This window comes from Oreochromis aureus, linkage group 10 (genome assembly GCF_013358895.1).
Source record: "Oreochromis aureus strain Israel breed Guangdong linkage group 10, ZZ_aureus, whole genome shotgun sequence".
Taxonomy (NCBI): domain Eukaryota; kingdom Metazoa; phylum Chordata; class Actinopteri; order Cichliformes; family Cichlidae; genus Oreochromis; species Oreochromis aureus.
The window spans coordinates 25,445,947-25,586,310 of record NC_052951.1 but is presented as its reverse complement, the minus strand read 5'-3'; the positions used below and the strand labels follow the sequence as shown (position 1 = coordinate 25,586,310).

Below are 140,364 nucleotides of genomic sequence, written 5' to 3'. Positions count from 1 at the left end.
GCATATACTTAGGGTTTGATCAGGTGACCCTGAATCCTCCCTTAGTTATCCTGCAATAGGTCTAGGTTGCTGGGGGATACCCATGATGCGTTGCATGTTTCTTCTTCAGTTACCCTTTTCACTCACTATGTGTTTATACACCTGTCTGCATTTAACGATTTGTTAAAATTAATCTCTGGAGGAAAAAAAAATCAACAGAGTCCCCAACAGTTTTTCAAAGGAAAATGTTTAATCTGGTCAAAACAGCAGGAAGGATAACAACACCCCTCACTCCCTGAGACATGGTCGAACAGGCCACAGTTGTGCAGCTCCTTCATGTTCCAGCTCCTGTTTTATCTAATTTCTTCCATGTTTCTTTAGTGTAGATTTTTTTGTCTGTGCATACCCACATAGCAAGGAGGTCTGGCCCGGACCTGGTATCAAACCAGCACTGCTGGCTGACTTCTGGCATGATAAGACGTATGTCATCCAGATATGGGCCAGGCCTGGCATACATGGCACTGTCTATGTGATGGCATACCATATCTGGCTCGATTGTGGTTTGATTTATGTGGCCCAGGCTCATAGAAAACAGGTCTGGCCCGGATCCGGCATCAAGCTGGCACTCCTGACTGACAGGTGTGATGGCAGAGTGTATCTACTGTACAATATAAAGCGCCTTGAGGCGACTTTTGTTGTGATTTGGCGCTATATAAATAAAATTGAATTGAATTGAATTGAATATGTCAACCAGATGTGGGCCAGGTCTGGCAATGACGCCACTGTTTATGCTATGGCATGCCACATCTGGCCTGATTGTGGTTTGGTGTATGTGGCCCAGGCTCATAGAAAACAGGTCTTCCCTGGATCCGGCATCAAGCTGGGACTTCTGACTGACCGGTGTCATGGCAGGGTGTATGTCAACCAGATGTGGGCCAGATCTGGCAATGATGGCACTATTTATGTTCCTATTTTCCTATTTTAGTTAGAAGACCCAAATGCCGTGTTGCAATACTATACTGCTATGGTAGCCAACGTGTTATTTTTGCATGTTCTGGCACATGTTGTTATTGCATGGCTTGACTAAGGTACACATTAGGCTGACATCTTGGGCCAGAGCTGAAACTGTTCTGGGCCAGCACAGGGCCAGCAGTGTGTCTACAACTGGCCCGTGGCTGTACACAACTTACACATGGCCCACATACCGCAAAGAATGATGGCCCCTTGGTGGCCCAGATCAGGTTTGCCTAGGGATGGGTACCGGTTCTGACATAAACGGTAGTAACCAGACCGAAAAGCAGCGCACATTTCGGTGCTTTATTTCGGTGCTTTTTTTTTCCTGAGCCAATTCTAGCCAATCATTTTACGTTTCCGAGGATAGTAGGCGGGGCCAGGTACGTACGTTCTTTTAGAGCAGAGCTACAGATTAAAAATGCCCAAGGCGAGGCGATCAAAAGTCTGGCTGTACTTCACAGCAAAAGATGCAAACTCAGCAGCCTGCAACAAGTGCTTTAAGCTGATACTGTGATACTGTCAAAGGAGGTAACACCTCAAATCTGATGAAACACCTGGCGACGCATAGCGTTTTTTTTTAAAGCCGAGAAATGCGCCGTGTTTGATAGCTTGCTGCGAGACCTCACACCGTGCACATCTACTGCGGGTGTGGTGCCTGTTATCGGACCCGGAGTTAGCAACGTCCCCCAAAAACCCGAAGAGGAGAGTCCTGGCCCCTAGCCCTGTCAGCGTAGCAGAAATGATGACGGATGATGATGGCAGCAGCAGCCGTTCTCCTCTGCGTGAGTAGCTTCATGTTGTTCGTGTGTAATTAACGTTGAGTACGCTAACCACGTTATTAAAATAATGCATGTAAGGTGAACTAGCAAACACCGTCGTAGTTACATGCGGCTGTCTTCTTGTTTGATGGCAGATACTCCCTTCACCCTGGCCAAAAAGGCTAAAATGACCAAAGAAAAAGTGGAAAACAGTTAAACATGAGAGGTTTTTGGACAAAGTTTGTGTTTTTTCCATTGTTTAAGCACTGCTTCCAGCCAAGAGTGATACCATATATGCCCTATAGCTGCAGAAAAGGCTAACATTGTTATCTTTTTACAAAAAAACAGCTGAACATGAGAGGTTTTTGGACCAATTTTGTGTTCTCCATTCTTTAAGCACCGGTTTGAGCACCGTTTAAGCACCAGCACCGTTTCAAAAGTACCAGTTTGGCACCGGTATCGGATAAAACCTAAACGATACCCATCCCTAGGTTTGCCAGAGGTAATCCACACATGGGCCAGCAAAGGACCACCAGTGTGTCTGCAAGTGGCCTTGTGCTGGCCCATGTGTGGGCCACATCTGGCAAACCAGATCTGGGCCACCAAAGGGCCGTCATTTTTTGCGGTATGTGGGCCATGTGTAAGCACATTGTGTGGGCCAGATCCGGGCCATACCAATTTTGCTATGTGGGTATTCTTCTTCTACTTTCTTCCTTTAGATGAAGATAAGACCATCTGGTGTCCCAGAGAAAGACTGGCACTGCTTGGTTCTGGATCTTTTGCTCTTTGGTTTTTTATCTTTAGCTTTCTGTCCAGTTCTTGGTTTATTGGTTACAATTTAATTTCTTGAGTTGTAGTTTATCTTAGCTTTTCATATCCTGTGTCATGCATTCAGTCTTACTTCCCGTGTGTCATTATCCCTATTGGTTTCAGCTGTACTCAGTTACCCTCTTGTGTCCACTCCCCTCGATTATCTCAGTGTGAGTATTCAAGCCCTGACTTTTACTTTCTGTTTAACCTTTTGTGTAGTGCCTGTTAACCTTTTTTGGCTGGTTTTTTTTAATGTTCTTTTGGACTTAATCAGGCAAAGGAAAGGCTTTTGTTATTTACTTTGTCCTGGAGTCTGTGTTCAGGTTCTAATCCTACAATTGATCACACAAGGAGCTCATATTCTTTACCATCATGGGTAGTTTTCTAGAAGAAATTTTACATAGAATGGTTTCTTTAAGTAACACATCTGTGCCAAATCAGAAATAAAAAAACATCCTCAGTGGTGATCCCTTGCGAAATAAAGGTGCAGCTAAAAAGCACCTTGTATAGAATTAAATGTGTGTGTGTTTAAAACCATTCAAACACCACTTTTTAATTATCTGACATGTCAAATCTCTATGCCAATTACTCTTTTCCAATATGATATAGGAGCAAAGCGTACAGATTCCATCTTCTTTTTTCCTTCCTCATCCATTCTCCTTTGGTTATAAGGCATTTATCCTCGTCGCGTGACGCTATCTTGTTTCCAGCATGCATTTGAAGTTGTAACAGAAGTTGTAACAGCACAAAATATCCAAGGAGATGCATCTTTATAGATAATGCAGCTTAATTTGATTGATAAACACATGATTAACTGGTCTGTCTAGAGATTGTGTTTGCTTTGTCTGACAACTTGGTGGAATCTGAAAGTAACCCACACGTGTGACAAAACCACTGAATGATAAATCATAGACTGGGAGTTGTCACAAAGCAAATATGGCAACATATTAGAGTGACACTGGGATCATTATTCATGGTAAACAAAATAAGGACCTGCAAATGAAAGATGAAACTATAAAACATTTTTGAGACTTGGTGTAATGTCTGGATAACTGTGATAATTGTGACTCAATGAGGAGATGTTTTAAAAGGAAAATGCAATCCATGTGGCTGTCCCAAGAGCTGACACTCAATTCAGTTTAATTTATTTTATTTTTAAAAGTACAACCATGCAGGCTATGTTATTCACCATATTACCATGGTGTTATTCCACTATTATTACCAATGATTATCACCCCCGCTAGAAAGTTATGAGTAGAGATGGGCAGTAACGTGTTACAAGTAACATGCTACTGAAATCCGATTTCTTTTTTTCAAGTAACAAGTAAAGGATTACTATTACTGCGTTACTAAACCGTGATTTTGTTTGTGAGAGCGTCTCATGACAATGAAATACGAGCCTGCAACATCCGTGGCAGCAACAGACGTGTGTTAGATCAACAACGGATAATATGGAGTGTGGGAGATAGTACGACCATGCAGCTTTTAAAGTTTGGACATTACATTGAGTTTGATTCCCCTAAAAAGTGACAAAAACAGCGAAAAATTAAACTTCAAATCTGAGCAAGCACCTAGCAAGCTCCCAGATCCCCCCACTGACATGACCCGCTGAGGCACCAGGCAAACCTCCACCGACCCCACTCCTGCTAAACAGGTGAAAATAGATTTAAGAGCGACAGCACTTGCCGCTGAATCTTTTATTTTATTTATTTTTTGCTGTGTTTTACTTGCAAGTATTTGAAAGAGTCAGTGTAAACACAAAAAATTATTTTATTTTATATGCTGGAATATGCAGAAAATAGGTTTAAATGTTAAACAAATTTCTTCAAGTCAAAGACTGTTGCATATAATTTATTTTTTGCTTGATGCAATGTGCATAAAGTTAAAAGAATAAAACTAATAAAACAAGTTTTAAAAAGAGACTTTTTCATTTGATTCAATTTTATATGATGGATTATGCAGAACAAGTAGAATTGGGCTGAAAGGTCTATTGCTTTACAAAGTATTCAGGTTGTGTATCATGTTTTTAAAAAGTAACTAATTACTTTTGAAAATAAGTAATCAGTAAAGTAACTGATTACTTTCTTGGAGAAGCAATCAGTAATTAGTAACTAATTACTATTTTCAAATAACTTGACCAACACTGGTTATGTGATAGCTTCAACCAGCACACACTGTGTCGCCAGGTTAGAAATAGGTTCAGAGCAACACCCCCCAGTAACAAGCAAGTCATTCCTCCAATCAGGAACTCACAAAGACCCTCACCAAACTATAAAAGAGGATCTGTTGATTTGCTGACTTGTTAAAGACTTGGTGACAGCCCTGGCAGAGCTACCATGGTTTTGTGGTGTGGTGTTACTCTCTCTCTTTATCCCCACCTACTCTCACCTGCTGTTGTGTTTGTTATTGAGGCAACATTTTCCTATTCTGACCCGTTCTTTTCCTGTCCCGATGCTAAAGCTAGGGTCTGTTTTTTCACAGGTCTTTTATACTTTGTAGCATAACTCTGTTGAACAAATATAGGTATGATATAGGTGTCACTTTCAGATAGGTTTTTTTTTTTTTTTGGTGACATTACTGCTGCACTTGTTGCCGATGTCTTTAATAACTGATATCTGTTAGCTGCCAAAATACACAAATGGAATTTCCCAGAGGGCAATAAACTTTAAAAGGGGGCAGGACTGTGTGCAAAATTTAGCTCAGTGCCTGCTGGTTATCTCCTTTCTGCATAAAAAGGGGAAAATTCTTACTGACCGACTTGCTTGCAGGAGGCGGGTGAGTGAACCAGTTTCACAGCTCATGAAACTTAGAAACCGACCTGGTGACTTAAACTCAGACACAAAAACTGAAACTCAAGAATGAAAATGAAATCAAAACAAAACTTTAAACACTTTGAAAAGCAATAAAGGCAAACTCAGGTACATTTAAAATAATTCTAAAACCCCAAAATATACAAAAGCCATTCTAAAAGTTATTTTAAGTTATTTTAAAGTTAGTTAAAAGAAACGGTTTTGTCCTGATTCTGCCTCCCTGTCGCCTTTCTGGGAAATGTGGCACACGATTAACACGTGTTGACTCAGTGTGCGTGGCTGCTGCATGATGTCATGGATGGCAAGGTGGTGACGGCTACATTAAGCTGTTAAAACAAGCTGAACAAGTTGTTAAAACCACACAGTTCTGTTCCAACGTTTTTAGTTGTTTAAATCTTTTTTTGTTGTTTACTAATAAAACCACAAATATATTTTAATACTGAGAGACTCATGACAAACAAACAAGCAAAAAAATCCAAAATAACTCGCACAAGGACTCACATTATTACTTTAATATATACATAAAAGGTCAATAAATGCTATTATTTGAAGTATTACTACATAAATAAATACATTACTGTAAAACTGTTAATATTTTCTAAAAGAGTTTTTGGGCACAACAAGCGAGAAGCAATTATTGAAAATGACTCAGAAGAAGATAAAGTCAGATGTCGTAACTGACCTCAAAACCAGATACAGTTGCAACACCTGAGTGGTTGGTGTAGTGGAGACAGTCTTTGAATAACAGTGTTTCAACCATTCCTTATCTCCTTAACTGCACCTCTCATCCGCACCCTCGTTTCCTCATTAGACAAGTACAAGTCGCTGTAAATATGCAGCTGTTGAACATTTATAGCTGGTGGAAATACTCAGCAGCAAGGATACTCACAAATACTCCATGTAGGGAACATGTTATTCCAGAATTATACTGTTTATTTAATGAGCAATTCAATTTTAGATTATATTGATTAATTTTAAATCACTACATGGTATGGATGCATAGGGCGGCAGAAAGGGCGGAGGGTCATGTTTGGTTCTTAGTAGGTGAAAACACAATTCCTCTGTTTGCAGGATCCCATTAACTCAGGTGAGTTTTCACTTGAGTAGGTCCTAAGTAACAGCAGGTAGCGGACTCATGAGGAATAAGTGTGTCTGCTGAAGAGCAGGACACAAGCACGATCTACTAGTGGGCGGAGTCAAAGGCAGGATCTACTCGTCTCCCCTGAGAGCAAGGGAAATTATTAGAGTACATGTGAGAAATATGCAAAAAGCGGGAAAGAAAAACCAACAGGAAATACGTTTTCACACCACTGTATGGTCCAGTGACATTGGAGGTAGCCACCATCCTTTTTCTTTATCGTTTCAGAGTCATGTGGCTGGGCTTAGCCTGTATCAGCTGTCATGAGGTCAGAGGAGGGGTGCACCTTGCACACGCCTTGCACAGGTTGCCAGGCTATTGCAGGTCCAACACAGAGAGGGGCAACCGTTCAGTCATATAGTGCAGGTCTTTGGACTGTGGGAGGAAGCTGGCGGAAACAAGAGAATATGCAAATTTCACATAAAGGTTCCAGCTCAGATGAAAGTTTAACTTTTTTGCTGCAAGTGCTAACCATTGCACTGCTGTGCCACCATAAGATTACATTTAGTGTGAGAACAGCTGAAGAATTCGGCTTAAAAATATCAATGAGAGTTGTTGCTTCTAAATAAAAAATGCTAAAGAGAGTGTTTTTGCATGTGTGTCCACTTCAAACCACACAGAGTTTACAGTTGAGTGCTTGACGGATGTGGGGGGTGTTGAAAGAGGAAGCGCAGCTTGTCATCACTGTGCTGCTGCTACCAGAAACTGCAGAAGAATGAAGACAGACGGACCACAGAAGGTAACACAGAAACACAGCAGATAAAACACATTATTATTATTATTATTATTATCATTATTATTATTATTATTTACAATTAAGGCTGTATAACATCGATATGTAAAGGATATTTTTTATCTGATGAGATGTTGAAACAAAAAAAAATCCAAATCATGATTTCACTGGTTTGTACATTTCTCTGGTGGCTCAATGGTGTAATGCTTAAACGAAAGATCCCCAGTTTGATTTTGGGGTTGTGTCCAAAAGGGGAACTGGCATAAAAAGCTGGCCTAATCAAACAAATGAGCAGCTGAAAGCAGTTTCATCCTCTACATTTATCTAAAAGTTTAAGATTTTACCTGCAAAAGATGTGAGCAGCTCCTAAAAATGAAATGCTGCTCCTTAAACCGCTAAAGAATGGATATATATAAAAATAAAAAAATCTGCACCTCAACTAAGAGATTGAAAAAAAAAAAACTATCACAGGCATTAATAAATACATTATTAATGACGGTCCAAAGATATAACTCTCTGACAGGATATATAACTCTTACTTTTACTGCTGCTTTAAGTGCAATAAGGTGCTTATGATTTAAAAAAAAAAATCACAATTAGGATTTTTATATGGTTTTATTTCTGCTTATTCAAAGACTGTATTAATTTAATCGTAAGTCTATGGAAATATTCTAAACTGCTTGCTTGAAAGTACCAAATGTATTTAGTGCCAAAAAGTAAGTAAAGTACTTTATGTCTGGGTATCCGTTGGCAACTGAGGGAAGTAAGTAATGGGATAAGATTTACACAGTAAAAGTGTACAAATTCATCATTTGGATACAAACAGGAGGAAAGCGAAGGAAAAACTTAAATTTTGATTTAATTTTGATTTTGATTTATTCATAAAACACACAGATGGGCCAGATAAAGAAAAAGACACTTCAGATGTAGATTACAGTGTCAGAACGTATTAAATATTACGACATAAAGTAATACATTCAGGATTCAGAGCTTACATTTGTCCCAGGTTTAATTTTTAGTAGAGAAATTAAAATAAGGGTCTGCGATAGTGAGAATGAAAGATTAATATGAAAAAGCAATCATTAAATCAAATGTACAGAATTAAGATAAGCGTTGGTGTACTGTTTGTTGTAGTCGTTGACAGCTATTTGTAGGCGAATATGTACATATCCAAATATTCAGTGAGAAGGCTTGACATAAGCTTCATTTAGTTAAAAACAGTAAAGACAGCAGTCCTACATCATTAGAAAAAAGTTCCTTAAAAAAACTTTACGTTGAGTTTTGAGAGTCAGGAAGTCAAAATGAGAAGGTCCCTATATGCTATATTCATATTGGAGTCCATTAAAAACCTTTTAATCTGCTCTGAAAACCAATGCAAGCTTTTGCTGCCAGATTTATAAACACTGCAAGATTTTTCCAGCATTTTCCTCTAGCATATGTTCACTCCATTGCTCATGGCAATAGATCCAAGTTTTTCCTTCATGGGGATTTTTGGCGCGCCAATGTGAAATTTGTTGCCGCTGTAATATTAAATTTTTTATTATTGTGGTTTAAATGACTCAATCACAGTTGGATTTTTGTTTATCAGATGAGAAGTGAATGCACAGATTTCATTAAGATAACAAGCATTTTCACTCTACTGTGTGTGGACCAAAGGCGTTAAGTGAATAACAGCAAATAGAGCGATGTTTGGCATCATCCAAATACCGAACACATCCACGTTTCTCTGCAGCAGGACACAAAATCTTTACAAATAGCAACAAAGATTAATCAGCGCTCAGAGAAAGAGTACGTGCTGCAGGGGGGCTGTGATGGAAAAACTGCCGCCCGCTGGAAAGAGACTTTCCAATGAGACTACAACTTGAGATGTGAAACCAAAGCATTTCACAATGGATGGAAATAATAAACTATGATGGAGAATGAATAACTCATGTTCAAACCCAGCACTGACATGCTGATGATATTTAAAGGTGTCAAATATTTACATATTTATACATCCCTTTCCAAAACGCTGCATTAAATGTTACTTAGATCCCACACATAGAGTTCACTCTGACTAAATGTGTGAATTTTGCCTAATTACCACTGACAATTATAACCTGTGCGCTTAAGTTTGCTCATTGTAAACTTAAACGCATTACTTCATTCATGCAGCTTTGCTTTTACACACAGTAAACAAAGATTTACAATTTTATTAATCCTGATGAGGAAAAAACTCTTCAGACAGTTGAAGAGAAGTGACGATTTGTTAATTTAATTAATTTATGTGCTTATTTACATCTCATTAAGCCTCTAATATATACAAACTCTTGCAGGGGTCATTTTCTGTAGACTTTGATAAAGACCAGTCATATAATGTCTGACTGTAGCTAATAAACTGACTACTTTATTAGCTACATCTACTGGGTTCGACCATCTCTTGCCTTCAGAGCAGTCTTAATTCTTAATGGCATCGATTCAACAAGGTGCTGGAAACATTTCTCAGAGATTTCAGTCCACGTTAGCACGATAGCATCACAGTCACTGCAGATCTGTCAGCTGCACATCCACAACAGGATCCCGTTCACCATATCCCAAAGGTGTTCTATTAGATTGAGATCTGGTGACTGTAGACGCCATTTGAGTACAGTGCATTTACTGTCATGTTTAAGAAACCGGTGTGGGATTATTTGAGCTTTTTGATCTGAGATTTTATCCTGCTGGAAGCAGCAAGCAAAGGAAGGGTACATTGTGGTCATAATGGGATAGACGTGATCAGCATCAAAGCTCAGGGAGGCTGCAGTGTTTGAACAATGGTCAGATACAAATATTCCCACACCATTACACCCCCAGCAGCCTGAATGGTTGATACAACGCAGGATGGATACACGCTTTCATGCTGCTTGCATCAAATTATGACCCTACCATCTGAAGGTCGCAGCAGAAATCCAGACTAATCAAACTGAGCAACATTTTTCCAATCCTCTGTTGGTGAATTTTGCCTGCGTGAACTGTAGCGTAGGTTTCCTGTTCTTAGCTGACAGGAGTGGCATCCGGTATAGCTTTCTGTTGCTTTAGTCTATCTGCTTCAATTTTTGAGATGTTCTGTGTATCTTGGTTGTAATGAATGCTTATTTAAGTTACTGCTGTCTTCCTATTAGCTTGAAGCAGTCTAGCCATCCTGCTCTGACCTCTAAGGAATTTTCAGACAAAGAACTGCCGCTCACTGCAGTTTTTCTCTCTGTACTTTGAAGTTCGCAAGGTCGTCTTAACCATGTCTAGATGCTTAAATGCAGTGAATTATTGGCATGTGATTGGCTGAAATAGACATTTGTGTTAAGGAGCTGTTGAACGGGTGCACCTGTTACATTTTTTTAAATCAGATTCTTAAAATTTTAAAATTTGATTTAATCTCCACATTTGTTGAACTATCTTAACCTTAACCCTAGAGATTATTGCCTTTGTTTATTCTTGGAAAATGAGGGCTGACCAGACTTTAAAAGAAATGCGCTCGGAGAGAAAGTTGCAAAAAAAAGTTTTCCAAAACAAGCCTCATTAGTTGACTGCTGCGGATAATTATGAAATGACCTTTCTGAGATCACACTATAAAATAATGTGTCCTTGAAAAATAGTTTTCTTGCATTAGGGAGTGTGATGCTTCTTAAACGGCGTGGGTAGGTGTTAGTCCCGTACACAAAGCAGTGTTTCAGTTTTGTTTTGGCTGACCACATCCTGTGGTTCTTTGCCGTGTTAACAGGAAAGCAGCAGCAGCTGCTTAAGCCATGTAGGTGTGAATGCCTGTTGACCAGTAATGTCTGCATTAATATAACTAAACAAACTGAAGGGATCAGTTTGAGTCGCTCTAAAGTCTTTCCTCTCTCTCCTTTGTGTGTCTATCAGGTATGATAGGAAATTCTGGCCCACTGCCCGCAGTCCTGACTGTTGCGTCAGTGGCTTTACTGAGTCTGCTGACGCTGCTGTGTCTGCGATGCAAAAGGAAACCCAGTAAGTACATTTCTCAGAGAGGTTGGACTGATGTGACCGATTTCAGGTGTGAATAGTGATATACACAAACGACTAAACTGGAGACACATGCGGGCTTTGTTTTAGTTCGCTTGAACCACATGAAGCAGTTTGGGAGGAGGCAGCTCTTCACTCTGTGCTGCTTCTACCCGCTTTCCATTCTTGGGTCAAGCACAGTAAGTAGGTCCTCCATAGGGAGGTCTACTGCACAGCTACAGAACAAATGAGTTGAAAGATCAGCAACACCACACGCTGTATGTGGGTCACAACGGTGAGGACAATGTGGGAGCATGCTGGTCCCCTGCAGAAGAACCACATGCAGTCTTTATCTTATCTTGATCTCTTTAATCGGATATGAGCGCTATTCAGCTTCACACCTACAGCATTTTACAATCACAAAGACACCTAACATGCATGTCTCCGGGCTGTCAGAGAGAAACCACGCAGGCATGGGAGACCTTGCATACTCCTCGCAGAGAGGCCGGCACCACGCTGCCACTTCAAAACAAAGATTCAGATGTGAAAAAATAAATTTACCCTTGCTTATTTTACACATCCACACAGACCAGACATGGAGGCAGGATTTGGGGGAATTAAAAATTTAGCCATTAAAGATATATCATTGTAATAACATACGTTCCATTAACACATTTGTCCTTGTGAAGGTAAAGACCCTCGAACAAATGTTAACAGCACAGTGATCCGCTGCGAGCGAGCACCCAGCCCCCACAAGCCGCCATAGCAGGAGCAGAAAGCAAAGAGACGAAAGAAAAGCGTAGAGTGAGGACAGCCAATAAAATAGGGCAGAAGTCAGAACCGCTGAAAAAGTTCTCATATTTCAAAAAACCCCAAAACTGTGGTGTAGTATAAAAGAATGCTTAAAGTCAGGTACAAATAAAGCCAGTTACATTCTCGCTTTTTAAAGACTCACTGTTCAGTTATCTAATAGTTTACAGAAGTGATGATTTCTCAGAGATGAGATCATGTTTTTCAGTTTTGCCTTTAGTCCAGCACAGGGGTGTCAAACTCATTTTAATCTGAAGGGCACATGCAATTTAATTTGATTTGACATGGCTAGAAAAAGTATTGCATAATAACCTAAACGTACTCCTTTCAGTTCAAAGAAGCACAGATGCACTTTGAAAACATTAAACTTTATAGATTTAGAGATGAAAATAACTACAATTTGAGGATGTGTGACTATGTTTTATACACTTCTGTCATGTCAAAGAAATGTGACTGTTGTAAAACAAAGAAGCATAATCTAACCAGAGTGTGGTGCGGCAGGTCGTGGGTGATGCCTCTCAGTCAGAAGCATGTTACACTGAAGATGATTCAGATGCACGCTCAGAGGAAAATAACAAGTTATACTCTAATTATGTGATACATTCTTAATGACTTCACAAAATAATGATTCCTTGCTATGATAGGGGTCTGATCATGGAGGACTTTGTACGTGGGGATTTTAAATTCTATTTAACAAAGAGCCAAGATCACTTTAAAAGGGTGTGAAACCAGAAGATCAGCTCGAAACAGCCTGACCATTCTTCTCTGGGATCAACAAGGCATTTTCACCCAGAGAACTGCCACTCACTGAATATTTTCTATTTTTCAGCCCGTTCTCTGCAAACCATTGAGCTGGTTATGTGGGAAAAATCCCAGTATTTAGACTAGCTTTTAAAGTCTCTTAAATCACCTTTCTTTCCCTGTCTGATGCTCGGTTTGACCTTCAGCAGGTCGTCTTGACCATGTCTTCATGCCTAAATGCGCTTGTTTGCTGCAATGTGACTGGAATATTTGCATTAAGGAGCTGTTAAACAAGTGTTCCTAATAAAGTGACCAGCAAGTGTATACAAAGAAGTCTGACAGGCAATGAAAAACGGGAGAAACACATTATCAAAAAGGTAAAAAGAAATTAGGGAGTCCAAGGACAATAAACAGGAAGCAAAACTAACACCTTATACCCAAGAAAACATCCTTCATCGCAAACACAGGAAATAACCCAAAGACACTGAAAGACATGAATACTAACACAAGATGACAAAAGCAAAGGGAGAACAGAGGGACCAAGAAGAAACACGAGAGAGACTAAAACTAATGATAGAAAGGATCAAAACACAAGAAAAATACAAAACTGAACTTATTTCTTGAAGCCATTAAGTTAAAACTAAAAGAAAGAGACTCAACATTGCCAGGACTAAGACTTGCAATGTGTGGATAATAAAGAAATCAAAACAGGGCTCTGAACCTCGAAGTTGAATATATCAACTAAGATTTCAAAACAGAAATTAGGGACAACAACTGAAGATCGGTTTTCCATAAATCTTGCCATAACGTGGAGTCAGTCTGCGATTTGGTGGGCTCAAGAAGCTGGCAATTATATACTCAGTGTTGGATGTGGGGGTTTTTTGAGCCGATTTATTGGCTAACATTATCTCAGAATTGTGATGCAGGAGATTCCCAGAGAATTTTCATATATTTATTTATTTTCATTTATTTATTAAAATAGCAATATTTGGTGTCCTTGTATCGATACAAAATATTGCGCTCTATCGATTTTTTTCCACCACCAAGTGTTTCCATTCATCGTTGTTATGAGATTATTGGCTACTAGTTTGCCAAGAAAAAACACCAGGTGATGCAAAGTTTGCAGTCAGATGCCATTTAAAGCCCAGCAGAAGAAAAGAATGGGTCACACCTCCACAGATTTCTCATTTATTAATGCAGCCTGCTTTCTTAATCATAAGATTTTTGCTGATCAACTCAACATGTTTTCTGCATTGTTATCCTTTATCCTAGAGTAGCTTTGCATGAGTCACAGTTTAGAATAATCCTTTTCTTAAATCTTATACTTCTTGGTGCAAACCCTCAGTTCATCCTCTGTCTGAAAAAAGCTGTTTAAAATCTTTCCCCTTTAAGCCATCTTTCCTTTGATTGGCTGCTCCTCGCGAACAAAGGATTTGAGCGGCAGGTGGGTGGGGCTTCTGCACCCACAACCACAACTGTGTGCCATAGATTACCATATGGCAATATTCACTTTCATTAACATCTTGTAGACCACCGTTAACCTCCTGAGACCCTGCATACTTATATGGAGACATTGGTTATTGCCTTATTGTAGCCTACACTTCATTCTGCTCAGCGTAGACTTGTGGGATCAAACACACATCGTACATTTATAGTCATAAGACACCACTGCAGTCAACTGGTATAAATATTGAGGTTGAATTCTTTCAACCTGTTTCTTTCTTCTGTCTTTTTTTACCTGCAGAGATCATTCAAGAGGACCGTCAAATATACAATCCACCAACGTTGTGAGTAATATCTTACATGATGATGAACTTTTCAGTCTATAGAGAGCTGTAAAAATGTCTGATGAAAACAAATAAATATAGAGATATATATATTTTTGTGGTATGAAGTATGTGACATGTGTCAGATGTGCAAAGTCACTGCAAGAAAGAAAATTACAGAACGTGTCCATCGCGTTCCTGCAGGTTTAGTTTCATTCACTTATTGAAAGTCTCATAAATCTGCAGATAAAGCCTTAAAATTACATCACTGAACATAGTTAAACATCTCTAAAGGCCTTAAGCAGTAAACAGTGGTAATAGTAGTAAACTGTGTGGCTACCATAAATATTTAATACCAGCATATTTTAATCACTTCATAAAAGTCCTGACATTAAAACTCTATCTCGACAGCCAACGTGGGGGGAGTCAGTTTGCAGTGATGCGATCAAAAACAGGTAGGCTAAAGTAAACCGATGAAATCTGTACCACAGATACCGCCTCTGTGAAACGAGCTTTAATGCTTTGTTTAAAATCCTCGTTTTATTTTTCAGTAACCAAAACCAACCAGATATCATCATCATTTGCAGCAGCAGCAGCGTACGTACAACATGAGATACTGTCACTTGCAAGACTCTGCACGATATTTAACCACACTTGGTTATGTGTTTCATGCAGTGCTTATGCATATCTGCACACACGAGGCGCTTTCAGGGCACATAACACAGAAGCCAGATCAGTTAAAGGTCAAGTACAAAGACTCAGCTTTAATGGTGTTACTGCTGAAAAGCACTTCAATCTGCAAACAGTTCCCCCCCCCGATTCCAGCTTGAGTTTATAAGATGTATCCTCCATCAGCTATTGCTGATTAGAGATTTGATATAAGTGACACACACAGTGAATTCTATTTGCTAAATATGCCCACGTCCACCAACTCCCAGAGATTTTATTTCTTATTAATCAATGCTGTAGGTGATTCTTTATTCTCCAGTTTGAAGTCTATACACTGAATGTTAATATGTACTTTAATACCTCAACTGGTTCCATATCCTCTTAGTTTTGCTGAACCTAAATAGCAATGGCAAACATCGATGGACATACTTAAACTTAAATAACTTAACTATTGATTTTCAAATCCAAGGTTAGAAGAAAAGGGAAGAAAATTGTAAGAGAGCACAATTGTAAATATGTAACACTTTAGCCAATAATCAAATTATACTGCCTAATTTTTAATTTTACTGTTACTATGTTTGAAAGCTATAAAAGTACTATATGTTTTTTGGCAGGGTTTTTTCAAAATAGGCTGTTTATATTTTAATTATTTTGCACAAACATAAGCAGGTGATACGTAAAAAAAAACAAAAACGTTTTAAACTATAATAAACTACAATTTTTTAAGCTATTACTTTTTTAAGTGTTTTTTGGCTCCACACAATTTACAAATTCCTCAAAAATGTTTGTTTTGTTTGGGGTTTTTTATATTAAAGGGTGCCCACCCCTCAGTAAAATGTATCAAACTGCACACTGAACACACAACTCAACCTGACTGCAAGCTAGGGCTGTCACTATATGATTTTCACTGCATGCTGGGCCATAAAAGAGTAAACTTTCTCTCAAAAAGACAATGATCAGTAGAATATGCAGAGGGAGGCAGAACTTTTCAAAATTATTTTTGTTTAAAAAATTGTTTTTTCTTAAAAGTAAAGAGAATGAAATGGAGAGACTCTGTAACAATAACCCAAAGAAAAAAAAAGTGTACCAAAAAAATTATACGGTTGTTTACCGTAGTATACAACGTGCTATCCTGGAGGAGTTTGACTACCTGTGCAACATCTGTAGAGTCCAGGTATCATCCAATAGTGACACAGATGCAAAAGTAGTGATCTCCATGTGTAACACAATTCAGTTTTGGGGCACTGTCTCTGTGTTGCCCCTTTAGTTTCATTAAGAGCAAAACAGAACCTTCCAATGGTACCAAGCCCCAAGAATAACCTGTTCATTGAAGGCACTTAGTGCGAGAGCAGATGACCTGAGACATAAGATAAGAAACCTGGACCCTCCATGGACGATTACCAAGGCTACTGAAGGTTTACTAAGAGATATGAATGCAGCATTGTGGACTATCCCTACTTGGGCACCACTGAAACAAAGCACCTGACATCCACCACGGGAGAAGTGATCACTGAGATGCTCCAAAATAAGATGGGGTCCCTCTGGGCGACCAGAGGGGCAAAACACCAGTTACTGGCAGACAGAGCAGTCGCTCGAGACTGTATGACCAGTCTGACCAACCTGTGTACTGCCTGGATTGACTACAAGAAACGCTACGACTCAATGCCTCACATATGGATCCTGGAATGCCTAGAACTTGTGCCTAGACGTTCAAGAGGAGCCTTAGACCCTCATCAGGAATTTGACGGAAATGGAGAAGTTCAAGCCAATAGCACAAGTCTCCATCAAGTGCGGGATTTACCAAGGAGATGCTCTGTTCCCACTGATGTTCTACAGAAGCCTGAACCTCCTCTACCAGATGATTGACAAGACTGGCTATGAATACCGACTAAAGAATGGTGCAATGGTCAGCCACCTCTTCTAAGTGCAGGACATCAAGCTGCATACCAGGAGTGAACAAGACATCAACTCACTGATCCACACCACTAGAATCTACAGGAATGACAATGGAATGTCATTTGGACTGGAGAAGTGTAGCCAGGTGGTCACAAAGAGAGGGATGGTAGTTGGAACTCAGGGGACTGCATTAACAGAAAGCAACATTGCAGACATTGAGGATAGCTACAAGTAGATAGGAATCCCACTGGTAAATGGGAACTATGAAGAGGCCCCATGAAAGCTGCAGTCAATATCTATGCCCTGCCGGTCGTCAGATACTATGCTGGGATAATCAGCTGACAAAAAAAAGAGACAGAAGCCACTGACATCAAGACAAGGAAGCTCCTTAACATGCATGGAGTGTCAAATCTAGCACCCTGAGACTGTATGATAGAACCACTATCCAGGATAAAACAACAAAGATCCGTGTGTACATCAGGAAGATGGGCTTAGTGAATACCTCAGGCAGCAGAAACCTGAGAAAGAAGATGAGCAAGAAGAGGAACCATTATACAAGGACAGGCCTCTGCATGAAAGACAGCACAGAGGCACTAATCATGGCAGCACAGGAACAAGCTCAGAGAACAAGATCCACAGAGGATGGGGCCTACCACGCCAGTCAAGACCGCAGGTGCAAGGTGTGCAAAGATGCCACTTAGACAGTCAAACAGGGTGCAAGATGCTAGTAGAGAAGGTGCACATGCAATGCCATATCCAAGTGGTTGTCATAATATGGTAAATGGCCTGTATTTATATAGCGCTTTCTAGTCCCTAAGGACCCCAAAGCGCTTTACATATCCAGACATCCACCCATTCACACACACATTCACACACTGGTGATGGCAAGCTACATAGTAGCCACAGCCACCCTGGGGCGCACTGACAGAGGCGCAGGAACATCTGTGCCAATTATTTCCAGGAAGTCCAGAGGTCAAAGTGGGATATGCCCCCTAGGGTGGTTGAGAATGACCAAGCTAAGAGCCTGTTTTGACTTCCAGATACAGACAGTTAAACTGGTGATGGCTAACCAACTGGGCATAGTAGTGGTGAACAAGCAGAGAAGGAGGGCCATAGTGATAGATGGTCAGTGGTCAATGGTAACTTTATTGTCCCCAATGTGAAATTAATTCGCAGTACGTCTACTCATTAAACAACACATACATTGTATTAAAAAAACAAAGAAATAAAAAAACAAAAAAGCCCAGCTCGTTCTATCAAAAGCGTATGGTTTAGTGTTATTAAGCATAACAACAGCAGTAGGTATAAAAGAGACTCTGTCTCTTGGTCTTCACTGCAGGCACTATATGACGAGGAATCAGCTCAAAATTTGCACTTTGGTTAGTTTCCTCTCTGCAGAGTGTCTGCCAGGTTTCAAGTCAGGTTTGGGTCACTCATGCAGTAACCTAACATTGGATAAAAGATAACCCAAAATACATTACCTTCTCCACAAAATTTTTTTCTCCTTTTTATAAACCCTGTGCAGCTCAGCTAAACAGAAACAAATAAACTCATGATGGAATCAAGGGGAAACTCTTAGAATAAAAAAAAATACACCTAACACCTAACTTAAATATTAGAATTATTTTTTATTTCTTTATATGCTCACAAACAGAAATGAAAAAAAAAAAACTACTGTGCGATGTCTTCCTTTACATCTTTCACAACCACCTGTAGACTTATAATTCCAGTCTATGTTCACCTGAGGGTGAACTACCAAATAAGGGACCATAATCTGGCCTTTTTTTCTTTTCTTTTTTTGCATTAGCTGGCTCAACAAACCATAAAACCTGACTCAGAGATAACAGAAATCACAATGATGGTTATCAGTTTCTCTGTTCTGCTTGCTGCTTCACACTCTGCGCTCTCTTAAAAACACGTATTTAATGCATCATTTCCCTCTTCTTCTGCACAAAATGGATCAACTAAGTAGAGCCTATTTCAGTCAGAAATTATCAGAGAAACAGGTAATTTTCTGGAAGTCAAGAAGTTAACTCCTGTTGACAGTTCCATGTAGATGCTTGTTTCCACCACTGGAAAAAAAATGAACAAACAAACATAGTTTTTTGGGGGGGGTTGCCAGGTAGAGCGAAGTCAAAATATTGATTTATCATGTCAAAATTTCAACTTAGCAGTTTTTTTGGTGTAACAATCCAAATTTTTAACTTATTGTTCACAAAAAGAATTTTTTTTTTCAGAAAATGAGCAAATATTATCACCATAATATCAGCTTCCTATCTGCTTCTCTGTGGCATTTCATCCCAAATAAACTTCACAGTTCAAATGGGTTTTTTTGTTTTGTTTTTTCAGTGAAAGTCCAGAGCCATCTGAACCTCAAGAAGGTAAGCCCCCCTTGTTTTCTTATGTTTAAAGAGCACACGCTCTGCATAACTTGCCATGGTGTTTGCAGTGTTTAATCTGAGGTTTAATAACTGTGCTGTGTTACACCTGCAGAAGATGAACAGTCAGACTACATAAATATTGACGGTAATAAGTTAACACACACACATACATACATCTGGATGGCTTCTACATTTAAATTCTTGGTGTTTTTTTAATTAAATGTTTGCATTATTGTCTTACCTTTGATGTGGTTCTGCTGTTTAACCAGTCTGCGGAAGTGTGGAACGTGACTATGTGTAAGTATTCAAATTCTTTTTAACTGACTTTCTTTTTGTGGACCTGCTTTATTAAATGTGTACTCACGAACAGACAGAGCCAATCCAGACTCAGTATTTTTATTTTTTCATGTCTTGAACTTAGTTATTTGACATATAAACTTATTTTAGACTGACTTATCTTAGACAAAAAAACATAAAATGTCTCTTTTTTGAGAGGGAAAGAGAGAGAATTACCTCCTGAATTTGAAAAAATTAAAAAGGTTACAAAAATATTTTTCAGTAGTTGGACTGGAACTAATTTAGGACCTTTCTACCAAATTTGAGCACTCTCGAGTCTCATTCGCCCCATCACACACACACACACACACACACTTTGATCATCGCTCAGAGTCCAGTCTCTTATTCGAGGACACTTTGACATATGGATATTAAATAGTAGTAAATGACCCACTCTATCACCTGAGCCACAGTGGCCAAAAACTAACTGAAGACAATTGTTGTTGCTATATTGCAGTTATGATGCCGAAACTAAAATACTGTATTCCTATATACTGTGTTGCAAATAACTTAGTGTAGTTGTTCTTTTTGCACATCTGCAATGGATGCGACATCTGCAACACGGAGAGTGGAATATATTGACACTTATGACCAGTTAATGTAAAAACCAGTTCATCTGGAACACTGGCTTCACATTTAACTGAGCCAGCGTCATCCTCACTGTGTTTTTATTTAAAACTGGGGGTTGCTTTGGTTTAATGTTGTCAACCTTTTTTTCACACGTTGCTCCTGAATAAGTTTGTATTGCAGGTCTGTTTTCAGTCGCAAATGTGGGTGAAACACTCACGTTTGCATAGTTTAGCACATCGGCAAGGGACAGAGTTGTGAATTAAACGAGGCATTGAAGCAAAGAATTTGTGTCGAGAATTTTTTATAATCGAATTACTTGATAAATCATTGGAGCCGTACTACACTCCAATTCTGGGAGTAATTCATCTACAGAAAGGCGCAACAATCAAACATAAAGATGAGTTTTTATTCATATGGTAACGTAGAACTGTCTAACCTAGTTGTGAGAAAGCAATTAGAATGTGGACCGCAATAGACATTTGTCCTGTTATTTTTTCACCATTGGTTATGTTGGCTTGTTTGGACTTCTCTTGTATAGTGAGTATTTGAAAGTGCGTTACAGTTGTATAACTGTTTATGTGAAAAAGGAGAGAGAAAGTGGGGGGAAAAAACAAATACATAAAAGATGGTGCTGCTGTGCCGTCAACCACTGGTACATATTGAAATCTCAGTCTTACAGCTTTTTTAGACTAAAAGGTTCAGGTGAACACCTATTTGCTAATTAAAGGATCTGTACCACACAGTAAGCCATATTACTTTTCAGACAACTGCATTAAAATGCACCAAAAGTCAACAAACAAGCTCACAAAGTCCTGTTTAGTGCCTTCTTAGGTGACAGCTGTTCTGTGCTCTTAGCAGCTTCCCGTGTCATAACGCCTCTCAATCAAAGCTTTCACAACCTTTCACAGCCTCACCAGTTTCAAAATAGACGTACAGTAAAGTAATTCACCCCATGTAGAGTTGTTTAACAGGCTGCAAACATGCAGTTTAATCCTGGAAATGCGGGCATTTTAACATCAGAGTCCATTGGTGTTGGCTTACTTTTGGAGCCTGCCTCAAGTGGCCATTTAAGGAACTGCAGTTGTTTTTGCATTTCGAGCTGGATTCATGGAGCTTTTGTCCCTCGGTTAACCAAGTCCAGTTATAATTTATGGAACTATCAATATAAAACGTTTAAAGAGCATACACTTTAGTTTCTGTATATCTTTACACGAAGCGATAAGGTGACGAGTGTTTGTTTGTTTGTTTATTTTATAGCAATCCAATCAGTGAGTCACTGTATGTAAATGAAAAAACCTTAAACAGCGGACTGGGTGAGTGATTTTGCTTTGAAATAATCACAGATTTTAAAAAGGTGACCGATTTTTGCTTAACACTTTTTACGTGTGTATTTTGTGTTTTTGCAGATGACGTTCCAGGAGTGTATGGAAATGTTTTCCCATCGATAGAATTAACAAACGGTACGTCCAGCCTTATATTTTCTGACTCCGTTCGAGATGTGAGAAGTCGAATGACGACTAAAGAGTTCAACTCATTCAAACTATTGTTTCACCAAACAGACGACGACGACTATGAAAATTCAGACTTCCTGAACGCAGGTAAGTTTCATTTTTGTCAAGTTTGTGCTTCTGTTCTGTGTTAATTTGTAATCACAGAATCGAGAAATTGAACTTTAACAGAAGAAATCAAGAGTCTGAGTAGACGTGAAAACGAGGTATCTGATTTACAAATAACTTGTGGATTATACTGACTAAGAAAAAATAACAGAAAGCAGACCGGTGGCTGAGGACCGTAGTATCCCAAACTGTGTGTATGCGTGAAAGAGTCTGGACGGGTACTGAGGAAGGATTTTAAAGATTTTAAGTGAGAAGAATAATCTTGTAAGTGATACATACTTACCTGTGAGCCAGTGGAGGTTTAGATTATTATGTAGCGACAAAAGAGGTAATACATACTTCCCCTGGTTATCCAGTGGGCATTCTGGGCCCAGGAGTCCAAAGAAGCAAAAAACAAAGCAGAAAAAACAAAAGACTCGCTGAAATCAATAATAGATTTAAAAAGAGGAAAAAATAGGTAAGGCAGGCTGTAGGTCGTCATAATGTTATATCTGATCGGTGTACACTGAAAAAAAGGCCATGTTGGATTTACTTGATTCAATAGTGGACATTGGTTGCACACAAATGTTTTGCTTTGGCAGAAACTTAAACAATTGAGTTCAATCAACACAACTTTTTCATATTCAATAAATCTGTGCATTTTGAGTTCATAAAACGTGATTGAAACATGTTTAGATGAAGTAAGTTGAGCTCTTGGAATATTTTAATCCTTCACAATTTTGTCATTTTATTTCAATACTATTCAATAACTTTTACCCCAATACTACTTGGTCACTTAAATACTACATGTTGTCTTCATATTACATAATGTTCAACAAAGTCTAGAGTCTGGTTAACATAAAAATTGAATGGATCTACAACAACTACCATCCTCCTATTTGTAGGGGGGCTGGGAAAAAACCCTGAAGTGATAGGTTATGAAACAGGGTACACCCTGGACAACTCACAAGTCTATCACAAACAACCATTTGCACTTACATTGACAGGTAATTTAGAATCACCAATTAACCTAACTCTAACAACTGCATGACTTTTAACTGTGGGAAGAAACCAGAATACCCAGAGAGAAACCAGTGCAAACTAGCCAGATTGTGGATTTGAATCCAAGTTCTTCTTACTGTGGAGCAACAACACTAACCACCATGCCACCAATCCAGACTTAACAAAAGTAGGAAAGCTATGATTTCAAGGCTTGAGGCAGAATTTTTTTGTACGTTTTTGTCCTTGACAGGTTAATCCACAATGAATAGCAATAGCATACACGTGGTGTGTGTGTGTAGTTGTCTGCCTCTTATAACTCCAGTGATTTTCCTGCAGTTTGACATCTTGTGCGATCTTGTGAATTTCATGAGATCAGCAACTAACCATTCTTACTAGATTGTATCATGTCATCTCAACAAGGACAAATTAAGTTGCTGAATTTCGTACAGATCCTTCATGATTTAATTACGTTCATAGAAACATGAAATTATTGTGTTTAAATTACAAGTTAGACTCTTTTTTAATGTAACAACCACCCAATTTACTTTTTTCGGTATACCAAAAAAAGTAGAGGCGGCTGTTCGACTTGACTGAGATGGATGCCTTCCTGAAACCACAATCCAAAGCGTACGAGACTGAAAGTTATTAACTTACTTCACTCGAACATGATATGAACAATTTAATCTAGCATCTCTGCATATCATGTAGTTTCTACACTATATAGTTACACTTAACGTTAAAGCATGAGGCACTTATGTTAAATACACGCAAGATGCTTACGTAAATCCAAGAGTTGGCCAATCCCTTTTTTTCAGTGTATATGGATTGCATGTTTTGTTTAATTATTAAAGAAGATGAAAAGCCCTGACTGTCAAGCCCTTGTGCCTACTAGAGGGGACTATGCACACACACGTGACAAATTAAAGGAATAACCAAAATAACACAGCTGAGTTATGAAGGTGTCGGGCAACACAAACAGTTTCAGTGTGCCTCAGCATTGATTCTCCAATTCACCTTTGCAGATGAGATGGACGACCAGTCTTCAATAAAGTTTTCGCTTATGTTCTGATGGATACGGAGAGTCCAGTTTGCCAAAAAAGAATAGTTTTTTTCTCTGACCTAATTTTTATTAGTTTTATTCATATAAGATTGCATAAAAAATCATGTTGATTCCACATGATCTGTGTGTTTTCCTGTAACACAAATCTGTTGTCTCATGTTGACGTTATTTCATCGTGCTCAGGGTAATGGATTTTCACCTGTAACTGCAACTTTATTTCTTAATGTCAAAATTATTCAAAGGTATTATGTTCTGTGTACACAGGAATACTTTTACTTTAGGTACTTTAAGTTTAATTTCTTGCTACTGCTGAAGCAAAGTGCTACTACTTCTGCTATGGCTAAAATGCAAGTACTACTACTTCTATATTATAATTACAAATACATGTATTATATGCTGACTTAATTCCATGATAAATATATTTTGTACACTGCTCTTGTTTAACTAATACTACCTACAATATCAGTTCTAAACATTTTAAAAGTAGTAATCTAATAAACCAAACATACTTTGTTAATCAAGTGTCTGTATTTTCTCAGCATTACAGTTACAAAACTGGAACTGGAACTTGAATCAACACAATTAGCAATAATACTCTAGGTAGTCTTTTTCCATGGAAAATTTTGCATCATCACTGAGAGTTACAAACTGTCTAAAATCTTTCCTCTTTATAAAATGATCAGTGTGGCTGCTCTACCAGGTGTAACAATTAAGTTTAACATCCAGGCATCTGTGAAAGAATTTATGATGTTTAATGGAGTTTGAAGTTAGCAGAGATTTAGCTAGTTTCCATCTAAAGATGATATACCATGTTCTGACTGAGGGATTTCTAAACAATTAAAACGTACAGCTCTACTATCACTTCCGACATAAATGAAGACAGAAAACTAACTGTTGTTTGTAGGGTTACTGAAGTTGTGCTAGCTTGTATATAATGATTAGGGCTGGGTATTGTCACTGATTTCTAGAATCGATTCGATTACGATTACAATTCACGAGTTGACTCGATCCACAATTCGATCCGCAATTTGATCTGATTCGATTCAATTTTGCTTCAGACAGTCAGAAATATGATACATTTGATCATTTACCAGTACTGACACTTGTGAGACTTCATAGGAGGTGTAAGCACCGCAACAGATGCCTTTGTGTCAAAGTAACTGAGGATAAAACACAGAAAAACATGAAGGAGATTTTTCTGGCCTGGCTTTTTACAGTAGATAACCTTAAAAATATTCTGCAGTAGAACAAAAACTGAAGAAAACCATGAATCAGCATATGAACATTACCTGATGCTGCTGAAGTGAAGCAGAGCAAAGTTACAGAGGTTTTACTAGAGACACAGCTAAGCCTTTTGCAATTTGGCATAATTTTAAAAAGTTTGACATTTCTTTGGTATTAAACAGCAGAAATTAGGCTTTTTCATGACGATGTTTATGTGAAGTGTAGTTTTGATCTTCTTTTGCTTCTGGTTCAGTGAATTTTGGTCAGAATGATGAAACCTGCAGCTTCAGAATCTGTGAGCTGTCGACTTTCAGCCCAGATGGCATGTCTGTTGGGTGAGAATGCCGACATCTCACATCTCTGATGCGTCGGGTCTGCGCTTTGTGTTTACGTCTTTGTGTGGAATCTGTTTACCTACTCCCATTTGCTGTTTTAGCTGTTTAGTGGTTGTTGAAATAGTTTTGTGAGCTTTAACCTGAAATTCTGGCGTTTCTGGCAAAATACATTTAAATTTAAATTTCGATTCAGGGTTTAATGAATCTATATCGCTTTATTCAAGCTAAAATTGATTTTAATTGGAAAACCGATTATTGAAACCCCCCCCCCCCCAATAATCATTTGCTATGTGGTGGCTAGCTACACAGCTATGGTTAGCATAATATAAAGACAGTGAAGCTGGAGGACGAACCTTAACTTTTTTCCACTCGATAAAAGTTAACGTGAGGGTTCCCGATGGTTTGGGACAAATGCAACTGCATGGCAGGATGCTGTAAACGGACCAAACTTCAGTCAGGAGAACAACTGAGATAATCCATCCACAATATGAGGCTAGTAAGTAATATATTCCTGCATGGGCTGGGCTGTAGTTACATTGTAAGGTTTTAAAAACTGAGCTTTAAAACGTGCTGCTGATGAGTAGTGGTAATAAAAACCGAGAGAGCCTGACAGTGATGGCTGACTGTTTTTTAGGGGCTTGTTCAGATTAAATAGAACAAGATACAAAGCATTAAAACAAGTTAAAGACACAACAGCCTTAATAAATGCAGAGTAGTTTAGACCGGGAAGCAGGGTTCATACGTCTTCACTTAACAACTGGATACTAATTGCTTAAGTCTTTATTTTAATAACTTTTAATAACATTAACTAGAGTAACTGAACCTTGTGACACTTTAGGAGCTGCAGAATATTGTCACATAATAAAAAATTAAAAATGTTTCTTACCTGGGATATCATATCTTGGGTCACGGTTTTTAACTAGCTGCTTTAAAGCCCTGCTTTTCCACCATGTAACCACATCAGTAACTTACATCCGTTTGCGCTTCCTCTTTGTTCCTAAACCGTTTTATTATCAGATGTAAGTAACCTGTCAAACAAGGTCCATCTAGCATGTAAAAAGTAATAGTTCCTGCACATAGCCTCAGCCAAAAGGCTCGTATTTTAGCATAGTAGCTTTTTATTTTCTTGTTATCTCACAAAATAAGATGAAGTCCAGGTCCCAGCAACATTAACTAGTGTCTCACTGCCTTTCTTTATCACTGCAGCCCCTTCATGAGTTCATGGCAGAGTTTTAGTAGCTACATCATCCTGTCTGTATGCACATTTGTAGAGGCTTTGGCTACGTGTTAGTAATGTTACACACTTTCAAGAGACCAGCTACATCAACATTAAAGAGCTGCAGCAGTCTTTAGTAGAAAAATCTAAACCAAATCTATTTTTTTTTAATCCCAAAATGACTATGACCTTAGGTGTATGTTATTTGTCTTATTTTGTGGCAATAGACATGTTTCAACAAGCCAATCATATAACCTATCTTACATTAGCTTGTTTAACTGTTAACGCACTGACACTAACGCAAGTTTGTTACAGTCAGTTAACAACACTCACACAAATATACTACAACCATCTTAACTAACTCATTTGAAAACAGTTAATGTTAGCTAATTTATGTTTCCCTTTAATGTTAGCCAATATATCAGCCTACACACACACACACACACACACACACTACATCAACAAAAGCTTATTTGTGGAGTTTGAACTGTTTCTCACTGGTGTTATAGTTTTACAAATTTTCATTTACCTTTAAGGTCAAAAACTGTAGACCACAGCCAAGTTTCCAATGTGAATGCGAGAGACAACATGGAGGACCATTTTTCATTTTTTCCCTCCAAAACGCCTTTCCAGGGGGCGGAGCTTCATGACTGCTTTCTTTAATTTCCACATAGAAGACTGTGAAAGGACAAGACTAAGTTATATTTGTGTGAGAAACATAATTTAGTAATATAATAAATAATGGCAAATTTTAAGTCAAATTTAACAACCCCCCGTGAAGCTCAAAGCATATGATTCACATCATTTTCAAACTCCTCAAATCATTTATTGAGTATATATATTCACTCAGGGATTTAATTAGGTACGCCTCGTAGGTTTGACCCCTTTTACCCTCAGGGCTGCCTTAATTCTTCATGGCATATATTCAACAAGGTTCATATTGACATTATAACATCACACAGTTGCTACAGATTTGTCGGCTGCACATCCATGATGTGAACCAAATCCCAAAGCTGCTCTTTTGGACTGAGATCTAGCCGTGGAGTAGGGCTGGGCGATATGGCCTAAAATCCATATCACGGTATAATTTGAAGCATGTGTGGTAACCATATATATCACGATATATTCTTTTCTTCTGTATAATGTATTTTACACACTATAAGGCACACTTAAAATCCTTTAATTTTCTCAAAAATCGACAGTGTGCCTTATGTATGAATTCTGGTTGTGCTTACTGACCTCGAACCGATTTTATGTAGTACATGGCGCACAGAAATCTATCAAAAAATGTTTTAGTACGACTTTTGCAAGCTATGAAGGCGCACCGCTTGATGGACTGCTGGAGCATTACAGCTACCGTAGTCAGGAGCCTCGTGGAGTAATCTGTGTCCAAACCTCCGTCTGCTTCAGGTCCCAAAGTCAAACGAACACTACGGCATCACTGAGAGTTAAAAAATGAGATTTCTGAAAAAATTTAAATGTACAGCTCTGCCATCACTTCCAACACAAATGAAGACAGAAAACTAAACAGCAGTGACTTTTGTAGGGTTACTGAAGTTGGACTAGCTGGTGTATAATGATGTGCTACGTGTCGCTAGCAAAACAGCTACGTTAGCATAACATTAGCACAGTGAAACTGGAGGATGAATGCTAACTTTTTTCCACTCGATGAAAGTTAACGTGAGGGTTCCTGATGGTTAGGGACAAATGCAAGCACATGGCATGATGCTGTAAACAGACCAAACTTCAGTTAGGAGAACAACTGAGATAATCCATCCACAATATGAGGTTAGTCATTAATATACTGCAACAACATGGGAATAGAGCAGCTGCGAGAGAATTCAGCATTAATGGATCAATGGTACGGAAGTGGAGGAAGCGCAGTTTATGGCTTTCCCCATATTCCAAAACTGCTTCGTCTCTTTGCTATTACTGCCGGCATAATTTGCAGATGTTGTTTACAGCCGCTGCAATGCTTTCGACCAAAACAGGCGCAGCTTAATGACACCAACAACATCCGCTATCGCGGTAGAGTGGTATAGTCAAAATCTCTACCGTTGGCCAAATTTATATCGTTTCTACCGTATACCGTTTATACCGCCCACGCCTACTGTGGAGGCTCTTTGAGTATAGTGAACTCATTGTCGTGTTCAAGAAACCAGTTTAAGATGATTTGAGCTTTGAGAAATGGTGCATTTTCCTGCTGTAAGCAGCCATCAAACGATGGGTAAACTGTGCTCATAAAGGGATGGACATGATCAGCAAGAATACTCAGGTAGGCTGTTGCGTTTAGATGATGCTTAGTTTATACTAGGGGACCAAGAAAATATCCCCCAAACCATTATACCACCAGAAGCCTAAAGGTAGGATAGATCCATGCTTTTATGTTGTTTATGCCAAATTCTGACCCTAACATCCAAATGTCACGGCAGATATCGAGAATCATCAGACCGAAAAAAAAAATCATCACACCATCTTCTGTTGTCCAATTTTGGTGATGCAGGCAAATAGTAGCTTCAGTTTCCTGTTCTTAGCGGAGTGTCTTACTTTAACCAAACCAAACCACTGCAGCGACTGTTGTTTCATCAGGGACAAAAGGTCCCTTTGTTTGTGTGCTGTAAACCGTCTGCGCAAGCTTTCAAACAACCTCCCTGTAAGCTTCAAGCTGAAAGACAAGCTGTTTAACCTGGTGAAATAACTATTTTTATTTAATAAATGATGTCATTTGTATCAGTTGAACAGGGGTCTCTCATGTGAATATCAAATATTCACAACACCAAAGTTTTTTGTGACAGGTTGCTGGCTTCCGAAGATGCATTTTAAAGTTGTTTCTTTGATAACTTGTCTGTTGTGTGTAGACACAACACTGGTTTATCTTTTGAGTTAGGTGTTTATTAATGCTTGAAAGATTCAGGTCAGTTTTAAATGGTTTAACAGACAAACAAACAAAACATTCATCTGAAAATCATCAGGTACAAGGACTGGACTGAACTGACTCAAAAAAGCAGCAAATATCTCAAAAAAACTTTTAACGACCTTCATAAAGGTCGTTAAAACACCATTTTTTTAAATTTTGAAGACAGTCTAGCTCCTTAAAAGGGTTCGCTCAAGACTTTTTCACAGAGCTTCAATGATTACAATTACCAAGCACAACTTAACACCCTGAAACATGGCCCTTAATTTCAGATGTACAGGAAAAGACAGAAGCACCAGCAGCGGGTACCTCTCCAAATGATTCATCACAAGGTGAGCACACATAGCTGCCACTGAGTTATTCCACACAATAATTTGTATTCATAACAGTTTCAACTGACAGCTCTGCAACACTGACGTCAAGTAACATCAACCAGATGACGTGAGCAGGGCATTTTGGGAAACCCAGAGTGTTTCCCGCTGATTAAATACCATAAAAGACGTAGTTATTTTAACGCCATATAAATAGTAGCACTTATATGGCGTTGGACGTCTTTATTTGCATACTCACCCAGTATAAGCACAAGACCATAATACTGCCATATATAACATGTCTAACTTTTGTGACTGATAACATCACAGGAGCACTAACAGTAAATGGCGCACTGAGGATGCTTAGAGGTCCCAGAATCCTGTGAACTGCTAATTGGCTGCCTCACTATATTACTTCACACAGCTTTCAACCAACAGTAAATGTGGTGCCATATTACTGACTACCCGGGGCATTTGCTTTATACAGTAACAGCCAACATGTTACAGCACCTGCTTGGAAATCTCAAGCACTCAGATATATGGTTTATATGCAACAGAGAAACAAAGAGCACGGTGAAAAAGTCTTGCGTTACCTTTCATTTCTTTATATTTTGTCGGGAAAATGGGAAATAAGTGCCACAATTGATGAAGACCATCAGAAAGCCTGGAAAACTATTGCTTAAGAAAAGTTTCAAAAATAAGAAATGTGGCTCCTTGGGAAAAAAAATAAATAAAAGCATGGCTTAAGACTTTTGAACAGTACGGTGACTGTGAAAACATTCATTTAAAGGCCTGCTTTCAGCCATGCTTAAGGAGAGCTGCCCAGGTTTTAGTTAACTTCACAGCCCAGTTCGTCAGTGGTGCTAGTTTCAGTCATTATGCAAATATAGTGTTTATAAGGTTGGGTAAACCTGCAGTCAGTTGAGATTGAAGAAGTCACGTGGCCCTGGCAGATGGGGCAGTCTCATCTGCTGCTACTGGCCGATGGCCAGTTCTGCAGGACGTTCCTTCCTGTTAAAAGGGAGTTTTTCCTTCCCACTGTTGCCAAAGCGCTTGCTCATAGAAGGTCATATGATTGTTGGGTTTTTCTCTGTATGCATTATTGTAGGGTCTACCTTACAATGTAAAATGCCTTGAGGCGACTGTTGTTGTAATTTGGCGCTGTATAAATCAAATTGAATTGAACTGAAGTCACTGGGATGAATGATGAAACATTTCTCCCACTGAAAACGCTGCGATCAGATGAACAGAATCAACTTTTTAGGATCCCCAGTTTTCAGATTCTTCTGTTTAAGTTCATGCTGTGAAGTTGCTCAGTGGTCTGGACGTGTTTTCATCATTAACCACTTGTGCACATGTTTTACAGATGAGGCCGATTACGTAAATCAAGATCCACAATGTACTTGAAAGAAGCATCGGTGAGAAGATGTGACCATCCTGCACAGCTCTGCAAGTTATCTGGTGGAAAACTGAAGCTGAAAACTGCTACTTTAAAAAAAGATTCTCATGTCTGTCTTACTGATGTGCAAATAACTGGACAGATGTGTGTATAAATGCTTTTGGACACTGAAAGTGAAAACCAAGTCTGCCACCTGGTGGTGAAATAAATCAATTTAAATATAGTGTAAACAACAAATTTGTAGGGGTTTTTTTTTTTTATCTTTGATGAAAACCTTTTTCTTAAAAAAGAAAGGTTTTCATTTTTTAATTCAGTCTGCATACGTAAAAAAAAAAAAAAAGAGTGATGAAAATGATAAAAAAAAAAAACATGATAAAATTAACTGAAACTGACCAGACAAGGGCTATTATTTGCTTTTTTTGCTCATATTCTAGAATTTTTTTCAAATTTATGACACTGATCCCTGTGAAAAAAGTATAATGTATTACAAAGGAAGTAGACTTTATTATATTATATACGCACGATCATTTGTAGTTGTGGTCAGAAGTTTACATACTCTCATCATGGGCATGAAGGTCATGGTAATTTTAGGCTTTTAATGATTTCTCTGAACTGATCTTTTTCCAGGGTGGAATGATTATACAGCATACATCTTTAATGACTTTAGAAAATAAGAACTGGGTGCACAAGTTTGAATCTATTTTGGATTTTCTCTAATCCGTACAGGCTCAAATATATACATACACCTCCACTAATCTTTGGTTAAATATCCGTTGGTAAGCTTCTGGAATACATTTCCTGGATATTTGATTACTCTTCTTGGCAGTATTGGTAGAGTTCATTTAAACTGATTGGTTTCCTGGCACAGGCACTGACCTGACGTTTAAGCACAGTCCACAAATTTCCAGTAGGGTTGAAGTCAGAGCTTTGGGAAGGCCATCCCAGAAGCTTTGTTAGCCTGGTCTATCCATTCTAAAATCAGTTCTCATGTGTGTTTGGGATCATTGTCCTGATGGAATACCCAAAAGTGTTAAAAGACTCGAGTATATGTATGTATTTCAGTTTGTATGTATACTTTTGACTCTGTGTGGATTCAAGAAAATCCAAAAGATTTTTTTAAAAATCAATAAACATGTATGCTGTACAATCTGGAAAAAGATCAAAGACATTCCCATGATTCCGATGACATTCATGCCCACTCGTCATGATCATTGTGTGTGAACTTCTCACCAAAACTATATGTGAAACAAAAACACAAAGAATTGATTCCAAGTATGTCTCTCTCTGTAGTAATTAACTTATTTTATTATTAATAAAATAAAGTTATTTGATTAACTTATTTTTGGTTTTATTTTTGTTTTGCAAGTACGCAACAGTGTTTCAGTTTTACTTTGGTTTTTTTAAACATTTTGGTTCCATTTAATGACATTTTTTCAAACCTATTTTTAGTCATTATAATAACTGTGGTGTTAAAGTATATTATGTTTACACAGTGATTCTATGTGGTAAATAATAAAGCCAGAGGGGTTTTTCTTCTTAATAAAGCCAGAGTCATGTAAATCATTTCGTCTTTAATGGATTGTTTTGACATGCTGGTGAAAGTCTTCATTAATAACTTCGAGGCAACAGCTTCTCAGTCCTTGGTGTGTTCAGACTCTGTCAGATTAGCTGATTATAAAGTCATAAATTCAGGCTCATGCATCCCCTCACACAGCTATTCTTAAATTTGAAAACAAAACTAAGAAGCTTCTAAAGTGGCTCTTTGCCTAAATAAAAGAAAACATGACTGAGTCAAACATGTATAGGATTGTGGCTCTCAAACCTCCAGCCCAACTACGTGGGAGCATCACCTGTTCACTGTGATGCACAACATCCAATCAAAATTACATCATTAAGAGACATTTGTTGTCAATCCTGGTACTACTTGTCCGATCCAGAATTTGAGCCCCTATTACTCTCATGATGGTTTGTATGCCGCTTAAACTTGAAGAGAAGCCGACTCGAGTCTACTATTTATGGTTAATAAGGGTAACCTTTAAAGGTCATGAGCTACTCTTAATATATAAACTCCTACATCTTTGGAAGAAGTCGGTTTTTGAGGACTTTTATTATGGTCACTCCTTTAAAAATAAATAAAAATATGCAGGTAGACCAGCAGAAGACCACAAAATGTGTCTCACCATCAGGATTTGAACCCTGACACTGAAGTCAGGCATGCCAGAGAGATTTGGAGACGTTATGAAGGGTCAACACTAAATACAGAGACTCTTTGCATACATTTTATCAATAGAAGTCCATGCAAGTTTGAATGCTTATATTTGAGCTTTACTAGATTATGGAAACATGGAAAACAAAACAATAATAGCTCTGCTACACTTTAGTTTTACAAGTTCACAAAATAATTATTTGAATTCCCCCCCCCCTTTTTTTTTTTTAGTTTTAGTTCACCAAAAAGTTAAATAACTTTGTTTTTAAGTTTACTATAAACAATTACTTTTTATACAATTAATTTGAAACATGGGATTTGTGACACTAAAAAAAAAAAAAAAAAACACCACCACCACCTTTTGGCCGTTTCCTGCTACAAAACTTTCCTTTCCCGGTGATGCAGATATCCCAGAACAAGCTTTATCATGTCATCAGTTTCACCTTTAAATGGCTGCATTTCTATCACAGTAACACCTTCAAATGAGGAGTCGTTCACAGCAGAGTTTTTACACAGACAGTTTTATTAGCCTGAACAGATCAGCCAAGACATCTCAGTCTGAAGCCGCTCGAAACCAACAACCACCACAGAGGACAGACGACCAGAGCAGACGTTAGTGCCAACAGACAAAATGTAACACACCAAGTTACCATTTCTCTCATATATATATATATATAAACTCTGCATGTATAGACACTCAGGGTGGTGCAGTGACGTTCCCAGGGAGGCAAAAGTGACGCAGCAAAACATTTACACACACACACGAGCCACTGTGGAAGTTTACAGTAAAGCAGACGCTACTGTTTGAACCCAGATTCAGTCAGTGCAGAGGCCGTTTGTGTTTCAGCAGAAAGAAACGACTTCCACCTTGATGAGGTTGTTTTTTTTTTGTCCTAACCGTTAAGTAAAGGCTCCTACTGGCTTTGAGAAGCATGTCGAAGTAAGGCAGGGCGCTCTACTCATTAATGACAGCAGGTGTGAGGTGACGTTTTCCTCCTCTGAGTCACAACTTCAAAAACAAAGACTGAACATGAAAAGGCTGCAGGGTAAAGATGGGATTTGTCTTATTTCACTTCTGGGGATGTTCTGGGAGTAAACAGGAGTCTGGCTGCGTAGCTAACCACCTCTCGTACACACACACGCTCTCCAGTTGACGAAGGTTTAAGCGCTGCTCAGGGCGTCCACACCTGGCAGGACTTTACCTGAGGACACAAAGAGCAGACGCTCAGTCAGGCTCAACATGTTAAAAACAGTGTTTTCTATTCTGTGAGTGAACATGGGGCCGCTTCTCCCATCACGCACCCTCCAGCAGCTCCAGGCTGGCTCCGCCTCCTGTGCTGACATGGCTGACTTTGTCTTCCGTGTTCCACTTGGCGCAGCAAGTAGCGGTGTCACCCCCACCTGAACACAAACACACGTGAACGATTTAAAGGTATAAAAGTGCCATTAAATTATACTTTTACTTGCTCTTTGTGCACATTCATGGGTTTTTTGTTTTTTTTAAATCAAACAGCCTCATCATTTAATCTCCCTGTAAACCCCCTCATAACATTTACGATCACTGAATGTTAGTAAGAAGGGGAAGTGGCTGCAGTAAAACCACCATAAATGACTAATTTTTGGACTAACTGCACATGTGGTGTTACTGTTTGCACAGCAAACAAATCAGATGTAAGATCACACCTCATTATGAAAGATCTGCTTTTATTTGACAGTTTAAAAGGTGCAGAGAGACAGGAAACAAAGCTTTTCTCAGCTTTGTATACTCTAACATTTTGTTTATCATGATTTGTCAGTAGTAAAAGAACAAAACAAATATAAAAAATGTGGAACTGAACCTGATAGATTAAAAAAGTCAGAACTGTAAAGCTGCACTACAAGTAAACGTGATGTTCTTGAATGCAGCATGTGTCCCTGTGTGTCTCCAGTAAACACTTGTGTCCCATACTGCAAATAAATCACAGTAATATCTCCTTGTGATGAGTGAGGGATGAAAATGAGTGAAACCAAGGAACACGACAAGGTAGCTCCACCCTAAAACATGACCTCGCCATCCTTTTTGACTGAATAAGGAGCATCAACTATAAAAACAGCACGTCGTTTCCAGTAAGACTTTAAAGTTGTGATTACAAGTCTAAACAAATCAGGAAAGTGTTTAGAGGTCACGGACAGCATCCCAAACAGTGATTCTCTCAGACGTCTACATAATCCGATTTCATTTACATGCTGACATCACCCCCTTCTGGCCATTAGAAGAAATGCAGGTTGAAAGCACTGCAGCACTGCAAGTGAATTAAACAAGCTCCCCACTCGTCTCCTCTTTCTTACCGATGATCGTGATGCAGCCAGATTTGGTCACCTCGACCACTTTGTCCATCAGGTTCTTCGTCCCTTTGGCAAAGTTGTCCCACTCGAACACACCGACCGGACCGTTCCACACGATCTGCTTGGCCCTGCCGACCGCCTCTGCGTAGGCCTTAGAGCTCTCGGGTCCACAGTCCAGACCCTGCAGAGGAGGAAAGAATGCTTAACCTTTCCTCATAATCCATTAAGTAGTTTTAAATTAAAAAACAAAACAAAACAAAACTTGTCCTTTCTCACCATCCAGCCGGCGGGGATGCCAGCAGCAACTGTTGCAGTGCCGGTGGCCGCATGTTCGTCGAACTTGTCAGCAGTGACGAAGTCGACGGGCAGCGTGATCTTGACTTTGTTCTTCTCAGCTTTGGCCATCAGGTCTTTGACGATGCCAGCACCCTCCTCATCATACAGGGAGGTACCGATCTGACAGGAGCAGGAGGATGGGAGGAAAGATTTGTGACTTATGTGAAACCAGCAAAAGACACGATTAAAAAAAAAAAAAAAAAAAAAAAAAATGTAAATCTGAGGAACAAGCATATATGCGGAGTATTCAGAACGGGGACACATTGAACACTTTTGAACATCCTAAGTTTTGCATCTAAAACTTTTTATTGAGCTATGCATTTTAAGATTTACCCCAAACTTCCATGACCATTACTTTAAAAAATAAATTAATATACAGCCCTCCGAAATCTGATGTTTCTTTATGATACAGACAGGACTGCAAGAAGAAAAAACATTTACTCAGACATGCAGACATTTAATCACAGCATGATTCATATTTTGGGTTCTCTTCTATAGGAGTCTCAAAGAGGTTTTGCGTTCAAGTCCTACTTAATGTTTGGAAGTTGCACCGAAGCTACCCCACGAGATGAAAACTGTGGAGCCAAGCTGATGCTGAGGCTGGAAAACTTATTTTACTTCACACCCTTCATGTGTTGAGCAAGTTTGTGTCATTTCTAGTGGAGACGCTCAGTGCCATTTAAAGGGAAGTGACAACAGCTTTCTGATATCTTGCAGCCTCTGATGGATCAAGATCATTTAGGAATGTACACAACATTTACCGCTCAAACAGGAATAGCCAGAGGATGCCCGTTTCACAGGGCAGATTTGCCCATTGTGGTGCAAAATAACCTCACCTTCTTGCTCTGTGGTTTCCAAGTTTACTAAATCTAAAAAGTTATGCAATGTCACAAATGACCGAGGTAAGAGTTTTATAGCTGCAGCTGTAACTGTTTGCATTGAGGCACAAATCACAATAAGTAACGTCCTGTCATTTTTAAGAGCTCCAGCTTCTTTCACCTCACACCCTCTCCGTCTTCATACCTCTGCTCTTGCCTCATAGTTCAACTGTGAGTTTAGTGAGATTAGGAATCTTTTTGTCCAGGCAGGCAGCAGCTTATCACTATTACTGGGTTTGTGGTAGCTAGTCATTTCATAAACTAGCCAAATAAAACCAGGAGGAGGAAACTGAATAAAATCTGTTCGTCAAGAAGTCAAATTTAGGTCACGATCGTGACTTTCGGTCTCTGCAGTGATGCAAACAAAACTGTTTCGTCACTACAAAAGTCCAACTGTGAGCTCCATTAGAAGGAGAAATTTTATTTTATTAATCTACCTGGGGCTGAGCACTCAAACTAAAAAACTAAGAAAACTAAGAAACATATCCACTCAAGACTCAAAAAGCATCACTGTTTTAACTTAATAGTGTGTTGTGTGTGATTTGTTTTTTTTAACCGAGTCTTCTTTGTTGGGAGGTTCATCGAGCACGAGGGCAGCAAGTGTAACTGCAAACTATGGACAGCTAAACAATGAGCTGAAGCTCAAAGCTTTCTGAGGCACAGAGCAGGCGACCTCCATCAGGTGAAGTCATTTGAGCCACCGTTTTTAACAGTTTCATTTTCGAATTGCTTTGGCGACGCGTGCTCCTCCTCACCTCCATGTTGTTGAGAACTTTGAGGAAGGTGAAAGCCATGCCACCTCCGATGATCATCTCATCAACCTTATCCAACATGTTGTTGATCAGCTGGATCTTATCTTTCACCTTTGCTCTGAAACAGAGAGAGAAAACACGTCAGGACAAGTAAACAGTGACAATCCTGAAATTCATCTGTACATACAGGAGCTAAAAACTGGAGTGAATAATTCAGTTAAGTCTTTGATTATATAAAATTAGGCATTTCAAGCAAAAATATTTACTGGCTCTCTGTGGTGGAGAGAGGGCCTGCTCTTCTTTTATGCTTTAAGGGTTTCATGCAGGATTCATGACAGCTGCTGTAGTCTTTGGCTTTGAATGATACTCTTCTTTGTAAAGTAGCATCTAGTTACACTGAGACAAACTTTAGTAGTTCAAAGTCTTTTAACAGTGCATTAGTTCTCCATTTTTATTAAATATTGGCTCATGGAGCTCCTTAGATGTTATATTGTACTGCATCCCACCACACAGAACCGTGCAGGAAAACCATTAATGACAAGAAATGGTTGAGTAATCTGTTGGGTTTTTTGGATTATTCCAATATTTGAACACAACCTTCCTTCATTATACCAAACCCTTATTAATAAATCTGCACTGTTATTGGATTTCAACTGTAGTTATTAAAAAGAATTATGTCAGTGAAATCAGAAAGCGAAGCTGCTAATTGATTTATCTGCACCTCTGTACCATTAACCTCACCGCTGATGACTTTGAGCTGCAGAAAAGTCTGCAGTCTCCTGTTGCAGGTGTAATGTTGTGAGTCAGGTGTTTAAAACCTGTCAGTCGACAGCCCCAACACTTCAACAACAGCTTAAACAAGAACTTTAACTCTGTCCAAATAGATGGCAACATTTTCTATAAATATTGACTTGCATGTGGAATTGTTACTGGTCAATAACTGATTAAAAAGTTCGATCATATAGACGAGGTTAAATACTGAGATACAGTGGCTAATCATTTACACGCTAATGGTCAGCATCCTCACCGAGGAGCTGATTGGCTGCAGCAGTCGACGCCGACTGCCAGCAATTGTTGCACAACGCACTTTGGCATGTTGCCACATCTGGCCGGCAACAGACCAATCAAGTTAAGGGTTATGAAACCACGACAGGACAGAGATACAAAGCTACAGGAAGCGGTGCCACAGTCTCACTGAAACTGTTGGTCAAGTCATTATTCCTGAAAAGCAGCTCTTAGTCTCACTGTATGGAAGCAATTTCTATACAATTAAATAGAAATACATTCTAATGGTTACCTTATACAAGACTTTGACACGATTAGCTACTGTAAGAAAATAAAGTTATTTTGGAAGTCCTCACTTAATGATGGAAACTGTAGTTTTACTTCTGTGCACAGAAGGTTAATGAACAGTTTTCTTTCAGAGCATAATTTGCAGACACTTGATTAAAAAGGGATTCAAATGTACATAAAATTTTGCTTGTTGACCACCAAGTATTTGTGACCATAAATCAGGGGTTACAGTATAAATCCAAACCAAATTAAATCTTGATCCTTGATCTGCCTGCTCACTGAGCCTTGAATAAAGCAGTGCACAGTGACACCACAGACAACATAATGAGCTTTTACTCTATTCCTGGCTGGACACCCTGTGAGCCTTCCTGAAGAACTGAGCAGAAGAAAATAATGTCTAAAGTGGACAATCAGAACTAGTGACCATGCTCTGCGTGGTTTTTGTATTGTCCAGCCAACATTTTCAAACTTCATCTGTTAAAAGGAGATGTTCTCACCCTCCGAGGATAGCCAGGAAGGGCCTCTGAGGTTTTTCCAGAGCCATGGCGAAGTAGTCGAGCTCCTTCTTCATGAGGAAACCAGCTGCCTTCTGAGGCAGGTTCACTCCCACCATGGAGCTAAGAGCGACAAGGATGAAGTTACAAACTACTGAATTATACCATTTAATTAATCTAATCGAATTAAAACTTCTCAAAGACCATCTGCTTTGAGACCGCAGATGTCACCTAGCGATCATCCACCTGACCTGCGTGGCGCTCACCTGTGGGCTCTGTGAGCCGTCCCAAAGGCATCATTGACGTAAACGTCTCCCAGTTTGGACAGAGACGCTCTGAAGGAGTCAATCTGCTCCTGGGTTGCCTTCGTCTGGAAAGACAAGAGAAGACGAACACCATTTGTTAAGGCTGCAAAGTGCAAAACCTAAGTTAATCCATTTTAATTCAACAAGAGTGTTGGCCTAAATTCAGGCACTCATTTGAGTCGTGTGAACTGATGCTGCATGTGTCATCATCCTGAGCTACAAGGCGGTTTTTCCTTGTTTCAGCTCTAATCCAGTTCCACTGTCCACATACAAATAAAAGCTAATCTACCTGCCACCAATGAGCAGAGGGCAACACCTACATACCCAAATATCTTCAAGCTTAACTGTTTTGTGTCCAGGTATAATCGGCCTGCTGTCAATATGAACTCAGTTTATCCATCAGGATTCAGTCAGTACATTGTGGGTCAGGTTTCTGATGCACTTTAACAGGGAAAGGTCACAACTGTGAGACTGTAGCGTAGAGTAAAGGTCAAGAGAGCTCTTTAGGGGTCGACAAAATGCCAGGGAGCCCAGGTCACTTCTTTCCACTTTAATCAAGGGGACAGGCTTCAGGCTTAAAACTTCTACCCCCCCTCCAAAGAGTATGAGCTTCAGAAATCAACAAAAGTTTGCAATTTTTGCCAAATAATCGAATAGCTGCAGATTGGTTTTCCATTATTTGACCAGACTAACTACTTGCTTCAGGCCAAAAAATAAACTGGGTAAAACTAAATATGGATCTTCCCCCATAGTTCGACACAGTGATGCTTTTAATAGCCAGACCTCCAAGCTGAAATAACCCTGATGAACTTTCACAGCTACAGAGAACACTTTACAGTTTCACAGGCCCAGTCCTCCTCCTGGTGACAAACCGATCCTCATGTAAAAAGCAGTGGAGCGCCCATTTAAGTGAGAAAGTGAGACCATTTCATGTTTTTATAATGAGCTAAAAATAAAGAGACCGTGGTGTGATACACTACGGTGGTACAGTAGAAACCAACCAGCATACCAACGAGGCCTCACAGGACAGGAAAAGCCCACCGACCTTCAAGATAAATGTCAACAGGTCAAAAGTGCTGCTCGGGGATGGGTCAGACTGACACTCATTTCAGACAGTGTCTGAGGACAGTCCGGAGTTTGAATATGCCACAACAGTCGAGCCTCAGCATAAAGGAGGAGATTAGGGAGTGCAACCAGCCATTCTCTAACCAGACTATTTATCCCAGAGGTGGGAAATTGCTCCTACAGCAGCCTTACTAAACCACAACATAAATGGCTTATGAGTAGAAGAATATGAATCTCAAAAACAAATGATTAGGGCTTTTTAGAAAAGCTGGTTTTAGAAAAGTTCAGTCACATTTTGGATCACAGTTAGTTTATCCTACGAACATCATAGTGGGGTTAACAGTGTGCTACAAAACAGTCTGCACCAGCACTGTGATGTCAGACGGTGATGCAGCAATTTCAGGAGAAGCTGCAGCTGGAGCGACTGAGTCTTCCTCCATGTGACCGAGCACAAAGAAAATCTGCTGAACCGACAAGGTGTAGGCCATTTTTCTGCTTCACTTTGCATCTTTTTATTTCTTATTGAAAGTGTGTAAAATATAGAACACACTTTTTTTTTAAAACTATAAAAGACACCTCTGTGTTAGGCCTGGGTCATATTTTCAAATACAATTTTGTCTTCCAGTGATTATGTTGACAAAATGATTGGGCCACATTCCCTTTCACAGTGACGCTCTCATTCTCCATGTCTTTTGTGCTTGAAAATTCAACTGCAGCATGTTCGTGGATAGAGCCTGGTCTGTCCTCTGTGGACGGCTCGGTTACCAAATAACTACTTGCTCAGTTACATTGGTGATGCAGCAAATTGCCATGTGACACAAATAGAGGAAAACCCAGTTGGCCAAACTACATTATTTCAATCTCCGTGAAAAACTCACTTCACAGTGTGTTGTGAGAGGTTAATGTTCAACTTCTTTTAGATGGAGCCAAAAAGAAAAAGTAGAGGACTGGAAGTAAAGAGACAAACTGTAGGACTACATGCAAGTTCTGAAAATAACAGGAACTTGATTGCAGCTGTAAGTTATTGTGCTCTTCCTCATACCGATGGCAGTTAAGAGACTAAATAGTCGAGTTTCTAATATGACTAGTCTTAGATGACAGACCAATATTCTGTCTTTAGGAAAACTGACACACACAAAAAAATAATAATTCTCAGAAGCCCAAACCACACATAACACTGCTGAGTCTAACCACCGTTAACACGCAAACCTCAGAGACTCACCTTGTTCCCAGAGGGGTCCTTCCCTTTGCCCTCCTCGGCAACGTGGAAGCGGAGGTTCTCCAGCAGGATGACGGATCCAGAGGCGGGGTCAGCACAGGCAGCTTCCACCTCAGGGCCCACACAGTCCTTCAGGAAGGTGACGTCCCTACAGAGTCACAGAATTAGTGAGAGTGATTATGATTGGTTCTTAGAGCAGATTTTCTCTTCTTTAGTGTATAGATAGACATATATATAAATTTTAAACAAAAACAAACCTGCCTTTGCCAGAAGCAACCAAAAATGGTGTTAATATCTTTCTTACTAATACCAGAATATTTCAACCATAACAAGAGCAGAGGCGATGTCCTTGTTAACAAACACCACTTATTCAGGCCATCATCTCACCTCCCCAGGAGGGTCTTGAGCTCTGCAGCGACGGGCTCCAGGGAGTATTTCTCAGGCATGACGTTTCCGTCAGGACGGCCCAGGTGACTCATCAGCACCACAGACTTGGCTCCATGATCCAGGCAGTGCTGGATGCTGGGGAGGGCTGCCTTGATCCTGAAGGCAACACACGAGTGAACAGGAGTGTTTAGAAAAAAAAAAAGAATCAAGTCACACTTACTCCAACTTAATGTTAATGTTCTTGCTTTTAGGAATGTTATATTCTTCCCTTTTCTGTTAGACTACATTTGTCAAAAATCAAGGTCAGTGAAGAAGAAAACATCTTTACTGTGACATCGATGTATGGAGTTATAAAAGAATTAAAGCATGCTAGGAAACTACATATTCCTGGTTTTCATTTCCGAGGGAGGCTATCAGCAAATCTAAATCTGCCGCTCCTCTTCTAGAAATCCCAGCAGCTTAACTCTTTGATAAACGACTGAAAAGAATCAGAATAAGATAGACGCTACCTCTGGTTGTTTGTGATCGCCTTGTCCTTCATTGGAACGTTGAAGTCGACTCTGAAAAAGAAGAAACAGATTGTGAACCGATAGATCTCAAATCTCAGCTTATGCTTGCCTCTGAACATTTCATATCAGAAAATAAAACCAGGATGCTACAAAGTGCTACAAAATTTTAGGGAAATTGGCAAGACTTTAAGACAGGGGTGTGGAACTCTAGGCCTCAACGGCCAGTGTTCTGCAGGTTTTAGATATCACCCTTTGTCAATACACCTGAATCAAATGATTACTTCAAGACAAGTTGAGGAGGTAATTTAGCCATTTCAATCAGCTGGGTTGGATCAAGGACACATCTAAAACCTGCAGGACACCGGCCCTTGAGGCCTGGCGTTCCCCTACCCCTGCTTTAAGACTATACCCCTTACCCATTTGTTAGAAACCAGATGTAACTGGCAGCTGAGACAGAGGTCTTGATTTAAATCTTTCACCATTTTTACCTCAGTGTTTGGTCCTTTCTCCTCCCTCTATTGTCTCCTGCAGTCAGCTATAAACAGCTCAAGTCCCCTGATGCCAGGCAGTCAATACAAAGATCTCCATTAGCTGAGAAGCTTTCCTCTAAAATGCCTTTTAGCATGGTTTATTTTCATTTTCCATGTAGAGGGGAACATACGTTTTAACCTTCAAGGTTTTAACCTTGAATCCCCCAAAAAGTCACAAGTTACTCATCCATAAAATTGGTCAACTTTGTTTTAGTAAGGTACCACAGACTCATTGATTTAAATGTATGCAGATCACCTCTTTTATATTTAAAAAAAAAAAAAAAAAAAGCCCATTTTGAGCCAGGAACTGAAACCATTTTCCCTTTCACAGATGCACACTGGCAGCTTAGAGAACATGCCGTGTCCCTCGTACTCCAGCTGGTTACATAACCGCCTCTCCTTTCCCTCCCTCTGGGAACCTGATGCTCTGAGACGTGATCAGCCTGCACCCACTCGGCACCTGCCGTCATTGTCACAGCAATCCACTGTCTTAGTCTGAAAACCATCGGTCAGCAATTCAGAGGCTCAACAGAAGGATCTTATGCACAGGTGCCACTCATCCAAAAGCTGTGGTAGTTTTCCGCTCCATTTCTGTAAATTTCAGCATTTTCCCCCCTGTTGCTCTTGAATGCAGATCTTATGACCTGTCTAGGGGTGGCCAGACCACAACATAAAGGTGATCCATCCTTGTCAGACCTCAAGGAGTCACAGCACACAGTTAGTACAATTTTACAATGATTAACACTGAGAAGGAGCTCGATGCAACTTCAGGGTGGACCAAAGGAAACTATCTGAAATATTATAACTTACCTATCCGGTCTTTTACAACTAGAAATAAGCTCAATGAAGGAGTTAACAGCAGCTCAGCAGCTGATTTTTCATGAACAATTATTTCTCTAAAACTGCAAATATAAAACACCACCACTTCTTTTTTGCCTTAGTTAGTAAAACCTAACATTACAAGAAGAGGAAATTGCAGCTTAACATTGCATGGTGAAACAAACACTGTTTAGGCAATGGCAAACTCAAACCACAACGAACAAATGAATGGACATCATGATCTTCCTCCTTTCTTGCCTCTTGTAATTGTCCCATCTCTAGCCTACTGAGATTAGCTGAACAGTTTAATCAGAGGTTCCTGTACCAAAAGTGCACTGCTCTGTAGAGAGAGGACGCGATACTGGTTCAAACAGAATTGGAAAGCCTTTGTGTTCCTATCCTAAGGGGAATTTTCAATCACTTAATAAAGACTCTGTCAGAAGTAAACAACACTAAAAGTGTTTGGTTATTGCAGATTCGCTTGCAGTAGACTTCAAGTCTACTGCAATCCATCAAGTAAAACTTTAAACCTTTTTTTTAATGATGTAAAGTTTGGTACATTAACATGTGAGGGTATTTCTCACTTTTGTACAGAGCCCCAAATGGCCACTAGAGGCACTGCTATGTTTGACTCTTCTTTTTTGCCTTCATTTTTCTGTTCGCTGGGGTTGAAGCAACCCCAGAAATAAATTCAGTCAACACCCAGTCCCTAACCATTTCAAAAGACTTAGGAAAAATAAATAAATTTTGCAACCTTAAAACTGACATGTTTAATGCTGCAGCAGGAGCCTAAATGACAGAGGAAGCCGGCTGCAAGTCTCTGCTGAACACATTTCAATTCCGTCAGCCACTTCAGGTCTCTACAGCAACATGTAGCCCTTCCCCCTTTTCAATAAAGAGCCCCTCCCCCTTTTCAATTCAGGACCAGCCTTCTTCAGTAAGGAAACACAGATTCACTGCCTCCATCTGAATCTGGAAAAAACCCACCACCGTGTGTCATGCCACGACAGGCCCTGGGTGTGATCTGAGGTAACCCATCGTCTCACTGTCTTAGACCGGCACAACATTCGCTCACATTTAGGATAACTCGACATGTGGTGAATTTTGACCTTTTAACACTCAGCAACACGGGTGAACCTTGTTCTAAGCCAGCTGGTGTTGCATCACCAAACTGAGCGAACCAGCATGGCCCTCTGACATTTTCACACATGGTGTCAGTTTCAAAAGTGCCTTCAAGATCACTGGAGGGGGCTGCAGAAATATAAAGTGAATGACTGGCAAATTAGACTAATATAAATTTGACTCCAGATGTGTCCAGCTAGGATGCAGGGCATCTTTTCTGCTAGAGAGATTTCACTGGAAGATAGGAATAATAATAAAACAAACAAATTGGACTGAATTGCCAGTGACCTTAGGCTTACAGCCTACCTGTTAAAGTGGATCAGTCGGCTGATTAATAAAGTCAGAGTCTTTTTTGATTCAGTTTTCAAGCAATGTTTCTTTGGCTCAACCTTCATACCCCAGCTCAAAAATCACTCAACTTTTTTGGGTTGTTTTGGGCCTCCTAAACTACTGAGAATGGATGTCAAAATGTGCATCTGGGTAAGTTGCGAGATTATCATTAAATATGAAAATAATAATCCTTTTCATAGATAAAGCCAACAATTGCTAGTTTTCCCTCTATGAAATAGTTCCTGGTGCTGTCTGTATCATCACCTTTAAAATCTGCTTTGAGGCCTAAGATGAAATCTGAAGACTTCACTAACATTCATCATCAGTTTTCAGGTTTTTACACGACAAACTCATTATTATTAGAAGGATGCTGATGTATTTTACAGGACTGACTCGGATGCCAGTGGTTTCATCCATCCATGCAGCATCTCCGCACAGGCACGTAACATGAATGGAAAACGTGACAACCGACGAGTTCACTTCCTGTCGTCTGCCCGTCGGACTAAACCGACTCAGACACCATTTAGCCATCACTTTAATCCCCTCACATCACTGTGTGTGAGCACCAAACAGTCTGCCACCTCAGAAAGAACAGAAACGACATTTTGGAGAAGCTCATCAATAATCTCATTTCCGATTAGCCGCTACGGTGCGAGCAGAAGCTAACTGCCAGGCGATAATTAACGCTCACCTCATAACGACCCGCTTCCCCTTGACGTCCACCTTGTCCAGGGTGAGTTTGTTAGACAGAGACATTTTGCTGAGTTTAGTTGCTTCTTTCGTGCACCTTCCTTTGCTGGGTCTCCTCCGCCTCCTTCGGCTGTTGGTTAGCTACCGAATGACAGCAGTGACCTTAGCGCTGCGGAGGAACACCACCACGGGCAGGGCAAATCGCACACCCGCAGCTGCTGATTGGCTAATGCATTAGGAGAGCTTCCACGCTGATTGGATCGGATTGCTGTTTATCTTCTGATGCTTCCTGATTACTGCATCAGCTGAACTTAGTGGATGTCATTCAAACCCCCCATGCATATTTTACAAGATATGGCAAAGTCCAGGGTGGCATTGGGTGGCATGTGCCATTATAGAATAATCTTTTGCCACCCCTAGTGCCACCCCAGCCAGTCAGTCATCTGCAAAACTACGGTGGCACTAGGGGTGGCAAGAGATTATTTTAGGGTTCCACATGCCACCCTATGCCACCCCTGTAGATCTGCCCCTGCCTATATGCCCTTTTTATTTGTATTTATAGCCACTAAAACCAGAATTATGATAAACAAAATTATATATATACTGATGCTTTTTTCCTGAATACTGTCGTCACGTTTAGTGCAGGAAAAAATGGTAAAAAAAAAAGTCATTTTCAAATGACAGCACAAAAAAGGGAGAAAAAATGCTACTTCTTTCCTGTAGATGGAAAAATGTACCATGTCGAACAATAAAAAAATTATATGGCAGCACATGAGGTTTGGCTGTTTAGGAAGAGGGGAAAGTTTTGAGCGTGACTGCTGTGAGAGAGAGAGTGAGTTTTGACATGTGAGAGATTTGTGAAGTTTAGCATTTTGTGGTGTAGTGTGTAGTATTGTCTAGTATAGTCAGTGTGTAGTGTAGTCGTTGTTTTTTTTTCTGTGTCAAAACAATGAGGGTACTATTGAATGTCACAGTTGCTTAAAAGTAGGTAACGCTGTCTCTAGGTGGAAAAAAGGAGGAACAATGCACCTCCCATTGTTAGACCTGCAGGTTTTAGGCCTGTGGTGATCTCCTCTCTCTGGTGGCGGACAAACTATTTTTTGCGCTGGGACAAATAATTTTTGTGTCATCTTACTGTGATACCTGATTGTTGTGTAATTGTAGTTTTAGTAGTATTTTTAAATGGTTATAAAAAAAAATTACCAGATGCATTGACTGCATTTTAGGTAAATAGTTGTATATAACTTTACAAAATTTGTGCATAAGTTTTGAAAATAATCCAATAAACATGTCTGTTTTTTACAGTAAAAACTATATATATTCTCTTACTCTTTTTATGTTTTTTGTGTGATTTTAGATAATTGTGTTAACACAGTATGTCAATGAAAAATAACTGTAAATTCAGACACGTGAGGTTGTGCTGAAAACAATGATACCATGCAAGGCAAAGTAAACAGTTTTTAAAGGTAAAATATAAAGGTAAAATCAAAAGTAGTCAAAAATGGCCAATTATATCCTGGACCCCAGAGGTTAACCCAGTAAACCGCAGAAAATGAGGTTTAAATTTTGGTGAAAAATAAAAATGCATTTATGACAGTGCAGATTTCTGGCATTTTGTGTCAATTTAAGCATGTAAGAATTTTATTTTTTCCTTGGATGAACTGAGTACGTTAGTTAGAAAATGTGTCACCACTTTGCAAAGGTCCTGAAAAACAGATAGCATCATGCTCTGGGGCTGGCACAGTGGTACTGGTACATTGAACACAAATTGATGGAATAATGAAGGATGACCTCCAAATTCTTCAACTTCATATCAAATCAACTACATGGTTGAAACTCATTTAGTTTCCCAAACAAATCAAAACTGGTTTCGGAAAGGATAAAGCTGCAACCCCATTTAGATTTGTGCAATATGCCTAGAAGCTGGGTTGGTACCAGTGAGTGTTCTAAAAATTCTGACTACATTGGTATTCAAAGCTTTCCAGGTTCTTTTAGTTGCCTCAGGCCTGTATTTCTCATGTAACAGTATTTCTCATGATCACACAAACCTTGTAATTTTACATTACCATATTGCTCCCTTCAAATGTCTTAAGCCTCAGTTAAAAAGCCTAATAAAAACACACGGCAGGTAGTAAACGTCTGTATTATTTAAATGTTTTAATGCCCTTCAGCATCTCACTTTTCCTCAATTCAAAACAGTTCTGTCTGATATCAAGCCAACTAATAACTTTATTCAAACAGATGGAGTCAGTAGAATCACACTTAATTTATTTGGACAAAGAAACATGTTGGAATAAACAAGAGCATTTGCTGTCTGAACACGCAGATATTTTATTCATCTGTACAAACAGAAGGGTTGGATGGAAGGTAGCTCTGTCATGGCACCTCTTCACTCCTCTCTCCACGGTTTGGGCTGGAGCTTCCCGACAGGTGACAGATTCCAGGTGATGCCAGTCGAAGTTAGCACCTGAAGCAAGAGAAGTAAAAATTATTTTTTCATTATTGCCTGGTGAAAACGAGAAAACAGACAAGTTTGGAAATATGAAACCAATTTTAAAAAATTTGCATATCAGTGGAAAATGCGAGTGCGCAGTTATCAAACTTTGTTTTTAATTACTTTTTACTCTTGCCATTTATTTAAAACCACCAATAGAGACAAAATGGTTATTCTGTAGAATTTCATTTTGAAACAAACGTCTCAATTCAGTAGGGAGTCTATATTCAGTCCCGAAAACCTTGGCAATTGCTTTATTTAAGTCATTTATTCTGTTTCAAACTTAATTAAGCCAAAGTATAGTTTTAACAAACGTGATCTCAGTATCGACCAAACTAACCGCAATGTTTTTTTGTTATTTTTAAAAATAGATTATTCCTCCTCCCCCCCCCACACCAAACATCCAACCACACTGTTGGTTGTTCCAACAAACTATTGGTTGTTCCAACAAACTATTGGTTGTTCCAACAAACTATTATCAATCTTATGGTCTGTTCAGGTCATGCTCATAACTGAATATGATGTGATCGAACTTACGTATCCCCACACGGCTGTGCAGAAGATGGCTCCACTGACCAACACACCGGCACCGTACTTTGAGTGGAAGTTCTGGGGGAGGTTGGATCCATGCCTCACCTGCCGCATGGCCTGGCCTACATGACAAGAAGAAACAGTCCTCATGTTAATGACTGAGCTGTCAGAATGAAAATAGATGATATACAGAAACTATTGAAAACAATCAATTAAAAAAAATAGGGCACAAAATCAATCAGTAACAGAAACTAATGATAAAAACAAAACAAATCTAAACAAACATCTTTTTTGTTTAAAATTTTTTACTTCATCTTGTTATTGATGTATATGTAGAGGTATTCATGGAGCTCTTCTATTTTCTATCTAAACTATGTATTTTTGTTTATTTTTACAGTTCTGTCCCCTTTCATAACATACACAGTAACTCACTTTTAAAGTGGGGTTTAAAGAAACCGATGCATTCTTAAAATAAGCACGTACATTCTGCTCTCCTGTAATAAATAGTATTTGTGAGTACAATTCGCTGTATTAAATATTTTCTCAGGAATCGTTAAGCTCAATACCTCCACAATCAATTTCGCTTTCTGCTAGCCTCTTTTACAAGGGCGAGTCAAGAGACGTACCAATCTTATTTGCCCTTGCAGTATCGCACTCTCACATCAGACGGGTACATTCGCGTACTTTCAAAATTTAATGCATACTAGCATAAATACTCGATAAAGAAATGAGCATTGCAAGTGTGTTAGCCTGTCACGTCTTCGAGTTACGCAGGTCAGAGGGTCGAACAAGGACATGTTTATTGAATAAGGAGCACTTTAAAACGACTACCTCAAACGTAATAATGACTCTCACTTACGGGATATAACCGTGGTTATTACATTAATCGGGAAAACAGCTTTTTAAGATTTCCTCCTTCAGGGGTGCTAAGGTTAGCCTGTCTGCACGCTGATTGCGGTCACTGGCCCATCAAACTGTCATCCTCCCGGTCGACTAGCATTAAACAGCACACCGATCTAAAAATACAACCATTTAGGACGAGTTCATATGAAAATAACTGCTTTCTTACCGCTGATGTTCACTGCAGCTTTAGCAAACCGGTACATGTTGCCTAGCCTGATGTCTTCAGATACCCTTGAAGCACGGAAATGTAATATGGCCGCCGCACGTAGACAAAGCGGAAGTTATGCTGCGTTCATGTTCAATAGTTAAGTAGTCCCCGCCAGTGTACTTGAGTAAGTCATTCAACCTTCCATAAAAAAGGCTCTGGTCTCCGCTTGCAAACGAGCTGTTCTCGTGACGATGTTTTTCAATTTCCACATCAAACTACTATATTAAAAACCTGTGGAATTAATGCTGATGAATGCTGCTTAGTTATGTCAAATTAAACGGATAACCGCAAAAGATAATATAAATGAGTTCATATTTATCCCACTCTTCTCTATTCTCTGAACGCAGCATCATCACGAGTCCTAAAACGAGCATGCGCAGATAAAGTCTGAACATTAAAAGTGAATACAGAAGATAAATACGCACTTTATGCTGAGCTAAAGTTGTAAAATACGCTCACATGACAGCAGTTGCTTTTGTTAATAAATATAACGACATATATTACAATCAAATGAAATCACAGGCTACACAGTGTTAGGGTTAAAAGCCCTATTAACAACAGCGTTAAATACCGTGTCAGGATGGCCGAGTGGTCTAAGGCGCCAGACTCAAGGATAATCTCCTTCCGCAGAGACGGGACTTCTGGTCTCCGAATGGAGGCGTGGGTTCGAATCCCACTTCTGACACATACCTTTTTTTGGTTAAAATCGATAATACAAAATGATTAAGGTAGGCTGAGTAGGTTATTAGTTAATTTTCAACTATAGTAAGAATTTATAAAAGTTGGCACAGGTGAACGTCATTGTTTTAAGTTTATTGCTTGAAAAATTTCGTTGCTTGTTGAAATACAAATACGAAGTGAATGCAATCACATATGGCTGTCTTCCCTGCCAAATATATTGTATTTTTCATTTAATATTATCAGGACATGTCGGTATGCTGTGCTCTTCTGCTCTGGTTTGTTTATAGACATGAAAATGAAGTAGTTCAAAGTTTTGTTATCACAGGACCTTTTTAAATGTTTGTCTCATTTCTACAAATTAGTTTATAACTAATTAACAAGTTTACCAGCTCAAAACATTTATGCTAATCTTCTGAGCTTTCTGCACAAGTACTCACTCTGCATTTTGTAGGAATCGTGTGTTTGTCAGGCACAATCCAGGACTTTTTAAAATCAGAGTGCTTTTCAGTTATAAATAAAGTGTAGAAAACTGATGCAGAAAACACTGATCCACGTAGATTTTCCTGTACAACTATTACAGAGAATGGTCCAGAAACAGAGAAACTACCCAGTGAGTTCTCAGGGTGAAAATATCTTGTTGATGTAAGAGGTCAGAGGAGAATAGCCAGGCTCCTATGAGCTGATAGGAAGGTAACAGAAACTCAAATTCAAATTCAAAGCGTTTATTGTCAGTACAGAAGAAATGGCATTCTCTGTGCAATGAAATTCTTCCTTTGCTATCCATTCACAAATGCCAAGTTAGGTAAGGGTTAAAAGAACAAGACAAAATAAATAAAAAAGATAAAATAAGGATAAAAATAATAATAAAAAGATAAATTAGTACAAATAAGTAAGTGCAGACAAGTGATGTATGCACATGGCGATGTAGATGGATGTACAAAGGAGCTTAATGTGCAAAGCGACCTGATGCGCAAAATTGCAGTTGAGGTAGGTCAGCTGTTCGGGAATCTGATAGCAGTGGGGAAAAAGGAGTTGTTGAGTCAGGATGTTCTAGATTTCACACTTCTGAACCTTCATCTCGAGGGCAGTCCATAGCAGTAGTGCTGCCGTTCTTCCTCATGTCCTCTATCATCTCCTTTGTCTCATCAGTGTTGAAGGTAAGGTTGTTGTCCTCACACCATGACGCCACTCGTTATAACCACGGTATGCAGAAGAGCATCTCTGAGCACACAACACGCTGAAACTTAAACCAGATGGGCTACAGCAGAAGACCACACCGGGTGCCACTCCTGTCAGAAGAGCTTGCGTGAGTTTGGCAAATAGGAGACTGGAAAAACACCACATGGTCTAATGAGTCTTTATTTGTGCTGAGCCATTCAGATGGTAGGGTTAGAATTGGGCATAAACATGAAGGCATGTAAACATGTTCAATAAAAATCTAAATATAGATATAAAAAGACACAAGACAGTCAAGTCTTCATATTGTAGTTTTTTTTATTAAATCAAAACATCATTTCAGGATTATAACAGTATGACTGTACGATGAATAACATATATACGCATACCAGGAATGTCATCATATTGGATGTTTTGTTTGTTTTAAATGGAAGTTACATAGAAGACAACCTTTTTCTACAGTCAGAAACAACTCCTGGGTTACAAATGAACTCACGTCTGAAGGCTTGAAAACGTTTCAAAGGTTAGCTGTTACGTCCATGACAGCTGATCTGAGGGTTGGTTTTGGTCTCTCTGTCATCATGGATTTAGTGTTAAAATCAAGGTAAACAGAATAAACTGGGGGGGGGGGTTCCAAATGTTTGTTCGTTTAAAGGAGCACCATGGTGACCGCACTTACCATTACGCATTTTTTCTAATTCATTTACTGACAAGGTTTTTACATGTCTACTGCTTTTATAGGTCAAAAAGCAAATTGAGAATGAAAAGAGCAGCAAATCCTTCGTCTGGGATGCTGAATCCAGATGGCTAAAATGCTAAACTACTGTTCTGTGGTAAGATTGCAGGAGACAGCAGAGGGAGAGAGAAGATGGCCTTTCCATGCTGAGGAAACACATCAACCTGCACTGTCACAGTAGTATTACAAAGCTACTTTCAGGTGTTCCCTCCCAAAAGATACCCTTATACAACCCCAAAGGGATCTGTGTCTCTTCCTGGAATCAAACCGGGGATCTTTCACTTGTTAATAGTGACTATGGAGCCATCGATATAAGATCAATCAAATATGTTAAAGGTTCCCACTAAATCTCCTCAAAATCAGCTCATTTTGTGGGACAGATTTAGTGTATTTAATTATGCCATGCAAAATTTGACCTTTGTACTTGGAATACTTTTTTCCAGCAACAGGAACTGTTAGGAGTAAACTGAAGGGTAGGGATAATAGACCTATGGTACATCATCATCCTCTTACAGTTTGAACATGCATGCAGGTACAAATCTTCAGAGATCATCAGTACAACAGGCCTGATGTGAAAGTTAGATGTAGTTTGTAAGGAAAATGTACTTACACTTATAATTAAAGTGACAATGGATGAGTTTTAGATTTAACTTATCATGTTAGGGACTGCACAATGTAGCGGCTACAGAACAATGACACCAGCAGTGTTTAGACTACCTCCTTTAAGGCCTTGATTTAATGATGCAAGTCTGTGTCAAGGGCAGTGTATTATTATTTCCTGTGATTTATGTCATCTTACAGCGATGGACCAAAGGTTCAGACTTTACATTGCTCAGTTTCAGTCAGTTTTTTCTACTTTTGGGTCTCTGTGAGGTCACAGAGAGGGGATGTCCGCAATATGGTTATCTCAGGCATAGAACTCTGCCTGCCTGGTGTTTCTGATGGGCAGCCAATCAGAAAAAAAGTTGGTTCTGTCTGAAAGTCTCTGTCGTAGGATAAATAAAGATTACTTTGAACTATAAAAGATGAAAAGGCACTCTAACAGAGTGCAGGAATAAAAATATGAAGTTGCAAATCAGCTAAATACTTTAGTAGTTTAATACCTTTAAACTAAAACAAGTTGCTTTCACCAGGTAGCAGGAATGGCGGCGGGTATAACACGTAGGTGAAGGTAAAGAGGGCGGTTACCTATGGAGACAGTTCTGTGATTTGATAGTATTTTGGCTGAAAACAGAAATGTGCATTAAAACGCAACTATTGGTCTATAATTATTGTAGGGTCTTTACAACATAAAGTGCCTTGAGGCAACTGTTATTGTGATTTGACCCTATAAAAATAAAAGTGAATTGAATTGAGAAAGATCCAATATATGCAAGTATGCAGGAAAAAACTGTATTTAAAAAAACAGTCACACCACAATGGGAGTAAACTCAAAAATACCAGAATTCTGACTCTGACATTGGCTGTCCTGCTTCAGACCTGGAGTACATTTTTCTTGATTTTAACCAAAAATCGCTTCCTGAGACCCTTCAGTGAAACCTGGCAACCATCAAGATGAACTGATCACCTTTTTCAGCACCACATAACCACCAGGAGCTCAACAAAACGCTGGGATTGGTTGGTGGATCAGTGTTTGAGAGATTACAGTAACAGCTCTAAACAATTAAAGAACTCTACATTAGAAAGCTGCATTTCTAACCGTTAATGCCTTCAGACGAGATTAATAAAGATAAACTGAATTCAGTCATTGTATACAAGCTGAGATTGGTCCAAAAGTAGTGGGAGATGGATAGAAGGTGGAGGAGTTTTCCAGCGACCCTATTAGGGTTATCAAATTACCAATATACATTAAGGCATCTTGTTCCCCCTTGTGGTCACGGTTCATGTTTTAGTCTGCCTTCTTGTTTTTTCCTTCCTCATCATCGGTGTACTCCGTCGGCTCCTCTCCTGGCTTCAGAAGCTTGCCGATGTAGTCGTACTTCACTGAAACGTAGAACAAAAATCTAATTAAAAAAAAAAAAAAAAAAAAACAACCGAAGGGAAAACAGCCAAGGTCTGCACATTGCGATCTGCAGCTGTCTCATTTTATTAATGTGACCTCACACCAAGGTCACCTGGGTGAGGTGGCCATAAAGCTCAACCAGAGCCGCCTCAAGTTACTCTTTTTCTCATTTTCTTATGAAAATCAAACATTTTATCACTGCAATTTCGTTTAAGCTCATACAAGCAGTGACATTCATTGATCGCTCTCTCTGCTTCTGGGCTGTTTCAGAATAAAGCCCTGAACACATAAATGGCAGCGATGGCCAAAATCTTTTCCTTTTTCACCTCCATGGTTCCAACGGGTTTTTGCAAATTTGCACCATGAGCATGATGGGAAACAATTTTAAAGCAATCCAGTTGTAATCTGATAGCCTTTTAATCTAATAACAGGCTACTGTCAGTGAGGAAAATAAATATTTGTGGCTAAAGGGTAAAGGGAGATAATGGATTAAGAGTTGGCCAATCAAACTGTCTGACATACTTGTTGCTTGAAACCCTGGTTGATCTAAGTACAGGCTTTATTTTACTATAAATGCTTAGTAAATTATAAAATACACAAAAATTGTAAATCATGTTTTCAATCATGTTTAAATTAAGAGGCCTTGCCCTCATTTCTGTGACATTTTTGGACCCTAATAACCTGACATTGTGCTTTATCTTCCACTCACTGGTGAACTGAGACTCCCAATCAGAAAGGCTCTCCTTTTGCATGGAGTTCAGGTCCGACAGGTCATCGTGTTCATCCTTCAGGCCCTCCTTATCCAGGCAGAAGGTTGCCAGACCTCTGGATGCATCTCTGCCTGCAAACACTCCATACGGTCCATCTGCAAGGCCAGGAAGACATACGATCAGATGATCGTGCATGGGAAAATATCTTGAATATTTGTCTTTAAATCACAGAGCACGCTGAGGAAAAATCTGACGTTAAAAAAGGTTATTTCAAATACAGATTATGATAAATTCTCCCCCAAAAAAACCCAAACCAACACAGATCTGATCAACTAGCTGTCATCTAAAAGTGATTAAAACATTAAGATGTGGTTCATATCATTGAGGGTGTTTAAAACTCCTAACGAATGCTGTCTTATCCCAGAGTATACTGAACTAAGACGAGCATGGCAGCTTGTTTCCCAACTTTCTCTTACAGTAAGAAAATAGCACGTCACTCTGGACGCCCTTGATCTGCATAAAGTAGCCTAGACCTCAATATGATAAAACAGCAGTGGTCTGTAGTTTAAATGGGAGACTGGCTTATCGTGTGTGTTTTTTTAAAACACAGCTGTTTTGGAAAAAAATGGGGGGGATATTTTTGTTATAAAAGATATAACAAAAATATCACTATATTGAGTTAATCAGCCTTATTTGCCCCCCCAACAGCCAACAACAGCCAGTCCTAAATTTTTCATATTAGGAAGCCTGAAAGAGCCTCGAGAGCTGCCAAAGCTTTTTCAACTTGAGGGCAAATTTTAATATAAATGATCCAAACTCCTGAAATGACACAAACCAAGGAATTTAGGCTACAGGGCAGGGTGTGGAGTGCACTAAGAAAATCTGCATGACAGATGACTATCATGTTGTCCAGAGGTTACACGCAACAGAGGTTACATTCTTTGATAAGACAAAACCCGAGAGTGCTCACTCTGTGCCCGTTTCCACACAAGTGAAAAGTCACAGAGAAAATTGACTGTGTCCAGGAAATCATATTATCCACATCCAGATACTTTCCTGATTCATTTACTTACCTAACTTTTTAATTTTTGTGTTTTCACTGCCTCAGACTTTTCTTTATATTTTTAGCCATTTGCTGAACATATTTTCGGCTTTTATTATTTAAATGGAACTTAAAAAAAACTTGTTAAAGATGACAGTCCTGGTGATTTTCACTCTTTCATTTCATCCTCTTAGAAAGTGGTTTTCAGAAATGGGAATGTGCAGCATAAGTGATTTTGTTTGGTTTAAACGTATTTGTTGTCCATTTTCTGTACAGCTATCATCAGAAACAACTGCTATAACTGTGTCCAAAACGTTGTGTATTGCACTGATGCGACATCAAGTGAAACTTAACCAGGGCTGGGTTGTACTTTTGTGTAATAACAGTTTGTACCATAAGATGGTGCAGTGAATTTTAGATAAATTCTGCTTAGTCACTACAAAAAACATACTTAAAGTAAACTAATTCAAAGTAGTCCAAATGTAAAGCTATAAAAAAGAACAATCTAGATAACAGCTATTAAGACATTAACTACATTAACAGCACATTCAGACCAATCAGAGAGTCTATCTTCTTTGTGTCAGGCTCTGAAGGCACCAATATTTTGACTCTTATATTATATCCTCCTTCCAAACAGTACACACGGTTGTGCTTTCACTATATTACCTGGATGCCCCCGGGCTCACACAGAACCCTGAATGGTCCCTACTGCAGTTTTAAACCCCTAATAGACTGGACTCTTCTATGGACAGAAGAAGCATCAGGTATGTTTTAAACATTGCAGGGATCAAGCCTTTTTTCTAAGGAGAACTCGACGTCTTCATAGACGATCTCTGGCTCCAAGGCCACCGCAGCCCCTCTGTTATGAAACGGGATCTCAGTTAAACAACTAAAGGGGGTGTGGCGCCAGCTCCAAGACACAGAAGTCAACTAAAAGTTGTGCCAAGCAGTAACAGTTTTTTGCATTTGGCGATAGTAACTAAACTAAATTGCACGCTAAACTAACTGCCGTTGGTTTTGTTCGTGGCACGAGGGCACCACAGTTAGTAACCACTGCACGCGCAAACGTTACCTGGTCCGTAGAACTTCTTCCCTCTGGTCACGTCAAACACTTTTCCGTTGACGGCCATGAGGATCCGCGGGTTCTGCAGCCCATCGTAGGGCTTCAGCTCCGCAAGCGTAAAATCTCTCTTCTTCATTTTGGGCAGTGGTTTGTCCTCGTCGCTGAGCTCCGGCGGTTTGTCCCCGCGGAAGATTTTGTACAAAAGGAACAGGCAGAGACTGAGCAGGGTCAGATTCAGCGGAGAAGTGAAGATCTCCTGAAAAATTCCACCAGAAGTTAACTCGCTACTCTCTGCTTCGGCCATGTTGTCGTCTCTTTCCCCTGAACCGTGTGTGCTGGGTGGGATTGGTGGAGCCTGACCTCACACTACTCAACGGCTTTGGGCCGAGTCAGCGCTTGTGATCCCTGGACCAATCACAGTTCTCTCTCACCCTTACAGTCCGCTGTTTGGACCAATCAACGTCTTCTAAGTGCCTCCATAGATATCGTACTTTGTCCATGTAACAATCATCTGTGAGGCCAAAAAAAGTCTAAAAAAGTCTAAAAAGCGCCAAAAACAACAAGGAAGTTACGGTGCGACATGAAACTACCACTAAAAGAAGATATAAAAGACTACAAAACAGTTATGTAATATAACCACAAACAGATTAAACAAAACAACACATAAAATAAATACAGAGATGCAAATTTATACAAATGCTTCTTAATTCCTTTGTGTTCATTTTGAATGTTTTTGACTGCATCTTGTCTTTTTTGTGTACGTGGTCTTTGTTTTCTTCATTTGGTCACCGAATTAATGTCCTTGGTCCTGTGGTGGATATCGTCAATAATCTATCATACAACCTGTACCAGTTTTTTCAGTTGTGGAGTTTTATAAGAGTCAGGTACTTATTTCTGTAATATATCAGGTGAAACGTCTGGAACATTTGTCCAATTTCTAAAAGTTTTGTTTACATATTTTAGAAAAATGGATATCAAAATAAACTACACTGCACAGTCTGACATTCTGCATACAATCTTTTATATTGATAACTTTACACAAAAAAACTAACAATTATTCTGTTTTAGGACTGATTAATATGATAAGTCTTTAATTAGTTCCAAAACAGAATAAATAAATAATAAATAAGTAAATAAAGATATATTTCTAAAAAAAAGTACATTTAAACAAAAACAGGCTTAAAATGTTTAGAAGGTCCCAGCACAACTACACAATGGCTACATATTCCTATTAAAAGAGATAAAAATGACCACCACAACAAAGTTATGTTATTATAAGACAAACACAAACAAATTAAGCAAAGCAACACACATAAAACAAACACAGAGACGCAAAATGACAGAAACGCGCTTCTTTGGACTCGGTATAAAAGCGTTTTTGGTTGTTTTGTGTGTTTTTGTGACTCTCTGTTACTTTTGAATAAAAAATGTTTTTATAAAATAAAGTTTAAAAAAGTGGACCCTCTTCCTGTGCCTGGTGGTCTCATTCAGTAATTAATGCTTGAGATAATTATATTTATGAATTAATTGCATAATATGCTAAATACATATTATTATTATGTGTGTTACTTGTATTCTTCTAGGTTTAAGTCTCTTTTTTAAAATTCTTGTTCTAGGTGGTTTCCTGATGAGATTAAGGTGCACACGGGCAGACTAAATTAAATAATACCAGGAAAAAGCTGTGGTTGTGGTAGGGTCATTTGTGGCTTTCAACATCCGTCGATTGTGTCATGAAACTCGGTCCACTTCCTCCTGGAAACCGCCTCTCTCCGGTCTTTGGTTCCCACCCAAACAAACAAAGCTCAGCTGGTGATTTTTTTTCCTCACAGAGACGACACTCAGCTTCGTGTCCGCCCCAGCGGCGGTAACCTGGACCTGTTTTCAGAGGACTGAATTTCTTATAACCAGAAACCATGACCAGTTGGCTCCCGTGTGTTCCGGTAACACGCTCAGCTGACTGAAGGCTTGTTTATAATTTCAGTCATTGCGCAACAGTGGCAATAACGTTAAACGAGCTAACCGCCAGCGCTACCAGTACTAACACCACCCGGCTCTGCGAGGCTGGGAGCAGAGATGAAGAGCGAGCCGACGGCTGCTGTGTCCACTTTAAAGCGGATTTGATAGATGGGGTTCAGCCTTGGTTTTGTTTCCTGCTAGGAGGAGATCGGATGCTACGAGAGATTTGTTGAGTCAAGCTAGCTACCCGGTGAGTTTTGGTGTTTTTATATGTAGGCTAGCCCAACTCGGGAGCCCTGAAACCCTGTAAAGATAATGCTCGGCCGTGTTTGAGCAAGTAAGCTAGCTGGATCATTTCTAGCTTCATGCAAGGTAGTAAAACCACACCTTTGCTTTTTTTTATTAAGAGAAAATAAAAGAAAGAGACTTTAGTAAAACTCAAATTAAAGCTAACTCTATATCTCAGGAATAGAAATACACCTAGTAAGACTTAGTTTTTCCTTTCAAATTCAGGTTATCTTAAAATAATATAGTAAAGTACATAGTGTATAAATATTTAATCTACGTTATGATAATCAGTGGTTATTTTCAATGACAAGTGCAGCAGTTATGCAGTAGAAGCTATGCTTGGAAATAATTCGTGTTTTATGTTGTTAGTCAGATTAAACTAGAAATTAAGGATACAATTGTACCTTTTTCTTTGCTACTTTTATGTAGGTTTTTGAGGGTTGGGTCTTACTGCTGCAGTTTTGTTTCACTTTCATCTTTGAAAAAATAAGAAAAGAAATGCATCCAGAGATTCACATCGTGACAAAATGACTGTGAGATTCCCTGTGAAGTAACTGTAGCGTTAACAGACTCCTACAGAAGGGGTGAGGATTTAAGTTGGTAATTTCTCATTGTTTCCAGTGCATGATTTATAAAGTTCAGTCTCTAACTCGTGTATTTTCTCTTTTCAGCTGCCTGCTTATAAATCGACTTCCCTCTGCTCTCCCTTGTTTGCTGTGCCGTGGTCTCTCCTCTGGCTTTTCCAGACGCCGTCGTTATGACCGCGATGCGTGTGGACGTCAAAGTGGTGATGCTAGGAAAAGAGAGCGTGGGGAAGACGAGTCTGGTGGAGAGATATGTTCACCATCGCTTCTTGGTGGGCCCGTACCAGAATGTGAGTGTCAGCTGCTCCACTTCAATTTTCCATGTCGGTCTGCTGCCTCCATGAAGGGCTTCAGTTTTAACTTTAGCCCCAGGGAGGCTGTGGTAACAGAAGATCAAGTCTGTGATTGTTTCAATGCGTCAAAGCTCTGACAGGAAGTAGGGTTGCAGTAATGTTTTAGTACATTTCTGCAAGCTAATGCTGCATTTTGCATAAATAATAACAGTATAGTAAACATTCTTTATATACCACCTTTGCAAAGTGCTTTGACAAACAGACAAACACAGAACAATCAATGGTAGATCCAAACATTAAAGTTGGACAAAAAATGTAAACTTATACATGTATAAGAAAAGAATAAAGGGAGCCTAGAAGGCAAAACTATAAGGTAAGACATAACGTAAAAGAGAATTCTAAGAGGTGGTTACCCACTCTGCAAGTCTAATCACCTCAGGTAGGTAATTCCAAAGTGGGCACCTTCAGATGTAGGTCTGGAACAACCAGGAGGCCCCAGCTAAGGATTTAAGGCTCCAGCTCACTCATTTCTGCAGCTGTGCACCTATGAGCCAGACATCCTCAATTCTATCTTGTAAAGGAAGCTGCTGTGTTGATGACTTTCTCCATGTGAGAGTGTGAAAGTATTGGTTTTATCCTCACAGTGTTGACCTCCCTCATTCTCACTTAACCGTTCATTTATCCTCGATTCCTCGAGCTTGGGTGTGGGGAATGCAACAGGCTCTTAACAAAGTGAGCCATCTTCACCTATGAGCCTTTTTTTAAAGTGATTCCAATTAAATATGACTGCATCATAAATTGTTTTCTTAGACCCAACAGGATTAATGTCACTTGTTTTATATCTTGGACTGCTTCTAATTGCACCATGTGGCACTACTGTGAGGTGCAGAAAGTTTGATGATCCAATTAATCATCTCAAATAATCAAGTCTTTTTCCCACCATGGTTTGTTTATTACAGCTAGGTGTCACACCCGTTTTATACAAGTCATTAGCTTCTTTAAAGCAGCAGGAGTCAACCCAAAGTGCTTTCTGGTTTAGGCAAACCTGTTAGCCTTCCAAGTCTCCAAAAACACAAACACTAAAGTAGAAACCCCAAGTAAACAAACATCATGTTTAAAATCTACAAATGGAAACAAAAACCAGTTAACTTTAAAATGATAAAAAATAGCTTTTAATGTTATTCAAAGTGCATATTTAGGATTTTCTGAAAAATCTATATATTGCTTATATTTCCTACAACACTCATGTAGAAAACACCTGTGGATATTTACTTAAACCTCCTCCAGCAAGCCACCTCTCTTCCTTTCCTCTGTCCTCCAGATGCATTTTAGGAGACAGTACATCTTTCAGTATGACGCAATGAGATTGATTTCTGTGTCAAAACCTGCGTACATTTCGAGGAGGCACAAATTAGAGAAATGAGAAAAGCTTTAAGAAAAAAGAAATCCACATATCATCTGACAAATATCAATCTAACATTGCTGAAAGCAGTCATATCATATGTGTGCAGTGTCTGAACCCACTGCTTCTCTCTTTCTGACAGACCATCGGTGCTGCTTTTGTTGCCAAGCCAATCCAGGTGGGAGAGAAAGTGATTACGCTTGGAATATGGGTGAGTTAGAGGCTGCCTAAAATGCACATGCTTTGTGATAGTCAGTCGTTTCACATTTGATCCTTTTCTAGCAGTTCAATGAGCTGATGGAAGATTCATGAACCCAAAAGGGAATTTCGTATATTTCCTTTTTTTTTTCTTTTTCAAAATTTCCTCTGTTTGAAGACTGGAAAATAGCTATGAGTAAGAGCAAAGCCAGTCCGCTGTCATTTGTCCTGCTGAAGTTGCTACTTTATCCTGTTAAAAGGTTCATACTAACAGTAACTCGGTCTATTTTTTCCAACACAACTACTCACTGCACTCATGGTGTCACAGCTTCAAAGTTATTGGAACCAAGAGAACTAATATTGCTAAGCTTTGCTATGTCACAACCAAAACTTCCTCAACACAATAAAACCTTATGTATGTATTCAATATAAAAGGTCCAGAATTTTCCTTTTTGTGCACCATCAGCCAAGCTGACTTGTCTCCACCCCATGTTATGCTTTTGTCCCTACAGGCCTTTTTGTTGTTTGTGTTGATCACATTTCCAAAGACCTAGCTTTTAACTGACTACCTGGTTTCTATTTCAGGAAATAACCAAATTAACAGCCTCTTTATATCTTTAATATAATCATACTTAAATTACTACCTAACTGAAAGTTGATAATTATGAATTTTCCTTTCAGAATAGATTAATGTCATCAGCATGTATTAATGTATCTTAACTTTAATTTAAATTAGTCGATTTTAGTGCCAGTGAGAAGAACTCGCTGCATAGCTGTCCTGACTCAACCTGCTAAAAGATTCAAAGTCAGAAGCTAAACAAATGGTTTCACTGTGTGAATGTGGAAACTATGTAAAAATGATGGTGTGTGTGTGGGTGGATGCAAATAATTATTAATGAAAGTGGTGTTATCATATCTCATATAAATGGTAATGAGAATAGAGGTAAAAAAAAATACATAATATTAATTTGACCTGTAAAATTTTGGAACCGCAGCCTGTTGTGGCATAAAGATAAAGCATTTGAGCTGTTTATTTTAGGTTTAAACAAAAAAGTCGAGGCTTCTCTCCTGATCATTTCATCACTGTTTAGGTTCCAGTTCAAGTTAGTTCATCTCTTCTCTTGTGTTTCCCTCTCAGGACACAGCTGGATCAGAGCGTTATGAAGCCATGAGCAGAATCTACTACAGAGGAGCTCGAGCCGCCATCGTCTGCTATGGTAAATCTATACTTTTACAGCGAAGAGGAGATATTCCTATATCAATAACTTCACTGGATACTCACCCTGACCTCCTGTCAGAATCAGCTGATATTTGTTGTGTGGGTTGAAAGTTGGTGCTTCTTAATTATCCTTGTTTTTCCACTGTTTTTGGTGCCTAGTAACTTCCTAAATACACGAGTTAGCCACAAGAATTTTTAAGGGCTGAAAAACACATTTAAGAGCAATTTTACAACCACTCCAGTGTTGCAACAAAACCGCATTTGTTGAGCAGCTTTGAGTATCAGTATCAAGAATGTCAGGTTGCCCAGTGTGCAAATGAGCACCGTGTTGCTGATAATTATGACACGCATATCTGGTTTATAAAGTCGATGGTGTTCACTCACTTTCAGTCACAGTCAGGTTGAATTTCACGATACGTTCTTTTAATAGGTGAGTCGTGACTGTTAATGTGTTACCAGGTGACCACAAAAACTGTGAAAAGTCAGCTTGGCCTGCGTTTCTTTTCTTAGTTTCAGATTTTGTTTTCCCACTCTTATAAGTTCAGAAGTTATGAGGGCTCAAAACGAAAGTGTGGGTTGACTTCAGTACCAGTTCTGCTCAGTGCTACCACAGCTCACTCGAGGCAGCAGTTTCCATTTCATAAATGAGATGTCCTGCTCATCACTGCACTCTGTAAAACAGTCAGCAGAATCCTTCAAATACAGATACACTGACTCGACCTGGTGGTGATTTCAGCAGGTGAAGTGGAAATCAAACTGGTGTTGTGATGTCAGGTGTAGAGCTGTTGTGTAGAAAAATGTTTCAGCATGTTGTGGGCATTTTAATCCGACTTTAAATAATCATGTTACAGATTACAGATGACAAGATTACAGCTACCACTGATATAATTTTTCTTTGTGAAGCAATGCTTTGGGCTGCTTCAACTGCGCACATATGACATTGTTGCACTTATGAAAGTACTGTGGAAAATTTGAAACCGGTTCTCAAGCAGCACCGGTTTTCCCTAATCCCTAATCTCCGAATATCTTCCCATTCACTATTATTTATTGTGACAGAAAGGTCCCATTTCCATCTATCTCTAAGGTCTTGGAAAAACCACAGGTGGCAACAACGGCTATCATTTTAGGCTTTTGAAACCACAGCTTTTTGATAGAAGATATTTCAGGATCACCATGTAAGGTTGTGCTTTGCATTCTATAATATCAAATTGGTCGATGGCAAAAGAAATTGAGTTTGGGGATACAATATTTCTCACTCCTTTTGAATGGTAGTAATGCATTATCAGTATATATGTCTTTCTGTGTAGTACCCCATTTCCTAGAATCAGCATCAAGGAATCCTGGCTTGAGTGTTAAGAAGTAAACTAGTTGGTGTGGCGTTGGCCTCTAACCAAAGAGCCACTGTCCAGTCCTGAACTGCTTTCAGATCTGTCTTTGCTCCACATTGGGGAACTTCGTAAAAATAGTCGGTGGATAGTCATTCCCCAGCAGATTAGTCACACTGCTGTGATGTTTAGTTTAACATCTTTCTTCTTTAACTTCCTCCTTCTTACATTGGATTGTATTTCACCTTATAGCCTAATCTTTCAGCATATTTAATGAATTATCAAACAAATAATGGACAGATTGGTTGTTAATTTTAATGTGTGACGAATATGGGGTGCCTGCTCTCTATGGAGAGGTGCGTGCGCGCGTGCGCATGCTTATGTGTGTCTAGACAAGGATGTTGAATACTGAAAAGTCTGCTGTACATTTTTGGCTTTCAGATCTGACTGACAGCAGCAGCTTCCAGCGAGCTCGCTTCTGGGTCAAAGAGCTGCAAAACTACGAGGAGGTAAGGTGGTTTCTTAAAAGAAAAGGTTAGAGCCATTGTAATTGCACGTCATTTGATATGTGCCTTTTCATGCGCTCAACAGCCATCTTAACATGGCAGCTCAAAAGGGTTTTGAGGGCCTGCAGTTTTACACCACAAGTAAAGTGAGCAAATTGTGTTTATACAATAGCCGATTAATACAATAAAATTGTATTATGATGGTATAACTTTGCTAGTTGGCTGTGTTGGTTGCTAATAGGGATGGGTATCGTTTAGGTTTTATCCGATACCGGTGCCAAACTGGTACTTTTGAAACGGTGCCGGTGCTTAAACGGTGCTCAAACCGGTGCTTAAAGAATGGAGAACACAAAATTGGTCCAAAAACCTCTCATGTTCAGCTGTTTTTTTTGTAAAAAGATAACAATGTTAGCCTTTTCTGCAGCTATAGGGCATTTATGGTCTCACTCTTGGCTGGAAGCAGTGCTTAAACAATGGAAAAAACACAAACTTTGTCCAAAAACCTCTCATGTTTAACTGTTTTCCACTTTTTCTTTGGTCATTTTAGCCTTTTTGGCCAGGGTGAAGGGAGTATCTGCCATCAAACAAGAAGACAGCCGCATGTAACTACGACGGTGTTTGCTAGTTCACCTTACATGCATTATTTTAATAACGTGGTTAGCGTACTCAACATTAATTACACACGAACAACATGAAGCTACTCACGCAGAGGAGAACGGCTGCTGCTGCCATCATCATCCGTCATCATTTCTGCTACGCTGGCAGGGCTAGGGGCCAGGACTCTACTCTTCGGGTTTTTGGGGGATGTTGCTAACTCCGGGTCCGATAACAGGCACCACACACGCAGTAGATGTGCTCGGTGTGAGGTCTCGCAGCAAGCTATCAAACACGGCGCATTTCTCGGCTTTAAAAAAAAACGCTATGCGTCGCCAGGTGTTTCATCAGATTTGAGGTGTTACCTCCTTTGACAGTATCACAGTATCAGCTTAAAGCACTTGTTGCAGGCTGCTGAGTTTGCATCTTTTGCTGTGAAGTACAGCCAGACTTTTGATCGCCTCGCCTTGGGCATTTTAATCTGTAGCTCTGCTCTAAAAGAACGTGCGTACCTGGCCCGCCTACTATCCTCGGAAACGTAAAATGATTGGCTAGAATTGGCTCAGGAAAAAAAAAAGCACCGAAATGTGCGCTGCTTTTCGGTCTGGTTACTACCGTTTATGTCAGAACCGGTGCCATCATGGCACCGGACACCGGTACCCATCCCTAGTTGCTAAATTGGGGTTTCAGTGCATTTATCTCTGAGGTAATCAGGCCTCCATTTTGTCAGCAAAGTCAGTCAGTTTATATGCAGCTGTTAGGATAATGAAGCACTGAAAAACACTGTCCCATTCTGAACTCTATTTCAGTCCTTTACGCAGCTGAAAGTACCATTTATTTAAAGCAGGCAATATCTAATCAAATAAGACTCAGCTTGATGGATGTTATCAGATGTTTCAGTTTGTACAAAAAAAATAGTCCACAACCTTATGGATGATTGTTTTTATTTTATTTGATTGTTTTATTGATCTAGATAAATGTATGTGTTATTACTATCTGTGGCCGCACAGTCTGCTGTCAGTGAGGTTTACCTGAAGCTGAAGTCCCACATTGGATTTCTGTCATTTCTATCATGTCAGTAAGGGACATTGTGTTTTATTCTGGTGTGTGTTGTGCACTGCAGCACTGTAAGATCTACCTGTGTGGCACCAAGAACGACCTGATCCAGGAAGACCGGAGTCTTCGCAAAATCGACTACCATGACGCTCAGGACTTTGCTGAAGGTGAGCGCAGTGGAGTGTAGACATGAAGAAAGATTAAGCTGTAACATGTTTTCTTTCTGAGATGGTGGCCTGGTCAGAAGTGAATTAACATCAGTACGGTTAACAGTATGCATTACTTAAGAAAACAGTTGAGCAATAGTCTTGTGGTTTCTTTCAGGTTACTGATTTCTGATTTTCGAAATTTTGAAATTCCTAAAGTTGAGGCATTCATAATTGTCTAAAATGTAAACATAAATGGATAAAAACATGGAAGAATAAAAAGCCTAGTTTGGTTGTTTATCAATATACAGCTAGTCAACTTTGTCTTTTATATGTGAACAAATTTATAGACGATCACAGACAGTTTCAGTTGTATCCACAGTGTCACTTAAAAAAATACCCTGAGTGTTTAGTACATGAGTCATTTTCCTTACTTTATATACTGTAAATATGTGTTTGAACTCTATAAACACTCTTCAGCTGTGGAAAAATGATTTACAGTTGATTCTTTGAATGGTGCTAATATTTTCTTGTCTTTTTCTTGAACATTTGCATGCGAGACAGCTTTAAGAGACCAGTCAGATGTGTTGACAAAGTTGATAATTTAACCTTAGAAACAGGATTTTTTAACCTTAGAAACTGGGGGAAAGATTTGTGTACTGAAGAGCTTGTGAAGACTTTGGATGTTGTTAAAAGGATGTTAAGAAATCTGTAACTTCTGCCTGCTTTCTCTGTGTAATCAGCCCGAGTTGCAACACAAACACAATTTCTCTCCGCTTACATAAGTTTGTGCCTCAGACTGACTGATGTTTAACCTGAATGTTCTGGTTAATATTCACAGAGATTGGTGCGCAGCACTTTGAGACCTCCAGTAAAACAGGGAATAACGTAGGTGAGTTCCACCTCGAGTCACCGGAAGACTTCATGTAACACAGGTTGTTGGCTCTGACCGCAGCCTCATTCATTCATGGTTTTGTTGAGTGAGGAAGTGAGCTGTAGCATTAAAAATATGGGTATGTTTTCCTTAACATGCAGGATGATCAGAACACAACATGGCAGATACAAGTTAGCTCCTCATGAAAGACTCCTTAAAAAACCAGTGATATGATAATAAGAGTCGATAATCTATATTTTTAGATGATTCATTCCTTAATTTAAGAGTCAGAAATGTGTAAGCGTTTCATAAAAGTGGAGCTTGAAGCTGCTGTAGATACCCACTCAGCTTTGGATTAAATGTATTTCTTAGCAGTGTTGTATGTGCAAATGAAAGCCCTTTAGTTTTTGATTGGAAACATTTCAAGAGTATCAAAACTGTTGCTCTTTGGCAGCTTTTCTGTCTGTAAAAATGCAACACAGGGGTCAAAGTTAGACACACATACGATTCTTCACAAAAACAGGAGGCAGAAGGAAGGTTGCAAAGGGTGATCGCTGAAGATCTCAGTAGTGCATCATGAGGTTTTTGAATTGGTGTGTGTAGCCAGAATCAAACAGGTAGAAACTGGCATGACAAAATCCAGCAAAATGGCATAAAAGCAGGTTACTGATTCACCCAAGTCCACCTTTTATTTTTGTTTACCCGAGAGAATCTCTGCATATTTTCACACCGTTCTTCTTCAAACAAAACAGCTGACATGTACTGGACCAAATGTTCTTTTTAAGTTACTTATTAGCACACATAGTTTTATTATGTACTGGTAAATTTTGTGCACTTAAGAGTTTTTCTATCCTTTTTATGCGAGTGTCATCAAAGAGTGTTACCATAATTTTCCGCTAATCACAGCCAGACATATTTAATTTACTTTCTGACAAGAGAAAATATTTAATCTAAGAAGCTTAATGAATGGATTCATTAATTGGTACATTCTTGCCAGTATTACAGCGTGAGGCCATGGCTGAATCTGATGATTAAAGTCTAATGAGAACAAGAGCGTTGTCTCCTTTGTGGCTTTTAGCATTCTCTCGCTGGATGCAGGTTTTGGCGCATCTCTTATCAGCCTGCTTACACTAAAAGAAGCTATTGTGTGCTGTACACCAGATTTTAGGAATGTGAGTTGGCTATGACAGATACGAACTGATGGAAACTGACAGGCCTCATTCTTCCTCTGCTTTCCAGATGAGTTATTCCAGAAAGTTGCCGAGGATTACAACAGCACTGCTTTCCAGTATATGACAGGTAAGCGTGTCATTCATGTACACAGATCGTTTGTGTTATCTTTATATCAATTCATGTGGTAAGGGTAATGGAAAGTTGTGTGAAGTTATGTTATCCGTAGCTGAATTTACTGCAGAACTTTCAGGCAAATCTATTTTTTTTACAGTTAAATTTTTTGCATCTGTGCAGAAAATATTTAAAATTTTACACATCTACAATCATGTTTGAATTAAAGAAAAGCATGGAAGTAACAAGATTTTAAAAAAAGCCCTTGACTTTTATTTAATGACTTTGTATTTAATTTACTTTATTGCAATTTGTTGCTACTCCATCAAAATCACTAGTTCATCTATATTATGATGTTAAACTAGCATACAGTTATACGAAATACACATCAACATACTTTATATCTAAAGTTTTTTTTTTCTAGTAGTATTAAAACAAATACTTTTTTAAATAAAAAATAAGAAACCAAGTTATAACATTTTACAAACAAAATTCATGGATTTTTTAAAAACCTTTTTTGCCCAAAATAATAAAAATCCTTTCAGAATATGTAATAAATAAACATTGCTGAGACCAATTGGTTCTCTTTTTTTTTTTTTTTTTTTTTTGGTCCAAGAGTTTTTGTTTGGTAAATGTATAGGTGAGATTTAGATGCTATAGTATTAGTGCTCAGATGGGATGGTGCAAGAGGGATCACGTTTTGGGATTTTAAATAGTATTAAACCAAAGTAAAAAAGCAGAAATTAACTGTGACACAAGTGATATGAAGTAGGCATTCATACTTAGAAAATATCAGTGGTCCTAGAAATGATCCCTGAGGAACACCATCATAAAATGTTACAAATTGACATTGGAGAAATATATCTATTATCTTTGTTGCTAAAATTTAGACAAAAAAGACCAGTACCAGTCTTTTAGATGTGAATATAAAGTTAGTTTTCAGCTAATTAACTTAAATGGAAAATGGGTGAAACAGGTTTCCTTACATTTGGCAGGATTTTCTTTAATCTATACAAAACATCAAAATGTAAAAGCAATATGCAATGTGTTTTTCTCCTGAAAGTGATCTCAAACTTATTTAAAGTCCTCATATCACTTACTGTTTCATAGCAGAGGAAACGGGCGTCGACTTAGGCCAGAAGAAGGACTCGTATTTCTACTCCTGTTGTCACAACAACTAATGCTGAGGAGCAGGACAGGAAGTGATTGCATTCCCTCAGCTGTAGTCAAACCTGGAAATACTGGAAAGCTGTAACTCATCTATGAATGTGGTACCAAATCACAAAAAAGAAATCAAAACTCTTTATACTTCGTTGGATATGTTTCTTTTTTTCTTTTGTGCCATAACGAACTGAGAGCTGCAAGACTTTGGGGAAGAGGATCCTCAACTGCTGGGTGGTGAGGGATTTAAAAACCACCACGCCCACTTTTTTCACCAAGTTATTCATATTTATCACCATATCAACTTGTGACTTTCCTGCAGCCCACAGGGCGATAAACCTCCCCAAGTTCACAGTGTTAAACAATCAGAAGCAACGCTGTGGTTGGACAGCAGCCTGCAGTGGCGAGGGTGTGGGTTCCTCAATGAAGCCAGACTGAAAGAGAGAACTTGATTGATGCTGTGTGTTTTAGCGGTTGCTGTGTTTTGGGAGGGGGAGTGGTTTGTTTACAAATGCTGATTTTGTTTACCTCCAACTGTATTTAACATTGTTGTGAAAACCCATCTGTCAGTCCTGCTCATGTTCAGTGGAGGCTACACAGATGGAGAAGCCAGCTAGGATGAAGTGTGTCAGAAAGCTACTTGTGTTCCTGCTCATAATTCAAGCTCGGGTAGGCAACATGACCCATAATAACCTTTCAGGAGGGCGCTAGACTCATGCACCTCCTCTAGGCACTGCTTTTAGGCTTTTAAAAAAAATCAATCTGTTAAGTTTAAAAAAAAGAAGAAGCCTGAGTAAGAATTCATATGTGGTAACTTATTGGGTTTTGCAGACGAATTTTTACCCAGAAGAGTAGGGTTTGAATCCTGTGTGGAGACCAAACTAAGCCCATGCTTCAGAATGAAGGTTGTAGATTCTGGCACGATCTTGGTTTGTCTTTTCTAGTTTTCTACCCACTGCATTTTTAAGTGAAATACTTGAAAAACTGGCAAAACACACGACATTTTTCTTTATAGAGGCCTTTACACTAACAGTACATCATTTGCCATGTGTCAGCCACGAAAGCGCCATACGCTGCCACCACTCAGACTTGTTGTGCATTTGTCCTAGTTGCCACTCAAGGTAGTGCACCCACACCCACAAAACCCCCCAAAAACTGTGGCCCAGAAAGCATCATTCCCAAAGACAAAATAATTTAAATAATAATGCCTGCATTCAGTGTAAATTAAAACAAAACAAAACAGCAAGAACACTAAATGCTGCTAAAACAGATATGTTTTGCATCGTAAGCTATGATTTCTGTAAAAATGTCCGAAAAATAAGCTGGTTTTAAGCAGCTGACTAACAACACGCCCACATATCTGTAATTAAATTGCATGGCCTGAGCTGCCTAACAGAACATTTTTAGGGGATGTTACTTTTCTACAAATAATCTACTGTTTTTCTAAGTTTGAATGCATCCCTCAAAGAAAGAAATATGTCTGTCAGATTTCTAGCAGGAAAATCTTGGAATGTTCAAATGATTTCAGGAAGAAGCTCTTCTGCAGAAGGACGATCAGTGAAAAGCCTCGTGGGCTAACATTGTAATGTCCCACAAACATTTAAAGCTATATTTAAGATTCAAGTCACTAATTTATTGCCTTTTAAGTTGTACTGCGCAATTGACTTGTAGGTTGCTGCTTTGGTGTGTTGATGTTCAATATTGATGCAAAGTATTTTTTAAAAAACGACTCATGTCCACATCTGTTCTGAAAAATAAAAGGCTCGTTCCAAGAATGTTTCAGAACGCGGATAGATTGTAAGTTTTAAGTTTAAATTGATCCACAGTATTTTGCTTGTGTGTAATATTTAGCAAAGACTGACAAAAATACTGTATATGCACAATTTTGGCATTGGATTGCATATCAGCATAAATCTTCGCACTTTTATCTACAGAAGTGAATTCGAGGAATACTAAAAAGCTTTATTGATTCAGGTTGGTATGTCTGCCTTTTTCTCCCCCCCACTTACAGCCCACTTTAGTGGATCGGACCAGTGAAACTCTCTTTTTTCCTGATATAAATAAGTTTTAACTACACACTTAATCCATGAGATATTTTAGTATTAGAAAAATAAGTGCAATTCCAAAACATAAAAAATGAAGGAAATCTGTCACCATGACTCTTTGGGCATAAATTGTAAGAAATAAATGTGTAAAATAATGGAAAAAGTTGTGGTAACTTATTGCCCAGACTGTCCTGTCATTATAAAAAAGAAAATTGTGATAATTCACTAAATGTCCTATTAAAACAATATCTATTTCTATATATCTATATCTAGAGTAGTGAAAACATACTAATTTGGACCCTTGACTTGTGCAATTTATTCTAATTAAATAATATGTGGTATAATGTAATTATTTTAAAAATTGACATTATTGGCTTTAAAAAGCATCCAAGTATCTCACAGATCTCTCTTCAGATTTATGATTATTAATCTCAAAACAAAACAAAAAAAAAGATACGAGCCACAAGATGCTTATTTCATGTCTTCTTATATATTTATATAGCAGTTGTTTTGACAGGTCAGTGGTTGAGATCTAACATAATTACACTGGAATGAGACATTTCTTGTTGGGCAACTGTAAAAAGGCATTAGTAGGGAAACTTGGCTCTCACAGGGGTGACATTGTTCCTTAAAAATATCTCCAAAGAAATACACTCTAAGGCATTGGCAGATAACACACAGACAATATTTAGCTTGAAGACGGAGCGAAACGTGGCAAGAACACATACCCAAGTGCAAGCGTGGTGACAGGAGTCCGCCATTTCCAACGTTTTTGCTCCCTGCGAAAGAGTTTTGTTTCCCCGAGCAGTGCGGGGGTCAAGAACGAGGGAGGAGGGCACCGACCCCGCCGCTCTCCCTCCCTCGTCACCGTTTGTGCGTCACAGAACAGCGAATAAATAATGACTACAGAGCACGGCACACACACTGGAGCCAATTGAGTGCTACCTTTGCTTTCCGACTGCACGGGCAAGGCTGAGCGTTCATTTCGCGTTGCACACCATTAGGTGATGGACCACGTGAGCCTGCAGTCCAACAACGGTGAAGCTGAACGTCCCAGGATGGCATGAAATCTTTCACACTTTAACTTTCAAACAGTGAATCTTTTTTTTTTGGCATGAAATGGTCGAATCTAGAGTCTATTTGTAGCTGCAAACCAAATCTACATCTATTAAAAAACAGTTGATTCCATTATACTGCATTTTGTTTTTCCCAACAACACCAGGAAAGACAAAGTTGGCATGGTTAAGACTACTCCAGGCAGCCTGTCATATCTTCACCGATAGTCCTGGATCTTGAAGCACCAACTAATTGATGTGAGTCATCATGAAGAACTGGAAATGGAGAGGAGACTGGATTTATTGTAATCAACAATTAATGTTTCCAGGTTATGGAGTCCTGCGTGTACGTTGACTCGAGCCTTTGTGACAGGTGCTGCCAGCATCGTGCGTCCAGTCAGATCCCGACAACTGGACCACAAGGGCGAGTTTAACTCCACTGGTTGGTTGTGGTGTTTCAACAGTGTTCAGATTAGAAAGAAAAGCTTTAAAAAGGACACAGAGAACTTCAGCTAGTTTAATTCTAGACAAATACAACGCGTTTCTGACACGGCCTCACACTGCACGGATGTAAACATAATCCCGATTTAACTCAGTAGAAGTCACAAGCCGAGCCCAGCTGTGACTCTCTTAGTCTTTTCTAGCATAAAACATCTGCCTCTAACCGCACAAAGCTTTATAGGACACCTGAAATACACCTCCAACAAACACGTGAGAAAACAAAAGAAAAGAAGATGAAATGTGTTTCCAAGTCTCATGTTTGATGTTCCGGGTCCGGATAGTTTTTGTGCACTCGTAGCAGGTGTGTGGATGGAGGTAGGGAGTGATTACCAGGGTAAAACTACATGTAATGCAAGCATAAATAAACTGCGAAATTGTTGGATGTGTGTCAGTGTATACATAAATTATATTATATTATATTTTTTATTTATAAACCTCACAATTTGTTTATTTTTTTAAATGTAGTTTTCTCCTAAAAGCCCTCCATACATCCAACTGAATACTGAACATTAACAGTGACTGTAACTGAGTAACCTCCATGTGCTTCCTCACTGTAGTGACTATGTTGACTCTGTAAATTATAATCCTCTGTGCGTCACTCCTCTTCTTCTTCTTCCTCCTCCTCCTCCTCCTCCTCCTCCTCCTCTTCTTCATCTTTGAGCTCCAGGTATTCGACCCCCTCCTCCTCCATTACCGTCTCTCTGTCGTCTTCACTAGTGTCTGATTTATGCCTCTCTGCATCACCCTCTTCCACCAGCTCCTCCTCCTCTTCTTCTTCAGCCAACAGGTCTTCCTCTAAGACATCCCTCTCCTCCTCATATGAGGAGATGGGCGAGTAGTGGGGGAGGTCGAACACGTGCGGGCTGCTGGGAGCGTCAGAACTACTGGGAGGAGGCGACGTTGCAGGAGCTGCGACGGGAATAGTGATAGGTACCGGGATGGAAAAAGCAGGAAAGGACTCTGACGCGCACATGCCGGCACCGGTGCTTACGTCCCAGGCCCTCCTGGCAGTCGAGTTTACGTTGCAGGTAGTGTTAGTAGCAGAGGAGGGAATGACCGCCATGCCCAGCCCTGAGGTGAGGGCTCTGGGTTCGGGTGTGTACTCTCGGATCTCCCCGGCTTCTAGCGGCTCCCCGCAGGGGTCATGGGCACTACAGGACAGCTTGCCGTCCAGTTTGGAGATGAAGAGCAGGCCGTCACGGTGCTGGCAGCAGTAGGAACTGATGCACAGTTCGCAGAAGGACGCAGCCTCCTTACCGCATATGTCACACTGGTGCCACGGACATTCCCACCGACCTACAACGAACACACAAACACAACATTTCCAGCAGCTGTAATAAACATTTGGTGGCATAGATCTGTTTGGAGACCATCCCACATTTTATTTTCATAAAAACTGGGCGATATTGTGTGGATTAGAGAAAATCCAAAATAAATTCAAACTTGTGCACCCAATTCTTGTTTTTTAAAGTCATTAACGATGCCCATGATGAGTGGATGTAAACTTCTGAACACAGCTGTTTATAAAATAAGGTGCTCTGCAATAATAAACCCAGTCAAAGGTACAAAAAACTCTTCAAATTAACTTTACTTCGTCGAGCTACAACACAAATCAGTCATGGGGAGCGTTATCCTGCATGATCAGTTCTCCGATGTTACACTATCACAAACCAAACAACAGGAAGCTGTGCGTGTGTGTGGGTGGGGTAAAGTCACTGACCTGCAGGTCTCTTGGTGAGGTTCAGGCAGTCTGCATGGTAAACCTTGGGACATCCAGGTTTTTTACATGACACCATCTGTCCTCCGTCTCCGCAGATGAAACACTCGTCCTCCCTTTCTTTGGTCAACACCACCTTTTTCTTCCTCTTGCCGTGACCTCTCCTCTTCAGCTTGCGATCTTTATCATCAGGCGGGGGGTTGTTCTGGTTCAGAGAGCAGAGGAGTAGGTTATTCCCAAACAAACACAAATGGTTATTAATTTTTGTGGCGTGTCCCTCCTCTGACCTTTGGCCTGAGGCCTAAGAAGCCGCTGCAGTTTGATGCTCCACATTTACACACCGTCTTCCTGTTGCCCAAACACTCCAGGTTGTAGTTGAAGGTGAGCTCTGTGCCTGAAAAGATAAACACAAATGAGTGAGAGTGGCTTGCTGGCATCACCAAACAAGATAGAAACAACTTCTATCTTGATATCTGTAAGAGGCAGCGAACCTGCGGCAATGTCGATGAGAGCGAACAGTCCCACCCGGGTGTCACCGTTCACTGTCCACTTCTGCGTCTCACAGTTTGGCTGACAGCTGTGGTTCATGAAGCGTGCCTCGTTCCCCTTTGGCCCAGCATCAATGATCCGATCCTAAAACAAAGTCATCCAACAAGAAATTTAATTAAACTTAATTACTGTATAGGTCTCTATTTGAAGGTGTAGCTTTAACCGGTACTCAAACACAGGCCTGGCCATGAAATTTCCAAAGTGCCAAGAAAGCATCTAGTGCTGGTAACAGGGTTAAAACTACCAAACACACAATTTTGTTAGAAGTGCATTCATACCTATCAGGAGGTATTGATTGAAAAAAGAGATGGCAGGAAACAGGAGATGTAGGAAAGCCATTCATGTTCAGAGTCTTTACTCCAAAGCTGTTCTGCATAAGTGAACAATTTTAGATCTTAATTAGATTGAATCTATCCATGTGGCAGTTTGCTATTATTCCTTTTTTCTTAAACCATCATTTGGACTGCTTTAAATTATTCTGACTCTCCTGTGTTCCCTGTTAAGGCTCAAGTCCTCGGTTAATGTTGATGCACTTGTTATCTCTCCTCAGAACTATATCGACCATTTTATCCTCTATACTTGTCCCTGAAGCAAGACGGACTTGCTGCAGTCTTCTCTTGAATGACACGTTGCAGCTGAGCACAAACTTACCAAAGCAGGAACAGAGGAGCTTGAAAGAGAAACAAAGGGATTGCTGATGTTTTTTTTTTTCCAGAACTCTGTGTTCCTTTAGTGAATTATCATAGAGATCCCTGTAATCATATACCTGCCTCCAGCTGTGAGGTGAAAAACCTCAATCAGAACCACTCACTCAAAACAAAAAGTGACACTACCAGCGGCTGTAATTCACATCTGGAAGCACATGGAGGTGCATAACAAGCTGAACGAATCATGCTCCATACTGAAGGTGATATGACCATCAGCTGATAGAGGAAAATATATCTTCCCCGGCTGGTTGGCAATGGCTCCTTGCCATTTGTAGACTTGTCTACAAACAGCTTTGCACTGTTTGTAGAGAAGTATGTCGTTCTGCAGCAATCACAACAATACTGGGTAATACACATTTTCCCTAGCAACAGGTGGGTTGCTAGGCAAAGTTGGGGAGGCCACTAACTGAGCTCTGACCCAATGTGACTGGGGCATTATTCACTTGATCCAATATGACCACCATGATTGTCACACATTAAAAATAACTGACAAGTTAGTAAGTGGCCATGTAGCTGCAAAACCTCAGTTAGTGCATTCTGTAGTCTTGAATAGGGTTACTCTTGAAGTTAACAGCATTTTCATAGTTATAGTTCATTTACTCTGGTCCAAATCAGTTAATGGGTTTGTAAACTTGAAGCGTTTTCCTGTGGTTTGGTTTCTTTCCACGCAGTTATTAGGGTAGATATGATAAAACGATAATTTACATTTTACAGCTGGTTGCCAGCCCATACAGACCTTTGTACATCGAAGTTACCCTGTTGCATCCCAGAATGCAAAACATATGTGGCTACCGGAAGATGTTAATTTAAACTTCCAACGTTCACCTGGTAGTTGGTTGAGGTCTGATCACTTTCACACCATAAACGAATCAGTTAGGAACTGAATAAGACCCCCTCCTCCAAAGGGTCTTGGTGTGGTTGTTTTGCGATTAATGTGTACACTCCTGCACAAGTGAACTGAACGTAACAGGCTAATGTGAAAACACCCTAAAAAACACACACGTGGCTCTGAGCCGTACCTTGTCAAGAGTTAACATGTAGAAATTACAGATGTTGTTGTCCTGAGCGTGTCTGATCCTCGACCTGCACTCCTCCTCATCGATCACCTCTCCGACATACTCACTCACAAACTGACCCTGAGAGAACAAATGCACACAGGAAACATGGATCATTCACTCCTGGCTTATGATGGGAATTCCAGCAGCAACAGCAGCAGCACTGCAGTTACCTTCTTAATGTCGTGGACACAGCGGAGCCCCCAGCCTCGAGACAGCGTCCTAAAGATCTCTACTTGGCTGTACTGACGCTTGGTGAACGCCTGGTTGAGGCACCGCTCGGCCGCCGGGCAAACCTGCAAGTAAAGGAGCGGCCTCGGTCAGATACTCGACACCTGGCTGCGAAGTCCAGGGCAGGCAGCTAGGAAGCCGCTAAAGATCCCGATTCAACTTTAGATCTGGAGCAATACAACGATTACATCTTAGCCCCACTAAACTCCAGTTGATCAAGCACAGCTATTGGTGGCAGCATAGTTGATTTTTAAACGCATTTATTAGCATCCTGAACATGTAGAAATTTCAGTAAATAAGTAAAAACACTTGGATCATGCACCTTGTACAATAAAATTCTAGAAAACAACTAAACCAAACTAACTGGATTAAATTTTGAACAATTTTTTCACAAATATTTGTAGAAGCAGTCTGTATGATTTGATACATCTCTGGCCATCGAAGTGACTGGAACACCTGAATTCAATGATTTGGATCAGTCAGTGAATACTTTTGGCAACATAGTCCATATGTAGCTGTGCATGAGCGTGATGAAGGTGTTTCGGTACCTGTGGATGGCATTCGTAGAGCAGCATGCGGTTAATACACTCGGAGTCCATCCCACACGGACTATCATCTGTCTTCTTGCAGTTACAGCGGGGGATCTCTGAGAGGTCGGCAGTGAAGATCTGAACCTTTCCAATTGGTCGATTAACCTGAACGAGTCAGAAAGGTGTGCATCACTCATCACTGAGCATTACAATCAAACCTCATTTTTTAAGTCAACTTATGAAGAAAGCTTTTTACCGTTTCTTTGTGGTTTAAGTACACTAATGCTCTGTGTCCAAATGATTTGACACCATGTATGAAAAAGCTTGAATTCCTTTGTTTCAGTAAGTAACAGTGAGTAAGTCACAGCAGCTGGAGATGTTTCACTTTAAAACAAAGTCTAGCTTAATTACAAATGTAATTAAAGACCAAAGCCTGGAGCTCAATTTGATGTCACCTAACTTTTGAAGAAGAAGAAGAAATGTGCAGTATAAAAGCATTAATGGACAACAGCATGATTTCAAAGTAAAGGCACCTCTTTTACCTTAATGTGTTTGTATGGAGGAGGCTTCCTGTCGTTCTTCCTGTCCTCTTGAAGCTGCCGAAGCTCCTTCTCCGCCTGCAGCTCACGGAACCGCACAGCCGCCTCCTCCAAAGCTGAGGAAGGACGTCAAAATTCAGCGATCGCAAACACAAACCATGATATCAAACCGATCAAAGGACAAATTTTACTTTTGCCTACCTTTTTTGTAGGTCGCATCAACCCCTTTCCCCATCTTTTCCTTGCTGTTGGCGTCCACGTCCATGTAAGGGAAGACTCTGGCCTGGTAGGTCCACAGGTAGTCGTTGGAGCCGAAGAAATGAACGGGGAACTCGCCGACATCGTGCCTCATTCTCTGGATGTTTTCTGGGATTGTTTTGGGATGGCTGACCTCTGCCGGCCACCACCTTATAGAGCAGAAAATGTGAAAATAAAGGATTTGGTGACGTGTGTCTGACTTTTCAGGTTTAAAAGACTCTGTGGGTCATAGCTGACCTGTAGCGTCCGACTTTGACCCATACAATGTCTTTATAGCGAGGCTTCTTCCCGGCCTTGCAGTCGTTGCAGTACCAGCTGCCTTTGGGCATCTCGATGTTCAGACACTCCCGATGAAATGCAGCAGGACAGGACTCACAGCAGAGCAGGCTGCCCCCTGGAGCACAGGAGGAGGGACAGCATTGCATTAACCTCTCATCAATGAATCATTTATACTGTACATCTTTAGTGTCTGTGTGAAGTTTGCTGAAATATTCACACAGGCCATTACAGCCTCTTTTAGCTTACTGTTTTGGTTTTTGGATGCCCTTTTTCAATTCACTTATGTTTATGACAATGTTTCCTAGCTTATTTGAATTATAATTTAACATAAACCAAATTAAAATGAAGAACCAGTGTGTAAAAAAAACAAACTTTACTCATAATGCAGTAGCTTGAACAGGCACCTTCAGTAGCAATAACTTGAATTGTTTTTGATATGACTTTATCAGTCTCTCACATCACTGTGGAGAAATTTTGGCTCATTTATCTTTATAACATTGCTTCAGTCCATTGAGGTTCAGTCGCTGCGCAGCTCTCTTAAAGTATCAGTATTTAAATCAGGTTAAGGTTTGGACTTTGAGTATGACATTGCAGGACCTGTTGTAGATTTGCTGCTGTGCCTGGGATCATTTTCCTGTTGCATGACCCCACATGGTCTCACATTTAGTCCTATATGTACTCTGTATGTATACAGAGGAGTTTATGGTTGGCTCAATGACTTTAAGGTCCTGTTGCTGTAAAACAAGCCCAAATCATCACGTTTCCACCATCGTGCTTGACAGCTGGTATAAGATGTTTAAGCTGATTGGCTTGTTTGGTTTTTGCTAAATTCTGCACCGTGCATTACAGTCAAACATCTCCTCTTTGGTCTCGTCTGTCCAAAGGTCTTTGTTCCAGTAGTCTTGTGGTTTGTTCAGATGCGACTTATGCAAAATCTGAGCTGTGCTGCCATGTTCTTTCTCCTACAAACCCCTCAAAACAAGCCATACTAGTTCATCCTTTTTTCAATTTGTACCATCAAGAACTTCAGGTGAGGCCTTGAGAGTCTGACATGCAGCTCTTGGGCTTTTTGCAGTTTTGCTAAACAATGCATAGTTTAACGTTGGGGTAAATTTGCTGGAATGTCCACTTCTGGGAAGTTTGGCAGCTGTGTTCAGTTTCTACTTGTGAATGATCGTTCTCATGGTAGAATAATGGTCTTTAAATTGTTTGGAAATCTACTTGTAACCCTTCCCAGACAGACAGGCAGTAACAACTGCTTCTCTAAGATCATTCCTTGGCTTGGCTGCCACAGAGTCCCGCAGACTCTGTGGCACTATCCCACTGGGGATAGTAAACAAGGAGAAACTGGAAAATACCAAATTTTCCAGAACACCTGCCAGAGCAGACCAAAACTGGAAACTTCCATTCCTAAAAAAGTGCGAGCTCCCAAGAGCCTCGGGGGCTAGTCCGACTTTGATTATGTCCAAATTAGTCTATGGCCTAACCATTTCTAGGTGCTTTATGTCTATTTTACTTCAATTTTGTCCATGTTTTTAAATTTATTAAAACTGCATTTCACTAAACGCTTTTCTGCCTGTTGCGACTGGATCGCCAGTGGATTTTGCATGTTTTTGGACCAAAGTTGAAATAGTTTGAAAGTCTAGCTTTCAAAATTTTGTCTTCAGCTCTAGCCTTTGAAACAACGATGATGGTGAATTAAACAAAAATCTTAATTGTTGTGAAAACAATAAAAGGTGTTCTTAAGTTTTTCATACACTAATTCTGCATTTTGGTTCAGTTTTTGTTAAATAAATAATGACAGTGACATATGCCACGTTTGTAAAATACCTTGTGTGAACCAGATGATTTTTTTAATATATATTGATATATAAAACCTTACCTGTACTTTATTTTCCACCTGACTGTAACTCATAACCATAAGGTGAAATAAAATATAAATCTGAGGTGAAGAAAACAGCTCAGCAACAAAACCAGTTTAGTCTGGTCTGGAGTTTCCTTTAGGATCTGTACCTTCAGTGCAGACAAAGCACCAGCTGACGTTCACGTGTTCGTGATTCTTGACGCCGCGGCGGGGGGTGAAATGGTTGGGACAGACAATGCTGTTGTTGGAGAGTACAACACTGCCCGCTGCCATACAAAGGTCTGTAGCATGATAGGCGACCGGGCAGCGCACGCAGCGTACCAGCCGACCTGCAAACATAAACAGGAGAGTAAATGTAACAGCGAAAGACGGGTGATTACAGCGAAGGTGCGGTCTGAGCGTCCTCTGATTACCTTTAGAGATGTTGGAGCTGTTGGGATTAGCGATGAAGCAGGTGAGGCAAACGTGGATGGAACAGCGGAAACCTCTGTTCACCGGTACGGTCGGGGCGTAGTTGGCGATGCACTCGCCGTGATAAAACTTCCCACACACAGGGATCATGCAGCGCCGCACATCCTCACCGCGCTTTTTACACACAAAGCAGGTGTGGATGCCTGGACACAGGAAAAGTCACAGGTTTAAATGATCACCTATAAAATATATATTTTCATATTAATTTAATAAAATGGTAACAGCAGATATTAAGTGGCCTCAATTCTCCCTCTAATCGCTTCATCTCCAGAATGCAGTGTACTATAATTCCTAATAAAACTATGATTATTTTAACATCCATCCATCCATTCGCTTCCGCTTATCCTTTATATACCTATATGTACCCCGCCTCTCGCCCTATGACAGCTGGGATAGGCTCCAGCGCCCCCCGCGATTATTTTAACAATTCTTTTTAAATCTGTTTTTAATCGTGAACTGTTTGTTCAAAACTTCCCATGCTAGACATGATTTCAATACTAAAAGTGTTATATTTTTGGATTATTTTGCACATATGACTAAAGGTTTCTCAATTGTATGAACAAAAATAAATAAAATGGCAAACATGACAGGCATTAAAAATTTAAAAAAAAATTCTTTAATGATTGTCAAAACAGACTAAAAAGTCTTCCAAACAGAAATAAAATTTAAATCAAAAATAAATAAAAAAAAATGTGAAAACTAAAAATAATAAATAAATAATAACAATAAATAAATTTGCGTAGTGGTCTTTGTGTAGTGGTTTACATAGATTCCCAGTTTGATCCTGGGAGAAGACAGAAAAAATAAAAACTAAAAGTCCGCCTGCTGTGGTGACCCGTTGTGGATTTAGGCAACATGGGGAGTGAAGAAATATCCAAACACTTGGATATTTCTTATGCTAGAACCTCTTTAGACTTTACAGAGTGACCTTTTGTTTTGTAGTGATTTTTACATTTGGAAAATAATTAAATTATAGGCTCTACTGACATCAGGGAACAGCTGTTAAGTTTTTACCTGATTTGCACTCTGGACAGACAAACTTCCCCTTCGGTGCTTCGGCTAGAGATATGCAGGGCAGGTGGAAAGCGCCACAACACTGACCCTCACAGAGCAGCAGCTCCCCGGTCTTCTCACACACCTGAGCAGAGATTATAGCATAACTAGGATGACTCAGAGAGAGGGAACTTTACGTCTTATGTATGCATGGTTTGCAAGGTGGATATGAAGGCTTCAGAGTTTTTAGAGGAAAACATCTAATGTCTGCCAACTGTTGTTTGGATCCAACCATAGAGTAATGAACCGAAGCTGTGATAAAATGTTTGAATACAGGTTTCACCCTAGCAGCAGAGAAGTGGCTGTAGAGCTTCTTGTAAAGACTCAAGTAGCGTTCTAATCTATCACTGCTAAAATGAAACCTTTCTTATGGAGCTTCTGGACACATCTCTAAGGATCTTTTTGTCACTAAACTGCTGAAAGCTCACCTGACATATGTTCTCCTTCATGGAAGCCGGGCCTCCTCGGTCCCCTATGATCTTCCTCGTGGGTAAAAGTGAGTCGTCACACAGTGACAAGTCGTCCTTCATGGAGGAGAAACTGTTGTCCAGGCTGGATGGTTCACCCTGAGGAGACAAAGCAGGACTTTGCTGTTGCATAGCAACAATTTTAACTATTACTGTACGTAAAAAAAAAAAAAAAGTAAAGCTGACCAACCTCTGACTCTGCTCCGTCCTTTTTGATGTCCTCGGCTTTACCGTCATCTGATTGAGGGGCGTCAACATCGGCTGGTGCCGTCTCCTCCTGTCCGGGTTCTGGCGAAGACTGCTCTGGAGCAGAAGGTGCAGGAGTGCTGGTCTGAACCAAAGGTGTGGGTGTACAGAGGTCAGAGGTCGTCGCCGGTGTGGACTCTGATGCTGGAAGTGGCTTACCCTTTGATTTTAGAGTTGGTGCTGAGCAGTCTGTGTGGAAGAAAGCCATATTTGAAACAGTAAGACAGAAAAACTAGCTTTTCAAGATTTTCAACACATAACAAGGACTTCCTCTTAGCATCATATTAAATTACATTAACTGTGCAGATTAAATATGCTTGGCTGTAAATTCATCTGGACTTCTTAGAGCGTATTTTAGTTGGCTGCTTTCCTAAATTTAATTTAAAAGGAAAAAAGAAAATCTGGTGACTTGGAAGTTTTTTTATGTTAACTTCTTCTTCTTCTGTGTCATAAAATGTTTGACACCCACTGAACAAATAATGTAATTACACTTTATAGATTTAACATGTACACAATGATTATTTTATGTCATTTACAACATTTAATTACTTATTATATTTTCTCCTTTCTAAATCTGCTGCCTTTTCACTCATGTTTTGTTTGTTTGTTTTCTAAGCCAACACTAACACTGACCTATGAGTCATTCAAGCATAAATATACAAAACTCAAGGGATGATGTATGTCGTGTCGACATATAACAGACAATTTAGTAAAGCACTAATTCTAAATTGTATCTTTGGACACTTTGTTACTAGCGGTCTGTCCCCAAAAACACCATTTGTTCTCATTTATTTAATTAAAACTATGGAAAATACCAAAGATAACACCTTCACAGACATAAAATTGAATTATTACACTAATAAGGTGATTCCCAAAGAGCTGAAAACTGGGCAAGTGGAAGAGAAGAAGAAAAAGTGGCAGGTCTAAAAAACTATCTATGGCAGATGAGTAAAAATCCTCTGATCAAGCATGTCTCTATAAGCCTGCCTCTAATACAGATATAGGCCTGCCACCTACTGTTAAGTTAAATAAAAGTAGTCCTGGATGAGATACTGCACACTACAGTGTAATTAAGAAGGCTTTACGAAAACTGACTGACCAGATTGAGGAGTTGGAGGTGGATTAGTCTTCAGTGTTTTGACCTGGAACAAAGAGGAACACTGTCAAAAATGACTGCAGTTAAACCAACATTGTTTTAGTCTATCAAAGAAAAAAAGTCTAGCTCAAGTGTTTCTTTTCCCTTTGTTTGTAGCTCTTATCTGCAATTCTCAAAAGCATTTTAAGGCTAGAATACTCCATCCATGCCCATCCATCCATCGTTTATTCCAGCCAGGTTGGAGAGGGCATCAGTCTGAGATGAAATGCCCACACCTCCTCCAGCTCTTCTCAGGGGACACTCAGATTCCAACCCAGTGGAGAGACATAATCCCTCCAGCGTGTAGGACAAGCCCAAAACACTTAATCTAGGAGATGTCCTGGAGGCATCGTAGTCACATGGCTGATCCAACTCAACTGGCTCATTTCGATGTGTAGGAATCAACAGCTGACACCCTGAGTCCTGTCTCTAAAGATGAGCCCAGCCTCTCTTCAGACCCTTTTCGACACTTGTATCTGTGATCTTAATCTTCATGCTCTCGCTTCACCACAGAAAACTGGTTTTATGCACCAGCCCATCTCTTGAGCTCCATCTCCGTCTTGTCTCACTTGTGAACAAGACCATGAGAGAGCTCTGGGAGAAACTAATCTGCAACCTCAAGTAGAGGCTCCACGCACCTCTGGCTGGGGAGACTGGGGGCGCTCATCTACACGATATCAATTCTTATGACATTCTTAGGAGTGATACTTGTTCAGAACACAGAGGATCAAGGAGGAACTACACACTGTCAAAGTTTTATTTTGTTTTTGAAGGTCACTGACTTCTGACTCTCTTCTATATTAGCTGAGATTGAATGTAAAGTGAGTGATGTTTAAAGTAAAATCATATTTTTTCTTAGAAATTAATACAATTTAAAAAAAATAAATTCCATTAATAACATTTTTTCTCTTCTCTTTTAATCTTTAAAGGCACCATCAAAGAGTTACACTATTTTGACTATAAAATTGTTTATCTGTTTTTTTTTTAACTACACAATAATCTGAAATAATCTGATTCTCTCGTAGTCTCAGCTTCATTTCCACAGTAAACGATTCATAAATCCTTTACTTGTATTATTTATACTTATGTTTTGTTATTTATAACTCAAAGCAAAGCTTACACAAAATTAAATACACTTCATTATTTGAAAGCCCCAGACTTTAAGAAGCTCTTAACATAATGCGTGTTTAGATGCTCTTAACTAAACATCTTAACTAAACACGTGTGGGAGGATTAACCCTCCATCATCTCTTAAACGCTGGAATGACTGGAAACACTCAACCGGTGCTTATGTTTGTGACCGGAGGCCAATCAAACACGCCTACATTGTTTTTATTGGACTGAAAAAGGATTCTGATGTTTCTAATGCCTGTGGTGCAGGGCTATTTATTTAAGTAGCACAGTGCATCAGTCATGCATTTGCCTACATGCACATTGGTGTTTTTTAAGGTTTTTTCAACACAGTGGCAAGTTTCTATTATTTGACCATAACTGAACATCAACCATGACCAAACATCAGACTGAATTTAGGAAGATAAAGTCATCTGTCTGACCATCAGATCATCAGTTCTTACATGCTGCTTACAACTCTCTCCACCTTGGATCATCAGCGATAGCTCTCACAGCTCAGGTGGAGGCTGGATTCATCCAGAGGAGAAACTATTCCAAACTATTCCACCCTGTAAACCTGAAATCTGTGCTACAGCTGACCTGAACAGTTTGCAGAAAAATCCTATACTCCAAACCGAGATTCAGGCCTCAGGACCTCACACAGTCCCCATCAGTTTCTAACAAATGAGTTTACGGTTACAGTAAAGCATTCTGAGTCTCCTTCAGCCTACTCTCATTTATCTTAACTGTTTTTAGAGAGAAACTCCTGAAAAATCCTCACTTACACCAATTCGTTTTTGTTAGGACATCAAACGCTGCCTTGCACTCCCTCATTGGGTGCACTTGTTTCTAAGTCACTAATCCATGCTGCTCTTTGCAGATAATTATTGCCATGAACTTACTGCATCTTTGTGTATGAATTAGTGTTCATACACAAAGTGTTAGTGTTAGTGGATCACCCAAGGAACTTTCCACTCCAACTGGTGAATTTTTGAAAATTTTCCTTATGCTTATTTGCATCACAGCTTGCAGTAAAAAAAATGTCTTGCTGGTGCAGGAATCTGACCCTGGATATCATAATGAGAGCTTTGACCACTAATTTTGTCTTGGAGTCATGGAGTTACAGTTTTTAAATGATTATTTCTTTTATTAAGGAGAAAAAGTTATCCAAACCTACCTACCTAGCCCTGTGTGAAAAAGTAATAACCCCTAACAAGTGGTTGTGCCACTCTTGGCAGCAATAACTACTTTGTAAAGTACTTTGTGATAACTATCAATCAGTCTTTCAGATCACTGTGGATGAGTTTTGGTCCAATTCCATGAACGGCCTGTTTCAGGTCATGCCAAAAAATCTCAATCGGATTAAAGTCTGAGCTTTGACTCAGGTACTCCAAAACCTTCATTTTATTTCTTTTTTGGCCATTCAGAGGACTTCTTGCTGCCATGTTTTGGATCATCCTCCTGTATAATCAGAGTGCTTTTAACCTTCAGGGCATGAACTGATGGCTGGATATTCTCCCTCAGGGTTTAATGGCAGCGAGCAGAATTCATGGGTCCATCAACTACAGCAAGTCATCCATGTCCTGAAGCAGCAAAGAAGCTCCAGACTATGACACTACCACCACCATGTTTGACTGCTGGTATGATGTTCTTTTTGTGAAATGCTGTGTTACTTTTCCACCAGAGGTAACGGGACTCAACCTTCCAAAAGGTTCCGCTTTTGTCTCGTCAGTCCACAGAATATTTTCCCATTACCAAAATTTTGGAGATCATCAAGATTTTTTTCTGGTAAATGTGTCATAAGCTTTTGTGTTCTGTTCGGTCAGCAGTGGTTTTCTGTTTCTCTTGAACTCTCCCATTGATGCCATTTTTACCCAGTCTCTTTCTTATATTTGCATAAGAACTTTGACCTTAACTGAGCCAAGTGAGGCCCACAGTGCCTTAGATGATGTTCCAGGTTCTTTTGTGACATCCTTGGGGAGTCATTAGTGTCTTGGTAGACCACCTCCGGGAAGGTTCATCACTGTTCCAAGTTTCCTTCATCTGTGGCTTTCACTGTGGTTTGCCAGAGTCCCAAAGCCTTGGAAATATCTCTGTAACTCTTTCCAGACTGACAGATGTCAATCTTTGTCTAATATTAAAATCTGTTTGATGATCTGAAACATTTAAGTATGACAAATGTGCAAAAAACTACAAAATCGGGGAGGGACTAAATACTTTTTCATGGCACTGTACTACTGATACTATAGGAGGAAACTAAGATTTTCTTTTTAATTATAATTAAAAACTCAGTAAAATCTAATCTGATGTAATGCTTTTATGAAGGTAAATGGATTTTTTGTGCTAAATAAAATGTGCAGCTCTATCTTATAAGCTGGCACCTTACAGTATAAATACATTACACCAAGCAAATAAATGTACACTCAATAAACATCCATGGTGTACCTTCTTCTTGAGGCCCGTTGATGCCTCGGCCTCTAGGCAGTATTCCAGGATCTTCTGAGTGGGTTTTCTTTTGCGCTTCTTCTCCAGCACAGGAGCGCTTCCTGGAAAAACAAGTGTCACAGCCAGATTAGCATTAACCAGCAAAAGTCTTCAACAAACCCGTAAATCAAAGTTTTATGTGGCTTTAGAAAGTATTTATGTCCATGTGTGGAAACATTGACATCCTGCATTAGACTTTGTTAGCTCAGTCACACATTTGTAGGAGCAGTGGATACCAACCAAATAACATAAGTGATGATAAAAACTGGCTGTAAAGTGTAAATTCAGTCCATATTAAATTATTATCAGCCTGCTACAGAACAGAAAGTGACTGGTTCTCTATGGAATACTCTCAAGGTTTTTCCTACATTAAAAAGCCATTTGCAGCAGCTGTGTGTGGCTCAGGAGGTAGGTTAGGTCATCAGTGGTTTATTCCCCTGGTCTGCATGAACCCACATTTCTTCTGACTGTATCTATGTGTGCTCGACAGGAAGTGCTTAAAATACTTAAATGTGTAAATATGTGAATAACTAGTGCTTTATTAATAATAATTGATAGTTTAAGTAATGAGATCACTGGCACAAGAATAAAGCTTAATACAATATTTACTCTACATTTGGTTAAAGCTCCCGTTTAACCAGTTATCTTAAGCTGGTCTCATTTTACAATGTTACTGACAGTATTTACTTTAAGCACTTAACTTACTGCACACTGAACTGTAACCTGTTAAAACAAAACACAAACTTCATTCTTACAAATTCTTGGGAATTCCTGCCATGTTCCAGTTCTTGTATCGTTTCTGTTTGCCTTTCTTTAAGTACAGTTGTGCTTACAGGTTTATTACTGCTTATCAGCGGCATGAATGTTGCGGTAATTTTGGGCTTTGAATTTAGTTTTACTTTTCTTTAATCCACACAGGGTCAAATATATAAATACGTCTCCACTAATATTTGTTTAAGTCCACAAATTTTTAACATGGTTGAGGGCGGGGCTTTCAGAAGACCATTCCAGAAGCCTAATGTTAGGCTTCTTTATCCATTCTGAAACCAGTTTTTATGTGTGTTTGGGATTATTGTCCTGTTGGAACACCCAACTGTGTCCAAGTTTCAAGCGTCTGGCTGTCTAGCTTGGGAAGACGAAGTCCTCCTCCTTCACTATTCCATCCACTTTGTGCAATGTACCAGTACTACAGGCAGTGAAATCGCCCCAGAGCACAATGATACCACCACCATGCTTGACAGCTGGTACTGTGTTCTTATGTCTTTGACAGCTCCACATTTAATCGTCCAAACATGCCTCTTGTCTAGTGGCCAAACAGCTCAATCTTTGTCTTTGAACTTTAAACTTTTCTCCAAAAAGCATTTGGCTTGTCCACCTGGGGAGCTGCAAATTTCAGTTGAGCTTGAAGGCGTTGATTTTGGAGCAGGTTTTTCTTTCTTGATCGGCACCCTCTCACTCCATGTCGATGTAAAACTGGCTTCACTGTGGACAGTGACACTAGTGTTCCACCAGTTGCCAGTTCACTGCAGGCTTGAGCCTCGATGGTTCCTGGGTTGTTCCTGAATGTCCTAACCAATTTCCTCCTATCTGAGGCTGACAGTTTGTCTAGCAGAAGACCCAAAGTAGTGACTTAACCAAATGAGGTGTACTTATATACATTTGTTTGAACTGATGACGGAATCTGCAGTTGTTTTGAAAGGACTCCAAGAGATCTCCACAACTTCTATAAATCTACAATTATCCTTCTTACAGCTTCACTGAGTTCCTTGGACTTTTCTGTTGATCCAATGAGTGATGTCAAACAATTCTTTTTATGCTGGCAAAGAGAAACTACCAGTTGAAGCCAATCATGACCACTAATGAGAAGTTTAAAAGCCTTGCCCTTATCAAGTTAAAGGACCTTTTAACTTGTAGAACCTTCAGCACCACTTATTAAAAGAGTTCATGTATAAGTTGACCCTGTGTGAAAGGTATGAGTACTGAAATGGCAGAGGAGCCAAGTTAATCGTATAATATTTCAACCACAGTCTACACAGAGACTTGACCTCAATTTGTGTCCTCAGAAAGAAAAGCACACAAACACAGTCCTACCATTGTCTTTGACGATGCTTTCTGGCAGCGAAGGTTCTGCTTCAGGAGGAGGGGTTAACGTGTCGATGGAAAGAACAGGTGCATCTTGTGAAGATGTGTTTTCAGTGCAGGGAATTTGTAGGTCAGAGGGCGTCGATGCACAGATTTCCTCAGGAGGTGGTGTCTGTATTTCGGGAAGCAAGTTCAAAGATGGCTGGACTTGCATGCTCTTGTCACACTCCGAGGGTTCAGATATGGAGGTAATGGGTTGAGAGGCCTGAGAGAGCAGATTGCATGAGTTGTGTGAAGCAGTATAAAGTTACACTGGCTGGTTAATACCAAACTGTTATGCTCATATAATAATGTGTACTTACAAAAGAGCTTACTTTGTGTGATTTTTACCTTTCCAATCAACTGGAGAGGCTTTCTTGTTTTCTTCCTCACGGAGAAAATCTGGTCGTACTCTTCAGTCCATTCAATCAGCCTCTTGCTTGGTTTTCTTATTCGTTTATGTGCTAAGGGGACAAAAATTTTTTTAAAAAGATTATAGATATAAATTTATTTTTGACCTACTTAGCCCTTTGATAGCAGCAGTATTTGTTAGTGCTGTCAGCGTTAATCTCGTTAAAATGACGTTAACACCATAAACGCATTAACGCGGCAAATCTCCATTAGCGAGTTAGCGCGGATCGCCCCATGCGTGGGGCTGCACGGCGTCAATGCGTTAGCGCGGTTAGCTCATTAGCGTGTTAGCGCTGTCCAGCCACACGCACTGGGCGATCCGTGCTAACTCGCTAACGCAGTTTTGCCGTGTTAATGCGTTTATGGCGTTAACGTCATTTTAACGAGATTAACGCTTACCTGCAGTTTAATGTGCACACAGATTTACACCTGTGGTTAAATGATTTACTATTCAGAAACACAGATTTTTCATTTCATACACATTATTGTATAAACTAGGGTTGGGGAAAAATAAAATAACAGATGCAGAATAGCATCACGATATTTTGCGTGATGATATTGTACCATTACAGGGACACGAAAGAGGCATCGGCAGGTGGCATATACCTCTTCAGTGAAGTATCTGAAAATCCCCTATGTGTAAATGGAGTCAACAAAAGCTAGGGGGGCAAGGCGCTACAGCAGGGAGGGTAGTTGCCCTCCCTTGTCTCCCCCTCTGTAGACTCGCCCCTGCTTGGAATACTACGAACAAGAGGGCTTATCACATGCAGATAATGTTAGCTGACCAAACTTGTGAATTGGCTCAACCTAAAAAATCAACCAAGACTCAACTTGACAAAACAACCTCCTAATTCAGAGAAAGCTAATGGCTCAGTCGTGCAAGTAAAAATAGGACAGCATGTATCCATGTATCATAACAAATAACCAAATAAATAAGATTATCATCTGTGGTACTGATTTTTTTTTTTTTTATTGAAATTTTTTTTACATTCTGTGACTAATTGCAACTAGTGGTGACTAAATGGTTGTCCCAGCCTTAAGGCTGTTGCACACCAATGGCCACTTCTGATCACAAGGCGATTGCACAGGTTGCCCGATGGGAGGCAACTTTTCTGCAAACAGTCACAATCCAATTTGAACTGACTCACCATCTACTTTATAAAAGCAGACACATTGCCAACATGTTGCCATCAGTATGAAGGAGTCATTGCCAATCAACACAACTTGAGGGGACTCAAATGAACTGGATGTATTCTGATTATTGCTGAGCACAAATGTAATAAACAGAAATTCCTACCTATGTAGTCCGTGACAGATGTGTGATTTATCACAGTTAATTGTTGTATTATCAGAAACCGTCTGCATGTAATTGCCTCACACACTGATATCAGTCTGACTCTGTCTTATGGCAACATTTATGGCAGGTTTTAGTGACAGTGTTGTTTTACTTGACGTAATCTTATTGTATAAAACTGATACTGGCCATGTTTAACAATTTGCAGTTGAAAACGGCGATGAATCACAATATGTTTTCACAATAACATTGTATTGTTGGGCGCCTAATGATTCCGACCAGTTTCAGATGGCTATACAGTGGATTTATGAGCCTTCACCCGGCTTTTTCAGATCTGGGGTTGTTTCCTGTTATTGCAGCAGATTCACTTGGTCTTGAGATTTCTTAAGTAAAACTTTAAACTTTAACCTGAAGTATTTATTTTTTTAAGGAGGTATTTGCCAGTGTGCTTAATATTTAATCTAAACAGAATGAGGCACTTCTGTAATTGAGCAATCAAAGGGTAACGAGTACACACGGTTACGAAGCTTATCAAATCGACACAACCTTTACAAAAACACCCCCTAAACAAACAACCAAACAAACAAAAGAACAAAGTAAAGACATGACAAACATCATCTATATTTTGGTTATTTGCAGTGAGGATTTTAGCTATTAGCCGGTTTATCTGTACTGGCATTTAAAAACAACGAATAAAGCAAAATTCTAAAAAGAAAACAAGAGATGGAGAAATGGCCTTTAACCATGGTGTGACTGTCATTAATCAACATTAACGCTGATGATGTAGCCTTCAACTGGTTGAAAATTATCCTCATGTTTCTGCTACTAAGCCAAGATGGCAACCACTGAGGGAGAGAAGAGTTCAGGGTTTCACACTTAACTTTTTGACCATTATGCTTGTTCTAGCAGAGCACTTTATGTAAACACACTACACTCCCTTGCCTCTCTGGCTGCTATTCAGTTTTTCTCATTACCTTTCTTCTACATTACACCCATCAGCTTAGTCTCTCTGTGGGGGTCTCTACACTAAATTCTCCTTACCTGTCGGATCCTTGTCACCTTCTCCAGTGTTGTGCGTCAAGCTCCCCTTCTTCTTAGTGCAGTCCACAAGCCCATTAGGCTTTTCCAAAGACAGTGCAGTGTCACGCCCCTTCTGCTCCAAAGGCACCATGATCTGTAGATTCTCCTTTACTCTGCTCCAACTCTCCTCCTCCGTCACCACGACTGCTCCTTCATCACCTCCAGGCTGCTCCCAAATGCCCGGCATTTTTGATGAGCAATCCTCTGTTGATGAAGAGTCCTTTGCTGGCATGGACGACATTCCTGACTCAAGTCCTGGGAAACCAGGCCCAGACCTGGCACGACGACAAGGCACTTTGCGATTGGCTTTCTTTTTCCACCTGGATGAGCTACCCCGTCTGTTATAGGGCCTCTTGGACATCTGATACGGACCTTCCTCATTGTGTGCGACTATGGTTTTATCTGGACTTGAGTTTGAGATGCTATGAACAAAATCTAATTGTTGATCTTGTCCTGCAGGTGTAGCCTCCCCTGGCATCACTAAAGGCTCTTCCTTAACATGTGCACTTGGTGGCCCAATCTCCAGTTCTAAGGGCGCACCGTCTCGCTCTCTAGTGTCATGCAAGTCCTTCAGCATCATAAGGAAAGTGCTAAACTTGTAGTTGGTGTCCGGCTTGAAAGAAACGGGTTTACCATTGCTTTCATTTGTCAGGGACTGAAAAGAGACCTCTTCAACATTTTTAAAGGCATTTATAAAAGAAAATGGTGAAGACGGTGAATGCGATAACCACGCATCTGAGGAGCGATCCTCCTTCTTTGCCTTTGCTTTAGAAGTAAGAGGTATAAAGTCCATCGGTGGAGTTGAGGAAATTGAGAGGTCTTCATCTTCACTCTTAACATCTGTGTCATAGTCATTTGAATCAGAAAAAATCAAATGGGGGCTGCTACAACTGGAAAAACTGTCAGGCTCATACTCACCACCGTCATTAGAATGTGATTTTGGAGATTTTTTACTAGTGCAAAAGTCCGATTTGGCCTTGGGACCGCAGCTGAGGTCCTCAGATTTTCTAAAATTATTTAAGGGTTGTTTCTGTTCAGCCTCCATTTGGACTTTTTCACGCTTTTTTTCCTCAGCCTCCTGCATGGCCTTCAGCGCTCTAGTCATCAGTCGACTGCTGGCCGGGAGGTGGGCAGGCTGCTCGTGCATGACTTTATTCACTTCATCTGGGATACGCTTTGATTTATAGGCCAGTTTCTTGGTTTTCTCAGAGGAAGGACGGCCTGGAAAATAAGCTCTTCTACATGCTAACCTTGCACGCTGGTGAGAGGGTGGAACGGTCGTTCTATGTGATGTGACAGATGTGGTTGCTTGGTCTGAACTGGCCAGTTGTTCAGAGGACTTGCTTGTTACATTAGAGTCAGGTGTCTTTTTACCTTCACACTGATCTGACTGGTTCAAGGATGAGTAACTCACAGTACTCAGACTTCCATTTGAAACTGGTATCCTCTCTGTTTCTGGGCTACCCAACTCCTCAGTGGAAACATTTGAGGTCATGACATTCTCATGTGATGATTCTTTTGAGAAACTAACCATACTTGACTTGCCGCGTGCTTTTAATTTCTTAACTGAGACTTTTATTTTGGTGGCGACTACCTCGTCTTTTGAGGCTCTTCCCTGACCATCCATCCAGTTTGATTGTTTGGATGACAATGTAGTCATGTTAGTATCCGATCTTCTCTCTTTCTTTGTGCTTCCAGGTTGGTCTTTGGAATGAATAGTTGCATTGGAGTTTGAGGTCTTCTTATCTCTTATGTCCTTGCGTATTAATTTGACAAAGGGTAGCCTACATTTAGAGACCAGACTGGTTTGAGTTTCTAGCCACCCTAATGGGTCCGTAGTTTTATCTTGTAAACAGGATGCTGAAGTGTTTTCGCTCTCTTTTTCCTCCTCAGCAATGTTTTCAGTTGTATAATGTTTTTTAGTAGATGTCGCATCAGAATGTTCAGTTTGACTGACAATCTTTGCACTCTCTGAAAACCTGGATAGATCACTCAAATTATCTTTCACGGTGGCCTCTAAGGACTTCTTAATGTCTGAAAGACTTAACTGGCCACATGTGCCACTGATGGTATCCACTGAACTGGCAACTGACTTTCTACCCTTTGAACAACCACTATCCTCAGAGTCTAGAGACTTCTGCTCACCCACACCACCAGCTGTACCAAAGTGCCCATTAGCAGCAGCAGTGTTTTTACACTTTAGATTTCCTGACTGTTCAGGAGGCAGATTCGTTTCAGTGGTCTTCTGCTTGTCCGACAAACCTGACTGCTCGTTGGCCGCGGCACTGACAGAGGAGGAGGCACAAGAAGCTGGTGTCTTTTTACTAATAACAGATGAGCTCTTTTTCTTACAGGGGACCTTACTGAAGAGACTGCGGTCTGGCATTGGACTGGTTGTTTTAGGTCGCCTGTCTTTGCTCGATTTGCTAAACCACAGACCACTTTGAATCTCAGGCTGCTTCTTTACCTCTTTGACAACCACAACAGACGGCTGAGTCGGAACTAGCTTAGGCTGACGTTCAAGTGCTTTAGGACACAAAATTTTAGGGACTGACTCAAGGTCAGAGTACGGGCACTCCTCATTGTCTCTATCCGATTTGTCAGGACTATTATTCAATGTCTTTTTAGAGTGTTTACTTTTTGTATCCCTTGATGCTTCATTCTGTTTCTTCTTTCCAGAAGATTTCTTTAAAGTGCTTGGCTTTGTTGGAGTTGTAACAGGGGGTGTAATTACTGGGGATGGAATGGATCCATTGGTCATGTGTGACATCTCAGTATGGGTGGAGACAGATGAAGTGACAGGAAGAAAGTTTTGATGGGTCTTATTCTCTCTTTCCATTGGGGAAGCATCATGGAAGGCATCAGCTACGGACAAAGACACGGAAGACGCCATTTTGGGTCTCTCAGGAAGAATGGATTCAGCTTCTGCCACACTGGACTTCCAGGATTCCTTAAACCGCTTAGCAATCTAGAGAAAGATAAGCAAACACTCCTCAATCTTTGCGCATATTTCAGCTTACAGAAATAAGCTGTTTGGCCTTAACAAGTCTTTTATTTCTGGAGGTGCAAGCTTTCCTTTGTTATCTACCAGGAAGGTTCTTTTTTTAACTCAAGGCATGCAAGTGTTGTCCTGCTATTAATAAAATGGTATTTACGGTGTATTTGCTGTTCTGCTCCCTTTGTTTCCCCCTCCGCCGTAGTAGGAGGAGCTGTTCAAATTCAAAGCCTCCATGGAAAGTATGAGTTGATTTGTCCTCCACCCAAACCAGCTCCTGGGGCTCCCCAAACGTCCTGACATGGTAGAGCCGACAGGGCCGGTCGCTGGGCTCTGAGACAACAACAAAAATTACTCTCAGTCCAGTCAGATCAGTGCATCGCCTGAAGAAAAGGGAACTTGAAAATATAAGAAGACAGCAGTCTTAACAACCCATAACTGACGGAAATACATGATGTCTTTATGTCAGAACTATGAGCATGACATATTGCTAAATGACCACAATACTATCAACTGAAAAAAATGGCTCCACATGGAACTTCTTCTTTGTGGGAATGAAAACAAAACTAATACTTTGGTACCAAATCAATGCCAAAATTCTAAACACATTCTAACGGTACCTGTTTTTCTAGTAACATGGATAAAAGTGCCATATATGCTGCAGATTATGGAGGTACTGTAAAATTAAAAGAAAATGTGCAACAGCTGCAGCAGGAGGCCCGCTGTGACTTTAGAATCATAAAAGCACTCCAAGAATCATTAAAAAAAATTCAAAAATCATGCTTTTTTTTCTTTGGGTTTTTTTTGTTTTTATACCCTTAAGAGTACACCTACTTAGGTTTTTAATTTATATCTTTAATGTTAGGCACATTAGGTTTCCATGAAATGAAATGTGCCATATAAATAAAAATTTCCATTGTAATTTGCTATAAATGATCAATTTGAAATGTTATTGTTACCGTTTGTGAATAACAATTCTTTGTATACAAAGACTAATGTGCGGCTAACACATAACCAACATAATCATTTAGGTTCTTGATATATGACAGCTTTTAAGAAAGCTGCATACAATCATAGTTCATCATTGATAAAATGGTGAAAGGTGAAGAAAAACTAGCCAATGATAACATAGTCCAGAAAAGGACTGTCATCCGTCACTTAAGATAACATTTGGCAGCAGGATCCATATGAGCGTCCCAAAAGTGAGAGCATGCACTTGGCACAATGATAGCTTCTTTAATTGTTTGTAAACCAATTATTCCAGCCACAGAATTACAGTAAGGGACAGTAAGGACATAACAGAATAAGACAATATCCCTAAACCTCAGGCAGTCATCACTCGATACATAGTCGCATAGCCCTCGAATTGATTCCTGAACTTTATCATGTCGGATAGCTTTATTTTACTGTAAGTAAACACAGCAGTTGTTTTTATTCACCAATTATTATTGCTGCTTGAATGCCTCTGATATGGAAACGGGTAGCCTAGTAACACTGAAAACACATTTTATGAAACTGTACAGAACTACACACGTACATGAATTGTCTTTTCATGTCAGACAGCATGAATTTGTGAGTAATCTTTTAAGTGTACTTCATGTGAAAAACACATATTTTGTCCAGAGAAAGCAGGAAGGCAACATCCTGGCATCACATAAGGAGATAATTTTCTGTGTCCATCCATCAATTTTCTTCCACTTCACCAATTCAGGGTTGTGGCTGTAGCTGCAGCCTAACCCGGTTGTCACTAGGAAAGAGTCGGGATATACCCTGGACAGGCTGCCAGTTTGTTATAGGACTAATGGACAATTTATGCTCGCCACATTGGTCACTTTGAACAGTAACGTCGGCATACCTCCAACCCATTTACACCACCACTTGTTACAGTTTACTCCCGAACGATAAGTGTCGCCACTCAGCCAAAATCCCCACATCAGTGTTGGTTTATGAGGAGAAGTCACCACATTTTTCCCCCTTTTCATCTCTATTTAATCTGGGAACGTCTGAGCTCCTGCACTGATATCTGATTCAAATAGCAATAATAACAGACATGACAGCAGCGGCACCAGTTGATGTGACATCACTTTTGTCGTCATTGTGAGAACGGTGAGCATAAACAGGCCATATAACAGAGAGACAATCATTCACGGTCACATTCACCAGTTAACCTAACATGTATGACTGGGGAACCTAGCTAAACTGTGTTTAGAAACCATTAAATCATAAACCAGTATAATTGTTGTGTAAAGAAAACCACCTGCAGATTTGGGCTTTCATTATTTGTTAAGGGTATTATTGTTCAGGCTTTACAGAAGTGGCAAAGTTTTCTCCTGAAGCACACAGTTGCAGTGTAGCCAAATTACCACGCCTCATAATTTTCTCCCAAAATCCCCACAGTCTCACTGCAACCTGTAGTGTAAGTTGGCAACCCCAGTATAAGAAATTAAACTGATCAAATATATCTCAAACAACCTCAACATCAGGCTGTGTATGTCCTGTTAATCACCATTAATTGACTCACGGATTCATTCTGTAACCACCAGCTGAAGTTAAGTGACCAAACCAATGCACAGAACAATTAAAAGCTACTCATTTACCAAGCACAGGCTTGGGTTATCACAGTAAGTCAACAATGTTCCAGGCCCACCTTTCGCTCTGTGATAGACTCCTTGTACGGGGTCAACAATCACCTCGCAGGGCCACCATGGTCTCCGGCTGAACTTTGCCCAAACGACTTCACCCTCAACAAACTTCACAGGTGGCAAAGACTTTTTCTTGAGGCTGCTCTGAGGCTGACAACAGAAAAATGAAGAAGGAAATATAAGTCAAAGAATCATTTTCACTTAACAGAACAGTACAGAAGATATAACAGACAAAGATAAAGATAAAACATGACCTTATGTAAGTGTACAAATATTTCACACAAACAGATATGAAAAGGATTTACTATCTTTTTATATTTTAACCAAAAGTTTCAGTTTCTGACCAACAACGGCCTCCAAAAACCTTTTCTGTGGTCTAATTTTAGCTTGTCATCATGTCCAGTTCAAACCGTGACACAAACCTCAGCATGGAAACACCAAAACCCAGTACCAATTGTAGCTGCTGGATTGTTTGTGTAAATGTAACCAGGCTGAACTTGGAGATACATGAGCTGGCCTGAATTATGACTGGCATGCAGCAGGACTGACCAGAGGGCCGACACTGGGAGCTGCTATGATTTAACCCTCTGTAAAAATAAAGCATCATTCCATCTTAAGTCATAAATTTTTTTGAATTTTTTCTGCTTAATCAGCTCTGATTTTTCTTGAAAATGTCATGGTTTGAGGACATAATTTAGCTTATATATAACATTTATTTTTTATAAATAGATATGTTTTAATTAAAAAGGCCCGTCCATCCACTTTCAGGCCTTTTTGTTTTTTGTATTTTACAATCTGAGGCCATGTTTGAACATGAATATATAAAAAATTATTACAGATTAAAGCCTGAAATTTCCGCTGCCCTTCTCTTATCACAAAATTAAATCAGTATCTGCAGTTTGGGACAGTTACATAAAAAAATCTCTCAGTATAAGCTAGTTGAAATAAAAATAAAGTAAAAAAAAATAAAAAAAATGAAGGACTCCTGCAAAGTCCCATGTTTGAAAACACTTCACTTAGCAAAAGACAATTTCTGCATTGTATATAGTTACATTTCACAATAATGCAAAAAATAATGTAGAATACTATTTAACATGATTTTCTTTATCACAAAAATTTAAAAAATTTATGCTGGATTGAGCAAATATCACAAGTTGTACCACAAAATCAAAAATATGTGCATATTTTTCATTTTTTAGACCTACTGACCCGGACGAGTTTGATGATTCAGGTTAAGCCTGAAATATACCGAGAGTCATTCAAAATGCAAATCTTCTTATAAATTTTACGTTTCTTCTTCCATCTACTGATTTTTGTTTTTCTGATACAACTTTCCATATCTTACTCAATTCAATATGAGTGTTGAATGAAAATGTTATTTTCTTCATTTTTGTGACCAAGAATTTCACTTTAAAAAGTATTCTATGCATTTTATTTTGGATTATTGTGACATAAAATGATATAGCATTCAGAAATTGTCACTAGTTGTATTTTGCAATGTTTGCAAAGTTTTTTTTATTAGTGTGTGCTCAGATATGAGACTTTATAGGATGTATGGCTATAAAGTCTCATAAAGCTTTATGGGCTCCAGAGAGCTGTGTGACTAGAAAAACCGTTAGCACTCGAGACAAGCTCACTTAATGTGTCAATCTAAAAGCCTGGGTGCTTGTTCTCAACCCTTTTCTGGCATGACATACTTTAGACTAAGAGAGAAAAACAAAAAAATCACAGAAAATGAAAAAGAATCTAATTTCTTGTCATATTTCCCTCCCCTGGTCATCCCCATCCATCCGGCCGTGGCTCTACGCCTCACAGTGTGAGAATCACTGCAGCGGCTGATAGTGGGAACAGCAAATGCAGATTTTACGCTATAGGTCACAGATTTCTCGGCCAGCAACAACAAACTACTGTCATTTGAATAAAGCTGACAGGCAGCCGGTCTTTTTCCATCATTCTGTGTGCCAACTGTGACCTGATTTTAAGCTGCACGAAGCATGAGTCTGAACAACAGGGAATAGTGAAAGTAATACTTGGTTACCTGGCGGAGATAACCAACCACACTGTGGTCACTGTGGCTGTTCCTGTTTTATTACTCCCTGCAATATTTCAAAACACATCTATCCATTTTCTGTCACTTATCTGGGGCACCAGTATGAGCTGAGATGCTCAGCCCTCTCTGTGCCCAGCCACCGTCTCCAACCAGGGTGACACAGAGGTGTCCCCAGGCCAGCCAAGAGATGTAATCTCTGTGTCCTGGGTGTGCCTCGAGGCCTCCTCCCAGTAAGACATGACTGGAACGCCTCACCTAGAAGGGATCCTCGTCAGCTGCCCAAACCACTGCTACAGATTGTTGGCTCTACTCCTAAATGACTGAACTCCCTACCCTATCTTTAAGGTTAAGCCCAGACATTGTTTGGAGGAAACTCATTCCTACCACTTGAATCCGGGATCTCAGTCTTCCGGTCATTACCCAGACCTGATGGGCGTAAATGAGGGTAGGAACTACAACTGACCAGTAAATGAACAGCATTGCTTTCACACTCAGCTCTCTCTTCACCACCACAGATGGGTATAGCATCCTAATTTCAAAATACTCCAATGTTTCTTCCAAAATGCAGAAAGTGGCCACTGTAAAAGCTCAACTCATTGACATCATGTGTTTTTTAACCATTAAATGCTTTTAATTTGAAGATGAAGAATTTGGCCTGGCTTAAATTAGCATGAACTCAATATGGCACTTTTTGTTTATTTGTTTTTGTTGACACCCAGTTCACATCGCTGCAAAACCATCCCATCCAACATGTCTGACACAGTTTCACAGGGGTAAAGCCAGGACATGAGAGCTAAGCTTACTGATAACAGCTAGCCCAGCTCTGTCCAAAGTAGCCTTTTAATCCTTTTACCAGCACTTCTAAAGGTAAGAACACATTATGTATTATATAATTTATTTAATTCAAATACTTCGAGTTGAGGAAAACTCTCTAAGCTACAGGAAACTAAACTGAATTTTTCACGAACATGGCGTTCCTGTGAGGGTGCCATCAATGTCCCATCATGTCTACAAATGTGTGTGGGGCTTTTATGGGTTTTTAAGACATTCTGATAGTTTACTGTAGGAATTAAATAACATTTTATTTATAAAGCACCAAATAACAACAACAGCTGTTTTCGTGGTGCTTTACACTCTAAGGTAAAGATTCTACAATAACAGAGAGAAAACACCAAAAATCAGACAACCCCCTATCAGCAGGCACTTGGCAACAGTGGGAAGGAAAAACTCCCTTTTAGCAGGAAGGAACCTCCTTCTTGAATGACGCCTGCATTTCATTTAGATGCTTCAGTTTCAGGGTCCAGATGCTGGTTGATGGTCAAACGGTGCCTTCAAATGGATTTTGTGGTCATGATTTTGAAGTTGTGCATGTGAGAGGATGGTATGGACTTTGTTTGTATTCTACTTTAAATATACTGTACTGAGTGAAAACGTCCGCTTTGTTGTATTTATATCGATTGTTATGTGAGCTTACCGGTGTCCTAAAGAAGGCAGCCCACAGAGGCTTTCAGTCATAAAAACATGTAAAACAGTGCAAACAGTAAAGTTAATATTAATGAAATTTGACACTTATATCATTTTGTCATAGATTTTGGGATAACTGGTACCAACAGTTAATCGTGTGCTTTATAGGATGGTTATAATGGTACCCGGGGTTTAGTGGGTTAACTGTGGACTATTTATTCAGTGTTTGTTTAGCACTTTGGAAATAGGCATCGTAGAAGTATGCATAATTCGCACTTACTTTTAGAATTGTACCTACTGATATTGATGAGTACAGCTGGACTACTGTGATGGTAAAGGCAACTTCTTAGAAAAGTTCTGCAGTTTTAAGAAGTATTTTAAAATCAGATTTGTAAGCATTGTCCCTGAATTCCCGAGTGTTAAAAGAACTGTCACTTTCTACTATAAATCGCAACAAAAACTAAGTAAGAGCTTTTGAGTAATTTGCCTCCATAGCCTTTGTTGTGTGTCCTCTGCTACAGCTCAAACTCCAGGCCCTGTAGCTAAGCATGCCGTCAGTAAGCCATCGGCACCGCTGGCGTCATATTTCACCCTCCACGCCCTCCCTTCAGTTCTGCCCTCAGCTTGAACACCTATGGTGGAGGTGAAAATTATCCTTTGGTGCTTTTTAAAAACAGACAGTTGCGGTTTGTTAAAGGCAGGGCAACAGCTGTGGAGCTGTGCGTTTGTCTGCATCAGGCCAGCATTTAAAATAACCAGCGATTTGTTATGACAGTTTACGAGCAGTGAGCCATTGCATGTCACGGTCAAGGCTTGTGTGTGGAAAAAGTTTTGTAATCCAGCTCCGGAGAAAGTATTTCCCAGCCAGGTGAATGCCAGCAATCCTTTGGCTAGACCCAAAAGCCGTTGCTACTTCTAAAAACCTCTGAACTGCTGCTGTTTCATGACGAGCTAACTTAGAAGGGGAAAAACTTGCCATTGAATGCCTTGAGGGGCTATCCTCAAATAGCAGTAACTCGGTGTCGCTGTCCCACTCGTCCTCTGAGCCATCCCAGTATCTCCTGCGCTGACCGGAGGACTGGGAGCGGGTGACGACTTTGGCTGTCGTCAGAGAAGAGTCTTTGGAGTGCAAGTTTACGTCTCCAGAGGCGGACTGAAGTACATTCCCCACCTTCTCCCGTTTCTCCTGAATGCCACTGACAGGTGGCACGGTCCTCCGCTCCACGTCATTGTCGTCATCCTCAAACAAAGAGGATTCAAAGTGGAGTAAGTTGTTCGCAAAGGGACTGTTGCTGTCGAGGGAGAAGGCCGGGCTGGGCGGGCCTGAGAAACAGTCTTCTGTCTTTTTCTCTGAAGTGACAGAATCAGTATAATTGGGCACAGGTGTGTCTCTACTTCCCGCCTGGACCTCAGGTTGTTTCTTTTTGGAAGCAATGTTAACAACGGTTTCCTCTCGGCTTGTAACCTGGGCTCCAGAGTGATCCCTGCTAGTGCAATCAGCCCAGGAGTTCCTCTCCATATTCTCCCTATTCTTCTTATGTGTCCCCCACTCCCAGCCCCTCTCTGGCTCCCGCAGCGGCAAGACCAGGTCAGGCTGGCTCACCATGGTGGTGAGATGCTGGAGCCTCCTGAGAGGACTGTACGAAGACGAGGAGGAGGATGAGGAGGAGTGTTCCCTTTGCGTCGTGAACCCATAGATAGAGGAAGCATGTTTGAGTGAGGAGGTGGCTGCTGACATGGTTAGCCCAAGCCTGTGATCCTGGCGTCTGGAGGGGCAGGAGAGGGCAGTGAGGTCACACCCAGGGGTCAAAGGGCAGCTGGTCTGACTCTCCCTTCCTGGGCCTGTGTAAGGCCCACTCATGCTGGCATGACTCCTCCCTGAAACATGAAGACAAAATAATCAATGCAGGGCCTTCTTTTATTTAACTGAGAACCAAAACATAAAGACTTTGGAAGACACCTTGTACATTAAAATCCATTCTGATTCTTCAAAGCTGTCATTTTCTTTGATTTATTTGTGCCATTTTTAAAAATTTTGTTTCTGCACATCTTTCAGTCACTTGAACGTCATAAGAGCTTATCTGAAGTTATCCCAAGCAGCTGGTAATGAGATATTTGAAAAAAAAAAAAAAAGTGGCAGAGGAAGGGCACAGCTCACAGAGGCGAGATCCGCAAAAGACAACACAGCCTGCTTCCCCGTGGTGTCAAAATACAAAAAATAAAAAAACGTAAACAGACTGACGACGGGAAGGTCGAAATAATAACGTGTCATTGTAAGAGGGGATTCTGCGCAAACACCGCCGTCGAGCTGCAAAATCCTTTTAGGAATGTTATCGCGATATGATGAAAATGACATCAAGCGCGATAAGGTCAGCCTGTAAACTCGCACGCATGGCTACAGTATCAATAAACCCGGTGACATTATCACATCCCGTCGTGTTGGGGGAAAAAAATTAATTAATAAAAAGAAAATCAACCCCGCGTTCACGCGCCGGCGCTGAAAACGCGAATTAAAATGGACCCGTTCGTGCGCGTGAGCGTGCCCAAAAGGCGTGTGCGCGTTTGCATCTACATATATCTGTGTGTTTCTGTATGTCTGTGTGCAGCTGCATGAGTGTGTGTGTGTCGTGTCGTTCGCTGCTCTCCAGTGGCTCAGTGAATGCACGAGAGACAAGACACATACATACATAACATGCAAAGACCACGATATACACAACAAGTTCACGAACACACACTCACACACACTTCCACGGGCTTCCCTCCGACAGATGCAGGCTATGTGCATCAAACAGCAAAATCACGCAGAAAACGCCACATGACACGGGATGTGTCGCGAGAATCTTACCATTCCACTGTCGGCCAGCGCAAAAATGACCCCCGCCCCGCTCATTTTGGCGTTTAAATGTGTCAATTTCCAATTTTTTGAAAGCGGATGAGGAGAGTCCCAGCGGCAATACTACTAGGCCTGGATCCTGTGAAACGTACTCACTCTCTACCCCCCCTCCACAGCCTCCCTCCACCTCCTCCTCCCTCCTCCTCCTCTCAACATGCGCTAAAAAGCCTGGTCCAGCGGCCCCCGGAATAGAAATTCAGGCGTGTTGTGCTCCTCCAGCGACACTCCCCCTTTGCTTTGTGATAACTACAACTTTATAATCCCCCCCTCACCTCCTCAGTCTATGGATGTTTGCTCTGTTGCATGGTTATTTCCTGCCCGCAGACTCTGCCTTGCCCCTTGAAAGTCAGTATCTCTACTGTGCGCACTGCCAGTCGTCACCACTGCCTCCCTCCCCAGCCGGTCCAAAGCATGGAGCACAGAAGGGGGCCGTAAATTTCTCCTTAAGAAAAAAGATAGATAAAAAGACTCAAAGAAAGGAGAAAAATCTGAGCTGTCAGCCACCAAAAACCCCATAACAAAACAAAACAAAAAAACGCACCGGACGACCACGCGACACCTTCAGAAAAAATCGCCCCGCCCCTCTTCTTAATTACAAGCATCAATTATTAACCCAAAGCGGGCTGCCTTCATCAATGACATGCCATATGCCAAACTTGTGCCAACAACTGACATCTTCTTCATCACCACCACCACCACCACAACCCCCGCATGTGAGGGCAAGCTCACATGCGCCTGGAGATGAGACGAGTAGTAATAAAAAAAGAAAAACGAAATCAACAAAAATGTCCACCACCACGTCTGAGAGGCTGTGAAATGGTGCAGCAGTCTACCCGGAAAAACAGAAGGGTTTCCTTTCCTGAGACGAGTTGCTGTGTAGTCTCTCTGGCTGCACACCCGGTCCCTTCAAAATGGAGTCCTCCAGCCTGAGAGGAGGGAAAAAAAACAGGCCACAAAGTGTTAATATATGTTCGATATAAAGTTCACCCAGTCACGGAGAAACTGAACCACAAAGCGCACCTCTGCCGTGCTCTGATGGGGTTTCTGCAGTCTGCTTTGGGTCTTGTCACGGCAGTAACATTTTCTTTAACATGTTGTGCCTCCCAAAGTCACTGTCTTATGAGCGTTTCTGCCACGACAGGAGGGGGACTGAGGCTCTCTTATCCTCTGGTGTGTGTGTGTGTGTGTGTGTGTGTGTGTGTGCCAAACGTACGTCTTGACAGCAAAAACCACAACATTTAATGGCACTTTAACCGTCGACCGTGCTGCTTTGCTTCCAGTTTTTCTTTTTGTGTGCACGTCTGAAGGGAAGGCTTTTCTTCTCTGTCACACGGAGGGGTTGAGAGCTGAAAACAACTGCAGCTCTCTCGGCCGGGAAGACATACGAGATTTCTGCCGTGGTGTGTTTGTTTTTTATGGCTGAGGAAATCTCCAGATTTGAAGATTTGTGGGGAGGATGTGTGACTGGGGACACGGAGGATGGTCGGGGGGTTGTTTCAGGTGTAAACGAAAAAATAGCCCCCCCCCCCCCACAAAGACACACACACATACACACACCTCTCCACAGTCACCGGGTGGCGATGTGAGAAACGGCATTTACAACCGACATGCCGCAAAAAAGCACTCGCAACCCCTCCTCTGTCAAAAAAACAGTGGGTGGGTCAACTATTGATGTTAAATGAATACAGCCTTTAGTCCGATAAGATCATTTTTGAGCCAGCAGAACAAAGAAGAGTCAGAATAATGTACGCTTTCTGCCGTCACACACACTTGGTGTGAGCTCCTCACTTTCCGTTTGAGAGGGAGGGGGAAACCCGGACGATTTAGGATGCGTTTTGCTTTTCAGCCTCGATCTTGGCAGGAGTGGTCTGCTGAGAAAGAAAAACAGACTTGTAGAGACAGACAGGAGAAAGGCGAGGGGAGAGACGGGCAGACAGGACAGGGCCTGCTAAGGGGTTTGCGCAGCGCAGAATAGCGCCGCGGATCGGCACGGTCGCGCAACTCCCGGCGAGCCGCTGTTGGCGTCACTCAACTCGGTTTCACGGTCAGTCTCCGCTTCCCGGACTTTCCACCGCTGCATCACAGCAGATTCAGGTGCTTTATGAGTCAGAGCTTCCGTTTGCAAATGATTTAAAGTGTGAAAAAGTTGTCAATACTCATTTAATACACCCATGAACTCAGTAGATGCAAGACATGGAAAAATGATTCAGTGATTCAAAAAGGCTGGAATTAATATACACACAGTTACAGTTTATTGAAATTGAATCATCAGAAGGATTTTGTGCTTCTGTTATTTTGTCCATCTTAAGTGAGAAAAACTATTTCATTAGTCTCAGTCCTGCATTTAAAATGTTCTGTGATTATTTTTGACAAGTTATATTAGTGTTATATGTTGCTAACCTGTAGCCAATTTCACAACTGTGAAGCATTACATTATATTTTACTATTGCGATGTCACACTACAGTATGGTTTGGTCTGTTTGTGCTGTATATACTATGATGAATTAGAGGAATTAGCACATTTTTGTGGATTCCACGCACTGCTGAGATTCTCCTCCACTGTCGTTTTAGTCTGTTGTTAAGTGGTTGCTGGGCAACTCGATGGCATTATGAAGTAACAATGCGTAATTCAGCTTTTGTGGATATAGATTAGATGCCACTCTCGTGAAATTAAAATGCTACTGTGCTTTTATAAGATATTGTGGGTGTATAAACTCATACACGATTGGTAGTTGGTTGCTAGGCAATGCAATAACACTACAATATGTGATATGGTAGATGAGAACCTTTAGTAGATGTACTGTATCTGTGTGCCAAGTTTGTTTGCTTAACTCATGATCATGTAGGAGGAGTTGAACACTATTAGCAGACAGAGATGTCATGTATTATATATGATAGTGAGATTATCAAACATAACATAAACTAAACTACAAATTAGACAAATTTTAAACAGTAACTTACTAGTAAGATATACTTCTTGTTTTTATCCCAAAGTGGAATTCCTATGGCAGCTACAGACACCACTGTGGTGTCTGTAGCTGTCATTTAACCAATATTTTGATTTGCTTATATGTAGAGGGAGTAAAATATTTGTTTGTTTGGCTGATTTTACACCCCTCTGTCATTATATCCTCACACTGCTTTCCTTGAGGGTATTTCAGAGAGTTACCTATAAGATGAGAACCAATTTAATACAAAAGCCTGTTAACAAACAGTTAATAGATGACACAGTTACACAGAAATATTTTCTGTGTGCTCTGTGCTATGTTGATAGAAAAATCTATCAACATCGCAATATATGAATGACATGAAAACAGAGTCCTTCCAGGTTTTTGGAGTTAATCCTGGAGAAGCAAATGACAAACACAGTGATCGACAGGTGCATATTATCCTCTAATGGATATTACTAGGAGAATTGCCTGATAAATAAAGTTCTACAAGGTTCACATGTTTTCTAGGAGGGGATTCATATTACATAAAGGTAGAACACATTATATGGAACTATAATCATTAACTGGGGGGTTGCCCATACTGCTGTCATGGAGAAAAAAAAAAGTAGAAAAATAAGTAAATAAAATAAATGAATTAACAATGGTCAACAATTAGATAAGTAGGTTACAAAGGTACAAGTACCAGTGAGATCAAGTAAAGTCAGCTCTTGTGGGGGTAATCAATAGGATCCATTTGTTCCAAATTTGGTAGAATTTGGCCTTTTGATTTCTTAACTGATATGTGAGTTTTTCAGTCCTAAATATCTCTAAAGTGATCCCAAACCAATCATCCAGGGTAGGCTGAACTGGGCTTAACCATCTTCTTGTAACTGTTTTCTTACTTGCCACCAAGAGTAATTGCGCCAACTTAATCTCACTCCTACGTTCCAGAAAAGGGACCAGACCCATTTATAGAACCTTAAAATCTAGAGGTTTTTGAGCGTTAAAGACTGCGCTTAAGGAGGCCTGGACACCCGTCCAGAAATCTTTTAACCTGGGACAGTCCCAAAAGACATGGAAATGATTAGCAACAGTCGAGCCACATTGTGTCCAGCATGGGATATGAGCACCTTTATATCTCTCCTGATATGGTGTCTTGAAGTATCTAATAATATTCTCCAGTTTGAATGCAAATATCTAATCAGCCATTAATATGGCAAAAGGTCAGAACATTTAGAAATGTAGACACGATCAGGATGACCTCCTGACATTCAAATAGAGCTAAAAAAAAATAAAGGAGAAAGGTGATTTGACTGATTTTGAATATCACATGGTTGTTGGTGCTAGATGGAATGGTCTACTGGGATTTTCCCACACAATCATCTGTAGGGCTTACAGAGAATGGATCAGCAGTTGTCTGGATGAAAATCCTTTCATGATGCCAGAATTCAGATGAGAATGGTCAGACTCCCTTAAGTTGAAGACAAAGAAGACAACAGTAACTCAAATAACCACTTGTTACAAACACGGGTTTGCAGAAGAGCACCTCTGAACACACAACACAATCGAGCCTTGAAGCAGACAGGGTGCAGCTGCAAAAGACCACACTGGATGCCTCTGCTGTCAGCTAAAAACAGGAAACCGAGGCTACAATTCAAACAGACTCATCAATGATGCTGGAAACATTTTCTTGGGTTTTATGTTTTTTAGTATCAGCTGAGCATCATTTAAACACCACAACCTACAACCTAATAGAGCACCTTTCAGATGTGGTGGAGCGGGAGATCCAAGTTATGGATGTGCAGCCAACAAATCTGCAGCAACGGTGTAATGCTGGACCAAAATCTCTTATGAAAATTAAAACTTGTTGACTCTATGCCATTAGAAATTAGGACAACTCTGAAGGGAAAAGAAGGTCCTACGGCATACTAGAAAGGTGTGTCTAATATAGTAGTCAGTGAGAATAAGTCCGATATTTACTGGTCTCCACCACCTTTTTAATAAAAACTAAATGCTAGTTTCAGACTTTGTGTGTCTGCTGGTTGGTGCTTGGTGAGTTATAAAATGTACAGCTTTAGTAGTTATTTCTCTGAAAACAAACCACAAAAACTAGTGCTAGATATGAGTGCAATGAGCTGGAACTATAAAAACGGTATACACGTAATTAAGATACACTGTTAAGAATCAAACTGATGGTTCTGCACATTTTTGAACCTTATGAGTTCTTATCTGTGCCATGATATGGTTTCCCTTTGAACTTCTCTTCTCGTTTTTTTCATTTGATTGACTGTTAGACTTTCCCTTCACTTTTTTCCCCCTATTAAACATATCATCTCTTATATAAAGGATTTGCAGTTCATATGCATCAACCAGAGTGGGTGCTTCTCCTGCAGAGCACCACGAGGTTTTTGAGTTTCACTATACATGCAGATTAATAGTGATGAGTAATTTAGTGTGTTACAGATATTTATTTTCCCTGCCTTCACATGACTCAGCTAAAAGACACTGTGGTTTCTGTTCTGCTAATAAAAGAGTTCACACAGTCATCGCAGTTTTTCCAAACACGTCAGCTGACCCGAATGAGCTTCTTTAGGTTTAATGGGTTTCACCTGCTTTTAACTTCTTTCAGTTTTGGCCTTGAAATCTGAAGTTCAAGGAACAGAACTTGAACCGGTATACAAGCTGGATATGATTTGTATGGGGAGTGATGCTCACAATTGACCTTTTCTTTCTTTTATTTAATACCATCTGAAACCCCAACCTGACTCCTTTACTTTTTGTTTCGATACTTTTGTACTTGTGCCAGTATTGGCCGATTAAACTTAGCCAGGCTTGCTTTTCACCTCCTTGGCAGTCTTTATGCTGAGCTGTGCTAACCCGCTACTAACTGCAGCTTCATACAGACATCTAACTTTTCCTTGTGAAAAGTTAGATGTCTGTATCAGGAGCATTTTGTCTGCCTATCTCCACTCTCTTCATTCTGTTTGGTGGATTTTTTCTGCTCTTAACTGGGATCTGCAATCGAAGTTTCAGGATATGAGGCTCATGAAGTAATTGTTGACAAATTGTGTGTTTACAATAAAACAAATGTCCTTCCTTTCCTTTTTTTTCCTGCAGGGCTGAGCACAGGACTTTGTTCTTCCTGTACAGCAGAGGGAGGGATCTCTGTATTTCCCCCTCTTCCTCCCTCCTTTTTTTTTGCTGACATTACTGCCTGCATACTCTGACAGCTGACAGGGTGGGCTGCAAAGGGAGGCTGTCCTCTGCCAATGTTGGGCCTCTGGGAAGATCGAAAATCTGTTTTTTTAATGCATACTTTAGTATCAAAGTCTGGGATGAAGTTACTAAATACATACAATGTGGTGCAGAAGCATTTAATCCCTTCCTAAACTCTTATTATTATGATTATTATTATTTTTGCATATTTCTTACACTTAAAAGTTTCAGATCCTCAACCAAACTTTAATAATAGATGGCCCACTCTTTTTTTGCGGAATTATTTTAATTCAGCAACACTGGAGGGTTTTCAAGCCTGATTAAGGTAATACCCAAGCATTACAATCTGATTTAAGTCCAGACTTTGACCAGGACACTCCACTTGAAAACCTTCATTTTGTTGTTGTTGTTTTTTCTTTCATGTCCCTATTGCCAGTCTTGGCAGCCGGGGATCGGTCCGCCAGGGCCTCCGCTCCTGGCCGCCGCCCGACACACATTGCACCCGACCCCTATGGCGCCTCCTGCGGGTGGTGGGCCTGCGGGAGGATGGGCCCATGTCTCCTCTTCGGGCTGTGCCCGGCCGGGCCCCATGGACTAAGGCCCGGCCACCAGACGCTCGCCCTCGGGCACCCTCCCCGGGCCTGGCTCCAGGGCGGGGCCCCGGTAACCCTATCCCGGGCAGGGTAAACTGTTCCCTCGATGTTCTTTTCATACGGGTCTTCTGAATCGCTCTTTGTCTGGTCCCTCACCCAGGACCAATTTGCCATGGGGAGACCCTACCAGGGGCAAAAGCCCCCAGACAACATAGCCCCTGGGATCCCTGTGACACACAAACCCCTCCACCACGATAAGGTAGCGATTCACGGAGTGATGGGAGAAGGGAGCCGGAGATCGACAGACGGATTGGTGCTGCGGCTGCAGTGATGCGGACGCTGCACCGGTCCGTCGTGGTGAAGAGGGAGCTGAGTGTAAAAGCGAAGCTCTCAATTTACCGGTCGATCTACGTCCCGACCTCACCTATGGCCCACGAGCTGTGGGTAGTGACCGAAAAAACGAGATCGCGGATACAAGCGGCAGAAATGAGCTTCCTCCGAAGGGTGGCTGGCCTCCCTGAGATAGGGTGAGAAGTTCGGCCATCCGGGAGGGGCTCAGAGTAGAGCCGCTGCTCCTCCACATCGAAAGGAGCCAGTTGAGGTGGTTCGGGCATCTGACAAGGATGCCCCTGGGCGCCTCCTGGGTGAGGTGTTCGGGCATGTCCCACCGGGAGGAGGCCCAGGGCAGACCCAGGACGCGCTGAGAGATTATATATCTCGGCTGGCCTGGGAACGCCTTGGTGTTCCCCGGATGAGCTGGAGGAGGTGGCTGGGGAGAGGAGGTCTGGGCTTCTCTGCTTAGGCTGCTGCCCCCGCGACCCGACTTCGGATAAAGCGGATGAGGATGGATGGATGGATGGATGGATGGATGTTTTTTCTTTCAGTCATTCAGAGGTGGACTTAGTGGTGTGTTTTGGATCACTGTCCTGCTACATAACCCAAGTCAGCTTGAGCTTCAGAGCACAGTAATGGCCGGACATTCTCCTGGAGGATTTTCTGGTTGATCTGGTTGATCAATAACCGCAAGTTGTCCAGTTCCTGAATCAGCAAAGGAGCCCTAAAAGGAGCCCCAGGCGATCAAACTACCACCACCATGATTCACTGTTGTTATGATCGTTTTATGAAAGGTTGTGTTAGTTGTACACCAGATGTAATGGGACTTAACCCTTACTAAAAGTTCAGCTTTTATCTCATCAGTCCGCAGAATATTTTCCCAAAAGTCTTGAGGAACATCAAATGGCAAATGTGAGATGAGCCTTTGTGTTCTTTTTGATAAGCAGTGGTTTTCTCCTTGAACTCTCCCATGGATGCCATCTCATCCTTGAATCATCAACTCTGACCTTAACTGAGGAAAGCAAGGCCTGCAGTACTCTAGATGTTGCGCTGGGGTCTTTTGTGACCTCCTAAATGAATCATTGGAGTAATTTTGGTAGGCTGGACACTTCTGGGAAGATTCAGCACTGTTCCAGGTTTTCTCCATTTGTGGATAATGGCTCTCACTGCGGTTCACTGGAATCCCGAAATCTTAGAACTGGCTTCGTAACCCTTTCCAGAGTGATAGATGTCAGTGACTTTATTTCTTGACTGGTCTTAAGTTGTTGTGTCCCTCTTTGAACTCTTTTAGCGATCTTTACTTTATCAGACAGGTTCTATTTAATTATAAGTGATCAGGTCTGGCAGTAAGCAGGCTGATCAGATCCCCCTTTACACGCATCAGACTGAAAGAGACTCTTTATAAGAATTTTCACAGACTGCATATCACTCCTGTTATTTTGCACAAGATAAGTTCCTCTATTTTTTTTAGTGCTTTTTGATTAGGGAACATATTTTCACTGCTTCTGGGAGCGGGAATTAAATTCCAGGTTCTGGACATTTATCTCCAGGGAACCTAGTGGAATATTTATAAACTCCTTCTAATCTCCAGAAAGTTTATCTACACAGTTGGATCAAAGTCTATCCAACTAGTGCTACTCTTTGATACTGGAAATTCAGCACCCTCCCACATGAAAGATTAGATACTAGTATAAAAGAAAGTGATGAGAGGATCTGGTCAGGCTTTTCAGAATATCTCCCTTCAGATTTGGAAAACTTGCTTCTGAAAGGGAAGAATTTCACTGAATGGAAGTCCTCAATAATAGCACACAACTTGATGGCTGCTGACCTGCTTACCAGGGTACTGCTTGCCCTGAAAAGAAAGACGTAGTAGATTGGGATGTATGGGGCAGCTAACATACCCCCTTTATTTTTTTGTATTGGAATTTTTTTAATCACATGTGCACTCAAAAGTAATTTTTCATTTTTAATAAATATGAATCAATAATTTTGAGTAGAGTTTACCTCACACGCACGTTGTGCTCCGAACTTTAGGTTGTATTTGATGATATTTGTTGAGCTGTTTGAAACTTTTGAAATTACCTGCCAATTATGAATGTTATTCCATTTACACCGACTCATGGTTTGACATGCTAGCAGAGAAGTCTGGCGACAGCTTTATTGACATCAGCAGCATGAACACATCATGGTGATATTGAAAAAAAAAAGGATACATTGAGGTTGTAAGAACCTGTGGGATGACATTATTTTATTAATACTGAGCAAGTATCTCCATGCTGTTACTTGAAAACAACACCAAAGAAGAAAAACTGAACGCTTTGGAAGGTATTATATGTAAAACTTTTTAACAGATGATTACTCATTAACCGATGGTGCTGGAAAACTGTTCCAGTCCACTTTAACCCCTGGCTTTATCCATAGTCTGTGCATAAGAGATGGAAGGTGAAGGTAAACCATGAATTCTTCTTAATAGCCAGCAGGGGGTGACTTATTTAGATGCAAGTTAGATTGTATAGAAGTCTATGGGAAAACATCCTTTTGCTACCTTAATTTATGACTTTTCTTGATGAGTTTATGGCCTCAATCTTGAGTTTCAAGTCTCATTAAATGTGACTGGATGATGATTTTTTAGATTACTGTCAAGATTAGAGTAAAAAAGGATACATTGTTAGAGTGAGCTTGTCCTGTGAGAAGTTACAACAGGCAGCAGTGTTCTTGGTGTTTCAATCAGACCCAGTGGCAGAGAGCCAGTTGGAGCATCTCCCTGTGGCCTGCTTTGAACAGTCAAATTAAACAGTGATATTGCAGGTCAACAGCAGTGAGTTCTCAGAATCCATGCACCAAACATCCATCAAGCATGGACTCTGAGCATAGTCTCGCCACTGCATAGGCTCGCTACGAGGCATTCTCAAGAGACACAAAGACGTGTGTATGCAGCCGTTATCTTGCAGGAAGTCATGCAATGTCTTCCTGCTTTTCTACCCATAACGTCTGGTGACCTGGACAATCAGGACAAAGGCTGTTACCACAGAGGCAGTTAAATGATGAAAAATAAGTCACAGCCTGGCACCGTTGCAGTTGAGTTTACCGTCTTAAGTAAGATTTTGCCAAAAAGTGTGTTTCATTTGCCAAATAGGTGACAAAAGACATAATACACAAAGATACATTTTAGTTGCTTACTGTGGTTATGTCCATCTCATACGTACTCTATGGCTGGTGCAGAGAAACAGAAGCTCGGCATAGACCTTAGCAAACTGCAGTGTTAGCCAGTAACTGAAATGAGTTGGATTTGATCCCGGGAACCTACCAAGCATGGAAGTGAAAAATGGCAGCTTCCCAATAAAAGTCATAGAGATAAACATTAACATATGCCCATCACTTCAGAAAAGAACACCCAACATTTTCATATGGGATGCAAGATTTAGAGAATAAAAAGTGAACGCTGTGATCTCAACAAGTACATTCATTAACCTGGAACAACATCTTTCCACAGACTCATACAACACAGATGTCATCCATGTCCAAGTCGATCAAATCTGTCACTAAAAGGTTTTTATACTAAATATTACAAAAATCAAAGACAGAAATCTCACAATCTTACTGACTGCTTTAACTTATCAGTATAGGAGTGTATTCAATACTGAATAGAGTGTGTGTGTGTGTGTGTGTGTGTGTGTGTGTGTGTGTACTCGCACATGTACCTTTGTGCTTGCTATAAGAATTAGTCATATTTTCCTAACAAGAATCACATTATCATATCATACATGCTTTTAATTATCACCTCAGAACAAATTTCTTTATAATCATTAAAACAAAACAAACAAAAAGTGTAAGGACTTCAGAAATCCACCAGGGGGCAGCAAAACAGCGCAGTGTTGACGGATCCAACACTCTGAGCTCACGTGGTTTCATCAATGCAGAAAAGAAATTCTTAAGTGACTAAAGCGATTAAACAGAGTGTCAGATCCCGGATGAGATCACGACTATATGAGCAAGTTTTACCTGTGCACAAAGTAAGGCCAAACCAACCAACCCAGTCTCTGTTTAATGTGTACTATACTGCTTAGGTTTTGAACTATACAAATATGTTTTAACCCTTCCTGCCCTCTTTATATCAGTTACACACAAACCTTTATCCAAAATTGAATACTTAACACACAAAATTTAGTTGCTTTAAAATTACGTTTGTGCATTTAATTAACTGCGTGTTTCACAGTTAGCCTACAAAAGTATATTGTTATTTAATACCATTTATTCTGCCTGTGTTCAGTCGCCACTGGAACCTTTTCATTATAGATACTTTTTATTGAAGTGATTCCTTCAGTAGAACCAAATATGTCACTGACATACAGGGAGAGTTCCAGCACACAAGGGTACAGACATAAACAAGCATATCAGGAAAATTTCTCAACCTGTAATAATATTTTATCATTAAAAAAGCAATTTTTATGGTAAATCTGAGCCTATGACAGGATTCAGATCCCTTTATAAAGGAGAGAGACAAATTACAAATTACATAACATTAGATTCCTGTAAAGCACACACACACACACACATAGAGCAAAGCCTCTTGATTTCAAATATGAGATTTTAGTGAACTGACTGTGAGCGAGAGAGCCCACGACTGTCTCCCTCCCGGAACTGTTTGTGTGTGTGTTTCTTCCTGTTGTTTCAGATTCCACTTCACTCCCCCACTGCTGCCAATCCATGACCTCTGACCCCAGCTGAACCCAGCTGTCAGCTGTCCTGGCCTGCATGGGACTATCTATCTCATGGATCTAATAAGAAGGTTAGATGTGGCTCCACCACTTGGCCTGGCTGCTAATTTGTCCCAGGGGCCAAGGAAAACTGCTGAGGGCAGGTCACTGACAGAAATTAGATCTCTGTTTCTTTTAGACAAGTGCTCACAGAAACATACGATCCTCTTGCCACATTAACGTGCAGCAGAGTGTAATAAAAGGTTACACCGATCAGCACCTGCTTAAGATCACTTAGGCCTCCTTTGTCCAGCCATAGCAACTCTGAAGGTGTAATGCAGGGCTGTACCATCCTTTAGTGGACCCCCCACAGCCCAGATGTCTGTGATAGGATGTGTTTTCCTGCTAAAAGAGGCCATTGCAATCAGGGACACCTGTTTCAATGTAAGGGTGTATGTGACCTACATCAACACAAGGTGTGAACATGTAAAAAATCTCCTGTTCAAGACTTTAAAAAAAAAATGTTATGGAGCACTGATCCAAAGTTTCCCATAGTGCATCCTGCTGCCATCACCTAACAACACAGATGAGCGTGAATCATGAGACCAGGCCACCTTTATCTGTCACATGCTCACTGTAGAAAGTTTCCAGGTCATTCATTTAGTGGGAGGATCTGTCGTGGTTCCACAGTGTTGTGGGTTTCATGTCTGCTTTATATGTGAAAGTTATTTACTGTCTGATTATATGTTAAGACATATATGTTTCATGACGTTTCCAAACCCACTCATCTAAAGGTTGTCCTTGTGCAGGCCGATGTTTCCACAGTCTTCTAAAGACCTGAAAACATTTTGCAATCGCAGTCATTTCCCCCTGGTGGCTGTTAAAGAGAATGCAGACTTACAAACTAGGTCATTGTTTCAGTTAAAGGTATACTGTTTTCTCCTCTGGTGCTTTTATATTGTCACGTCTGCTTCCATGCTTCCAGACTAACTAGCCTGACGTGTATGACTGGCTTTCGTGTGATCTGTATAGTTGAAAATAAGATAACCTCCACCATAGAGAGTATAAAAGATAAAGCTATGAGGATGTTGCACACTGTTGGTAAAGTCCGATTTTGAAGCCTTGAATGTAGTGGTATTGCAGAGGTATGTAAGGCGGTATGATCTGCCTGGTATGTGTGGTTCCATAGTGTAGCGGTCATCACGTCTGCTTTACACGCAGAAGGTCCTGGGTTCAATCCCCAGTGGAACCAAATTTTAGGCAATACCAAGTTTCAGTATGGTGTATCTTTGACCTAGTCCCATAGACAATCTGTTCCCTGTACATGTTCTGAAGTCTAAAATACTGGTTTGTTCTAAACATTACCCTTCGGAGCACCAGCTTTGTGTCCAAAACTACACAGAAATGGACGCCCATCGCTTTAGGACTATTTAGGTGTCCAGTCTTTGTTTACTTCATTGGTGGATATGTATAAGGATGGAAAGGATTGTTCCTCCCCACACAGTCTTGTGACCCAAACTTTTTTCAACCATAGTTTGGTTGCTATTACAGAAAATGAAGGTTTGGTCATTCTCCTTTTGGAGGATATGCTGCATTCTCCTGTTTTTGTTCCGTAGTGGACCCAAGAACTGTCTGTTTTGTGCTTACACATTAATTAAAAAACAAGGACCTCATGTGTTATTCAATACGACCAAATCACTTTTTACCATTATGTGTATTGACCCATTTTTAAGGCCATTCATTCAGTGATTCAGTGGTCTGTGACCCATAGCGGTTCCATAGTGTAGTGGTCATCACGTCTGCTTTACACGCAGAAGGTCCTGGGTTCAATCCCCAGTGGAACCATGCTGTTTCGAGTCTCTTGCCACATGATAGGATACATCCATCAACCTTAAAGTGTAAGCTGTAATCAAAATATCAGTTGAAACACAGCTCATCGTGTCCAAGTGCTTTCAGTATTGTTTCATTAACTCAAATTAGAAATTGTGTTTCTTGGTGATTCAAAAATGGCAGATTCGATTTTTGTGAAGTCTTTCTTATTAGTCATTGAAGTGACCGGCCAGTTGGTGGCATGTAGTGTGTCGACACAAAAGTACCAGTTGGTTCTAAAGATGAGTCTATGGAGCACTAGCTTTGTATCCAGTATGAGCAAAAACTACACAGAAATAGAGTCCATTTGTTTAGACTTTAGGACTGCTGGTTCTCATCCAGATTTTGTTTGTATCATTGATGTATATGCACACTGGAGGGAAAGGATAGATTTCTTCTCTGCAAACTTCTATAGGATGAAAAGTCCCCAAAGGGTTTGGTATTCTCGTTTTGGAGGGTATGCTGGAAGGCCTGTACCCACGGTGGTTCCATAGTGTGGTGGGTATCACATCTGCTTTATACGCTATGGCTCCCCACACCCCCTAGCAGATCGTTACATGGAGAAACCTTTTGAATACAAGCGCACTCATCCACACAGGTGTGCACAAAGGTGTACACACGGGTGTTCACAGACACAAACTACACCTTTCTTGGCTGCTACCTCAAAGCACATGGTGCACTGTCGATCTTGCGTGCTGCACAATAACATTCAACATTTAGTATCTACTGTTATTTACTGTTAGCTAGATTATTACGATGGTGTTGTGTTTATTATGTTGCTCTCTTTTTTGCTTGTTTTCTCTTCTGTTTTTTCATCTCTCAACAGGTGATCCAAGTGCCTTTTCTCACTGTCACTCTTCCCCTCTGTTTTTCTTTCTCTCCCTCTCTTTCTTTCTTTCTTTCTTTCTCTCTTTCCTATCTCCCAGTCATGTCTGTCCCGTCTCTACCAACTGAAAATAAAATAAAATGAAATAAAATACATAGTAATAATAAAAGGTCAATCAAATGGACCAATATGGCGAGGCCACGATGATCCACTTAAGTAAATCCGTTGGGCATCTTTCTTGGCCTTCAGACAATAATTCTGATGGCTAAAGAACCAAACAGGACAGGCAAAAAAAAAAAAAAATATCGATAGTATCAATACCAACACTAGTATTGTTATTGGATTGATACTAGTACGATTGGATCGATACTTTGCTTTTATCCTTTAAGTTCAGTATGTAGCCTGCTAAACTGTGTTAATTATATCTTTGGAAAAAATAAACCTCAAACATGGACTATGAAAAATGTCCGGTGTGCTTTAGAGAAAGAAAATTTTACATTCCAGGTCTCCAAAAATCCAGTTTGAAAACACATGAAAAGCTAACTAATTGCTGTGGGAAGTAACAATCACAGTGATATAGTGGTGATTAAAATGTGTTCAGAAATTTAAAATTGAAAATTCATCTCATAAGTCATGGCACACTACTTGTCCCAATTAGCTGCCTGAATAACTTAAAATTATTGGTACTGATATCGGCAATACTGGCCCTGTATTTACTTGCTATTGGATCGATACCAAAAGTGTGTGACACAGCAGTACTGTGAATGAGGGAAAGTGTGAATGTTGAATGTTTTTGTTGAAATGTCCAGGCAAGTATATACATGTTAAATGACAAGATATACGTGTTCAAATACTGTCAATTAACATACAACTTCAGGTTTTTATTCCTATATGATAATTCTTCACAATTAAACAATAAGAACAAGTAGTCTGATGTCCTGTAATCATTACGAAGTTATAATTTGAAATACAATAACATATTAAGTTTTTGTACAAAGTATTGGTATCGGATCAGTATCGTCGATACCACCCTGAATTTTACTTGGTATCGGGTCGGAAAGGAAATCACTGGTATCGGGCATCACTAAATTTGAGCACAGATCTGACAGTGAATGGCTCCGGTTACTCAGCCAGTCTGAGGAAGCACTGGTTGAAGTGTTTGTGTATTTATTGATTTCTTTTAAGTAATCATGTATTGTAGTATATTATGGTTTTATATCTTTACAAATATTTTATATTATTTTATTAAGGTTTATACGTTGTGTTTTTTTTGTTTTGTTGTTTAACAATAGATGTAAAGTCTGTCAATAAAGATTGAGTAATTGATAGTTTTTAGGTCATTCAGTGGTTGGTGTCCTGTGTTCTGTGGTGGATCTGTAGTGTAGTGGCAATCACATCTGCTTTACGCCCAGAATGTCCTGTAGTCATTCCCCAGTGAACCACTATGCACTTCAATTCTTGCAGTTTTAGTATTTGCCAAAGATGACCAACAAGTCTTTGGTGGACTTCACTTGAACTCTTTAATCAAAATCACTCGAAACAATTGACTCAGCCCACCAACTAAGTATAAAAATGTTGGCAGCTGGCCTTTTTCCCCACAGAGACTTTTATAGGACACAAAGTTAGCAGTTGGCGCGCCCACGTCCAGATGCCTTCCTAACCGCTCCGCACAGACTGTGCTCTTTTTTTATTTATTTATTAATTAATTAACACATTTCACTGTGTGTTGTACTTGTATGACGATGCATGTGACAAATAAAGAATCTTGAATCTTGAAAGTCTTTCAGCAACCACAACCATCGCCCCCTGGTGACCATTAAAGATTGCAGGTTTAAAACTCAGTAAGCGCTAATTAAAACAGTGTCTGTAACATGTTTGATGATGACCCCAGATGAAAGCCACAAGCTAATATGTGTTAATTAAATAACAAAAGCCATTCTCTATACTACATACTGCTTGTTACTAAACCTCACAGCTGCCAGTTTTTCCCTGAACAAAAAGGGCAGAAAATGTCCTTTGAGGTTTATTTCGATGTTTTCGTTATTTCTTTTCTCCCATTGTTTTTATTGTCTCCCAAGCATTTAACGCCTGTTACAAGCACCAATCAATAGGTAGATAAAACAAATTTTTACACTTTCAAAATGATAAATTATCTGCACAACTTTTATGTGAACATCCCAAACAGCAACACACATTGAGGACAAACTGAGGACACCACACCAGAGGAAACATTTCTTTTTAAAGAATGAAAACTGTCAGAAAGCTCAGCACCTGGAGTTGAGTACGTGCTGACCAACAGCCCCAGATGCTGAATCATCTTTTCACCACAGACATGGACACCAGCCCGGAAGGGTCACCCTTCAAGTCCATCACAGGTTCTCCGTCAGCGAGGGAACCATATGGAGTGTTTCTCCTGCTGCACATGTTGACAGAGTCGAGGTAATGAGTCTCTGTCGATCGTTCCAACACCTCCCCACGGACTCACAAACACGCACAACTGATGGATGAACTGCAGTGACCAGATGAGCCGTCCAGCAGAAAACATTAGTGGACTCTTGTTTCCTGGTGTCCTAAAATGAAATTCTGAAGAGACAGCTTATGTTTTCAGTACTCTTAAATATTATAATTAGATGTTTTAACTTTATATAGCTTGGATTTATACACATTAAAAAGTCCTCTATCGACATCAACAGCACATACACACAAAATTAGTGGCTCAGGAAATTGAGCAGAGCGACTCCTGATGGCTCAATAAAATGATCTATGCACAGTACAAAAGGACTATGAAAAGATTAAAACAGGAATAAACAAGCCCAGAAATGATGCTGCATAAATGTATTTTAGAAACGACAGAGCGTTTTCTATATGAATCGAAGATATACTGTATACAATATATCAAGGTATGTTTCTTATAATCTTATTTATGTTATTTATGTTACACTTTAGGAAGGCTAACCAAATAAACAGATGACACATTAAATAAACTCAGTTAATAGTTTATTAAGTACCACTTAAGTGCTTGTTGGTGCAAATATCTAGTCAGTCAATCCTATAGAAGCAACTCAGGGGATTTAAGCACGTAAACACGATGAGGAAAACCTGCTGAAGTTCAAACTGAGCATCAGAATGGGGAAAAAAGGGGGATTTAGGTGACTTTGAATGTGGCACGGTTGTTGGGGATATTTCAGCAGTATTTCACAAACTGCTGAAATACTAGGACTTTCCCCCCCATGCACAATCATCTCGAGGAGTTATTATACAGAAGGGTCTAAAAAAAGGAAAATATTCCGTGAACTGCAGTACCTAATGAAGTGGCTTGTGAGTGTGCGCTGCATGTGCTTTTGGGAATGTTTTGTGGTTGTAGCGGCAGCTGTTCTCCACACAGGGGAGGCAACAGCATCTCTTTCAGGAGAACAAACGCCACATTTTTTTTCTTAAACTTATTTGTGCTCTTTATAATGTGAAAAACACGGCACTGTCATTCCAGTCAGCCCGCTATTTTAGAAAATTCAGGCCAAATATTGTCTGAAAAATATGAGGAGAAAGTCACTTCAAAACAAAAAACAGGAAAAGCCATGAGCTAATGCTGCCAAATCCCGACTCACTGGGATGTTTTGAAATCTTACACTAAATATCCTCTCTACTCTCATCAAAACTCATTACCTCTCCTCATATACATAATCCTCATTAATCCTACTTGTACTCATGAACAACGTGTGAAAAAAAAGGAAAAAAAAACTCTTTGAAATGAGAGTCCGCTTCATTCCAGCTTTGGTGCCTCCAGACAAAAATATCTCAGGAGACCATTAAAAAATGTCAAATTCAATTATGCCTTTCTCTCACTTGGGACACCACACACACACACACACACTCTCACACACACACTTATGTACAAACTGAATGAAAAGAAGAGGAAGTCCTGAGGGCTTTGAAAGCATGATTGGGAGAAAGCCCTTGTGCTGGTTAGAATAGAAAAGGTGAATAACAGCTCCTGGTAGCCGGCAGCCAGCACAAAGTGGAGTGGAGAGCTTCATTCTCCTTGCCAGAGAGGGAGACCCCTCACGGGGGGTGGGTGAGGGCCCAGAGGGCCCTCAGCAGACCGGGACCTATGCTTAATGAGAAATTCCTGGGGATTTAGAGGGGCGCAGAGGTCTTCATTTTCTCACTGCGCCCACCGTCCCCCGGTAGCCGGGTGGCGAGGTTTCTCTTTCAGCCCTGAAATGTCCCCAGAGGAAGGGAGAATCCCCCCATTCAACACGAGCAGGGCCTGCCTGCCTGCCTGCCTGCCTGCTGGATTATGTATATGAGATGTGGGTTGCAAGATCACAACCTGCCACCTCCTGCACACTGCAAAAAATGTCAAGTCATTTAAAAGCTGCACCTGCCCCCATAAGCAGCATCCCGTCTCCGCTAATTAAGATGCAGTATTCACAGTAATGATTGTGAGGCAGGAACAGCAGCGGATGAAATGTCCACACACAATAAGTCTAGAAAAAAAAAAACACATGGCATGAGCCAACATTTACATTTAATTCTCCAGGACAAGATAGTTATTTTAAAGCATGCAAGTTTTTCTAAATGATACATTTTTCCATGTACAGGTTTGGAATGGTGATTTAAAACAATCAAAATCATCCTATACTGAAGAAGTGATACAGGTGCTGATTAGGTTTAGACACTTTGACAATGATGTCACTTTTCAGCCTCAAAGCAGGAGTGGAGGAGGGCGCATACAGTCTTCCATATAGCAGTAGTTTTATAATAAAACCACTGAATACAATTTTAATTACAGTAACCAAATTGAAAAATTCAACATCCCACAGGAAAACAGTGAAACTCATAGACACACTGTATTGTTTCAAGAAAACAATGTTTTGCACCTGAGGCACTGCTTCCAGTTGTCCATGACAAACAGTGTAGCCATTGTGTTGCAGTAGTCTCACAAGTTTGCAGATAGCTTGCAAAAGGGGCGCTTCTTAAATCTCTAATGATCCTGGGAAAGGTGTAGCTCTGCGGAAGCATTATGACCTTGTTGTGACAGCAGATAAAACTCCCTCCACAGCTCAGCATAGTAAAGCTTTGTTTGGGAATAAATCTGTGTGGACAGTTTTCAAGTTCGTTATTAATTAGCCGAAAATGAAACCAAAGCAGAAATGTTTCCAGAAAGGACACAGTCCCCACGGTAAAATACCCAACGTAGTTACTGACAGGTGCAAAAAATCATTTTGCTCTATGTAGGTAAGTATCCCAATTACTGTATAACCCACCCATGTAAACTGTATCACAGTGGATAAATTCCAGCAAACACAGTGAAAACAACAGTTATCTTGATGTTATATGTTTCCATGTGCAATAAATGTCCACTCAGAAGAGGCAAAAAATAAAGACCATATAAAGAAATTACATATATTTGATTTTTTTTAAACAGAACTTTAAACCATTAGTTTTTACGTACATCCCAGAGACAGCCTGGTGGTACAGTGTGGGGATTGCCAGAAGGATGGTTGTATTAGATCTGAGCAACCCTCCTCTCCATACATAGGGGATGATAGCTCTACCGTAGATAGAGGAGAGAATGAACTCCTAATTTTCCCAACCAGCTCTATAGATAATTCGACAAACACAGGCATTGCTAAATAAACCCGAAATCAAATTAAACCTGTTCAAACGTGCTGCTCTGACCAGAGAAAATGAACCCCATTGGCTGCAGAATGCTAAAAGTAGTTAAAACCACTTACCACCACTTTTTATTGAAATGAACAGTTTAAAGCTGTGAATGCTGAAGAGCTTATCAAGTGTACATTATTTTCCTTCCAGTCCACTTTGCTCAGGCTGCAGGGGAGTGGAGGCTGATCTCGTCTACGCGGGAGTTAATTCTCCAAGTGTCTAATTAAAAGAATGAGCGGGGCGTTGAGGGGCCGCTGGGAAGCAGCTGCCCCTGTCGGAGACTCCCAGCACCAGGCCTTTGGACCCGCTCTGGCCCCGGGACCCCGGCTGAGACGCTCTTACAGCTGGCCCCTCGGCTGAGCTTCAGAGGCAGAGAGCCCGCATACTGGACATTGTGTTGGGAGAACCCTTGCTGAGGTTCGACTCAACTGAAGACACAAACAAACCCCAGTCGGCCGCTTGACGGCTTCACAGGTACAGAGACGGCGTCCTCTCACCAGGTCTCTTCAGGAAGCCGTATTCATGATAGAGCATTAGGGGAGCAGCAGCCTCCCCATTCAGGACTGCATTCACATCCCTGGCATCTCACTGACAATCACATCCACGGCCACTCACTGTGTTTTAACCTCGACTGACCTCTGGTTTGGTGGACTAGTGCAATATATGACAATCTGCTTCATAATTTGGCGATGGTGAAATCTAGTAGTGGAAATATAAAGCATGTAAGATTCTCTCAAATAAGTCTGAGGACTGTTCAGGAACATTAACAGAGCCACCACATCCCAACTGTGAAGTTTAAGGCAATTTTTTATTGAGGCAACCAAAGTGAGTAGCTTACTGTGGTATTGTGACATAAACTAAGTATAAGGTAATCCTTTTAAATAGAGTCATTACAAATATTTATTTGTCTGAATCCAAATGTGGGCAAATTAAAGGGTAATGAGGGGTTTGGGTAAGTAGGTAACTTGATACATTTATCAAAAAGCTGCTTTGTAAAGTTTCCTTTAAACAAAGAAAAGTTACTTTCCATTACTCTTTATTATTTAGGGGGAAAAAAACTTGCTTAAATCCCTTTTTGTGACATTTTAAGACAGTGTGCATCTGTTACTTAATTACTTTGGTGTCTATAAAACCTAAATTTATACCCTTCCTCACATTTTCCAAAGCCTGCAGTGGGCTGAACTGGAGTTTTGGCTATTCTGATTCTGGTCCCCGGGCCTTATGTTTGACACCCCTGGTTAACAACTATGCGCAGTAGTTTTGCACACAGTAGAGGCTTCCACTGACGCATTTTTAACGTCTCACTTGATCAGTTTCGTGTCCCCAGAACAAAGTGTTCTACTAAGTGTTATAACAACTGTTAATATTAAAGACCGTGGCTCAAATAAATTACTTTCAAACATGCAGTAATATTGGAATGAGACAAAAATACATTATCTGAGTGTTTTTTTTTCTTTTAGAACCTTGCAAAATGACAATGCTGATCTATAAAGCATTAACAAGTGATTTAGAGATGTTTAATGATAAGCCATCAGCTCCTTAATAACTGCTTAATGTGGCACCTGTAAGACACACACAGCCTGCTTGGCTTTGAGTCGGATTGCGTCAGTGTGCTTTCAGAGCCAAACAACCCTCCTTTTTAAAACTCAAAACACAGCCAGGGGCTTTGGCAGAAAAAATGATCCCCACTCTGCCCCTCAGCATGAGCTGGGACTGTCAGTGGGCACGGCTGCAGAGTAGCTTGGGATCATTTTGCCTCCTCTAGTGAAAAAAATCCCCCAAACAAAACTGAGCCCCTATTTAAGGACAGAAATGGATAAATTTATTATGCGAGTGTTTAGATAAAACCTATAAGAGCCTTAAGATTTAGACAACAAATGTGTCATTAGACCACATTGAACAACAACGTCTATTTTTCTGTGTTTTTTTTTTTAAATATCAGATTTATTCATATGTAAATGAAACTTATGGTCTACAAAATGATGTGCACATTCACATCAAAACTTATGCACATATTGATGACTTGTAAAGTTTTAAAAAAGGTTCTGTCTATCAGAATAGTTTGCAACTTCAATATAACGATACAAAATATGGTTGGTACTGGGTTTTGTCTGAGTAGCTTTTAGTGTGAAACTTTGAACAAAAGTTTCATACTAAAAACTATTTATCCAAATATCAAAAGTATCGATACCAATGCTGGTATCGGTATTAGATCGATACTAGTGGGATGGGATCGATACTCACAGTGATTTAGTGGTCATTAAAGTTTGTTTAGAATTTGAAAACTGATGATTCATCTCATACATCATGACACACTGATCTTTAATACATGAGCTGCCTTTATGAGTGAAAGGTATTGGTAACAGTATTGGCAGTATTTGGTATTAGATCGATACCATAGCTTGCAGTATTATACAGCACTATAAAGAAGAGCTTCAAAAAGTGATAACAGCATAATGAAAATATAAGCGTTTCTTTTTCACAGAGTTAAAAACAACTTATTGTAAACTGAAAAGGCCCAAATTTGATGAAAAGACAGACATCACTATCAAACTCGGCATTCAGTCCCTGATAAAGACATCAAATCTGCATCTTTCCTCAAGGCCCAAATTAGGCACAAATACGAGGGGAAAAAAGGGGAAAACAGCCTTGGTTCTTCCCTCTGGCTAAAAATTAAACATCCGTGAGCTGGTTGTTCACTCACTATTTAGCCCAAGTGTAAATAAGTCGTCTTTGCGGGAGAAATGTACGGCTAATTGGTTTGTTAAGACGAGAGTGGGTTTGAGGGGAGAGACAGGGGGAGAAATTTCCCCTTTCTTTCATTCCAGACAGGTTAAATGTGCAGTTAGGCCTGGACAATGGAGCCGTCCTTTCACATGCAAAGATGAGGTATATGGAGCGAGCCGGTTTTTGTGGCCGGTATATTGAAAGGCACCAAAGCGGAACGGTATCCCCTCCCCTCCAAGCCTCCCACTTTTCCTCCTTTCTTCACTCTCTCCCCTCCCTGCATGCTTCCTTTGCTCAAGCCTCACCTTGCATCCACTGCTCAGCCTGGTGTCCTGAGCAGTCACGTGTACTTCAGTCAGTCCTGCACCTCAGTGTTTAGCAAGAAGCACAAGGTAGTGGGTGGATGTGCAGTAGGTGAGACATTCATGCCCAGCAGGTAGGAAATACCTGTGCTCTCATTACCATTCATCAATTCTAAAGATAGAGGAGATTTAAAGCAATTTAGAGAAAACCTGAAGACGTTAGCATTCAATATAGTTACTGAGCTGGCCAACAGGGGGCGACTCCTCTGTCACCAAATGAAGCCTTTATTGAAATCCATGAGAAAACAATCCTACCTTGATTTATGTTGATTTATGTTTCAATTATCTTCTGTTGCATGCATATCCATTTCTTTGTGTCAGCAGCTAAACAAGTGTACCTTCTTTTGTAGTACACACCACGTTACTGTATTGTTTGATCCGTGATTTTAGTCCGTTGCTAGGTGGTTGCTCGGCAGCATGCATGATGAAAGTTTTATGGACCAAAATGAGACGTTATTTTCAAGATATTAAAATGATATGAAACTTTAATAATGTGTTATCGGTAGATAGATGTTAGAAGTGGGTCATTGTAGCATGTTAGTAGATGGTTCCTAGGCAACATGATATAGCTAATTTATATGAGATAGATAAGAACCTTTAAGGGGCCTAAGATGTACCCGTTTGCAAATTTTGGTAGCTCAACTCTTGATTGTGTAATTTGCTGAGATTTTGTGTATTATAAGTAATTTTTTTCTGCACCCTGCACTTTAAGATGTTTTAAAGAATTTGAGCACATTTTGGCACTGAAATAAACTGTTAATTTCTGATATTAACTGCTAATTTTTGATATTTACTATTAATGGTTGTTGTTTCACTGTCACTAATGATTAAGACGAGTGGAGCTGCTCTATCCTATCTTCAATGAGCAAAGCAGACGGAAGACAGTTTGCAAGAAAACCAGGGAGAAAAGCAAAGATTGGGGGGCAGTAGTGGAGGGTATATGGGTGGTGTAGGGGGTTTGTTAAACAAAGACAGAGGCCATGAAATGGTGCTTGTGAAAGCCTCGCGCTGGTCGGCTCATTGAGTTGTCAATCTGCCCGGCAGGTCCCCCTGTATGATGAGACCTGTCAGCGAGCCTCAGAGAGCGAGCAGGAGGGGTAGGGATGACCTAATGCTAAATCACCTCCCTCCCTTTTCTCCTCTCAGAGGGTTGAGTGACACCCCCACCGGCCCATAATGCAACCCCCGTGGCGCAGTGGAGACGTACAAGGCCGGTCAGGGCTGGACACTGGATCACTGGATGATGGCGAGGACAAAGCACTGGAAGACAGTCAAGAGAGACATGTGGCTCATTCAAAGTTGATTAGCAAATAATAACGTCTGCTGAACAAGCAGTTTGCGAGATTTAAGATAATAAGTTCTGCTGAGTGTTGTTGTCTTTTAGACTACGTTACACTAATCAGCAGGTATCTGTGTCTGAGCCTTCAGGCTCCAAAATAAATGACTTTAACTTAATCTCAATGGGAAGGCGTTGTGCAGTCTGGCTCATAGTTCAGTGAAAATCACCAGGAGAATAAATATGAAGACAAAGGGGAAGGCCTGCATCTCCAGGAATTCCCTTCCTTGACTTAATGGTCAGTTTTTCAGACAGCGAGGGGGCAGGTGGCGGCATAAACAGATTCACCCATTGGCCTTTAGTTCTCTGTCACCTCCTCCAACCTGTCACACCATCTCTTTGTCTCCATCTCCCCGAGTTCAGCTCCGCGCCAGACGCATTGTCCTCTATGACGACTTGACGTCTCTGTCTGTCACAGGGATGCAAATACAAAGGCACGCACACATAATAACATACAGCGGTCGCAGCCTGGCATCCTGACAGATTCTTTTAAAGGTTATGTGTCAATCTGCTCTGACAGCCATGATAAAGACTTTCAGACTCAGGCCCACTCAGGAAATAAGGAGGAATCCAATGACAAATAAATGTTGTGAGACGGCATCGTGTCACGCAAATGCCAGGAGCTGAGCCGATTTGTATTTATTTAATGTCCACCCCACATGGGTTTTAATGACACACAGAACAAGTTTAAGTTATTTCTTCATTATTTAACTTACTGTTTGCCCAGGCTGCCTCCTCCTGACGAAGCAGGCAGCAGAAGTTCCTGACTGGTTCAGTTTTCTTCATCATACGGGTTAAACTTCATCATGCAATGCTACTTTTATTTACACGCCCGGTAGTTATTGTGTTAACTTACAAAAGTTGACTAGATTGGAGTAGATAAAACATTTTCAGTCAAAGTAAAAGCTTGAAAAAAGTCTAAAGATATTGTTTTGTCTTTTGTCTACAGATTAAAACTGTGGCATTAAAGGAAGGTCAGCAGACACTGTGATTCTTAGACATTTTATTATCAGCTCAGACCGACTCTGATAACATAAAGTATATTTTACCCATACCTGTTTTGTCTCTTTTTCAATAGGACTCTGATTTAATGTATATATGTTTGTCCAGCCTGTGCCTGGTTACATGTAAATGTCATAATTTGTATAACATGTAAAATTCAGTCATTTGAGATTCAAAGCTAGCTAAAGAGAAGGGCTGGAAAGAAAGAGGAGGAGGCTCATTTGCATGAGGAAGGATACAGTTTGCACTGTAAAAGGAAAAGTCAACAGCAACACAGACTCTACTATGGACAGATTTCTTTATATTTCAGTTCCAGCAGTGGATATCCTAAACTCCTCTCTCATGACTGAATCCTTCAGGTCCAAAACTTTCAGTTTTCACTTCTCAGATCTGACTTTACAGTTGCTTTTTAAAGAAGTGGCTGACAGGACACCATGAAAAACCGCTCGGGTGAAGCTTTGTGTTGAATCAGGATCCTGTGGCTTGTGTTTATGAGCTGTGTTCAGCCTCTGTTAGACGTACAGTATAAAACAACAGCCCACACACAGACCTGCATGCAAAAACACCACCTGTTTTCTGTTAGATATATATTTTAGGAGCTGAATTTAAGTTTTACTTGGCTTTTAAAAACCTGTTTTAAAGTGCCACTGTGGAGCAGCCATAAAAAAACCTTATTCTCAGTTGTATTTATGCCATGTATGAGGAAAAATGTCCATATTGAGGCTAAATAAGCTCTAACTCAAACCCACAATAGTCTGTTTACATAAATAGATTTATCCATTGGTGCACAACAGCACAAACCATGTATCACCATCACCTGTCACATACACATATACTTAATTAGGCATTGAAAAAAAGAAATGTCACCTGGTGGCTGAATGCTGTCACTGAATAGTACAAATGTAGAATATTGATCCCATAAGAGCAAATCATCAAGATTTTCAGTGGCTTAAAGTAGCTTTAGCTACCTGCTAGCTGTGTAACAGTATGTGTAGGATTGGGTTGGTGCATTTATTTGCCAAACTGATCCATCCATCCATCTTCTTCCATTTATTTGGGGCTTGCTCTGCAGTCTAAGCAGAGAAGCCCAGACTTGCCTCTTCCGATTCACCTCCTTCACCTCATCTATGGGAACACTGAGTCGTTCCCAGGCCAGATGAGAGATATATCCTCTCCAGCGCGTTCTGGGTCTACCCTGGGACCTCCTCCTGAAAGGACATGCCCGGATCGCCTCACCTAGAAGGCATAGCTGCCCGAACCACCTCAACGGGCTCCCTTTGATGTGGTGGAGTAGCGGCTCTGAGCACCTCTCAAACGACAGAGGCCAGAGCCACACTTCAGAGAAAGCTCATGTCTACCGCTTACCGTCCTAATTAACGGTTTCTCCTAAATAAAGGAATGACTTCACCTGCTTGGGAGTCTATATAAGCTGGTTGCCTTGTGAGATGGCGCTCTCTCTTCTCCTGGAAGGCTGGTTCTTTTCAAGCACTCAAGCTGATTTTCATTCACTTTGGTTCAGTTGTGTTATAGCTATCCTTAGGTTAGCACCTAGTTTTTTTTGTTCACTTTTTCTCAGATTATGGCTAATAAATTGGCTTTGAGATTAGAGCTAGTTAGCCATTCTTCATATTTGTATCCGAGTTTTGGTTTCAGATGACACAGCTTGTGAAACTATAGTATTTCCACTGGTTTGGCAGGCCACTGGTTGGCAAAGGTCTTTGCAACTGGTCCACATTTTGTTTAATACAAAAACAAATAATTAGAGAGTGGGAACTTTTAAATGCATGTTGTTCAGGAACACACACATTTCCAGTGACAGGTTGTTGATGTCTAGACATCATAAGTGACAACAGCTTGTGTCAGACCGTGTGGAACGACTTTGTTTTATTATTGAAAAAGATTCTTGTTACTGGAGTTAAAAACGGAGAGTCTATATTTTCAGACCGTCGGAGGTGGGCGGTTTGTCCCGGCTGGGCTTGGCACGGCTCAGGAGGCCCTCTGAGGCTGGCCTTGTTTGTTTGGACAGCAGACAGTAATGTGGCGAGCGGCAGCCCAGGAGACTGACGAGGAATGTGGCTGAAGGTCTCATCTGGCCTCATCAAAAGACGACCGCGAGCCTCTCTGTTGTCTCCTCCGTCAAAAAAATGCACACCATCAACACTGAGATTACTGCTGGACATGCCAGACCTCACAGCACCGCGCTGTTTGAAGTGCATAACTGGAGAAAGGAGAGTTTTTAATAAGTTCCTTTCCTCACAGCATAATCCACTTTTCTGCCACTGATCTCTGTGTTCAGTGTTTTCTCATCATTTAATGATATTTAAGATGAGCTTTTAATCTGTGTAAGATCCTTAATAGTCTTACTCTAGTTTTAATTGTGTTCTGGACCGGATATGGGAAATGATAAACCTGCTCATGCAAATCTCCTCAGAGGTTATATATCTGTCATTGTTGCACAGATGTGCAAACATTAGTAGCATTTGACTCTCAATTTAGACCAGCTTTATTATTTTTTAGTATACTCAGTGATTACTTAATTAAAACACACCTGTTACGCGGCGAAATTCACTACAATGACTCTGCCACAACTTCTGCATTCATCTGCTTTTGTCATTGTCATAAAATTGGATGACACAGCAGTGATTGGGCACATTTACAGTAATGATGGTGCAGCTTCCAGCCTTAAAGGACGAACCCCACACCCATGCCACAGCCTGCAAACAGAGCCTTTCAGATGCTGACCTCCAGGGCTCAGAGACAGTTTATTTCCAGAGCTACTTATAAATGCACTTAACCAGTCCATCACATAGCCATGGTAGAACTGTTTGTACTCACAATTACAAAAATCTCATTGCAAACTTTGCACTACAGCACAGTGCAACACCAGATCCAACTTTTATCAGCCATTTGCACTATATATTGTTTTGCATTCAATCTCATTGTGCTGTGCACAGTGACAATAAGGGAAGCAATATATTATTATTATATTAACATGACACAAGTAATGGGTGTTACTGGACTGCTTTATATTGTCCTTCATATTTACATACATGACAGAGGCAGTAATTTGAATACCACATCCATGACAAACCTGAACATAGGCCGAGTGCAGCTTTGGGCTGACCCCCTATAGACCTGTAGTGTGGGGAAATAAAACTGAGATAAACCTAAATATTTTATTTTATCTAACTGTATTTTCCCCATTTTATTTCAGTGCACTGTGGGAAACTGGTTTGGTCATACTAGTCTAAACTAAATCAGTAAAAACATTTTCTCAACAACTGCACTTGTGTTTTCATTCATTACTGATGGTTGACAGATGGTTGTCGCCGGTCTTTAGCACTATGGGTCCAATCTAATCCCAATCCAATCCAGTTTTATTTATAAAGCACTTTAAAATACCCAGCACAGGACCAAAGTGCTGTACAGAAAATAAGTTAAAAACAATAGAAAAACAGAAAACAGCAAAAATAAATAAATAAAACACATAATACATCAAAATTAAAACAGCCCTATATTAAAAAACAAGATAAAACAGCATAGAATCAACTAAAAACAACTAAAATAACACTAAAAATAAAAACCAACATCTTACGTGGTGTCAAAGGTCAGGGTAAAGAGGTGGGTTTTCAGGAGTGATTTAAAAACAGGTTTAATCTCTAAAGGGAGATCGTTCCACAGTTTTGGAGCTGTGGGTCATTATCACCATGACTGTCACACATTCAAAAAGGCCAACGAGTGGTTAATGTTCACACAACTACAGAATTTCAATAAGCAAGTTTAACAACTTGCTTATTGCCCAATTGCCACTTTTTCTGTGTATGTAAAGTGCATTTCTCAGAAAAGAGAAGGATGATCTTCATAAAGTAACAACTTGTGTATGTCACTGTTAGGTTTGTCAGTTTTACTTTCCAGAAGTTGGAGCAGCTGAAAAATGTTCCTCCTAGATATTTTTGTTAAAAGTAGAGTTACATAGAAAGGTAAAATTAGAAAACTGTAAATTTATTGTTTCAGTGATGACGCGTTTACTTCCAGCAGATTGGTGGATATCTACACTCTGTTTTTTCAGAGGTATTTGATGTTTCCCTCAGTGCTGGTCTGTCTATTACTCTGGCTGAGGAATTAGGAATTGCCGTCTTTTCACCATGATGATGAACATTATATCACTGATATGTTATTTGATTCTTATTTATATCTAATCCCATCAATCTCAGCTACACCCTGTTATAATCAGCTGCTGAATAAGAGTTAAAAAGGCAAAACATCAGCACATCCGCTCATGTGACTTTTATATTGCACATTTATTCTGTTTGGACTTTCTCTGGCTCAGAGCGTTTCATTCTCTTTTTCTCTCTTCGATGTCGAGCTAACTCTTGCATTTTCCCTTTCATGACTTTTCATGACACAGTTTAGATTTCATGCTGAGTGACGGTTTACATTTGAAAGTGGTTGAGGAAAATCTCAGACAGTTGAAATAAGCTGTAGTAGAATGGACTGAAATAGAGAATTATAGTAATCCCAGTGTTACAGTGAAGCCCAGATGGCTCGGGCACAGCTCCTGACATCCTGCTCTTCCTCTGCTCTCACCTTTTAATTGGTCGGTGCGGCCGCCTGCCTGTCAGGACGTCCCGGTGCTGCATGACGCCTGCGTTTCCTCCTCAGTTTAGACAGAAAGGCCTCTGTCTGCCGTAGTTTCCATGCTTAGCAGCACCGAGCAGGCGCTTACCTGTTCTGCTCGTTTCTGTCGGGAGTTATGGGTTTGTAAATGTGGACACCGGCCAAAAGTGTATAATTTTAGCTCCAGTACACTGTTTTCTAAGAGACTTGCTGTAGTTTCCAGCACATAGGAATATGGGAAATAGCTCACTATCACCTAATCAAGGAGACATTAAGAAAAGGCTGGTAACTTTTCTCCATGTTTGTTTTTGAAAAAGAATATTTTTCAATATTTTTCACATGGATTGTCGTTTTGTTGGAGAATCTATGATGCTCATACACAAGTGTTAATTAAGTCAAACATAAATAAAATTATATTATTAAATACTACCTGAGAAAACTAGTGAATGAGTATATACACAACATGAGAAATATATTTATTAACAATGTTGTCTTGTATCTTTTGGTTATGAGACCAGCTACGTTATAATCTCTGTGACTCTGCTCAGCAGGTCATCACTGATTAACTGATAGTGTGTTTGCACTGTCTGTTATTGGGTTAAATTAAATGTAACAGCGGTGGCTCTAACAGCGCACAGTGTGCTTTTCTCTCGACCGTTTCTTTGTCTCTGGATCATTAACGTCTTCTGGAGGAAACCCCGGCTGCCGTCGCCCTGTCTGTCTCTGTGTAGACTGACCCGTAGCTGTGTGGTCAGATGCTGGTCACAGTTCGAGCCTCCCGGTCACCGGGGCTCTCGCCAGACTGTCTATCACCCCACGGCGCTCGCTACAGCTTGGAGACAGACCGTTTCTGCAGCTCACGGATCAGAAACTCGTGTTTGGGTGGAAACGTGCTGCTTTTCTGCTAATTGTGCAACAGTTTAGTCTGTGACCACACCAACAATCTGCCATATTGTCATCTGTAAATAATCGCAAATTCTGATGATATAGAAACATTAAAAAAAACAAGACGTTCTTATGTGAAATTAGGAATATTTGAGATTTTACACAATTTCTAGATCAGTTTTCAATTAAGCACAAGTGAAAGAGGCGCGCATTATATTAAACCTCTCCTATTCTAATAATAACTTAGAAATATGCCCACACTGTTTTCTTCAGTATGACTTTTCTTAAACAAACTGACCATTTTCCATCACTTTGGGACAAACACAACCTCCCTGCTGACCTCTGGGTGAGAGCAGGTCACTTTCTCTGCCCTCCTCCTCCTCCTCGTCCTCTGGTCAGAACAGCTGGCCCTTGTCTTGTTCTGGAGGTTTGTAGATGAAAGCAAAACAAAGCCAAACAAACAGAGGGAGGAGCACAGATTTGTCATCGGTGGTACAAACACAGCATTCGCTGACATACCAGAGAGATCACAGTCAAACAAATATTGCATGTTATCACAGATAGTGCACGTTTACGCTCACAGTGATTAATTTAAAGTCTGTGTCTCTCGGCGTTGTTCTTCTCTTTCATTTAACTGGTGTTTTTTTCTCTTTTTTTAAGTAACACATTCCAGAGTAGATCTTTGTGATGTATAATGTGCTTCACAAAGCTGAAAAAGGTACAGGATAACATATCTGCAACATCCACAGCTTAATTTGCATCCCTTCATATATCTATACTGGCTGATTAATAAAGGCCTCACCAAAAATCATCCATTTTTTGGGAAAGAAGTCAGAAAACACTTATTTTCACTGAACTTAACATAAGAATCTTACGTCAAGAGTGGGTCAAATCAGCATGTCTAATGTAAAGGGTGTCTTAAAAACAGAAGGTCATTCAATTACCATTATTTGCCCAGTAAAACCCTTGAGATTAAAATCTCTTCTTCAAGTGAGGCCGAGGGAGAAACTGGCCCCATATTCAATTTGCATTCTACTGTCCTTCAGTTAGTTTTTATTTTGTTTCCTCTGTTAAAGCCATTTTCACGAGCGTTCACCATCACTAAACAACAGCAAGACAAACACAGCAAATCACTGATAAAAGAGCTGGAACATTTAACAATTAGTTTAATCGTCTAAATTTATCTTCAGAGGTTTGTCTGAAGTTTAAAAAATGCTGTCTTTAAGGCCTCAGTCGCACAGACCTAGAGACCAGTCGGTGATATGAAAGTAAATGAGCATAAAAATAATTTGGACTTGTAACTTAAAATTTTAATCTCTAAAAAACCCCCAATTTTGTTCCACACGTTTTATTCTATCTAATGTTCTCGCATTTTTCATTTGATTTACCTTCATACAAAAACCGTGTAGTAGTTAAGGCCTTTTGCCTTCACAGCACAAATTCTGCCTTTTGAAACGTATTGATCGTCATCGGCATCTTCCATTGAAACTACGGACAACTGTGATAATCTGTATCCCGCTTTGTGATCAATTTCACGTAGCAACACGTAGCAACCTCCAGCAACCACTTGCTAACTTGGTCACCAGTAACAGCACTTTACCCAGATTAAACCATCCATCCATCCAGGACTTATAAACTGTAAACACTTTGTCAGCCACGGCCAGTATAGAATCACCAGTTCACCTGGCATGCCTGACTTTGGAGTACAGCCAAGGAGTTAATTAGCTCGGCTTATCATAAATGGTGGGAATGGGGGTCGGTGGGGTCTTCAAGACTTTGTCACACAAACTCACAAACAGTTGTTTCCACTTATCCCTGTTTTTTAAATATTATTAGCTTTAGATGTGTTGATGTGTTTTTGTGTATTTTTGAGACAGACCGAAAATGAGCGTATTTCACATATTCTTATCACAAACCACATAAACAGTGATTGCAAGTGTTTTCCTCACATTTGTCTGGACACGGTCTTATTTGGTGGCACCAGTTTATTTAGTTCGGGAGACTTAGCGGCTCCAGTTGTTTCACCCACATCTGTGTGTACGACAGCACTGCCAGTTTGTTTTAATTAAGCTCCTGCTGTGAACCTCTCTAGTCTCGAATGTTGGAGCTGCTGCTGCTTGTTTCTGCTCAGGGGGTTGAAGAGGGGATACCCTGGCCTGGATCCTCGTTTCAAAATGTCCTATACTTTTACCCTGATAAAGAACGGGACACAGACATCATCTGCAGCACAGATGCATAAATCTTTTGGGCCAAACCACATTATTTTGTTGTTGTTGTTTTACACCAACACAGTGGATTTAAAACCAGTCAATATGTGAATGAAGTGCAGACTTTCAGCTTTAACTTAAGGTGAATTACAATTTTTTTTACATTAACCATTTAGGAATTACAGCCATTTTTATGCATTGTTCCCTGTTTACAAAACGCTGGTGTTCATCTTAACGGATTACCTCTGTTCCCGGCAGGAGTCGGGCCACCCGGGAAAATCCTTATCTCATGGATGCTGGAGGAGAGGTGACTCTGTTACAATGTGTTTGACTTACTGAGGGCATGTAAACAAAATGTTGATTTGAAATCTTTTGATTTGACAATGGATAGCTGTTAACTTTATTTGTTTATCTCTCTAGCAAACAAGATTTCCAAGGAGTTTCCTATCAGTTTGGAAGATTTGAGTCAGGTGATGTTTGGGTAACAAGTTCACAGCATTTTCGAAAAAACACTGCTGGCATCCTCCACCTGTTTAAAGAAATCAACAACTAAGTACTTTTATTTATTTTAAGTTGGAGACAAAAGAAAACCATAAATGGATTTAACATCCCTGTTTCTGGATATGTCTGAAAAAAGAAAATGCTAAAAACACTGTTTTTAGCATTTTCTTTAGACACTGTTAGCTGCTGTGACATCACTACACCGTTTTTGTA

At 40.2% G+C, this 140,364-nt stretch overlaps 5 protein-coding genes and 3 non-coding genes across 16 annotated transcripts; 4 read left to right on the top strand and 4 right to left on the bottom strand.

Moving 5' to 3' along the window:
* Window positions 1-34,155: 34,155 nt before the first annotated feature.
* On the bottom strand, window positions 34,156-46,888 carry pgk1 (phosphoglycerate kinase 1). The gene is made up of 11 exons (XM_039618642.1): window positions 46,707-46,888; window positions 43,215-43,265; window positions 42,706-42,861; window positions 42,322-42,466; window positions 39,996-40,099; window positions 39,733-39,852; window positions 37,946-38,060; window positions 36,253-36,432; window positions 35,980-36,157; window positions 34,954-35,052; window positions 34,156-34,853 (listed from the first exon to the last, which is right to left on the bottom strand). Exons 1-11 carry the CDS (start codon window positions 46,769-46,771, stop codon window positions 34,813-34,815), a joined length of 1,254 nt encoding a protein of 417 aa, XP_039474576.1. The 5' UTR covers window positions 46,772-46,888; the 3' UTR covers window positions 34,156-34,812.
* Window positions 46,889-48,916: 2,028 nt separating this feature from the next.
* Window positions 48,917-50,955, bottom strand: LOC116319037 (cytochrome c oxidase subunit 7B, mitochondrial). Its single transcript, XM_031738262.2, has 3 exons — window positions 50,800-50,955; window positions 49,737-49,852; window positions 48,917-49,172 (listed from the first exon to the last, which is right to left on the bottom strand). Exons 1-3 carry the CDS (start codon window positions 50,834-50,836, stop codon window positions 49,095-49,097), a joined length of 231 nt encoding a protein of 76 aa, XP_031594122.1. The 5' UTR covers window positions 50,837-50,955; the 3' UTR covers window positions 48,917-49,094.
* A 460-nt stretch (window positions 50,956-51,415) lies between these two features.
* Window positions 51,416-51,526, top strand: trnal-caa. Its single transcript has 2 exons — window positions 51,416-51,453; window positions 51,481-51,526. It is a non-coding gene; the product is annotated as a tRNA-Leu (tRNA).
* Window positions 51,527-52,998: 1,472 nt separating this feature from the next.
* On the bottom strand, window positions 52,999-58,633 carry pgrmc1 (progesterone receptor membrane component 1). Its single transcript, XM_031738232.2, has 3 exons — window positions 58,261-58,633; window positions 56,146-56,301; window positions 52,999-55,417 (listed from the first exon to the last, which is right to left on the bottom strand). Exons 1-3 carry the CDS (start codon window positions 58,553-58,555, stop codon window positions 55,323-55,325), a joined length of 546 nt encoding a protein of 181 aa, XP_031594092.1. The 5' UTR covers window positions 58,556-58,633; the 3' UTR covers window positions 52,999-55,322.
* Window positions 58,634-59,932: 1,299 nt separating this feature from the next.
* rab24 (RAB24, member RAS oncogene family) lies at window positions 59,933-75,318 on the top strand. 4 transcript variants are annotated; one of them, XM_031738238.2, is made up of 10 exons: window positions 59,933-60,457; window positions 61,167-61,369; window positions 62,917-62,985; window positions 64,111-64,189; window positions 65,958-66,025; window positions 67,740-67,839; window positions 68,660-68,710; window positions 69,932-69,991; window positions 74,405-74,495; window positions 74,567-75,318. In XM_031738238.2, the coding sequence occupies exons 2-9, from the start codon at window positions 61,253-61,255 to the stop codon at window positions 74,476-74,478; spliced, it is 618 nt and encodes a 205-aa protein (XP_031594098.2). In that variant the 5' UTR covers window positions 59,933-60,457; window positions 61,167-61,252; the 3' UTR covers window positions 74,479-74,495; window positions 74,567-75,318. The 4 variants fall into 4 exon arrangements, with proteins under 4 accessions (XP_031594098.2, XP_031594097.2, XP_031594101.2 ...); XM_031738237.2 differs by having other exon boundaries at window positions 59,935-60,457; window positions 74,405-75,318; XM_031738241.2 differs by lacking the exons at window positions 74,405-74,495; window positions 74,567-75,318 and adding an exon at window positions 71,090-73,108 and having other exon boundaries at window positions 59,941-60,457.
* On the bottom strand, window positions 73,650-107,515 carry nsd1b (nuclear receptor binding SET domain protein 1b). Of its 6 annotated transcripts, none has more exons than XM_039618042.1 (25): window positions 107,404-107,515; window positions 107,217-107,309; window positions 104,467-105,368; window positions 99,982-100,126; window positions 97,495-97,667; window positions 94,301-97,307; window positions 91,906-92,018; window positions 91,525-91,780; window positions 89,395-89,495; window positions 85,804-85,846; window positions 84,649-84,893; window positions 84,420-84,557; window positions 83,953-84,076; window positions 82,881-83,081; window positions 82,617-82,796; window positions 80,562-80,718; window positions 80,268-80,473; window positions 80,070-80,182; window positions 79,546-79,692; window positions 78,940-79,062; window positions 78,731-78,847; window positions 76,947-77,088; window positions 76,743-76,849; window positions 76,459-76,660; window positions 73,650-76,034 (listed from the first exon to the last, which is right to left on the bottom strand). In XM_039618042.1, the coding sequence occupies exons 3-25, from the start codon at window positions 105,349-105,351 to the stop codon at window positions 75,334-75,336; spliced, it is 7,626 nt and encodes a 2,541-aa protein (XP_039473976.1). In that variant the 5' UTR covers window positions 105,352-105,368; window positions 107,217-107,309; window positions 107,404-107,515; the 3' UTR covers window positions 73,650-75,333. The 6 variants fall into 6 exon arrangements, with proteins under 6 accessions (XP_039473976.1, XP_039473978.1, XP_039473977.1 ...); XM_039618044.1 differs by lacking the exons at window positions 107,217-107,309; window positions 107,404-107,515 and adding an exon at window positions 106,230-106,504 and having other exon boundaries at window positions 84,649-84,761; window positions 84,864-84,893; XM_039618043.1 differs by lacking the exons at window positions 107,217-107,309; window positions 107,404-107,515 and adding an exon at window positions 106,656-107,196.
* Window positions 107,516-119,331: 11,816 nt separating this feature from the next.
* trnav-uac lies at window positions 119,332-119,404 on the top strand. Its single transcript has one exon. It is a non-coding gene; the product is annotated as a tRNA-Val (tRNA).
* A 520-nt stretch (window positions 119,405-119,924) lies between these two features.
* trnav-uac lies at window positions 119,925-119,997 on the top strand. Its single transcript has one exon. It is a non-coding gene; the product is annotated as a tRNA-Val (tRNA).
* Window positions 119,998-140,364: the final 20,367 nt, after the last annotated feature.

Bases quoted from the DNA above. Each gene is read 5' to 3' on its own strand.
- pgk1 (XM_039618642.1), bottom strand. From the start codon at position 46,771: ATGTCTCTGTCTAACAAACTCACCCTGGACAAGGTGGACGTCAAGGGG. The intron at 42,862-43,214 runs GTAGCGTCTATC...TGTTGCCTTCAG, and splicing joins GCGATCACAAACAACCAGAG to GATCAAGGCAGCCCTCCCCA. The intron at 35,053-35,979 runs GTAAGAAAGAGG...GTTTGTGTTCAG, and splicing joins TGGCTGCATCACGATCATCG to GTGGGGGTGACACCGCTACT.
- LOC116319037 (XM_031738262.2), bottom strand. From the start codon at position 50,836: ATGTACCGGTTTGCTAAAGCTGCAGTGAACATCAGCG. The intron at 49,853-50,799 runs GTAAGAAAGCAG...CTTGTCATGTAG, and splicing joins AGCTGCAGTGAACATCAGCG to GCCAGGCCATGCGGCAGGTG. The intron at 49,173-49,736 runs GTAAGTTCGATC...CTCTTGCTTCAG, and splicing joins GCACAGCCGTGTGGGGATAC to GTGCTAACTTCGACTGGCAT.
- pgrmc1 (XM_031738232.2), bottom strand. From the start codon at position 58,555: ATGGCCGAAGCAGAGAGTAGCGAGTTAACTTCTGGTGGAATTTTTCAG. The intron at 56,302-58,260 runs GTAACGTTTGCG...CTGGCCTTGCAG, and splicing joins GAAGAAGTTCTACGGACCAG to ATGGACCGTATGGAGTGTTT. The intron at 55,418-56,145 runs GTGAGTGGAAGA...TCTACGTTTCAG, and splicing joins TTGGGAGTCTCAGTTCACCA to TGAAGTACGACTACATCGGC.
- rab24 (XM_031738238.2), top strand. From the start codon at position 61,253: ATGACCGCGATGCGTGTGGACGTCAAAGTGGTGATGCTAGGAAAAGAG. The intron at 61,370-62,916 runs GTGAGTGTCAGC...TCTTTCTGACAG, and splicing joins TGGTGGGCCCGTACCAGAAT to ACCATCGGTGCTGCTTTTGT. The intron at 67,840-68,659 runs GTGAGCGCAGTG...TAATATTCACAG, and splicing joins CGCTCAGGACTTTGCTGAAG to AGATTGGTGCGCAGCACTTT.
- nsd1b (XM_039618039.1), bottom strand. From the start codon at position 106,275: ATGCACATAGCCTGCATCTGTCGGAGGGAAGCCCGTGGAAGTGTGT. The intron at 82,797-82,880 runs GTAATCAGAGGA...TTATGTTTGCAG, and splicing joins CAGCTCCAACATCTCTAAAG to GTCGGCTGGTACGCTGCGTG. The intron at 79,063-79,545 runs GTACCGAAACAC...CTTTACTTGCAG, and splicing joins TCTACGAATGCCATCCACAG to GTTTGCCCGGCGGCCGAGCG.